At 37.8% G+C, this 144,179-nt stretch overlaps 1 protein-coding gene across 1 annotated transcript; it reads left to right on the top strand.

Annotated features, from left to right (window-relative positions):
• The first annotated feature begins 92,667 nt into the window (after window positions 1-92,667).
• arsj (arylsulfatase family member J) lies at window positions 92,668-129,467 on the top strand. The gene is made up of 2 exons (XM_002934253.5): window positions 92,668-93,699; window positions 125,834-129,467. Exons 1-2 carry the CDS (start codon window positions 93,389-93,391, stop codon window positions 127,215-127,217), a joined length of 1,695 nt encoding a protein of 564 aa, XP_002934299.2. The 5' UTR covers window positions 92,668-93,388; the 3' UTR covers window positions 127,218-129,467.
• The last annotated feature ends 14,712 nt before the right edge of the window (window positions 129,468-144,179 follow it).

Below are 144,179 nucleotides of genomic sequence, written 5' to 3'. Positions count from 1 at the left end.
AAGGGGGGGGTGATATCACTCCAACTTGCAGCACAGCAGTAAAGTGTGACTGGAGTGTATCAGATCACAGGTTACATGGCTGGGAAATGAAGAATATGACTGTGTTTTTGGAAAACAGATTTTAATGCAGGATTCTGCTGGAGAAGCTCTATTAACTAGTGAGTTTTGAAAAAAAAACATGTTTTCCCATGGCAGTATTTCTTTTAAGTGTCTTTTGGTTTTTATACATTTTTAATGAATGTATAAGGCTAGCATTGAGGTCATTACTTTTTTTGTCACTGCAACTGATTTCATTAGTCAAGCAAAGAGGAACGGGATCCAGTTATAAGTTAGAACTGAACTAAATACACATTCTGTAGTAAAAAGTGTAGCTTTTAAAACACCTTTTCTACTCCACTCCCCCCTCCCAAGTTTTCAACTTGGGGACTTGTATGTATAGCGTACTATTAAGCCAATATCTGTACTGTTGTAAAAACCCCAGAGAAGAAAACAACCCATCTGACATTGGCTTTACTCTTCCATGGTGGATGCCATCCAGTTTGAGCTATAGACAAATTATTTATATAGCAGATAATAGATAGGCTGTGTGTATAATGCAATGGTTTTATTTTTTTACAGGATAAATAGTATACCATACAAGGTTTTATATAGAATTACACAACAAAAATCTTTTTCATATAAAATAGAATAGAGAAAGAGTTTTTTTACATGCGTTTGAGGAATACAAAAACTTTAGTGATCACTATCATAAACACCAGCTTCTGACACATATTGCTTAATTCCCCATAAAACCCACAAGGGGGTGCTCAAAGGATAGAGGAACAGATGTTGAAAGAATGCCCATAATTCTGCAATAAAATGAAGGTTCCCGTATCATCCTACAGATATGGATAGATTGGAAATATGCAAAGCAGAACTCACTGGGAAGGATCAGTTCTGTTCTTTATATTCTTCAAGTGTAGATTTTTCTGTTCCAGGAATGAGAATGATACTACTGATGGAAAAATGGATGGAAAAATTACTGAATGTCATGTTTTGCTTTTCTGTCAAGGAAACTGGAATACGCTAGCAGCAGGATTGAGGGCAGGGTTTTCACATTTGGTATGTGCATTGCTGCCAGTATGTTCAATTTAGCAAATGATAGTTTGATGTTTAAGCAAAAGATTCTTCACTCTTGTCTGATACTAACTATAAGCTAATGGGCCTGTTTGCATCCCTGTACACAGTCAACTGCTGGCTCACTTATACCTGCAGTTCTCCTGACATTAAAGATTGTGCTGGGACTTCCACTGTACCCTGAAGGGGCCAGCAGGCCCAGATTGCCAGTCCAGGCCTGAGGGACAGACCTGAGTGCAGTGGCACCCCATGTACCCCCATGGTAGCTGTTTGGTAACTTCAGTTTTTCTCAGTAATAATAAAACTATACATTATACTTGATGCTAAGAAAGCTCAGATAAATCTATATTTGTAACAAAATTGGACTTTTCCTTGATGTCTAGGAATTGTTGGCAACCTTAAGATGTGGTGATCCACATTAGAAATACATACATAGAATACACATTAGAAAGACGTCTTATACAGAAAAAAAGGCCAACTCTACTCTAGATGATGGATTCCATACCTGAACTCTACCTGTAGATGGCAGCAGACATCTTTTGAGGAAGAAACAAGTTTTGTATGTTATATATATATATATTCCAGTAACATTTTTACCTTATTCCTTACTGAATTATGGGAGTAAAAGCTCAAACCCAACTAGATGACTGAAGGATTGCAATATTAACTTGCTTAGATGAACATTTTTAGTATCTCCCATTACATGGTTACAACAGACTGAGGCTATATAGGTGCCCTTTGCCTTTGCAGTAGCTAACACCATTTATAATCTGTGCTAAGAGGAGATTCACATACATAGCATTATGATACACAGAGAAGGAATGTACCAGTGATTCCCCAGGATTGCACATCACTGACTACTAAATTAATATTGCAGACACTTAAGTAACCTTTTGCCTTTGTCAGTAGCAAATTAGATGGAAGTGCCTGCAAATTCACTGCAACATCTGTCATCAGGTACTGCAAGCAGATTCTAAAGTCTTGAGTCAAATAAGCTTGAATGCGCCTTCAAATTAAATGAATACTCATATTAATTATTGATATTCTTTATAGCGCACTGACACTACACATAGCTTGTGTATCATTAACTTCAGTTCCTGCCCCAGTGGTGCTCACACTAACACACAAACATTGTTGCATTGCTAGTTAGTCCCTCTTTGCAAGGCATTAGCAGGAAAGTGGCAAACATTATTCAAAATATGGACTTTTTGATACCTTATTTTCCCTAGCACATTACTCAGTCTTTAGTAGCATAAAGACAGAGCAAAATCTATCAGGTCCAAACATCTACTGAAATAGCTTCTGCTTAACCTATAGCTGATTCAGAGAGAAAATCATTTTGCCCCAGAAGGTCCATCTTTTTGAGTGTGGACAGCCTTGGGGTGGTGTAAGTCCCAATAAATGAGAAGAAGATGTCTGTGAAGGCAATCTTTTATGTAGTTCATAACAGTTGCATAACTTAGAGAGTGTCATTGAGCTTGGTAGCTTTATAGTCCATAGTCATATGACTAAAAGAAAAAATTATATATCCACAGCACACAGTTTAAGGGCTAGTTTAAACATGGAAATTAGTTTAAAAATGCAGGTGCCTGTCTGGAAAAAGCAATACAGGTTCCCCCACACAAAAACTGCTCACCGGTCAAATCCTCTGGTCCAGGTGCAACCTGCCCCAGACCCTGCACTCAGGTGAAAAAACTCAAGGCCAGGGAGAACCAAGCCAAACTCTACATGGGGTGGTGGGAGGAGATCCATGTCCTTGGGGGTGATGCACCTGGTATCGAACATGTGTTGGTTTATCGTCGCTACATCAATGACTTGTTGTTTGTATGGGATGGAACTGAAGAGCATTTTAATGACTTTGTTAAAGGTCTTAATATTATGGCTCTAAACCTTAAGTTTACCAGTGCCTGTAATGCAAACCAAATAGTCTATCTGGATCTATCACTGAAGGGAAGATAGAGACTACAGTATACACAAAACCTTGTTCTGGAAATTCCTTATTGAGAGCCGATTCATGCCATCCTCGGCATCTTAATAGGGGTATTCCAAGGGGTCAGTTTCTGCGTTTGCGCAGGAACTGTTGTTCTGATGAGGAATTTGTTAAGGAGGCCTGCAAGTTGTGTGATAGGTTTCTGGACAGGGGCTATGCAATGAAGTCGCTATTTGATGCATTAAAGTCTGCACTGGAAACTGATAGACAGGAATTGCTTTAGAGAGATAGGAGAAGAGATAATGATAAGAATTTCATAGAAAAAAAAGAGGCCAGCCCAGTGATGCTTATAACTAAGTACAGTAGACAGTTTGACCAGATTAAACAGATTAGAGGAAAATTTCTGGCGATGTTGTATGCTGACCAAGCCTTTAAAGAAGTCCTTGATTCAGGTTTTCGGAAAGTAGCAAGAAAGGCTCTATTTTAGCTCCTAGTCTGTATGTGAGGGTTGATCAAAAAACAACTTGGTTACAAAGGGATGTATAGGTGTGGTGCAAGGAAATGTGTGATGTGCATAGCAGTGCATGTCTCAGATTTTTTTGTATGCAGTGTGACAAATAAGCGTTATGACATAAGTAGTTATATAAACTGCAATACTAAGTCAGTTGTATACCTGCTTACCTGCACAAGATGTTCAAAGCAATACGTTGGCTGTACCACCAGACCACTTAAGGAGAGGGCTAGGGAACATTTGAAACAATAACAGACTCTAGGCACTTTAGTGAGTCCAGTAATGGTAATGTACGGTGTGTGAGACTGCAGGGAATTGAAAAAGTGACCGCAGGACCTAGAGGGGGCGATATACAATCAAAATTGTTACGGGCAGAAGTGAAGTGGATTTATAAACTGTGCACAAGGCAACCTCAAGGGCTGGATTTAACATTTGATATAAGCTGTTACTTTTAAAAGCAATTCATAGTTTGATTAATTTGCTGCAACAATGTATTTATCTAAAGGATTGTAATGGTATGTAGTTTCTTTTTTAACTGATTATCTGAAAAGTCCAGGATATAAAGCAGTGTGAACTATTAACTACCTAATAGGCACATCTAATTAGTTCATGGAATATGTATATGTTTGTAACAGAAGCCATTGGATATGGTAATTTTATGGGCGGAATTATGGTTATATAATTCCTATGTGTAAGAAATGGAGAGAGGTCTCTAAGGAAGTGCGCTGTCACGAAACGCGTAAGACCTCTAGCTGTGTTTTTTAGATGTGCAAATAAAGCTTGATCGATGCTGACCCGGAGTGCACTGCCAATGTGTGAAGTTTCATATGACTAAAAGGCCTTGGCTTATCCACAGAAGCAGATACGTTATGGTTGAGATTCTAGCTGTAGTATTTTTTTTAACAAAGCAGCTTTTAAACCTTACAGAGGGGATGCAGGCCATCAGGGTAAAAGCTAATGTGCTCATGGCCCCAATGGGATTTTTAAACCTGCCCTATCGACATCTGGACTATCTTCACCAAGATAGAGTGGGGCAGGCCCACCTGAAGGTCAGTAAGTTACCAACTGAAAAGCAACTTTTCCACATCTTGAGCTTTTTCTTCATTTTCTTTATCAGTCTTTTCTCACCCAAACTTTGAAGATCCCAGAGATGGCATGTAGAGATGTAGCGAACTGTTCGCCGGCGAACTAATTTCTTGCGAACATCGGGTGTTCGCAAGTTCGCGAACTTTTCGCGATGTTCGCAATTTGGGTTCACCTTAGGCGTTTTTCCGCTGCGTTTTTTTGCTACGTTTTTTCTCGGCCTAAAAACACTGCACAAGCCACACATGGCGTTTTTCAGCCTAGTACTGGTAACGTAAGCAAATCCCGTTTCCATGGTGCTAATAGTGCGAAATAGCAAAAAACGCCGTGTATTTCCGCTAGGTCTGCCAGCTGCCTTTGCGTATACATAGGAATAGCTTGCGTTTTTACGCAACGCTGTGTCAACAACGTATTTTTCAGAGAAATTTTTGCCCTTGATCCCCCTCCTGCATGCCACTGTCCAGGTCGTGGCACCCTTTAAACAACTTTTTTCTGGCCAGAAATGGCTTTTCTAGGTTTTAAAGTTCGCCTTCCCATTGAAGTCTAAGGGGTTCACAAAGTTCGCAAACTTTTGCACTTTTTGGCGTAAGTAACTTTTTTTTTGAGGTTCGCTACATCCCTAATGGCAAGAATAATTCAATTCAATGAGCACACCAACATTATTGTCTGCATTAGCATTTCTATAATATTCAGCAGACTTACTCAAGAACTCAAGTTGTCATAGTAAATACTTTCATGAAAAGGCTATGAGAACTTCATGCATCTCAGAAACAATATTTTGAAGCCGTTTTGCTTTCAAGTAAATTTATGTAAAATGTATGCAAATGAGTAGTATTAGTAGTACAAGTACATATTATTATTATCATATATGTATTGAACACTAACATTTTCTGGTGCAGCTTAATTGCTAGGGCTGCTAGGACACTAGCAACCAGAGAGCTGTTGAAATACCAAGCTGTAGAGTTAAGTATTAAAACAAAGACAAAATGAAAACCAGTTGCATATTGTTTTGGGTTATCTACACCATACGAAAAGCTACCTGTAGTATTTTCAAAATGTCAGCCAACCCTTTCGAGAAGTTTTAGATATCTGTTTGAAAATTCACATATGTTTTTCCCGATTGTTTATGTAATTATTGATCTACCTGACTCTCTTGAGTGTTGTTAATGACTACTAGGTGGTGCATGTGTGTCCTGTTTTTTCTTTTCTTTTTTTTTTTTTTATTCTGTCATGATTTTTATGGTGTCATTTCTAAATTACACAGTTTACATAGCAAATAATTCACTCTACCATTTAAGTCTAAAACGTTTTAGACTACTGTATTTCATGACCTGGATGAATGAGAATCTTCATAGACACTCTACCATTTAAAATGTTATTCTTAAACCTACACATTAGATACTTAAACTGATACATTACACATTAGAACTGCTTTGAGGTAACCTAGTGTTTCTCCTACTACCATGTAACTGGAGGAGTCCCAAGCCGGACTTGGATTTCTTACTATTGAGTGCTATTCTGATATCTACTGGGAGCTGCTATCTTGCTACCTTCCCATTGTTCTGCTGGGAAGGAAAGGGGGGGGTGATATCACTCCAACTTGCAGCACAGCAGTAAAGTGTGACTGGAGTGTATCAGATCACAGGTTACATGGCTGGGAAATGAAGAATATGACTGTGTTTTTGGAAAACAGATTTTAATGCAGGATTCTGCTGGAGAAGCTCTATTAACTAGTGAGTTTTGAAAAAAAAACATGTTTTCCCATGGCAGTATTTCTTTTAAGTGTCTTTTGGTTTTTATACATTTTTAATGAATGTATAAGGCTAGCATTGAGGTCATTACTTTTTTTGTCACTGCAACTGATTTCATTAGTCAAGCAAAGAGGAACGGGATCCAGTTATAAGTTAGAACTGAACTAAATACACATTCTGTAGTAAAAAGTGTAGCTTTTAAAACACCTTTTCTACTCCACTCCCCCCTCCCAAGTTTTCAACTTGGGGACTTGTATGTATAGCGTACTATTAAGCCAATATCTGTACTGTTGTAAAAACCCCAGAGAAGAAAACAACCCATCTGACATTGACTTTACTCTTCCATGGTGGATGCCATCCAGTTTGAGCTATAGACAAATTATTTATATAGCAGATAATAGATAGGCTGTGTGTATAATGCAATGGTTTTATTTTTTTACAGGATAAATAGTATACCATACAAGGCTTTATATAGAATTACACAACAAAAATCTTTTTCATATAAAATAGAATAGAGAAAGAGTTTTTTTACATGCGTTTGAGGAATACAAAAACTTTAGTGATCACTATCATAAACACCAGCTTCTGACACATATTGCTTAATTCCCCATAAAACCCACAAGGGGGTGCTCAAAGGATAGAGGAACAGATGTTGAAAGAATGCCCATAATTCTGCAATAAAATGAAGGTTCCCGTATCATCCTACAGATATGGATAGATTGGAAATATGCAAAGCAGAACTCACTGGGAAGGATCAGTTCTGTTCTTTATATTCTGCAAGTGTAGATTTTTCTGTTCCAGGAATGAGAATGATACTACTGATGGAAAAATGGATGGAAAAATTACTGAATGTCATGTTTTGCTTTTCTGTCAAGGAAACTGGAATACGCTAGCAGCAGGATTGAGGGCAGGGTTTTCACATTTGGTATGTGCATTGCTGCCAGTATGTTCAATTTAGCAAATGATAGTTTGATGTTTAAGCAAAAGATTCTTCACTCTTGTCTGATACTAACTATAAGCTAATGGGCCTGTTTGCATCCCTGTACACAGTCAACTGCTGGCTCACTTATACCTGCAGTTCTCCTGACATTAAAGATTGTGCTGGGACTTCCACTGTACCCTGAAGGGGCCAGCAGGCCCAGATTGCCAGTCCAGGCCTGAGGGACAGACCTGAGTGCAGTGGCACCCCATGTACCCCCATGGTAGCTGTTTGGTAACTTCAGTTTTTCTCAGTAATAATAAAACTATACATTATACTTGATGCTAAGAAAGCTCAGATAAATCTATATTTGTAACAAAATTGGACTTTTCCTTGATGTCTAGGAATTGTTGGCAACCTTAAGATGTGGTGATCCACATTAGAAATACATACATAGAATACACATTAGAAAGACGTCTTATACAGAAAAAAAGGCCAACTCTACTCTAGATGATGGATTCCATACCTGAACTCTACCTGTAGATGGCAGCAGACATCTTTTGAGGAAGAAACAAGTTTTGTATGTTATATATATATATATATTCCAGTAACATTTTTACCTTATTCCTTACTGAATTATGGGAGTAAAAGCTCAAACCCAACTAGATGACTGAAGGATTGCAATATTAACTTGCTTAGATGAACATTTTTAGTATCTCCCATTACATGGTTACAACAGACTGAGGCTATATAGGTGCCCTTTGCCTTTGCAGTAGCTAACACCATTTATAATCTGTGCTAAGAGGAGATTCACATACATAGCATTATGATACACAGAGAAGGAATGTACCAGTGATTCCCCAGGATTGCACATCACTGACTACTAAATTAATATTGCAGACACTTAAGTAACCTTTTGCCTTTGTCAGTAGCAAATTAGATGGAAGTGCCTGCAAATTCACTGCAACATCTGTCATCAGGTACTGCAAGCAGATTCTAAAGTCTTGAGTCAAATAAGCTTGAATGCGCCTTCAAATTAAATGAATACTCATATTAATTATTGATATTCTTTATAGCGCACTGACACTACACATAGCTTGTGTATGATTAACTTCAGTTCCTGCCCCAGTGGTGCTCACACTAACACACAAACATTGTTGCATTGCTAGTTAGTCCCTCTTTGCAAGGCATTAGCAGGAAAGTGGCAAACATTATTCAAAATATGGACTTTTTGATACCTTATTTTCCCTAGCACATTACACATTACTGTCTTTAGTAGCATAAAGACAGAGCAAAATCTATCAGGTCCAAACATCTACTGAAACAGCTTCTGCTTAACCTATAGCTGATTCAGAGAAAATCATTTTGCCCCAGAAGGTCCATCTTTTTGAGTGTGGACAGCCTTGGGGTGGTTAAATCCCAATAAATGAGAAGAAGATGTCTGTGATGGCAATCTTTTATGTAGTTCATAACAGTTGCATAACTTAGAGAGTGTCATTGAGCTTGGTAGCTTTATAGTCCATAGTCATATGACTAAAAGAAAAAATTATATATCCACAGCACACAGTTTAAGGGATAGTTTAAAAATGCAGGTGCCTGTCTGGAAAAAGCAATACAGGTTCCCCCACACAAAAACTGCTCACCGCTCAAATCCTCTGGTCCAGGTGCAACCTGCCCCAGACCCTGCACTCAGGTGAAAAAACTCACGGCCAGGGAGAACCAAGCCAACCTCTACATGGGGTGGTGGGAGGAGATCCATGTCCTTGGGGGTGATGCACCTGGTATCGAACATGTGTTGGTTTATCGTCGCTACATCAATGACTTGTTGTTTGTATGGGATGGAACTGAGGAGCATTTTAATGACTTTGTTAAAGGTCTTAATATTATGGCTCTAAACCTTAAGTTTACCAGTGCCTGTAATGCAAACCAAATAGTCTATCTGGATCTATCACTGAAGGGAAGATAGAGACTACAGTATACACAAAACCTTGTTCTGGAAATTCCTTATTGAGAGCCGATTCATGCCATCCTCGGCATCTTAATAGGGGTATTCCAAGGGGTCAGTTTCTGCGTTTGCACAGGAACTGTTGTTCTGATGAGGAATTTGTTAAGGAGGCCTGCAAGTTGTGTGATAGGTTTCTGGACAGGGGCTATGCAATGAAGTCGCTATTTGATGCATTAAAGTCTGCACTGGAAACTGATAGACAGGAATTGCTTAAGAGAGATAGGAGAAGAGATAATGATAAGAATTTCATAGAAAAAAAAGAGGCCAGCCCAGTGATGCTTATAACTAAGTACAGTAGACAGTTTGACCAGATTAAACAGATTAGAGGAAAATTTCTGGCGATGTTGTATGCTGACCAAGCCTTTAAAGAAGTTCTTGATTCAGGTTTTTGGAAAGTAGCAAGAAAGGCTCTATTTTAGCTCCTAGTCTGTATGTGCGGGGTGATCAAAAAACGACTTGGTTACAAAGGGATGTATAGGTGTGGTGCAAGGAAATGTGTGATGTGCATAGCAGTGCATGTCTCAGATTTTTTTGTATGCAGTGTGACAAATAAGCGTTATGACATAAGTAGTTATATAAACTGCAATACTAAGTCAGTTGTATACCTGCTTACCTGCACAAGATGTTCAAAGCAATACGTTGGCTGTACCACCAGACCACTTAAGGAGAGGGCTAGGAAACATTTGAAACAATAAGAGACTCTAGGCACTTTAGTGAGTCCAGTAATGGTAATGTACGGTGTGTGAGACTGCAGGGAATTGAAAAAGTGACCGCAGGACCTAGAGGGGGCGATATACAATCAAAATTGTTACGGGCAGAAGTGAAGTGGATTTATAAACTGTGCACAAGGCAACCCCAAGGGCTGGATTTAACATTTGATATAAGCTGTTACTTTTAAAAGCAATTCATAGTTTGATTAATTTGCTGCAACAATGTATTTATCTAAAGGATTGTAATGGTATGTAGTTTCTTTTTTAACTGATTATCTGAAAAGTCCAGGATATAAAGCAGTGTGAACTATTAACTACCTAATAGGCACATCTAATTAGTTCATGGAATATGTATATGTTTGTAACAGAAGCCATTGGATATGGTAATTTTATGGGCGGAATTATGGTTATATATTTCCTATGTGTAAGAAATGGAGAGAGGTCTCTAAGGAAGTGCGCTGTCTCGAAACGCGTAAGACCTCTAGCTGTGTTTTTTAGATGTGCAAATAAAGCTTGATCGATGCTGACCCGGAGTGCACTGCCAATGTGTGAAGTTTCATATGACTAAAAGGCCTTGGCTTATCCACAGAAGCAGATACGTTATGGTTGAGATTCTAGCTGTAGTATTTTTTTAACAAAGCAGCTTTTAAACCTTACAGAGGGAGATACAGAGGATACGTACACTGATTTGGTCATTGTTGCCCAATTTGTCATTCCTTTGGTGGGCCAGATTTGGCTGATCTAATTGCTCTGCCCCTTGGCTATTGGTAAGAGCACAATGGGAGCCATTGTAGACCTTAACTGATGTGATTTTTTTCAATCTACTGTGTACTCAGCCCTTGAGAAAACTTTGGGTGAAATTCACATTGGGCTGCTTGGAGACCAGGACAGCAGTGAGCTGTAACTCATATGTTTTTACTAGGACATGGCGTGCCCCCTTTTTGTACTTTTGTACTATTTTTCATGTTTGATTTATTCATATTTTCCTTGTCTCTCCCCTTCTCTGTGTTTTAATTGGGGAATGATTTTATGTTTCTCTAATCAATAAAGGTGTGTTTTAAAGTGTTATGAGTTAAGATTTGATTCACTTGCTTGGGGTTGTCTCACCCCTTCCTATGGGTGGTTCTTTTTCTGTGTTTTTGACAGTTTTTTCAGCTACCCCATATGGGTTTATAAATATGTACATGAGACCTAATTGGTTATTGACCAGAAGACAATCTGGTTCCTACAGTTGTCAGAGATTATTTTATTATTATTTTTTATATCACAGTAACCTGTATTGTCCTTACTTGAAAGCTGTTAGAAACATTAGAAACGTGCCAAAGAAGATAAGCTAAGATCAGGGCAGTAGCAATTAGGACCAAACCTATGAATTGTGCCATAAAATGGCTTAGATGATCTGGTACATGTAGGATAATTTAGCAATATCGTCTCAAATCTAGAAAATATTTCATTTTTTTATGATGTCAGTCTTGCAGCCTCTTGTCTTCACTAACATAATTGTGATTTTTCATTGAATCTTGTTCTTTAAAACTTAACAAAAATCCTTCCTCTATTATTTCAGCTGAATGTACAAGTTTGGAAGCCGAACTTCCGATTGTCATAAGCAAAACAAGCTTGCTCCAAAGCTTAAAGCATTTTAAACTCATATACAAAATGCAAAAGTTATTGCTTCACTGACAGCCTGTTCATCTAGTAGAGCTGGCTGGAGGATATTGTAATCAAAAATCACACAAACAATTATTAAAAAAGAATTCCTTTTCCTTACTCCTTAAGGCACATGTAAAACTATTAATATTTGGCAAATACAATGCTCACATTATTGTGGAGATTGTCTTTAGGCCACAGGAAATAGGATCAATGTGAAATAACAGAACTAAAATCAATCAAATCTTAAAAGCAAGAATATATAAAATACCTGAACAAGACAGAGTGGTACTGTAAATACACAGTATATAGTTGGGGTACCTGTGAACTGTTCGACTGCCTCCCACATTCTAGCAATTTTCAGTTGGCATGGAGTCTTCTCCAACATGTACAGGCCTTACCTTGAATGCAAAAGCTATAATATTGTAGGGACCCATAGGGTCTACCCCATTCCGTGACCGCTTGCTATAAAGCATAAGCGGATAAATATTTGCGGGACTTTTGCTTTGAAACTTCCTCAGAGTCAGCGCATACTAGAGTAAAATGGCTGACGCCAGAACTACCCCCCGCCAGCTTACCCCGGAAGCCCCGGAGAGTAATCCTGAACTACAGCCCCCACAATGCTATGCGTGGTTGGGCACATTTGGGGAGAGGTATGAGGAAGATGGGTCAAAGTGGATAGAGGCATTCTGTGGCTGCTGCTACACGGAGATTTCCCAGGCCTGGAGAGACCTGGAGCCTAGATGCCCATTCTGCAAGACTAGATGCTGGGCTGAGCCACTAATCTGTCCACAGGGAGTGGCTGGGGAGCAGACAGGCAGTGCAACACCAAGCCAGTCTAGGCCCGCCACCCCCATGCCAGAAAAGGCAGAGCAGGAGCTCCAACAGGGCCCTGCGGAATCATCCAGAGACTTATTGTTATCTCCTTCAAAATCCTCCAGCAGTGAGGATCTGTGCGCAGCTGTTGTAGCCATGACCATCCAACCGGTAGTGGCAGGAAAGACTTCTGATGTGCCGTCTACTGATGATGAGAATGTAGAGCTGCTGTTAAAAATGGCAAGAGGCAGAGGAAGGATTAAATCAGAGAGCCAAGGAGAGAAAAGCTCCACTTCATCCACAGGGAGTGGGATGCTATTAAAATCCGTTGCCCGGCGCAGGTACCCAAAACCTAACTGGGGCCTGATGGACATGGGCCCTCTACCAAAATGCACGCTGCCTGAAGGGGAGCATCGATTTGAACCGGTGGTATCCGTCACTCCACCTACAGACCCCACTTTCTGTTTCCCGCCAGAGTGGCCCTGCACTCCACCGCCACCACACGCGGTGAACAAGGACACTTTTTGCTGGGTGGCACCGGGGAGAGCTGATCCAGAGCGGTACCGTGCTGTATCTAGGGTTCAAAGGCTCATTAACACCCGAGTGTTTGAGAAATGGGGATTCTATATGCCCTATGCCCCTGAGTGGGTATTTGACGAGATTGCCAAACATGTGGATGAGTGGATCTACGGTGAGCTTATCCGCAGAGAAAAGATAGGTACCGGAGGTGTCTTTAAGAAAGACCGGGAGAAGCGCCACAGAGATGTTGACTACCTGTACGATATTGCCCAAGAGTGGTGGTTCGGGAGGACCATCCTCAAGCACGGGGTGAAATCCTGTGGAAAACATCAGGAGGAGCGCACCTTTTCCCTCAGTTCAGACCTCCCCAGTGGAGGCCGGATCGACAAGCCGCACCCTGCATACTACGTCTCTTACGAGGTAACAAAGGCCAAGTATGAGAGAAATATGCATTGAGAAAATCCCACGCCGGTTCCAGGTTAATTTCCCTTCACTAGATGGGATTTTCCCCCGGGTGGGAGGTGGGTTTGGTTTCCCCTGTAGTTTAAGGGGCAACACCCACCGTTTTCATTGGGCACACTCCTAAGGACTGCCGGTACTGCTGCATATAGGATGTGACCCCATCTTCAGTTTATCCACAGTGGTGGATTTGTTATTTTAAGTTTGGAACTCTCCACATTCCTTCAGGAGAGACTGTAAAGTTTGTTAATAGTTGGGTGAACAAACAAAGACTGCTGCGCCCCATCCCACTACAACTTCTACTTCATTGCCTGATCCACACCACGAAGTGCATGTCGAGACATCCATGAACACTGGGTTTGGGTGGAAGGCCTGGACTTAATAAAGTTGATGGGTGGGGATGTATTACAGTTTAAATTGTGCCCAATAACAATTTCTTTACAGCCAAGCATGTGCCTGGGGACCCCTGAGTGAAGGCAGGATCGTCCTCATGTGTAAGTGTATCTGTCATGCCCCTGTTGCAGGTTACAGGTGGTATATCAAGGATACCTAAGTGTGTACCTGAGCACCCCTGTTTAGGGGCAGGAAGGTGACTCAAGAATTCTAAGTATTGTGCCTGTCATACCTCTGTTGCAGAGTCAGATGGTATGTCATGGATCTATAAGTAAAGTGCCTGAGTGATCTATTATGACACTCATGATTGTATATGGTTTACAGTAACGTAACTAGCAACGAAACAGTTAATATTTTGTTTAAATCAAAAATTCTGTTACAGCTAAGAAAGTGCCTGGGAAATTCCCATGTGTGCACTGGAGTGATCCTACAGGACACTCAAAGTGTATATGATTAAATAAGTTGCTGTATGTGCCTAATCTTTTCTTTACAGCTATCCAGTGTACCAGATACTCCTCAGGAGAGGGTATCAGAAACGGATGTATGGGTACTGTATTTTTGCACTAAATCAATGCACTACTGTTTTTGCTTGAAATGTGTACTTAATGTTATTTGCCATTGCCGGGTCGGAATGGATTTTTCCCCCGGGTGAATGTAGGGACCCATAGGGTTAAGCTCCCTATGGTGTTATCCCTTATCTTTATGTTATCTGTGTTGTAATAGGGCAGAGCCCTCTACACTCAGATTACTGTTATTAGGCTGCCCTCTATAGGTTTAGCCCAGGTTGACCACTCCCCTTGTGCAGACTATATAGTGTCTGGCACAAGGAAGTGTCTTCCTCTTTGGCTGCTGTTCTCTCAGGCTGCATGTCATCGGGCCTGAGACACACGGTCTCAGTAAAGAGAACTGCCAGTTTATAAGTCGGGGACAGGGCCCCGTGAATGAGAACTAGCCAGCACAGACAGTTTTACTTATAGCACCCTCTAGAAGTGGTGAGAGTAGTCAGATTATTTAGCAAGGGCAGTCAATAGCCCCAACCAGGAGTTGTAACAAAGGGTTTAGTCCACCCCGGCTCTGTAGTCGTTCTTTAGGGACCGGTTTTATTAGACGCCAGGTACCAGTGTTAGGAGCTCTCCCCTGGACCACAGTCGGCCGGAACACTCCCTTCTGAAAGGTCTATATCTCAGGTGTCAACTAATCCTCTGTGCATCCTCCAAGTAGGTTATTCTGTGCCTAAGTGTCACCTTTGTATTATCCACGGTGATCATACATTCTATACTGCTGTGTCTGTGAGTATAACCCTGCTGCACTATAAAGTTGTGCCTTTGTCCAATAAATTGTACCATAGCTCATGAGCAAGAACCTTTCTGGCGTCCATTATTCCATCTGCACCACACACGCTCTACCTAGTTGTAGTTCAACTACACCCTCAGCTCCATCAATACCTCCCATATAGCGGAGGCCCACTCCTGTGCATTAAGGTCGCATGTAACACATGCTCTATACCACATACTAGCCTGGGTTTCTGCCATATCCTAGCCAAACAAGTGTTACAATATAAAGGCCTTCCAGGGAGTTCCCTATATATATATAATCCAGCACTCACAGGATTTATGACAGGTGTAGGGACCCATAGGGTTAAATGGCCCCTATGGCTTTAAATCCCTACAGGTTCAGTTCCCTTAGTTGCTGGGCAGAAGGGAATGTATCTAAGTGAGTTCATTAACGTGTGCTATTGGTTAGAAGGTATGGTGACCAAATCCTGCCTGACTTTGGTATAGTGCTGGGAAAGGAGTGGCATCTTCCTTTTTGCTTCCACCTTAGGGACAGGGTGGATGTGTGCTGAGAGTCCAGGCCATGGGCCCCAGGCCCAGTGAAGTCAGGGAACAGGGCCCCGTGAATGAGGCATTAGATAGTGGCAGGTGTAGCTCCCTTTATAGTACCAATCTAGGAGTGTAAGGCAGTTAGGGTTGAGCTAGAATGAGCAGCACTGAGCTCCTGCATAGGATTTGCAGTTTTGGAGATATCTCTCCCAGGCCACATTGCCTGTAGTGTAGGGATCCAAGTGAATAGGGAATCAGGGTAGAGAATTCCCTAAGGGATCCACTACAGGGTGTGTCGCAGAGGTGAAGTGAGATTCCTGCCAGTCTGCCCGCAGGGGAGTGTCAGTCTGTATATACACTCGGTATGTGTTGCCTGTACCACTGGCCTCTGAAGCTGTATTGTGATTAACCCTGTGGATGTTCAATATACACTTATTACTTTGTTATTTGCAAGAACCTCTGGCACCCTCTGTTTTCATTTTTCTGCATAGCAGCAAGAGAGGTGTAGTTGCACAACACCCTCACCTTCCTCTTCCACTTAGCGAAGGCCCATTCTGGGTAAGAGAGTACAGTGTAACCCATGTTCTACTGGTACTAGTCCGGGAAGGCAGCTATTGAGCTGAAATAAAGGTTACACAGGATTCATGAAAAAAAATCTTTAAAAAATAGTAATCATGTAAGTGCTGGATTTGCTTTCAGATTGATCATTTTGAGCATTTTCATCTACAATTGAGATAACAATAGAAAACAGAGATTCTCCAATAAATCTTAGTTACTATGTCAACACAAAGCTACTAGTTTATTGAATTATCGTTCAGGAACCTAGGGAATGAGTGTGGCAAATATCACATTAAGGGGCAAAGTAAATCTAATTGTTAATTAATACACTAAATACATTAAACTCCAGGGACACTGTATTCCTGTTCTGTATTCTGATCATGCATAGTGATGAATGTAATTTTTCATCAATTTTTTGTGGATTCGAAATGAAATTCCGCATTTCAACATTGGCGTTTTTTTCCTCAAAAATCCTGCAAAAATTTGTCAAGTGAGGAAAAAAAAGTCACGCAGTAGCCGTATTTCCTTACCTTTCCACCGTTCCAAGAAACTTTCCGCAGTTTCACTACCTTTGCTCATCACTAATCATGCGCTCAAAACTAGAGTCTGAATTTAGAATAGAAATAGTGTTGTGTAGTGATGAGTCAAATCTGTCCCGTTTTGCTCCGGCGAAAAATTTGCAAATGGCGAAAATGTCGCACGTCAAAAAAAAATTGTCGCCCGCGGCTATTCCTTTGTCTCGCGGCTATTATTTTGTCGCCCTCGACTATTATTTTGTTGCGCGGCTATTATTTTGATGCGGGCGACAATTTTTGGACGTGCAGCGAATTTTTTCATCGCGAAACAATCTGCCAATGGCGTAACGCGGAAATTCACTGCAAATCCTTCGCCCATCACTAGTGTTGTGTATTGACTGTTAATATATGATCACTAGACAGCGCTGTTACATGAAAAAACTGATATGTGTCATCCGTTCCTGCTGATAATTGTTTTCCCTAGCATTGCCTGTCTATCCTTCCCTTCCTTCCAACTTGTTGGCAGTTCAGCCATGTTTTGTTTTAAGTAAAGCTTGTTCCACTACCATGCTGTGAACCTCTTTTATAATACGGAGTCCAGAATTTAACAAATAGAATAGAAACTAGAATAGTCATACACATAAATACTGTATCAACTAGTTTGTCAAGGGTGCCAAAAGCAGCAATTTTCCTGATTTGGCCATTTACGTTGTGGGCTAAATTAAGTTGATTTAATTGTTTGGTCCAAGGCCACTGATCAGATAATGTAGGCCAATGGCGAGCCATTAAGAGAGCACCCAGATAAATATCTGCCTGATTTTTGGTTAGATATATGGTAACTGCCCAGGAACAAATTTGCTCAATGTTAATAAATAACCCCCAATCACTTGTTCAACTGACAGCACATTTAGGGGCAGATTTATTATGCCACACATTGATGTAAAAAAACTGTAAAAAAAATTTTTTACACATTATTTTTTCCAGCGACTTTTACCGGAACTTAAGCTGGCCATAAACATACAGATATTATTTGTCGTACATAGAATGTTCGCATATCGATTGTACTTTTTAATGCAATGATCTAAACTAACATTCAGATTTAAACTGTAGGATTAAAGTCAGAAACATAACAAATCAGACAATGTTCCGGCCATTAATTTACAGACAACAATCGTACGAAAGTTATGCCTCAGAAATAGTAGTGACGTATGTTGTCAGCTAGGCAATAGATATTGTCAGGCAATACATGCAAAGATATTGTTATCCGACAACATTTTCTAACTTGTCTGATTAACTAAGCAATTTAACACTATGGTACAAAAATTGTCAGGAAGATTATTCGGAGCTCACACAGGGTCCAAAAATCTTTGTGCGATTATATTAGTGCGTGTATGCCAGCTGTACTTACACAAGGCCTGAAGCGTAGTAAAATAACAATGCCAAATCTGGCGTTTGGACAGTGTAAAATAAAACACACCTTGATAAACTTGCCATTTATGTTACACAGCTTTTGAATTTTGTTTTACACAGCATAATAAATAGGCCCCTTATAGGGAAGTGTTGTGCTTGTTATTTTCTGTAGGTGAAGATGATTTTTAAAGTACAGTATATTAAGTTTTTGTTTTTTTATTTACATTTCTTTTGTGTATTATATGTTAAGAATATTACCAAATATTGCTGAAAAAATGCTGTATCACAAAGATGTCTCTATTTTAAAAATCCAAAAAGTAGGAAAAAAGCTTCAGCAGATTTACTGCAAACCATTTATTGTGGGTAGTGGTAACTATTCTCTATTTTCACCTGAAAATAATATCTTCTGTTAGGCCTACTTTTTCTTAATCCCACTGGGCTTTACACTTCCAGAACATTGGCAAAGAGCCAAGAGTCCCAAAAAAAAGGTTACTGCATCTTTTGTACATAACCTTCATTTATTCTCAGCTCATGGGGGAGGAAAAGAGATTGATTGATTAAATACACTGGCTAAACGAGCGCCTAATACACTGCTGCACCTATTCAGCTTTGCATAGCACTGAGAGGTGGCTCAATTAAAAAATCCTTAAGAAAACTATTGCATGATTACTTTACAAGTTGCTTTTATAAGTAACACACCCATTGTATATATTATAACCTTTTATACACAGTCATTTCTGATACTTTTGTACATTGTGTGCTTTCAGGGTTTAGATCAGATACTGTGTTCAAGCAGCCCTGAAGCCTTCATAGTGTTTTTGCAAGTTGCCTGGGACCTAGTACAGGTGTGGGACCTGTTATCCACAATGCTCAGGACCTGGGGTTTTCCGTATAAGAGAGCTTTCCATAATTTGGATCTTCATAACTTAAGTCTGCTAAAAATCATTTAAATATTAAATAAACTTGATAGGCTCGTTTTGCCTCCAATAAGGATTAATTATATCTTAGTTATGATCAAGTACAAGGTTCTATTTTATTATTACAGAGAAAAGGGAAAGCATTTTTAAAAACCTGAATTATTTGCTTATAATGGAGTCTATGACAGATGGCCTTACCATAATTCAGAACTTTCTGGATAACGGGGTTCCGGATAAGGGATCCCATACCTGTAGCACTATCTACCCTGCAGCTAATCCGATATCCATTCTTGCCTCTGATACTTTTGTCAGTAAACTTGGCCCAGCAGCCCTTGCTCTGCCATCATGGTGGTTCCAGTAGCCTAGGGTTAAGCATCCCTGAAACTGCGCTGACTTTGCTGAAATGCATTGAATTTAAACAAAATAGCAATGGGCATGGCTATAATGTATGCACCTGTATAACTAACATCATTAAAAACTTTTAAGTGAAAAAATCTGCATGTTAAATAAGCTTTGGAATAGAAGATCAACCACAATTCATAGTAGATTAAAGGTCAAGGTTGCGTCAAAAAGTTGCAGTTGCATGAAAAAAGTTATGTGGTAGCTGCATTTTGCAAATTTTCTGGTGAAGCAAAACAGGACAGATTCGCTCATCACTACTTATTAATAAAAGCAACAAGGAGCACCTGTGGACCCAATGTGCATCGGCACCGCTTGTACCACCTGCTCAAGGCATGGCTCCTTTCTGCTCTTAAGCACTGTGTAAGCCTAATAGTTCACCATTGTTAGGTGCAAGAGATAAGTGTACAACACCTGTCTGGCATGCCTGTGTTTATAATTGAGTCCTTATGTGTTTTTAAAGTTTAAAGGAGAATGCAAGTCAAAATTTAAAAAGCATGCTGCCCAATAGTCCTCCTATTGTTTAGTAAAAACGCCACACTTTTGGCTCACCTAATCAAATATTTACTCAGTCACACTTACTTCACATTTTCTAGAACAGGCAGCCATCTCTAAAAAGGTATTCTCCCTTCCTTTCCCTCCTTGCTTCATACTGCACATGTGTTTCATTCCCCCCCCCCCTCCCCTCTGCCAGATCCGCTTCTGATTGGCTGGTGGGCATGTGTAGCTCAGAACAGCAGACAGGATCAAGTTACACACATGCTCAGAGAATAGGAAGGCTGCCGCTGGCACCTACAGGAAGGGGAGAGAGATTTCAGTGATGTCACTGTAGGCTTCACACTGCTGTAGGCTGCCAGCACCATATCTCAGAGAAGCAAGCAGGGATCTGGGAATTTAGATATGCAGTAAGTACTTAAAAAGAATGCCTTTAGACTTACTTTTAATTTATATTAACCTTTCATTGTCCTTTAATGGGCTCTACAGCAACCAGTGGTGTAACAATAGAAAAAGCAGACCCTGCAGACTGCAGGATTTGTTTCCTCTAAAACTGTAGAAAAATCTCCTCACCCCGCCTGCTGTCCTACCTTAAAGTATGTATGTATGTATAACTTTATTTATAAAGCGCCACAAGGGTACGCAGCGCTGTACAGTCTTACAGAATACAAAATTACACACAGGGAGGATGAGTGATATAATAAATAAATACAATAAATACATATATGTATATATATAAGTGCCATGTGGTATGAGACACAGTAGGAATGAGGTCCCTGGCCCGTAGAGCTTACAAAGTGAATGGGCAGGAAGCGGGGGACCCCAGAAGGCAGGGTTGTGGGCATGGGCGTCCACAGAAGGGGGCAAGAGGGGGCACTTGCCCCCCCCTGGAAAAGTAGCAAAAAAAACCTTACTTTCTGCACTGTCTCCTCAAGCCCGTTTTTGCTGTGCTCCGATTGGATCTTTCTTCTTGTGGATTCTCCAATCAGAGCACAGCTTCCTTGACAGACAGTAAAATTGACCAATCAGAGCACAGATGCACACAGGGATCGGGAGATTTTGCAAACTGGAAACAAATGAAGACTGAAAAGAAGAATCTGCAGCTGTAACTTTACCTGAGAACCAACTCTCAACTTTTGCTGCAGATTTCATCCCACAGGCACTATACACAGGTACTATACACAGGCACTATACACAGGCACTATACACAGGTACTATACACAGGCACTATACACAGGCACTATACCCAGGCACTATACCCAGGCACTATACCCAGGCACTATACCCAGGCACTATACCCAGGTACTATACCCAGGCACTATACCCAGGCACTATACCCAGGCACTATACCCAGGCACTATACCCAGGCACTATACCCAGGCACTATACCCAAGCACTATACGCAGGCACTATACGCAGGCACTATACGCAGGCACTATACGCAGGCACTATACGCAGGCACTATACGCAGGTACTATACACAGGCACTATACCCAGGCACTATACCCAAGCACTATACGCAGGCACTATACGCAGGCACTATACGCAGGCACTATACGCAGGCACTATACGCAGGCACTATACGCAGGTACTATACACAGGCACTATACACAGGTACTATACCCAGGTACTATACCCAGGTACTATACCCAGGCACTATACCCAGGCACTATAAACAGGTACTATACCCAGGTACTATACACAGGCACTATACACAGGCACTATACCCAGGCACTATACCCAGGCACTATACCCAAGCACTATACGCAGGCACTATACGCAGGCACTATACGCAGGCACTATACGCAGGTACTATACACAGGCACTATACACAGGTACTATACCCAGGTACTATACCCAGGTACTATACCCAGGCACTATACCCAGGCACTATAAACAGGTACTATACCCAGGTACTATACACAGGCACTATACACAGGCACTATACCCAGGCACTATACACAGGTACTATACCCAGGTACTATACACAGGCACTATACACAGGTACTATACCCAGGTACTATACACAGGCACTATAAACAGGTACTATACCCAGGTACTATACACAGGCACTATACCCAGGTACTATACCCAGGTACTATACCCAGGTACTATACACAGGTACTATACCCAGGTACTATACACAGGCACTATACACAGGTACTATACCCAGGTACTATACACAGGCCTCTGTTCTGCCTCTATACAGATTTCAAATGGGGGCCAAAAATATTGCTCTGTGAGGCTACAATTTTATTATTATTATAATTTTGTATTACTTATTTTTCCAAGTAGGCCCCTTAACTATTCATATTCCTATCTCTTGTTTAAACCACTACCTGGTTGCTAGGGTAAATAAGACCCTAGCAACCAGATAGCTGCTGAAATACCAAATGGAGAGCTGCTGAACAAAAAGTTAAATAACTGAAAAACCATTAAAAATAAAAGTGAATTTGAATGCGAACTAGCCCTGATCACAAACACAAATGTTTGCAGATCCCCTCACAGAAATGCGCGTATAAATACTTTAACATACTAAACATTTTAGGGTAAAAACAAAAAAGCCCCCCCCCGCACTTTTGTACAGTATCCCTGGGAGTCAGTGGGAACGGCAAGAGGTAGTTGGGAGGTTAACTTTATACGCCAGCAGCGAATCCACTAAGTGTCACATTAGCTGTAGGTCAGTCTGTGTATGGGCCATCTTTAGCCTCCCCTAGTATCATCCTGCAAAAAAAATATATATATTTATATATATATATATATATATATTTGTCTGTTGCAGGATGATACTAGCTTACTTGCCCCCCCTTGGAAAATTTTCTGCGGACGCCCATGGTTGTGGGTGTGGAGTACAGGTTACAGTAAGTACCGGCCTCTCCAAAAAAGTTTTCTTGCAGGGGGGCCCAGTGAAGTATATTTTTCAGAATATATATACTTCTTTTGTATTTATAGAATTTGGTAAAACATTTACAAAGACCATCTGAACGTATAAGGTATGTTAAAAAAGTTACAGAAAACATACAGAACTCTTACTCATTTGAAACTGACTGCATGATTGTTATGAGTATATTTTAAGCATAGTGAGGGGGCAGGATCCACATGCATCCAATTCCTAGGTAATATGTTGGTATTCTCTTTTTTAATTGGAGGTAGCAGCTTGAGGCACCAGTGGAAAATGAATGTTATGACTTGAAATGAACAGATCTTGGATGTCACTGTAACTTATTAATACAACGTCTGTATCCTATTAATTGTTTTCCTTTGTGTGCTAGTGTATATGATGCATATCTGCTCTGTTAAAGGGGAGTTTCACCTGTTTTGTAAAAAAAAGGTCCAGAGACCATGAGGTCTTTTTCAAGCAAATAATTGCCTTGTTTTAAAGTGATTTCCTTTTTCTCTGTAATAATAAAACAGCACCTTTAACTTGTTGGTGGCAAAAAACATCATATTGGGTTTACATAATATTCTGACAAGATCTCTTATGTGAAAAAAAACTAAAAAACAAATTGTTCTGCTTTATTACATTTAGTAATATTGGATATTACATTCCTGGTAGTAGGAATATGGAAATAAAACTGCACATTTCTTGGGAAGAGGTTTTCTGACCACAGAGAATTTGCATTACTGTTTTTATACCCCCCCCCCCCCCCAGTCATTCTCTAGGAAAACAGCAAAACCCCACCTTTTCCATAGCTCCAAATTTATCAACACTCAAATTCAACTTTTTACCATTTTTCTTTTTTTACCAGCAAAAATTGTGCACTTGAATTCAAATTTTTGAAACTTGAATTTTCAATAATTATTAAGCACAAAAAAATCTGCATCTGGTGAGTTCATGTAGAAATCAGTGCGAGTTGTATTAGCAAAATTCAACCTATTTCTTAAGCTACATATTTTTCTTTGTTTTTAAGATTAATTTGCAGACTCGCAAAAAAAAAAAAAAAAGACTTGCAAAAATGGCGGGTAGAATGTTATTTCCCCACAAGACAACTGCATTTTGACATTTTGTTGTTATAAAAATAAATGGCAATGTTGGCACAGATCTTACCATTGCTATTAATTTTAATTAAAATGCAGAAATAAAGAATGAAGGAGAGAGAGAGAGAGAGAGAGAGAGAGAAAGTGTATTTGAGACTGTGTTGTCACCTTGCTCTAGAAAAACTGTGGGTCTGCTTCAGAATATAGTAAATAAAAATAATCTATTATATAGCAATGGGGGACCATACAAGTTCCAGAAGGGACATACGGTAGGGCTCAGAATTATGTAGCAGATGAATGGTTTTAGTATGAGGTAAAATGGCTCTCTACACACCTTTAGGATGAAGATTTCTCTTGGGCAGTAACCTTTAAAAAGGTTTGTATTTTTGGGGGGGGGGCAATTATCAACATTCTGATTTTCATGGTTTTGGAGTTGCTTAAAACCACTACATAACTCATTTGCATGATAAATAAGCCACTGCTTGTCTTACAGTAAAAGGCGTACTTATCAAAATTACAATTTGTAAATTTTAGAATTAAAAAAAAATTATTTGCTTATGAATTAAAAAAACTTAATCTAAAAAACTTGTTGCACTGAATTTTAGAATTAAAAAAAAAATGATTTGCTTATGAATTAAAAAAAACTTAATCTAAAAAACTTGTTGCACTTTCAATGGCTCTACAAACTCAAGCTCCAAAAAATACAAATATTTGAAAAATTCAAGCATCTGCTTGAGAAAGGGGTCACTTTGCCCCGAAACGTTGCACTGCCGCAATAAAGTTTGAACTTAAGGGCTTGTCCCTATTACAGCTCTGAGTGCCATTGCATTTGTGGTTACTTTGGATTTTTGGATGGTGCCGATCCCCCCAGCAGTGTGCACCGGGCGCATAATCTAAGTTGGAGAGCTAAGGGTGTGCGAGGAAGGTTTCTGGTTCCCTTATGTAGCTTTACAAAGACCTTTTTGATAAAGCTTTGCTTTTCATTCTACTGCACATCGGACCACGTGGGGAAAGAAGAAGCTGGAGGAGGATCACTCGGTGGTGCATCTCCAGAACTGCACTGGCCCTGGGGATCTGGTAAGTGATTAATTTTAGCTTTTCAACAGCTGCTCAGAGCACACTGCATTGTCAGTGACACAGAAACCAACATGGGGAGCTCCTGTGACAACTTTAGAGACCTGGATCAACAAACATGCTGAACCTTGAGGCTGGTGCACTAAACTCAGAATGTAATTTTTTTATTTTTTTTATTTTTGTTATTTATATATTACAAAAGTTCTCCATTAGTGAAAATACACCTAAAACACCCCTTATTCTTATTTATATCTTATGCATCTTATCCATTATTATGGCCTAGATCATTTTAGGGTTTTAGGAATCTAAATATAGAAAATAGAAAAATGTGCAACAAAAGCACTATTAGCTTAAAAACCAATGAATATGAATATATTGCACAGGCTGCCAACAAGGATTCAGCAGAGAGTTGAACAGTTTGTCATGGGATATCAAAATCATATGCACTTTAAGAACATAATCTTATGTGAACATATGGAATCCTCATTTTTTTCTGTGATGCATGCAATTTCCATTAAATAAACAACCAGTATTCTTAGAACTTTAAATTTATTATACAATGCTCGCTAATAATTAAATATGCATTTCAGCTACATTTTTCAAAGGCAATCTCAGATGAAAACTGACATGTGGTTACGCTTTTGCATTTGTTACATTTGCACTTTGCTTTGAAGATGAGAGGTAACAGGGACTTAAACATCACTCGGTTTTTTTTAATGCTAACCAAAGACTGCTTTTCCAGTTGTTTGAACCAAAGCTGCATAATATGCAATGAGATCATATCCTTTTTAGAGAAAATATACTTCTGTTACTTAGCTGCAAAATAGACAGCATCTGGAGATATGCCACTCTGGGAAAGGGGCCCATTGAGGATTGAGCTAGCGTCACATTAAGCACCTATAGAAGCATCACACAAAAGAACTACTTGCCACCTGCATAAAACAGATGTTAGGTAGGGGGCTCCCTTTTGTCAAAGAATGCTGCACCTTATGCACCTTGTTTGCAAACAGCTCGTACACAGCGAGTGTTGCATGTGATCCAAGTGTTGCATGTGAATTAACCCTTTCACTGCCAGCCGTTTTGGTCAAAGCTGAAATTATACTGCCAGACAGTTTTTTAACATTTTGCACTGTTTCACTTTAGGGGCCTTTCCGGAAAACAATATATCGTTTTTTTCAGGACAACCTAAGCTTTCAAAATATGGTAGAATTTTTGTGTAGTTCCAATTCTGTAACAAGATATAGGCTTCTAAATGTCTAAAAATGAAAAAAAAAAATTCCATAATATAAACACACATACTAGAAACAAAAATTATTTTATGCACGAATATACAACTGATTTGGAAAGTCCCATGTCTCCTGAACGTGCCAATACCAAATATATATAGTTTTATACTTGTATAGGTCAAAAACTCCCAGCAGTACACTACCAAATTTCCAAAGCACTGCTCCAGAAAGCTGCATACTTTAGATTTTAAGGCCAAAAATTCCACTAACAGAAGGTTTATCCCAGAAAATTGTACATTTTTGGAAAGAACAGATTCTGGGGAATCCAGAATAGGTACAACTGTCTGTCTACTTCAAACTATCAAGTCGCAATGCTTTCCTAAAGTTATTGATTTTTATCAAAATTTTTGAAATTTTTCAAAAATAGCTTCAAAGCTTCCAGTCTATAGTATCTTATTTCCTACAGGTCATAAAGTAACCAAATAAAACACCCTAAATATGAACGCCAGGGGTCCACTGAACAGTTTGATGCCCAATATGTATAGGTTTACCTAAGTATGTGGCATGTAGGGGCCCCAATGTGAACATACCCCCATATGATCAATCATTTCTGTTATTTCAGCTCCAGCAAAATCAACACATTTACATCATTATATGTGGGATAAAGCTAGTAAAAAGTACATTCACCCCAGAAAGTCATATATTTTTGGAAAGTACACATTCCCCCGAATCTAAAATGGGGACCTGTGTCTTTCTACTCCAAACAGTTTGATGCCCAATATATATAGGTTTACCTAAGTATGTGGCATGTAGGGGCCCCAATGGGAACATACCCCCATATGATCTATCATTTCAGCTCCTACAAAATCAACACATTTACATCCTTTATGTGGGACAATGCTACAAAAAAGTACACTCACCCCAGAAAGCCATATATTTTTGGAAAGTACAAATTCCCCCGAATCTATAATGGGTAAACATTTCTTTTTGCTCCAAAGTGCCAAGCCGTAAAGCTTTCAGAAAAATTTCAGAAAATCGCATTTATCTCTCACAATTTCTTGATAAAGATCAGATAAAGGCAAATCACTCCACATAGGAACACCTAAGGTCTACTGAACAGTTTGATGCCCAATATGCATAGATATACCAAAGTCTGCGGTATGTACTGACCCCAAAATGAAAATAGCGCATATGGATTTCTCGCCTGCCAACCCAGCTTTTGCATACAGAGCCCCCTGTCAGTGTATTATGTGCCGTAACACCCCCCTAACTATACAGAGACCCCCAGAAAACCATATAGTTTTGTAAAGTACACATTCTGACAAATCCAACATGGGTAAAGAGTCCTTTCTACACCAAAGTACCAATCTGCAAAGCTTTCCTAAAGTTATTGTGTTTTATGACATTTCAGAAAATCGCCTAAAAATTTTGCAATTTGCCGCATTTATCTCACACAATTTCTTGCGTACAAAGGCAAATCACCCCAAATAGGAACACCTAAGGTCTACTGAACAGTTTGATGCCCAATATGCATAGATATACCAAAGTCTGCGGTATGTACTGACCCCAAAATGAAAATAGCGCATATGGATTTCTCGCCTGCCAACTCAGCTTTTGCATACAGAGCCCCCTGTCAGCGTATTATGTGCAGTAACCCCCCCTAACTATACAGAGACCCCCAGAAAACCATATATTTTTGTAAAGTACACATTCTGATGAATTCAAAATAGGTAAAGTTATTTTTGTACACCAAAGTTACACCTGGCAAAGCTATGCTAAAAACAGATCAGGAACACTTATACAGGGATAAAAATGCAATAAAACTGCAAAAATTTTGCAAATCAGTGAAACAACAAAATAAGTCACACAACAGTGTAATTAGTGGTCAGAATATCTGACCCAATAGTCACGCTGTCAAAATAAACAGGTTTTATGGAAAAGAAACTAAAAACAAAGTGGTAAAATAAAAAATAAAAAAAAAGTGTGTATACATGTGTGTACATATATAAAAGTTGTGTGTGCAAAATGAAAATAAATAAATAAATAAAAACTGACAAATTGTGTGCTGTAAGCCGGCACTGGGAGGAAGGAGGAAGAAGCAGCAGATGCGATCGCGTCTGCTGCTTCTAGGATGGTCCTTCGACGATCGCGTCGCAGGACCGACATGACAGCCCCCCTGGCTCGTTGCCCAAGGGGGCTGTCATCGCTAGCAGCTCCGCTGCAGAGAGTAGCCTTTATCTGCCATGCCATGTCGTTGGCAGTTAAAGCCTTTTTCTGCCACGACGTATCTCATACGTCGTTGGCAGAAAAAAGGTTAAGTGTTTGGCAGGCGTTAAAAATAAAAACGCGTTTGGGGTTTACTGTGCATGCTGGGTGAAAGGAGGAAGTAAGTGCAATTAACTGCCTGCTGTGTGATTTACATGTAATATCTAGCCTTGCCGGCTCTTTTGACAGTAGTAAGGTGGCCTGACCACTCATTTCTTCTGCATTTTAAGTTTTTGTTTTTTTTTTTAAATAAACAGCAGTTCAATGATAATGCTACTTTGGCCACTCCAGCAGACAATGGGCTCTCGCTCAGACAGGTCTTTATTGTAGGTTTGATCAAAGGATGCCATAGTTTCACAAAAATAAGTTTACAAATAGATTGTGTACTTATTAAAGAAACAATAGCATGCTAGTGATAGACAAGTTATTTGCCGGTGCAAGCATGGTACACACCTAGTACATCTAACCAACAGGCCTCTCCTTTTCCATCTGTGATCCTGAGGTGCCTACCAGTAGGCTTGCCCAAATAGCCAAGGGTATAAAAGACAAGTAAAACTTTAAAAAAGTTGATGAGGGTGCTATTCTAAGCACTTTTCCATTTAACATTCATTATTTTCTTTTTAAGATTAAATATATATTAATATAAATATGTAATATGTTAATTTTGTTACAGCAGCATCAGCAGCTGGTCAGTTTCCAATGATCTAGTCAAGGAACATGGGGCTGTTGTGATGTTTCCCTGTTTAGAAAAGAGGTGAGCAAAGTTATCTAAGGTTTCTGGTGTTTTTCCTAAACAAAGAACATCATCCCAGCCCTCTTTCTTTCTTCTGACAAGTTTCATAACTGGATCACAGGCAGAAACTGACCAGCAGCAGGCAATGTTGTAACAAAATTAATTTATATTAACAGTATACCTTAATATCCTTAAAAAAATAAATAACTTATGACTGTAAATTGCTAAAGTTCTTTGTACTCAATTTTAAATTTACTTTTTTTAAAGATTTACTTATCATTTAACCCAAAACCAAATGTGACTTGCATTGGTTGGTTGGGTGGTGCCACAAAAGCATAAAAAAGTTTATTGGGAATGCCAAATAAAAGCTGTGATTGGCTATTTGGTAGCCCCATGTTGACTGTAAGCCTGCAAGAGGCTTTGCTTGGAGTAAAACTCTCTGTGCTTCCACAACTTGCCTTCATGCCAGAGATTTAAAAATAGGCACCTATTTTGAGGCATCAAAAGCAGTGATGAGCAACATGTTGCTTACGAGCCACTGGTTGGGGATTACTGCTCTAGAAATTATCAGTTTGCTTGGAATATGCTTCCATCTCAGTGAATGTAAAGCCTTCAGATAATTTGTTTTACAGGTGCAATATGACAAGTTTTGCAAATAAAGTGCCCAAAACAATGCCCCTCTTGCTTTGCCTAGTTACATTTCTGGCTCACAGCTATCCATTAACTGTCTATCCCACAAACCTGACCGGCTTTTAAGAAATATGCAATTTCCTGTAGTTACTGATAGGGTTGTTTTGGGCATGAATTGTAATAGACATTAACCTTAAATTGATGGGAAATAAAGGATGGAATCTGTCTGGAAATCATTACTCCCTGGGAAACAAGTTCAGACCAAATATAAATGCTGTTTTGTGTTCCAGCCTAATTCTTGGTTCCTTTAGGAAGAGATAAAAATTCTAGCCCCTAGCTAAGTAAATTATGTTGATGCACTCTAAGCAGCCAACACACATGAGCAATGGATAAACAACCTTAAAAAAATGACAGGATGGCAGGATATATATATATTTATATTTAGACTATATTATATTATATTTAGACTGGGTTTAATTTGCAAAAAAAAATCAGGAAAACATGCCCTTGCCTGGTTTCTGACACTAGACTGCTTAAAAATAGAGTCATAGCCAAAGCTATTGGGTGCCAAACCAAATTTCTACATGATAGTATTCTATAATGCATATATACAGTACCAAAAGGACACTGCATATAAAATAAATAAGGATAAATGCTTAATGGCAGTGGAATGGCTATATGAATACCACGGGTAGAACCAGTTGCCTGGCTTGCCCCACCCCTGCAAGCATCCTAAAATTACCTATTCCCAACTCCCTTCTTCCTTATTTAAAAGGACCGCTGGTGCTGTAGTACTGAATTTGGTCAGGTAACAGAATTGAATTTGTTCATTGGTAACAGGTTGGCTACGGGAGGGCACTTGTTTGGATGGGTTCAAGTAGGAGGAGCTATCAGGACAAAGTGAATGCACAGGTCTAGGGCAGATTTAATGGACCTGGTCTGCTAAAACAGACCCATGCAGTGGGTGCACTGAAGCGGACAGTGTTTATTTTTTTGAAAGTTGATAGAAAAATATACAAAATCCAATAAGCTCTGTTTCTCCAATGCTTGTGTTCATTACAGGAAAGAAAGTTCATGGCAACTAAAAATGTTTAATTCATCTTTAAATGTCAAAAAAGGTTTAAGGCTACCTAATTTGTTCATTTAAATGTTTGAGAATTTTTTTAGAAGATCTCAAAAAATTCAAGTTCAGAAAACACAAATTTGAACGAATGTTTTATTGTGTTCTTTTGCCACAATTTTCTTAAATCCCAATCTCTTGTTTTAATACCTAGGCCCCATAGAGTGTATAAAAATATCCGTAGTGCACATTTGTGTGAGATTGTGAAATTTAAATGAGAATAAATATATTACCTTAATCATTTCTCTGAAAGCTGCATTTAAATCTTTGGTAACACAGTGACAGTGACAGTAGGGATTAAGAGGGATAGATGTGCTTAATAATTTTATAGATCACCCAATAAAACACTAACAATGAAGCATAACTGCACACTGTCCACTTCATTAAAAGTTAATGCAATTACATTGTCATTATGGTCCATATATTTTTCATTTCTACCTATTCCTGGCCATTACACTAGATCATCTTGAGTTTTATATCAATACATGTAATGATGCCATTTATAAATCTGCTGCTAATAATGCTGACATGGAAAAGGGACAATTAACGTTTTATATCACTCCCCTGAGGTACCTCCTACTTTCATCTAAGTGGATATGAATCTAGCAATTTAGTCCCCCCATTTGCAGCAGCAAAGACACAACCTATATACAATTAAAATGTACACTGTAAGTCTTTTACAAATGGACATACTCCAAGACACCCTCTTTCAAGTCATGTAGACTTTTGACTAGTTTCCAGAATTTCCAGAGATTGTTTTTAAAATGAGTTTTACCCTTAAATATATTTTGATGGAATTTTGATGTGCTATGATTCTCGAGCCCAATGCATTAAAACTCATTTTTAAGGCTTCACAAAGCATTTTAACTATATATCATGCCAGTTCCTCTACTGATGTTTTCAATTATTTATGCTTATGAATAAATTGCCGATTATGTTCAGCAGCATTATGTATTTCTGTATCACCATACACAAGTTACACAGTGCTATGTGATAATGCTATTTTTTTTCTATTCCCAATTCATTTTCTTTTCTCTACCTTTACTCCTTTTCTCCCTTTCATTCCCTGTGTGTCTTACTAATACATGTGGCCTGCATGTGTAATTCTGATGTTTATAAGAGATTCTGTCTCATGGCACTAAATAACCCCGGCCAGAATATTGGAATGCTTCTACATTACAGCATCCAAGCTGCCTGAGATCAGTTCAGTGCCATTTTCCATGGGTTTCTTCCTTACATCAGCACTGCCTGATGCAACACGTCCACACACAAATAATGCTGAAGCTTTTCTAACTGCTTCTGACAGAGGCCAGGGTAGCCACGTGCTGGGAATTAAACACTCTGGGAAATATGATGTTGGCTAAGCAACTATACAGAAATAGACAAAAAGAAAAAAAAACAATAGTACAATCTTACTGAAGCCACAATAACATCCAAGGGAAATTTGGCAGTGATATACAGATTCAATGTCCATGGGCGTTGCTGTTGACAATAAAAACATAAATCATTTCTTCTTTCGAGTAAAAAAGATATTTATAAAAAGCTACGAATTTTAGATCCAACGTGTAAGAAACACGCGGCAAATATCAACCCATAATAAGGAAATTACAAATCAATCTTTAGCAAACTTCATAGCCAAATGCCCAAATAAACAATAGAAATTCATGGAAAACCATTAGATTAAGCTAAAACAGTAACTAATGTATAAAATAGGGGTCATTGACAACCGCAACCATGCAATAGTGGTTGGACGAATTAACACTGTTCACTAACTTGCACTCAGCAGAGGTGCGTCCTGCCTTCTGTTCCGAATCAGGTGTAAGCACCCATATTGACACAGGGAAACCCTGGAGTAATTCTGAGTTTAAAAAAATTTCAGCTCACTTTTATCTGGTTCGTGTAAAAATGCAAGCGTAATTGCACACATCTTGATGTTTTCAACACAATTGTGCCAGTAAGTAAATGTAAATGTAAGTAAACTTCTGTGACTTTATAAATTACAAGAAAATGCAGTGAATGAAGTCAGTTAAATGACTAAGTACAACCCAATTCAACAACCTGAAAAAAGTAGACTATAGTAAGATGCATACAGTGGGTATAAAGTTAGCAAACCACCTTTAACCAATCTTAGACTGAGCAAACATACATTTATTTTTATTTAATTCACTCAATGAACCTCAGGAGTACTGCAATGGGCTGATGCAGGTCACGGGACTTATATATAGTTTTACTTCTTTACCTTGTTTCCCCTAGTTTTTTGCCCACTTCTGACAATGTCATCTCTGGTTTGCAGCAATAGCACTTTGTTTGGTTTGTTGTGGGTAAAGCAGTTCTGGAAACGGTTGGGTAACAGGTCCAAGCGGGTAAAAATATGGGTTGTGGGTCAGGGTTACAGACCTGGTTTTTCCAACACACACAGGAAGTACAATAACAGGTATTTTCAGAAAGCTTGAGTTGTCCTTTGTGTGTGCCTTGGTGCTGTCAATCACCAGTTATCCAGTGCGTATATAATACATAAATTGATATATGGCATAGTGCCTACTAGATAGGCTTCTCATACTGTGGGGTGATTTATCAGATACTGAACTGGGGAATCCTGAAGGATTCCCAGCAGTTGAATATTTTACTCATTTATCTGAACTTTTGTGACATTTTCCTGACAGTCAGAACATTTGCAATCAATTCATACATTTATCAACAGCAAGCGGCAGCATTCCACGCTCAGGACAAAGAATAAACTGTAGTAATATATAGTATATCATTAAATATACTAGCACTTTAAATACTCTTTGGTTGCTTTTTATCTCCTGTAGATACTGTTAGTTACATTGAAGAGTAGTTTTTACCATAGTGGAAAGTTAACTCCTACATGTCCTAAAGGTGATTTAGTATACAACTGGTGTCCTTTAAAAATGCCACCTAATATTGTGCACAAGAGGGATATATTTCTAGTTTGAGCAAAAATTCTATACAGATTTATATACAGGTTCACCTAGAAAAAAAAAGTAGTGTATTCACAAATTTCATTGCTCTGATGCTTTTCTGAATTCTGCTTCCCATGTCACTGTTTTGTAATGTCCTTGGGAAGGTACTTTAATAATGTGCATATTTCAGTTTTATTAAGACCAGAGTTTTCTTGGACTGATTTACCTTCAGTACTATGTTTTTTTTTTTTTGGCTAAGCCCTTAAAATCCCACACTAACATTGGATGAGGAAAATGACGTTCGTCACGAGAATGGAATGACTTTTATCCTTTCTTTATAGAAACAATACATGGTCGTATGGCTTAGAGACATATTGTTGGATTTTGACACATTGCAGATATACAGTATCAAAATTTGTCTGTTCAGTATTGCTGGCATTAAATAATACCAAACTATTTCTAATTTACTATCTAGTAAATATGAACAATAGTGTGAGGAAAGTGGGGAGTTAAGTAGTTACCTTTTTGAGTGTTCCCCCCCTGTAGAATCTACAGCCTAAGGGTGATGGCCATTTGAAAGGCAATTCGGGGAGATTAGTTGCCTGAGATTTAACCAGGGGTGAGTGACTCCCCAAAATGCCTTCCCGCCATCAATAAATTCTCACTGGTGTAAAGGCATATGCGGTGATTCACTTTCCAAAGTTGCCTAAAGTTTCCTACGCAGTTCCAGGCAACTTTGGAAAATGAAACACTGTGTATGCCTTCCCAAAGCAACTAATCTCCCTGTGTCCAATTGCCCTAAAGGTACAATTGTGTAATCTACTTATCTCCTTTACTTGCAGCATGTGGCAAAAAAGTGCAAAAAGAAGAAGCACCAAAAGGGTTAAATGGCACAAGCAAGTTCTGTATTACTCCGCATAATATGGTGTAGTGAAAGCAGCCACTAAATTACATTTACTGAGTTAATAATTATTTCCTTAGTTACATATTAGATGATTTATAAAAAAGGAACACATGCTTTAGGTAGTGCCTAACTTCTAGGTGTTCAATTTGCCTCAGGGGGGAAAAAATCCTCTGGCTCCAAAAGGGCAATCAGATAATAAAAAGATGGAATGAAAATATTAGATCATATTATTGTATAGAAAATTATTTATGCATACTGCCCAATTATGTAACTTGTTCAGCCATTTTTTAGCGATAACAAAATTATTAGGGGTCATTTACTTACGCACTACAGTTGTAGGGCCACAAAAAATTCCCTGTACTCATTCATTAGTACTTGCATCAACATGTGCTCCTTGCACCTCTGCATAGTTGGACTCTGTACCACTACCTTTCTCCTGTTCCTATTTCAACCACAGGTCTCTGTGGAAACCCTGGAGCTACTGTCACCTCCAAACCATCTGGTAGCTCCAGTGTTCCGACAGCAACCTGCATGAATCACTGCAGAACAGTTGCGCCAAAATAACCTGGCACACACGCCATTCTTACGCTAGAAATTAGACCAACTGGACATGACAAAGGCAACTGTTTCTTGGCAAGTTTTAGCTGACAAATTGTAAAAATTTGGATTTTTAGCCGTTTTGACGCATAGTAAATCTTGAAAAATTTTAGACTTGTTCTTGCTACTTTAAGCACTAAAAAAATCAGAATCAGAAATAAAATCTGACTGTTCATAAATAGCCCCCTTAGTGATGTTGGGGGTAAAAGAATTGTCACCTATTGACAATGCATTTCGCAAATTTTTTGTGTTCTCTATTTTTCAGCAGTTTTTCAAAATCTTTAGTGAAATGGGACAGATTCACTCATCACTAGTGGTACTTAGTTTGTTGTTGGTAGTCCAAGAAGTGCAAAACATACATTACTGTATATTATGATGGAAAATAAATGATTCTACTGTACAGGACTGCGTACATAAATAGCGCTTTATAAATAAAAATATACATACATACATACATACCTAGGTGTAATTTCCAGAATTCCAATGAACATTAATAGTGCTGACGCTGAGCATGCTGACAATGGGAGGAGGCAGAGGGTGATTTTGGGGTGCTTTTTACTGAAAAATTCCAGCGTATTCCACCCCTGTGCTATTAGTCTTAGATTGTATTTAGTCACAGTATCATGTTACTGACTTGCTGTTTAATTAACCAAACTTATCGCAAATTTAACACAAAAATTCAAAAAAGAAAAATCACATTTTTATTAGAAAATCCGTAATGAAAACAAACAATCCCCAAAAATACACCCCCTGTGACTTGCTGTTATATATTGGCTGAATTGTATTTTAATAAACTCAATGTCTTCTCTGTGGAAGCTGGCCAAGTTATCTTCTGGCAGTTCTATGGTATTAGTATGGCACACACAATGCTATTCCTTCAGGAGCACAATCCTCTGCAATGAAAGCATTACTATATGTGGAATCATTATATTTCAAGCATCAAAATGAGATAATCCCAGTGTAGAATATTCTAAAAGCCTTTCAGTATTGTAATTCTCCAAAGCAGCAATATTCAGGATTTTGTTATTTAGACTCAGTTTCAGTAGCCTGGTCCTGGAAAATCAATTTACTTTTCTACAGATTTCTTAGAAAAGATATAGGTCTCAGGAGGCTGAATGGGCAGGTATAAAGTAGAAGGGCTTATCCTGGAATGCTTTATTAATGTAATTTTTTTGGAGGGGGGGTATAGGAAGACTAAACATATCAAAAGACAATCGGAAAACACAAAGTAGATTTTGGTTAGTTCACCCTAAGATTTATTTGATGCTATCTATTTTCCAAGTGTTGTTTTTAAATAATTCTGTTTGCATGAGGATCAATTACCTTTAGTTTTAAGATGAAATCCTGATCATTAAGTGCATTAAAGTGGATTCATAGAATGTTAGTGGGAGCTGTTTGAGAGTTTTCCTTTGATAAATATATTGCTGAATCTTACATTTTTTTTATCCTATCTTTAAAGTTAAAGGGGATTTTCAACCTAAAATTGTATTTTAGTATGCTTTTGTTCACAGTTTTAATAATGCAAACTATTATCTGATTTCTAGGATCCTACTTACCCTAGCAACTAGGGAACAGGTTGACTGGCTGGAAAAGGCCAGAAGAGAAAGATAAAGCATAAAAAAATAATGATATGAAATTAGAATCATTTTGTTTGCTGAGTATCACTGACCCCTGCACCTAGGTAATTTCATGTTAGAGAGAGGCATACGAGAAAAGAAATAATTCATAAAAAAACACTAAAGTAGAAATGAAGATGGATTGCATTTGCTAATATTTGGTAGTGGATGTATATCTGGTACATAAAGGTGTGTACAAATGGAACAATACAAATGGAACAATAGGTGTCAACAAATGGAACAATAGAATGTGGCCAGTCGTATATGAATGTGCAGCGTCAGTCTGGCAGCCTTTCTGCCACCTTAAACATAAACTTGTTTATTACCCAACCGTGTCCTTTTAGCCCCACCCCAGAGACAATAAGAATATTGAGGTTGTGATAAAACAGGCCACAGCTTTTATTTACAAACAAGAAATCATATATAAAACAGCCTCCTGACCTTCCCTTGACTCTGGACATAGGTCCCTCTACCTACTTCATAGGCTGTCCCTCTAGCACTTGCTTCATTCAACCCTTCCTTACCTGCTTCCCCTAACCAACAACCTGTTACCTTACATTATTTGTCTCCCACAGTGTGCTCCCAGTTGGCATCATTTCAGTGTGGGGGATAGTCCACAAGGCAATAGACAACCTTAAGCCCAAAAATCTCTTATTATTATCACATAATCCCCACATTGTACAATAACATACAGGTTTACATGCAGAAGCAACCACCAATAACTGATACAAGAGTTAAAGAGGGGGTTGCCCAACAGATACCACTTTTTTGAAGTTACAGATTTGTACACAGGTTCACTTTCAGAAACACTTAACTCTTTTTTTTCCACTCCCAAACTTTTCTTTCCATCTCCCTATCTTCTCCCAGAAAGACCATTCACTATTACAGAAATGTACTGGAAAGATGATCTGTGCTGATGCTTTGTGAATTGGGTCTGATGGTACAGAAAGCAGCAAAGACATTTTTTCAGTGGTAATATGATGAACCACCATTTATTGTGTTGCAATGTTCTCAGAAGTCGTGTTATCTACACTGTGAAAACTTACATATACCTTTAATAACCTTATTATGCTGCACTGTTATTATATATATGTTTATTTCTTATTACTGTTATTGTACAATAAACATTGTTAAAATTCAATAAAAATATAAGTTACAAAAAAAAGAAGTCGTGTTATCTGGATTTTAGAATGCCTCTATTTACATGTATAGAATTTGTTTTTCCTTTGATTTTAAAAGTCCTTAATTTTGCGCATGTTGGTCATCCCATTTTGTGTTTCACACTACAACATTTATTTCAGTTTGGCAGGTCTGCAGAATGAAAGATAAATAGCAGAAGGGGTTGCCCAGAAAGAGAATCAATAACGAATCATTCTGACAATAAAATTGCTCCATAATCAATCTCCTTTCTGGCTGCATACAAATAAGCACAGATTGAACGGTAACTGTGAACTGAACATGGACTTTCAGAAACATTAACTGTATGTGCTATGTGATCTTGGGATTCTCTTAAAATACCCCTTCTACATTTATAAGGGCAGTGTCTATGTATAATAAATATCATACGATAAAGAAAATCTTCTGTTTATTTTTTTTTTGGCAAATGGTGCCTACCCCCCAATAGAAAGTTCACGTGAGTTTCCTGATGTGGTGCTGAGTGAAAGATTTTATTAGGCTACTAAAGCTCCCTCAATGTTATATTAATTGCTGAGAATGGTTCATTAGTTTTATATATTAAGGCAAATGTTCAAGCTCATATTAATTCCCTTAACAAATGCATCAGTGTCTCCCTGACATTTAACAATAATTTTATTGAATTTTGGACAGCAATATTTGATGATGATTTGTGCCAAGAAAATGAAAAACTGCAGTGTAATTAAATATTGATCAGTCAGGTAAAGATTTAGGTTCCCTTTGGAATGCCACTATCATCTGTTATTATTAAAAGAACTAGACTGTTCCTTGCTTTTAATCCCTGTAATCTTATATTACCTTTTTTAAAGTACTAGCTGTATCAGGTATTTTCACATAAAAGGCACGCTATCATTTGATTAAAAAAAATACTGGTTTTATTTTTGGATAAAACTGATTTATTGTACCTTTGTACACACTTTGTATAGCTGCATATGAGAATTTGTATTATGCTGCTTTCTTCCATTCCTAGGTCTGAAGATGAATATTCAGCAGAAAATAAAATATGATCCGTAGTTCTTGTGCAAATTATTTCTGCATGGCCTCAAAGAGATACACAGTAAAAGGATATAATCATAACAAGCAGCTATTTCCCTAAAATCATTTTTTCCAACTAATTGTTTTTTTCCGCTTAGAGCAGACTATATCAGACTATTATAGGGCAAGCTTCTGTACTCTGAAGCTCCTTCTTTAGGCCTTCCATTTCCCAAATGAAGCAGAAAAAATACTTGGCATATATACATGCACGGAAACCGATACACATATATCATTGTTTAACAAATCAAAAAGATGTCATTCACTGTCAGGCAGGGTGCAAAGTGTGACAACATGGAAGAAATCCACTATGTTTTGTACACTTCCCCAGGGATGGTACATAGTTGTTCCCCCCTCCTGCCCCCCTGTCCCATAACTTGCACGTTATTTGGAGCAATGGTAGGTACAGGCCGCAATGGAGGCCTGTACGTATAAGCTGCCCTGTAGCAGTCAGTAAGGAGAGCAAATGCCTTGCACCTGCTGGCTCTGCACTCTGCACCCAGCAGCAGGTTTTCAGTTTGGCTCTAGGTGCAGAGATCATCGAGAACCTGGACACTTGTGCACCACTTAGTGTAGCATATGGAGTTGTAGGAAATGACCCCTTACCACCTTAGAGTTTTGACCTGGACATCCTGGTTTTTAGTAACAAAACTGCCTCTCCAATATGGAAAACCAGGCAGGACTCTTCGAGATTGACACGGTAATTGGCCAATCACTGATTGCCCTGTTATAGTCCCGCCCCTGTGATGATGGCAGGGGGCAGGAGAGGTGGCAACCCTAGCCCTAATGTTTTAATTGCATCATGCCCCAACTGTTTCAGTGAAACTTGCTAACACGTGTGTAACTGTACCATGATATTTGGTGGTGCAACCAATTCTTGTGAGCCCTAATAATATGCATTCAACTTCCCTGCACACCCTGAGTAGCTATTTGCGCTGATGTTGTAACTAACTCCTAAACCCATTTAATAAGGCCATGTGAGCAAGCCAGTCATCTGTGTGGCCCTTGGTTAAAACAACAAACAGATTTCAGGTTTTCATTTCATTTTTGACTAAAGTGAATCACTAAACTTAAAGAAAGTAGATGGCACGGTGTAACAGGAACCATACATACATACAAGGCTAAAACCTTTAAACATTAAGGAAAATGAGATTTTGTTTTTTAAAAAAACCTAATCTGTAAGAAAAACAGGTTTCAGACAACAACAACAATTATAGCACTTTTCAATTCATACCTGCTTCAGTGACATTGCACATAGGCTTGTTTTTCACACTGATAATTTGGTCATTTCCCAATGCCTGGAGTGCCACAACACAGCACGTTATTAGCTGCCATTACATTTTAATTTAAAATTGCTCTCAGCAACACTGCTCAATAACATGGGTCTGCTTTAATGTTCCTTTGTGTACTCATTAAAGGAATACTGTCATAAATATGAAAGCTGTTTACTTGTGAAACAAAGTATAATATTGTAAAATGGCATTGTTTGGGGAGGAAAATATCCCTCTGAACAATTGACGCTATACTTACACATAGTATATTTTCTTGTACACAATGGGGCATATTTATTAACATTGGAGACAAAAATCACGGTAATGTTGCCCATAGCAACCAATTAATATATCGATTTCAACAGTCACCTACAAGTTAGAAAACAAAAGTAAAGATCTGATTGCCTGCTATGGACAACATCATCAGTGATGTGTATCCCCAATGACTCTTCTTCCTCTCTGACAATCCTTTCAATTTGAGAAAAAATGTGGCAAAAAATGTAGGTGCAAAAAAACACCAACAAGTATTTTCTAAAACCTCAAATATTTCGGATTTATTAAAGAAACAAACTGCAAAAAAATAAATCTAAATTCTATCTTAGTTAGGATCACGTACAAGGTACTGTTTCTGGGTGGAGATACCTTTTAAGATATAAACAAATCAGTGCTATTAATTGAGGGCAGATAAATTATTTTATATACTACCTAGGTGTGTGTGGCACTCAAAGGAAGAAGAGATATTCATATATATCTATATATATATACATGGGCAGATTTATCAAAATGTGAGATTAGAGTTTACAACAGAGAGATTCACCCACTTTCTGTTCATTCCTATGGGACTTTTAGAAGCGTATTTATCAGTGGGTGAAAGCTACAGTTCTCCATTTAATAAATACACTTAAAAATCCCATAGGAATGAATAGGAAATGGGTGTATTTTTCTGTGGCGAGCTCTAAGCTCACATTTTGATATCTGGCCCATAGTGTAACATTATAATGTGGTTTAATGTGCGAAACTGAAATCATTATAAAACCAAGACGTATGTTGGAACACACATACAAATATGGTTGATAATAAACACTGGTAAAAGACTGTTAATATGCAATTAAAATTGTAAACTAAATATCAAGCCTAACATAGGAATATAGCATAGCACCAAAAGGGAAGTGTGTACAATGCGGAGGATTTATCCCAGAAGTTTAATAAAACTGATGAGCAAACATTCTTTATGAAATTAGAGAGAAAGCCTAAGGGCATGTTGTTCTTCTGAAGATTAATGGCTAGAGAACATCACTGTGTGGTTATTTAACAAGAATCTGCTTTGCCTTATGTGGAAACTGGTGGGTGAACATTTTAAAGCAATCTGGATTCTATTAGTGTATGAGCCTATTAGAACATTATGCAACTTTTAGCTTTTTCTGGTGGTTGTTATTATCTAGGATCAATTGTTAGTGCCTGGGTGTGGGGAACGCATGTTTCTATGAGAACCAGTTTGTCTGCGTATGGATGAAAATCTTATGTTAGAATTCATAAAGGCAAAAATTGAATTGTTCAGACACAGTGCTGAACTCATGTACAGAAAGAGTAAAAATGAATATGGCTAGAAATGTCATATTTTATATACTGAACTTTTTGCACTAGCCTGAAGATTCAGCATCTCTATAACAGCACAGTGATGGCCTGTCCTGCCAGGATACCCGGATTGTGATAAACACTGTATTTGTAAGGTCCCTGACCCTAGTTACCTCATTAGGCCTTTAGGGGTCGTGGCCTGCTCAGAATGGTTTCATAAAATCTCTGACACCCAAAACTTTGGGCTGTTACTCAACAACAATGAGCTCCTCTAAGCACCCAAGTGAGATCTGAAAATGAGGTTAATTGTCTTAAAAGCAGGGGAAAACTATAGAAATCAGAATTATTAATAATGTCATCAAGAAATGACATGGGAAGTCTCTTCAAAGTCTTAATGTCCAGACATCTCAAGGCAGAGCCCAACACACTGCAACTCTCTGCTGGAAACCCTGAGGCTCTGGAGCCCTCACTGCCAGGTTCTGTATAAAATAAATTAAAGGCAAGTTTAATAGAAAGCTCACCTTTAAATTACCTTTAGTATGATATAGAACAGTCTGTTCTTAACAACTTTTGCTCATGCAATGTCTCTTTACTTTTGCTGGAAATTCTTTTTGTCCTTCAGCACCTTTCTACCTTTCTTCCCCTCTGAAGGCAGGGCCCAAGCATTACAAATCTCTTTGCCAGAAACTCCGGCTCTCTGCAGCTCTCATTGCTGGATCCTGTTCACAATTTACATTATCAGAAAAAGCATATTAAAGCAGTTGGTGACTTTTAAATAACCTTTACTGTGTTATAAAACAGTCTATTCATAACAATTTTTCAGTTTAAAGGGGTTGTTCACCTTTAAGTTAACTTTTAGTAGGTTATAGATTGCTGATTCTAGGCAATTTTTCAATTAATCTTCATTATTAATTTTTCCTAGTTTTTGAATTATTTGCCCTTTTCTTCAGACTCTTTCCAGCTTTAATTGGGGGTCACTGACCCTGGCACTACAAATCTCTTTGCCAGAAACTTACATTTTTTTGCAGGGAATGTGAGTGCATGGGACAAAGACCTGGGGAAAGTTATGGAGGGATAACTCCTTCCTCTGAGCTAGAACCCCTTACAGAAATATTTATTGTAAAATATAGGGACATTAATCTATGAGGAGTTCCATGAAAGTATCATATTATACATAAGGGATACTTTTTATAATAGACATGTTTCAGAATATGATGTAATACAAGTGTCATTAATAAGTACTGCTTAAAATGGAAAACACCATTAAACACTGCTTACATAGGCAGATTTTCCATAAGGCTAGGGTAGGCTAAGCCTCCCCAAACCTGCTTGGCACATTAAAAAAAAAAAAAAAAAAAAAAACCTTACTCCGTTTCTGCACTGTCCTGGAAACGTATGAATACTTTTACATCCTAAACATTTTAGGGTAAAAAAAAAGCACCCCCCGCACTTTTGTACAGTATCCCTGGGAGTCAGTGAGAACGGCAAGAGGTAGTTGGGAGGTTAATTTTTTACACCAGCAGTGAATCCACTAAGTCTCACATTAGCTGTAGGTCAGTCTGTGTATGGGCCATCTTTAGCCTCCCCAAACAAAAAAGTCACCCTCCGCCTATGACTGCTTAATAGGATATATTATAGGATATATTAGGATATCCCTTACACAACAGGGGTAATTTACAACTGCAAGCTTAGCTGCGGTTGAACAAATTTCCCTGCAGAATACAAACCCCAAACACAGTTTAAATTACTTTAATTATGCAAAACAAGATGTCTGGGAAGGAATTATGGTTTGATGCAAAGGTTTCCTTTTAAATAGTATGCTCTTTTGCCTATATACCTGCTGTCATTGTTTGTCCAATCTTACAGTCCTATGATCTGTGCATAAATCCCCATTCAACTGGCATAATACAAGTTCTGCTCAAAAGAAGTCTTTGATATTTGATAAGAACAATCAGCACACTTTCTTCAGATAGAAAAGAGTCTTGTTGTGGTTTTATATCAAGTTAAATTGCAGTTTGAATAACAGGAGGGAACACTGTGGCCCAGGTCATCGTGTTACTTTTGCTATTACAGAGGTATGGTGAAGATTATTATCTCTGTTATACATGTTCTCTTTTTCATAAAATAAAGAGCTGAACTGCAGAAAAATATCCATATGAATCTAACCAGTTCATCATTTCTTTTATTTACATAAATAAAAGCAATTTCAAAAAATGCTACTTATAAAGGAAACAAGCCCAAAGTCAAACTAACAATATGGCTATTCTTAGTGCCTTCTATATAACTGCCAACAGGCTTCTGGTTAAATTGCCTATACAACCTTTATAACTGATCTGAGCATGCTTGTGGCCCTGGACTACAAAATGTGGCTGGTACAAAACCCTTTTGGGCATTTCCCCCATAAGTTATATAAGGCACTAAGTTTGCCAAGGTTCAGAAATTAATAGCAACCAATAAGATGTTTGCTTTTAAACAGGGCACCAATAAATGCTTACTGCTGATTGGTTGCTATAGGTTTTTGCTCCTGGGCAAATTTAGGGGTATATTTATCATGCTGTGTAAAAATTGGAGTGAAACATTACCGGTAATGTTGCTCATAGCAGCCAATCAGATGCTTTGCTTTGGTTTTCTAACTGTTGAGATCTTAATGCTGATTGGTTGCCCTGGTCAACATCACAGGTAATGCTTCACTCCACTTTTTACACAGCATGATAAATATAACCCTAAGTGTGTTTTATTATAAACCCCTATGAACAAAGGATTTGCCTTACTTTATCTCATTTAAAGTTATAATTGACCTGTTACAATTGCAAGAGTATATATTTACAATGATCACCATAAAATCTGATCTGCCACTTAGCAGCCCATATTCCAAAGTCCCACTTGCAAGAATTACACATCCTAAAAGCATTCAATTGTCCTGTATGGCTTTGTGTCATCAACAGACACGGATACATTACTGTCATTGTTTTCCAGCAGGAAATGCTCCTAAAGTGAAAGTGCAAATGTTCAAAAAAATGTTCAATACATGTAACTGAAGTGTGAATTCTTCTGGCAGTGAAAGAGTTAAAAAAAAGTCATGATGGCTACTGACAAAAGTTCAGTTACAGGGGTTATAATATACCTGTAAGTTATATGTGTGCATATTATTATCTTACCAAAGGCCCATGGGTCATAATATAAGTTATAACACAAGCCTAGTGTTTCAGTTTCTTTTATTCTGTCTTTACAAGTCCTTGCAGGCATGACTTCAGCCATTACTTATCAGGGAATAAAGCCAAACACATTTGTAACTGGTAAATAATCTATTCTTTTTTCTGACTTAGATCAAACTGATGCAGTAAAGGTTTATATGAGAACAAAAATGGCCCAGGAAAAGGTTTATTGCTGCCTTTGGAAGCTTTCAGTGATGTAATGCATTCCATTTCCGTAGACAGCATTGTAAAAATCCAACCTTTTTGTTCAGGTCTGTGTTATTAGATAGAAATCAGCAGACATAAAAAAAAAGCATTCATTGTATAACAAAGGATATATATATGATCAAAAGGGATCTGAATAAAAAATGTAAATTCTTAAGGTAGACTATAAATGATTTAAAATGCACAATGCTCCATTTCTTGGAGCTAAAAGTCATTTCAATTAGCTTTGATGCATTTGTCATTTGTTGTGTCTACACTTAATGGCATTCTTGCGCTGCTAGCTGTAATATCTTATACTGATGAGATCAAACTTGCATGGGCTAGCACTGCTGGTACTGTTCTGAATTTTAGCAAACAGGCAAAGTTGCTTATACTGCTTCACAATAATTTAGAGTGGCTTTAGCATTTCTCTGCCAGCTAAAATACATTGTGGAAAAACTGCCCCATGTGTTATTAGCCTCAATTAGCTTGTACAGTAAAGGATAGATATACAGTATACACACAATATACAGTAAATAATGGTACATTGACTTCTATAAAAAGTCCAGATCCTAAATATATTATACAGTAAGAGACAGAGGGCAGTGGCAACACAAATACAGTGAGAAGCAGTACATTAAATACAATGTACAAGAGGCAATGATATCCAACACCCCAACATCCTTCCAAAAAGCTGATTTTCTGAGGATTCCTGACACCTGTATTGCTAAATGTGGTATATATTGGTAAAGCACTCAATAGCAAGAAATCCAAGTCCTGCTTGAGCCTCCTTTAGTTACATGGGAGCAGGAGAAACAATAGGTTACCTGAAAGCAGGTCTATTGTGCAGCGCTGGCTCCTTCTATAAGCTCGGAATCAGGCACAATGCACTGAGATGGCTGCCTACACACCAAACCAACTAAAACAATACATTTGTTGGTTCAAGATTAAAATTAAAATTCTAGAGTGAATTATTTGCTATGTAAACAATGTAATTTAGAAATAAAAAGTACACCAAAAAATCATGGCAATACTTGAGAATCATACATTGGGGTTACTTACAGATGACATTAGTATATATAACATCTCCTGTGTATAAGGAGCTATAAGGACCTAGCTCACATCTTAAACAGCTACCATCCAACAATCCAAGAAAATGTCAAGGAATCTTAAAGTTGCAAGATACCACTGCTTAGACTGCTACCGGGCACTACTGTATTTTTACAGTATTAAATATGTACTACAATTAACAGGTTTCATGGAATATTTGAAAAATTGATCTCGACTCAGTCTCATGTATCAACACTGGGCAAATTTGTACCCAGGTAGTATCCCATGGCAACCAATCAAAGTTTTGCTTGCATTGCTCTACCTGCAACCCAGCTGTAAAAAGCTAATGGTTACTATGAGTTACTGCTCAGGTGCAAATATGCCAAGTGATGGTAAATGAATCTAGTGTATTTTAATCATTTGGAAAGATTCCTGCTTAAATTCTCCTTGGAAGGATGCAATGCATATTTATGCATGCAGCACCAGCAATACAAATCCATGCTGCAAACTATTGGGGTTGTGTAATAAAAGGACTAAGTTTGCCCAGGAGCAGTAACCCATAGCAATCAGCAGGTAGTATTTACTAGGCACCTGTTTAAAAGCAAACATATTATTGGTTGACATGGGTTCCTGCACCTGGGCAAACTTAGTGCTTTTATTACATAACCCCCTAAATGGGAAGCACATGGCCATCTCCTGGCACACCACTAACTTGTGCCTTATTCAGCACATCTAAGATATGAGTACCAGGCCAAACATAAAGAACCCTGTCCTTTTGATCCTCTTAGCACTCCAGAACTTGGACCTGTTTATAAGGCAATAGCACTGAATGGGATTTGTTTTCCCCTCTGGGACACACTGGAGAGGCTTCAGATGTTTTTGCCTCACTCTGGATCAACTAGCAGTTCGGCAGGTTGGACACGATGGATCTCTGTGTTTTTTTACCCTAACTTAGTATGTTATGTTACAGCCTATTTAAACTTTCTTAAATATGTTTTGAATATGTTTTAGTTCCTAAATGTTCAAAATCTGTTTTATATATATGATTTAGTTATATCTTAGTAAAAGCTAATTCTAACATGCGGATGAATCATTTATTCTTTGCAGGGATTTCTTTTCCTCTCCTAGAATTCCAAGCAGCACTTACTGTGTTTCTTCCTGCATCCATTCAATCTAAGTATCTTTTTATATCCTACAGTTTATGCCAATGTAAGTATGCAATTCAGACATAATAATTGGCTCCTAATGAGCCGCTGAGTGTTTTAAAATGTGCAGATTCCTGTTTGTGAGTAATTCAAAATACCTACAGGTTTCTATTTATGGAGCAATGAGAAGTAGGAAGGAGAAAAAGACGATATGAAATAGTCTCTCTATGTGGAAGAAAGCTGAAGTATTTCTGTAAAAAAAAAAAAATTATATATATATGAACAGGGACAGCCGGCACTCACGAAACAGAAAATAAGAGTTCAAAAATTTGCACACAAAAATAGTGAATATTTAATGCAAAAAGTGAACTAACGTTTCGGCTGTAGCACCAGCCTTTCTCAAAGTTACACCAACAAGTGAAAGACAACCATAAATACTGATGTATGGCAGGAAATTCAAACACGTGAAGGCAGTGACATGACATTTTACAAGCCCCAGACCCACCCCCACGTCATTACCACCCCATCAATTAAGTTTGAAATAATGTACTTTGAAGGGTAAGTATACCAACATGTAATACAAAATCCTAGTCAAGTCAAATACAAAAAGTATATATATATAAACATGTATATAAACTCACATGACCGTATGGGTATGGGAGGGGGTTAAACATCAGCACAGGTTAAGTAAAAACAGACAAACGTTGTATATAAATACATAGTGAAAAGAAAGCAATAAGAAATAAAATAAAAAAAGAAAATGGAAAATTAAAGTAAAAACAGTCAGGGTACAAGTTGAAAAAGAGCAGAAACAAAGCCCTGGAGCTATAAGCGCAGGGGCTGCATGACAAGGGATCCGAATAACCAGCAGCCAGATTACACTGGTTTATGTTTAAAGATTGGCAAAATCAGATGCAGCTGTGATTGGGTGAGAAACAATAAGAAGGGGGAAAGCTTGGATGGGGGTGGAGAAGGATAGGGATCTGATGTCACAAGAGAAGGAGTTCACTTCCTATCTTCTGAAAATTTTTGCATATTTTGTAAAATGCCAGGAGATTCTCTTCTTTATGCTCTCATATTATCTATTATTAACAGAATGTGAATGTTTTGCAATATGCACTGTTATATTGTGGTTTCGGTAACATTATACAGTATGAATGTGAGAGTCTGCATGGTATTATTTACCGTATATACTCGAGTATAAGCCGAGTTTTTGAGCACTAATAATGTGCTAAAAAAGGCACCCTCGGCTTATACTAGAGTATATACGGTAGTTGCGTTCTCCTGGCCGCACCGCCCACCCCTGGACATATGCTTGTGCGCACCACCACCCCCCCCACTCCCGGGACTGCAGGGGAATCAAAGCCATTCAGAGGAATCAAAGCCCCATAAATACCTTCTCCTGCGCCGGAGCGCACCCCCGCCATGCATCGGCAGATCGCGCACGCACATCACACGTTGCGCCCTGCGCACGCTGAGTGTTCGTTCTGGCGATGCACAGGGGGTGCGCTCGGGCGCCGGATAGGAGAAGGAGAAGTACTCTGAAGTATTTACGGGGGGTGCGCATGTGTTCGCTATCCGCTATCTGCGTATACCGGATGGCTTTGAAGTAGTCATGCAGAAGTACTTGGGGGGGGGGGTGCGCTCGGATGGATAAGCCATGTGGATGGTGTGGCATCATTTTGAACTTATTGCCTTCCTTCAGGTTTCGCATAGCCCCTCAGCTGCCTCATTTTCCAATAGGACATCTGTAAGCCCAATAGAGTAAGCACTTGTTCCTTACTACAATATTTTTTTTTTTTATTGCATATTTTGTGCATTTCCTGTTCAAAGGGCATGTTCCAATATGATGTACTCCTTATGGCACTGCGTAAATAATAAAATACTGCCTAGGATATATTGCTTACACGAGGCATGTACATGAAATTATTTACATGAGCAAGTTCTTCTTCCCATGTTTTGCTCTCAGGCATGAAACTGCTTAGAACGTAGAAGCCAGTGATGAGCATGTTATTGGCCTGGGGAAAAACTAACAAAGCACCATACTGCTTACCTCTCACCAGACATCACTTGGCAGAACTAGGATTTTACGCTACTGTAAATATGCAAGCTTAAAATTGGGCCAGGGAAAGGTAAGATGGCAACATAGAGCAGTGTTAGTTTTTTCCTTGGGCTCATGCATTTTTTTCCTAAAAAGAAAAAATTATAGGATTAAAAAAAAGTAGCAATTAAATTGAGATATTAACCTGTACAACCTTGCATGTGGTTATCTTATGTTGGATGCGCCTCATTTTCCAGCCCATACCTTGTGTTTATTAATATGATCATGTAAGCACTTGTGAGTGTCCTTTTATTAAATAATTTGATTATTGAAACTTAGCAGTAGCGGCTGCATTTCCCACCCTAGGCTTATACTCGAGTCAATACGTTTTTCCAGTTTTCTTAGGTAAAATTAGGTACCTCGGCTTATACTTGGATCGGCTTATACTCGAGTATATACGGTATGTTAAATGAAAATCAAATCCTTGATCCAGGGAATTTTCCGATCGCCGGGGGGGGTCAGGAAGGAATTTTTTCCCTCTTGAGGCATAATTGGCACAGGCTTCAAGCTGTGTTTTTTGCCTTCCTCTGGATCAAAACAGTGGCTATATGGTAATGTATTTTAAATTGTATCTGTCACAGTAGCGGTAGGACCTTGCCAGAGTACTGCACAGGAAATTTTAGAAGAGGGAGAAAGGAGCTTCTCTCCTTTGACAGCATGGTGGGTTGATTGATACAGACGCTACTACTGCTTGTGCTAGGTGACAGCCTGCTTGGATTTCCTATCATCGAGGCACTGCAGATTCAGGACCGGCAGCAGGGCTGCTGAACTTCTCTCACAGTGAGAGATGCAGCTCCTGCTGGAGTTTGGGCCATCCTCTCTGTAGATAGAGGCAGCCTAATACTACTGGTGGATATAATGGCATAGTGCTGATCTCAAGTAGTCAGAAAGGAATAGCATAGCACAGTAGCGATCTCTTATGGAATTCTGGCTTTGAATATTGCCTTGGGGTGAGGCTGGCAAGGTCCTATTTATTTGATAAAATGTAAATAAATGCTGTGGCCTCTTTTTACCCATTTCCGGCTCCTGTTTTTTTTCAAGGTATGTAACAATGGGGTTCAGAGGGATGGTTGAAAGTGAAGGGCAATTGAGGAGTCCCCTTGTCAGGGAACTCTTCTTCTTTTTCTACTTGTACCCTGCTTTCTTTTCCCTATGTATTTGTATACAACGTTGTCTGTTTCTACTTCACCTGTGCTGATTTTTACTATGTTATTACACTATGTATAATATTTTATTTGAATAATTATTTATGATGATATATGCACTGTTGATGGTCAGAGATTGGCCCATTTGAATTTGCACATTCACAAGAACATTGGATAATTGCATAATGATCTGTTCATAGGGTTTGGGCACATTTCCACTTTGTTTGCTTTGAGAGTGTATTTAAAGTTGGTTTGAACACTATTGTTTTATCCTTGAGAAAGATCCTATTGAGGACCGAAACGTCGGATTCTTTTAAAAACAATATGTGTAAAATATACTTTTATACAGAGGGGGGCTGATGCAGCAGGAATACATTTTAACCCTTAAATTTAAAACATTTTTACATTTTGAACTGTGAAATGTATACTTAGATATTTTAATAAATGATAGAAGGTTTATATACAAATATACGACATGTTTGGTGCAATAATGGGTTCATACTCTCTTTACATTGCCGGTGTGTATTTTAAAGGTGTTGCCATCATTGGTGACCTGCTAACTATAAAATGTAAAACCTTTGCTTTGCCAGAAACTCAGTCTACATCTGGGTTCCATATGGAAGTTTTCCTATTTCCTCCTGCTTTAAAACAGTATTAAGTTTCTAAACACCTTGTCCAAGATAACCAATTATTGTAAATCAGTCACAAGAAAAGAAATATATATGGTTACTGCAGCCACATAAAAAGCTTCCTGTTTTAACAAATAAAAGTGTTAGATGGTCAATAAAATATTTTCGTGCTGCACACAGAACGGAACAATACTATGAATAACCTAAGTCAATGAGCACAAATTATAAAGTTGTAGAGCCACCTGGGTCTGAAGTATTTATATGCAGCTGTACCTTAATCACATTGAATAAGGGAATGTGACCAACTAATCTGCAAAGCTTGGGATATATCTTTGCAGTTAGATTCCATGACATGTTTCATGCATTTCTTTTTAATGATATACTGTGCTGTATATTGTAGATACAATTCAAAGACAAACACAATGGCTAAGACTAAAAAAAATGGGATAGCTGCATTTATTACCTGATTCAGCATCTGCACAGGAATCCTCATGAATTAATTATTTATAATACATTAGTTATAAGTGGATCTCCCTAAGTATCAGGGAAGCTTCTGGGTGGGTACAGACCTATGACTATTATTATACATTTAATAATGAACCATAATTGCCTTCTTGAAGGACATGTAAACCCTACATTTTCCTACCATGTTTATAAGTTGTGCACATCTCTCCCTCCCAGACAGCATCATTTGTACTGCATATATTTGCCAGCACCATCACATTTTCCTAACACAAATAGCAGCTTTTACCCAGCGGCCATTTTCCCTCTGACACATCATGAGTAATGTATCTGCAAACTGCACATGTGCACTGTAAATTTCATGCAATGCAGAATGCAGGCTTACACAGGCAGAACTAAGATAATAAAACCCTGCTAGGATTCAGTACTGTAATGGTTAAGCTGTGCTCAGGGTAGGAGATTAGAAGAAAAAATAGGAGCAGCCAGCTAGAGCTGAGTTTTTATTGGAACCGGTAATGCCATCTCTTAATTGGCTGCTAAACTGGAGGGTGTGCTTAGTAACCTGAGTTGAAAAGAACTGAGCATGCTCAGTAGCCAACAGCCAAAACAAATTCCTAATGGGAGGGGGGGGGGATAGTGGGTTAGAAGAAAAGAAGATATCCCAAGTAAGTGGTAAGGACAGAGCTCCAGTGTGGGCTGCACCTCCTTTGACTCCCTAACTTGCATGTGTAAATAACGTGTGTAAGTTAGGGGTAGGTAGGGGGCAGGAGGGGAGGACATCTACGTGCCTCCCCCACCAGCCCCTTTTGAATGCTAATGTTAGCTCTATTTCAACTGGTATTATTTTGTTCAAAGAAGTGGTTATACATACAGTAATAGGGTTTATTTGAGCCCACATAACCGCACCTTTGGTTAACAAAAAAATGTCCCAAAGTCATTGTGCAAATTGACAGCAATTTGACAGCCCCCTGGCTGGAACTATAGGAAAAGTTCTACACTGTGGCTAAATAAACATGGCAACTAGCCCTAATATGCATAGTGTTATTGTGCCACATGCATTTGTCCTTTTTCCCAGTGTGCCATAGGCACGTACACATTGGGCTCAGTTCCATCAAAAGTCAATTTGCCTGCCAGGTTTTTAACTGAAACCCTGGGGGAATTCACATAAGCACGGGGAGACCATAAAGATTCCATGCAGTGCCTTTTTTCTGTTGCATTTGAAACTCTGTTTAGTGTTACATGTGTAAGTTAGTAACAACCCCTTGTAACTACTGTTCTACTTTGTGTTCTCTCTGTGATATTTAACCTGCATTTTATGTGGGTTTGATTGCTGTCAACTTAGTCTAATGCTTCATGAGAAAATGTAGTATTGCTAAATGCAAACACACAAATGGATAAATCCATCTTTTTTCAGGGTAAAGTATAATTTAGAACTGTTGGATTCCATATTTCTGTATATGACTTCATTGTTACTGAGTCCAAATGCCATGTGTTCATTTGGCAGACAGTGAGTTCAGCTTTCCAAAGATACAAATGTTTTGCAGAAGAAAATAAACATTATTCCATTCTGCTGTGCATTTCAGCTATGTTGATATCCCTTCTTCCCAAAGTGCCGCATTATTGAGAATTAGGAAAATATTCCCCACTGACTCCATTGGCTAAGGGAATTCAATCTTAAACCACTATGTTACATTTCAGTCCATACTGTTAACCCCAATATATATACACCAACATTACACAGAAAAGCAAACAGCTTTGGATTAAACCTAAATGTACTGTAAAGCATTCTATCTTTTCTACTTGTCTCTGGGAGTTAGCCCAGTATGTGGCAATTCTGGGTACTCTCTAGTTAGTGAATGGTGATGCATAGTGAAAATCTATATAACTTGATATATAAAGTTTGTCGCCATCTCGACTTTATCGTATTTTGCGCAACTTTTTCGCCATCGCAATTTTTTCGTATTGAGCGATAGTAAACAGTGGAAAGACCAATCCGATTTTTTCGCGACGGCAACGAAAAAGTCGCGGAAAGTATACGAAAAAATTGCGGGACATACGAAAAAGTCGCAAAAATACCGATCATTACGAAAAAACGCGTTCGGATGCTTTCGGTCCATTCGTGGATTAGTAAATCTTCCCCTTAGAGTTTCCATGGTGTGTTTTATTGAAGGAGTGCTTATAGATTAAAAGGCAAGTTGCTCCAGTTTCTAATAATTAACAGGTATAACAGGAAATTTTGTTGCTGAGTTCACCAAACAGGCACATCGCTGTGCCCACTGTGTAAGTGCCACTTACTGACTGTTGCTGAGCAGCTTGCTGGAGAAGACAGCAACAGGCTAACCAAAATTAAAAACTAATGTCATATATTAAGCAATAATTTATATTGCATGTGTTTCCTTTCTGTACTGTATTCTTGGAATAAAAAAGTTATCTATCTTCAAATCAAGGGAACCGCATGTTCTTCCAGCTCAGCAAGAGCTATGGATTGTTAACGATATTTCACGATATTTCACAATACCGATAGCCGCTGTCACTTATTTGGGAACACATAAAGTAATAATTTGGCTATCGATTAGTAGGTGAGAAGTGTAAAGTACACAACATATATCTCAGTTGTCAATTTTGTCTATAAAGTTTGCCTTTCTTTGGAGCATAATTTTCCTTTTCATATCCTACAGTGCTCAATTCTTCCTTTACTTTCTTTCCTTCATAGCCATATCTAGAGACCCTGGCACTACCAAAAAAGATAACTTTATAGAAGTCCAGCCTGTGGCCCTACTGTGATTGACTACAACATCCTGCTGTGAGCTGCAAGTTGGAAATCCCTAATGTATATACTGTAAATATTCTACATTTTGTTAGACAATATAATATTTCCTTTGTACTTTTATCTAGCATTTTCTCAGAAGAAACCTCCAGATTTGTGGGCCCAGGGCAAATACTCTCTTTCTGCCCCAAACTCAAACAACCATGCATTAGAATTATAGTTTGTATGTTTGCTTTTAAATCACTGATTTGTGCTGGAATCCACAGGTAAAACCTGTATTACTGACTAAGAAAGCTTATATATGTCAAAAAAATTTTTAAAAAAGAATTAAGCATCCTATTCAGTTTAGGGATTTATTTTATAGTTAAAACGGTAATAGTAAAAGTTCCCTTTTATCATAAAACAGGGTTTTACTTTTATGCCCTGAACTGCAGTCCATCAAGAATAAAGATACAATTGTCTTTCATTTCTATTGTTTCTTGAGCTTATTATGTGGACTTTGCTTACCTTCTTTATTTAAAACAGAGATCTTCTTTAAAAAGCAACTGAACTAATTTCCTGAAAAATGTTCAGTAGTCAAATATGTCTACTCGTCTTTCACCTTGGTGGCAATGACATTCTCCAATACAAGGGCAGTAATCACAAGACCATGTTTATTATTCAAGCAATTTAAAAATGTATAATATTTGGCTGATAAGTTAAATGTGTAATATCAGTACACTGACATTGGAGATATTACTTAATTTTACCCTTCACGTGTTACAAAAGCATTGTAGCTTACTCAGAACTTTTGTAAATGTTGGTTTTTAAATGTACTCCATCTGGGTTCTAGACCCACTCACATCAGGTACAGGTATGGGATCCCTTATGTGGAAACCTGTTATCCAGAAAGTTCCAAATTAATTAATGGCCATCTCCCATAGACTCCATTATAAGCAAATAATTCTAATTTTTAAAAATTATTTCTTTTTTCTCTAACATAATAAAACAGAACCTTGTACTTGATCCCAACTAAGATATAATTAATCCTTATTGGAGGCAAAAGAAGCCTATTGGGTTTAATCAACATTTAAATGATTTTTAGCAGACTTAAGGTATGGAGATCCAAATTATGGAAAGATCCAGAAAACCCCAGGTCCAAGCATTCTGGATAACAGATCTAGAAATGTAGCAAACTGTTTGCCAGCGAACTAATTCGCGCGAACATCGGGTGTTCGCGAGTTCGGAAGTTCGCGAACTTTTCGCGTATGTTCGCAATTTGGGTTCGCGTGGCGTTTTTCCGCTGTGTTTTTTCTCGGCCTAAAAACGCTGCACAAGTCACACATGGCATTTTTCAGCAAATCCCGTTTCCATGGTGCTAATAGTGCAAAATAGCAAAAAACGCTGCGTATTTCCGCTAGGTCTGCCAGCTGCCTTTGCGATTTTACGCAACGCTGTGTCAACAAAGTATTTTTCAGAGAAATTTTTGCCCTTGATCCCCATCCTGCATGCCACTGTCCAGGTCGTGGCACCCTTTAAACAACTTTAAAATCAGTTTTCTGGCCAGAAATGGCTTTTCTAGGTTTTAAAGTTCGCCTTCCCATTGAAGTCTATGGGGTTCGCAAAGTTTGCGAATATTCACACTTTTTGCCGTAAGTTTTTTTTTGAGGTTCACTACATCCCTAAACAGATCCCATACATGTACTATGTGCATTGATAACTTGTAATATCTGTATTATTACCAACACTAAACAATTTCAACGGCTTAGTAGTTCTCTCTTTCAGTTAGTTTCATCATTATGATGAACTACTATGGCATACACAATGTAAGCAGACACGGTAGTTTGTTGTACACTAGGGGGCTGATTTACTAATCCACGAACGGTCCGAAGGCGTCCAAATGCGTTTTTTTCGTAATGATCGGTATTTTGCGATTTTTCGCAAATTGTTGCGACTTTTTCGTAGCGTTATGACTTGCGCGAATTGTCGCGACTTTTTCGTAGCCTTCGCGCCGAGTACGAAAGTTTCGGATTCATTCAAGCTTCAGTATCGTGACTTTTCTTGGGCCAGGTTGGAGCTGCAGAGTGCCATTGAGTCCTATGGGAGGCTTCCAAAATCATGCAAAGTCTGAAAGTTTTGCCCGCCGTTTACGAGCGCTCAATACGAAAAAGTCGCGACAATATACGAGCAAATCGTAACGGCTAGGAAAAAGTCGCGACAATTTACGATAAAGTCGTAACGGAGACGAAAAAAATGCTAAAAATACGAAAAAGTCGCAAAATGTTCGTTTCCAATCCGAATTTTTCCCATTCGGATTCGAATTCGTGGATTAGTAAATCAGCCCCTAGGTCTTTGAAACAGCTACCATGTTTAGAAACTGTTAATTTGCAAGATGACAGAAGAGTTTTGGCCTGCTCTAGAAGGGTTTAAATTTTGCATTGTTTCAAAAGTGCTTACTGTTATCTGTTAATATAATGAAATTGAAAAAATGGGTGAAAAAGTGGAGAGAGAACTTTCCTGATGATGTTCTTAACAGGAAAGACCTATTTCCTTTGAAATAGGGTAGTATACTGGTAATCTAATTATCTACCTTGCAAAAACCAAGCATGGAGTAGCATCAGTTTCCATATTCTCCCTATTTAAGTCCACTAATAACAAGAACCATAGATTTCTCACCACTGAAACAACAAGCAAAAATTATGTCCAGTACGTCTATGAAGATTCTCATTCATCCAGGTCATGATATACAGTATATAGTAGAATTAAGTCTAAAAACAACTGGTTCACTGCAGAAGCCACTCGGATGAGTGGTGAAACGTTTTCAAGAAAAACCACAGAAAAGTCCAGTTGTTTTTAGACTTAATTCTACTATATACTGTATGTTCAATACAACACTCTAAACAAAAACCTCCTCTATCAGAGGAAAGACCCAGTTTCCTCACAGATAGCTCTTTATGAATGCACCTATAAAGATTTACAACAGCGCTCCACACTCCTGCTGATCCCAAGGAGCCATATGCACCCTTTTAGCTAATAGTGGTTAGTACATTATTTCTTTGCTATTGTGCATTCATGATTCAAATATAAACAAAAATATAATTGCTTTTGATTTCAAACTTTCCATTTCCTTTCTTCCAGGCAATAACTAGACCTCCCTAACCAATCAATCTCCATTGCATTTTGTTTACTCTACCACTCTAATGTCTGTCATCTTCGCATATCCAGAGAGAAGCAGCCCGTTAAATGCAAGCTCTTTCTCTTTTTCTGAGTTACACTAATGACAGCAAATTGCACCAACAGAGATCTCTGCAGTCCCTGACATATTTGTTCCTCAACAACATGCTGGCTTTGCGTTTCTGGTGTCACTAATTAATCTGTCTCTGTGTGGAAAATATGTGCATGTTTTCTTCCATTGTTTGTTTTATTTCATCATCTCTCCTGACATTTTCTACTTCTGGGAATAATCTGCAATACACAGGATTGGGTACTAACATTGAGTCAATGTCATCAACACATTTGCTGTGTATAACATGGTTTTAATTCTATTTTAGCTGTATTTTATTCTCCTCAGTTTGGGCCTTTGTACGAAACAGGAATTAGAATTTTCATGGCGTCATTACTATCTAACATATAGTTTTTTTAATGGAGAGTTTTCCATGTAGCTTAGTTAATAATTACTTTATAAATTTAGTTGCTAAAAACCCTCCTGAAGCTTGTTTACAAAAAAGCTTCTTCTGCCTTTGGTTTTGGCAGTGATGTCAGAGTTAGTAGTAGTGATCATTATGTGGCTTATCACAGCTTGTCTATTGTTGGTTAGCCATCATGATTTGCGTCCCACAGATCACATCAGTAAAAACTGTCCGGGAAAAGACTGTGAGTAATTCTGCAACTTTATTTGAGTGTAGGAAAGGAACCAGTCCAATGAGACATCTGTATATGTTTATTTAGAAGGTCATAGTATCACTTAAAGGAAAACTATACCTTGGAATGAATAATGAATACTTAACCACCAGATAGGTAATATTATATTAAGTGCCCTATTAAATCTTACCAAACTGGAATATATATATATATATATATATATATATATATATATATATATATATATATAAATCCACCAGAAAACTACAAGTTATATACATATACATATTGCCCCTTTAAATCTATTACTTAAGCCACCATTTTGTGATGGTCTGTGTGCTCCCTCAGAGATCACCTGACAGGAAATAAAACAGCTCTAACTATAACAGAAAGAGGAGTTAAAGATAGAGCTCTTTCCATTTATTGGCTGATGTGACCTAATATATTTGTGTGCCTTAGGTTGGTTTGTGTGTACCATAAATCATATGGTCCCAGGAGGCAGCCCTTAGTATATAAATTGGTAATTTCCTATTTAGGATTACCCAGTGGCACATTCTATCAAAAAAGGTATATTTGTATGAAAATGGTTTATTTAGATGAAGCAGGGCTTTACATATGAGCTGTTTTATACAATGTATTTTTATAAAGACTTACCTTGTTTGGGGGCACAGTCTCCCTTTAAAAAAGACCTACCCATGTGGGGGGACAGGTCAGCAAAGGTACCCACTACAATCTCAATTTCTGGTGCTCTGGGCTCTGTTTCACGTTCGCTTTGGTGACATTGGGGCGGAGGCAGTGCATGCTTCACTCTGGCATTTTCCTAGTTGGGGTCTCGCAAGATATATATTTTCTTTAACTGAGGTCGTTAGGAAAAATATAAAATGGTTCCATATAAAATACAAATTTTAGTTAAGGAAAATTGGTTATAAATTTGTTAATAAGCAGCTATAGAAAAGGCAAACTACACCATTCATATTTTTGTTGAAATTTGGAATGTGGATGAACAATTTTGTTACAAAAAAACGCATTCTGATTTGGGTTTCTATTGAAAAATATACAGAGGTTGGCAGATGGGACATGCTGAAGTACATTGCAGAAATATTTTTTGAAACAACATATCAATCTTATTAGACATTCTTACTCATAAAATACCAAGACTGTGAGGCCATAAAAGCATGAACATACTCTAGAATCAATATACCTGGCCACATGATATATGTTTGTGGGAGAAATTTACAGTAGACTGCAAAGTATTAACATTCATAGGAATAGCACCAACAGAGATATTTAGTTTTCAGGCACTGTAAAATAATGATTTTTTTTTTTTTCTGCTTAATTTTACTTACTAGAGAGGAATACATATGCATGACCATATTTTAATTCAAAACATGAATGCTTTCTCAATCCCTCAGCTCTGTCCTTTCTGCAGTTTTGGGTCCTGGGTTTCCTTACCAACCTTTCTTCTTCTTTTTAATACTATTATAATTAACACATATCTATAAAGCACCAACATATTCTGCAGTACTGTACAATAAATGGGTATATACAATACAGATTAACAAAAACAGCTGCTAACCAACACAAAACGTAAAGAGGGCCCTGAGTGAAAACTACATACGTTTACACTCATATTAATGGTTAATAAATGAATAGATTATTTTTCTCTGGTTACTTTTATCACCAGGTACTCTACAGAATAAATAGAATATTTTAGTATTGTAAACCTGTGGTTGATATTAGTTAGCCTGTAGCATTACGCTTTCATATGAGTCACTAATTCTGTGGTTATTTTTTATACAGTTATGGGATCAACTATCTGGAAACCAAATATTTTAAAATAACTTTCAAAATACAGAGACCTTCTCTTATGGAGTTAGGTACATAAATCCATGTTGGTGAAAAAGAAATCCTATTGTATTTTATAGTAGCCTAAAGATATTGTGATACAAACTGACCCCTTATCCAGAGTTTAAACAGCTTATTCCAGGCATTATAGTCCATGATATGTTATCTGATATAAAAATGATAAAAGCTCAAATTTTATGAGGCACTTGGGAATAGTACTTGAGCAATAATTCACAGAAATAACCCTAACATTATATTTATTCTTTCACAAATACATGCAACAAATATATATATATATCCAGATATAGAACCTGTTATGCAGAATGCTCGGGACCAAGGGTATTCCGGATAAGGTCTTTCCGTAATTTGGATCTCCATACCTTAATTAAACCCAATAGGATTGTTTTGCAACCAGTAAGGATTATTTATATCTTAGTTGGTATCAATTAAAAGGTACTGTTTTATTACTACAGAGAAAAAGGAAATCAGTTTTAAAATTCTGAATCATTTGATTAAAATTGAGTCTATGGGAGACGGGCTTTCAGTAATTCGGAGCTTTCTGGATAACAGGTTTCCGGATAAGGGATCCCATACCTGTATATATATATATATATATATATATATATACTAAAAACATTGTAATTTAAAAAAATCTATTATAGAAAAAAACAAAAAGAACAGATGTCCTAGAGAAGTCATGCTATGAGATGCATAATAGTAAAAAAAAAAAAAAAAAATAGGGACTCTACAAAGCTCCTGGATAGAGATGTCACAGTAATGATTTAGTGCTGTTACAATTATATAGTTCTTTTTTGCTATCTGGACCAGGTAGTAGCTCCAGGGTTCCCTCACTGCTGTGCATCAATTGTCGCAGCACATTTAATGCTGAACAACACAAATGGGAGCCGATTCACTAAAGGTCGATAACACTTATTGCATGCTTTTTGCGTTAAAAAGCATGCAATAATTAAGTCCTGATTCAAAAAAACGCACTGCCTTATTTACCTCACATTAATTCTCGCATAGAAATAATACTAGTGCATGATTCACAAACACATATGAAGTGTTAGACGCGCTAAATATCATATTAGTCTGTGCGAATATTAACACCTACTTGGGGCAGGCGGTACTTAAAGAAAATTGCGGTTCGTGAGCTTTTGGCAACACAACATGGACTTTGCTGTGGGATTTATTCAAGTCTGTGTTGGCCCTAGAGTGATGCATCCTCCAGTTTTCAGAGAAATGGTAATTTTCAGAACAGTAGTTTTCTGAAAGTAATGGTTACGTGCGTAAAATCGTGTGCTAATATAGCAAGTGGCAAAATATATCACACGCAGCAGAAAATAACGCACACGGCGGGAATTAACGCAAGAAAAACACTCATCGCAAGTTAATTAATGCAAAGGACATCACGTCTTAATTATGGCAAGTGTTCTTTCAGTGAATCGAGCGTTAAGTCGCAAAAAATAAGAAGCGATAAAATTTTTCACGCATGCTATAAATAGCGCTCGTTTTATTGCCCTTTAGTGAATCAACCCATGATATCATGATATCTAAAAGACTTCAAAAATATTCAGCCCATGATTTTTGACAAAGTGCACGTGCATGGGGCTAGTAGCTCGCATTAACCGTACTAAGTTAGACACACAATAACTGAACAGAGACAATGAGTGAGGTGGTGTAAGGCCGCAGCTTGTTTTATTAAATTAAAGTACAACTTAAAGTTCATTAAATAATAACTTGTCCACTTTTTTAATATATGACTGACCAGCCTCTGCTTACCTCAGCAGGCCGTCTTACCAAAATAATGAAATATATAACACTGCCATAAACCCGAACAGCATGTTTGTATAACCTTTTAAACATTTTCCTCCATACAAGCTGCGACAAACCATATATATATATATATATATATATATTTTTTTTTTTAATATATATATAAATAACAAAAAAGGGGGGGGAAGGGAGGGCCAAACGCAGCCTGCCGTTCCTGCACGGCTCGCTATAGAGAAGGGTAAGCCCGCGAAAACCCGCCCCTATTTAACACCTCGCTCCCCGCGCTCCTTCCAATGTATTGATTAGAGTCATGGTTTCCTTTTTGTGCTCCAACATGCCATATGTTTTGCTAGAAAATAGTAATTCAACTATATAGGTTATTCATTTTAGTGGTTTTTTATTTTGAAACAAATCAAAAACAGGCAGAGAGAACTCTCTCCATCTCTCTATTTTTCTTTCTAAATGAATCTTATATTAGAAATGTTAGCCGTGTAAGAAACAATGCCTTCTTTACCTATGGCTCATTTTCCTGATGCTTAGCAATACAGTACCCTCTCTCTTCCAGCTAAGCTGATATAAATACCAACAGTACCATAAGAAAAACAGACATAGCAATTTCAAACAAAGTAAGCTTTGATTAATCTTTTATTTTTCTTACTTACTCTGCAGAGGAGAAATAATCCACACAACCCCATGTGTTTTGGAATAAGGGAAAATCACTCTTCAGCATAAAGGTATTACTGTTTAAGGTTACAAATGTATTGTCCCTAATGACGCTCAGTGTAAGGACCTCCACCCACACTCAGATTAATATAGACTAGCTCTCACTAATTCCTTAATAAACCAAGTATATATAGATCCTTTTAGAAAAAAATCTAAAGTATGCAGTGTTCTTAAAAAATAAAATGGTGTCTATGCAAAAGGTTTCCAATAAAAAATTATATTGGGATGATAGGTAATATCTATGTGCTCTATTCAAGGCAATATACTATATGTTAAACATAGTACAAATATACTGTATTTTAAAGTTTCATTTGGGTTAATTTACAAAACACCACGCAGTGTAAAAAGAAGGCTACAATCTTGCATTTTTTGCACTTTGCACAAAGCGTGGTACATTGTGCAAGTAGTTGCAGGCCTCTGTGCAGGTCTGGGCTGAGACCCAAATTAAGGCTTGGCATTTTCAGTACATAGAGGTCCAAACATCCCCCCCACCAGCCCAATAGATAGTGACTGTCTATGGCATCTTACAGCAGCCCCAGGTTGCAATTCTGGGCCTGCTCTGTGCTTCTTCACTAATACAGTGCTGGCTGTGTTAGTTAGAGCTGTTTAGTAAGGGGTGGGTGGGTAGAAGCACATAGAATCTCAGTGCAAGTCCTCTGTAATTGAGCACAAAGGGACATGCTTTTGTGTCCTTTGGTGCTCTTGCAACAACTTTATGTTTTTACATTTGTAGGGAAAAGTGTTTCCTGAAGATCAGTGAAGCCTAAGAGAAAGGGGGGCTGATTCACTAAAGTACGAAATAACGTGCGCTATTTATAACGTGCGTTAAAAATTTTATCACGTCTAAATTATCGCGTCTTATCACACGAGTCACTATAAGCATACTTGCGCTATTTTACGCGCAATATTGCATGCGTTATTTAACTCGCGAAGACTATTTCCATGCGGTATTTGACGGTACATGTGCTAAATAACGCTCGTTTAGTTGCCGCATATAAATAGTAGCTTAGAAATAGTGTATAAAAATTGTCGCCGCATATAAATAGTAGCATATAAATGGTAGCATATAAATAGTAGATGCTTATAAATAGTAGCCACTAGTGATGAGCAAATGTGTTCTGGTTATCTTTAGTGAAAAATTAGCAAATCTTTTGAAAGATCCACAAAACGGCAAAAATGTTGTGAGGGCAAAAAAATTGTTGCCCGCGACTAATATTTTTTGACGCCTGTGTCAATTTTTGGACGTGCGGTGAATTTTTGCATGGCAAATTTTTTCATGCGTTTTGCCATTGGCAGATTGTTTTGCGAAACGCCTGAAAAAATTTGCAGCACGTCCAAAAATTCACTGCGAATCCATGCCTGGCGAAACATTTCATCACTTGTAGCCGCATATAAATAGTCGTGCAAATAAACGCACGCCATGTTAGCCATACACGCCAATACTTGTGGAAAATTACTGTATTAAAATGACCATTTCGCTGCAAACTGGCAGCTACGTCACTCTAGGGGAAACACATACTTGAATAAATAACACTGCAAAGTCCATATTTTATTGCCAGAAGCTCATTAACTGTACTTTTCTATAATTATCGCCTGCCTGAAGTAGGTGTTAATTTTCGCATAGCCTAATGCGATATTTAGCGCGCCTTACTGTTTGTGAATCATGCGATCGTATTCTTTTCTGTGCGCTATGTCACGTGAAAAATAACGCATGCGATATGGCGACTTAACTCACGCGATAATACTATGGTGAATTGCACGCTAATTATCGCGTCTAATTTAATGCAAAAAAGCGTGCGATAAAATGTATTGCACTTTAGTGAATCAGCCCTAGGGTGTCATGACTAGGTCGGCCTGCTTTGTGGGGATATGTAAGTTTAAGCAAGTGCAAGGGTGAGGGACAGGCAAAGTTTAGCTTGCACAGGAGAACTGTTTAGTTAGGTTAAACCAAAAGGTGGGTAACTCATGGATTTAACGTTATCTATAAAGGGCACAGTTCCATTCCAGGGATGGAATTATCCATTCTATTGGTGACAAATTGACAAATTGATGTGCTGCAAGTCCACTGAGACAGAGATTGCAGATAGCGTACATTGTATATAAGGTCAGACTGATAAGGGTCCAGGGTTGTTCATGTAAAATCATTATTGTTATAATATGTTGACAGCGGTGGTTGGGCAGATGTCAATGGGGGGTGCTGTTGATGTTGCAAGGGGGGCCCTGGTTGGCCCTGGAACGCTAAGGAGTGAACTCTAAATTGTTATGCACATGCATTTGCCACAACATGGCCAGGCTAATTTTTTCACCATTTGGACAGTGGAGTCTGTTAGTTCACACCTCTCTGGTGGGGTAAACAATTCTTAGGTGCCCTTTAAAAAATATTAAGTTAAAAAGTATTTAAAGAATAATGTTTTATAGATTTGCAGATTAACAAGCAATTAAGAAGACCAAGAATTAACAAGAATACAGAAAAAACATTTCCAAGTGCTTTGGGAAATGTGTGGAAGTAACCTGTGAAGCGAAGAACAGCCTAGCAAGACACAGTGGTGTCGCCGGGACACACAGTACAAATCACAACTCAATCACAGATCTGATCCCTCTGTTGTTACACCACTACTGTGAGATGTCCCAGGTATTTCAAAAAAGAGAAGCAAAAGTCTTCTCTACCATAATCTCTGACCTCATTTTATAAAGGTGATGTCAGTTCAGCCAACCTTTCCATAAAAATTAATCTATTCTTCCACCCAGAACTATCTGCAAAGTGTTACATAGTTACATTGGGTTGAAAAAAGACCAGAGTTCATCAGGTTCAACCCTTCCAAGTGAACTTGGCACACACAAATCAACACAACCACACACAAAAGTTTTCATCCCTTGAGTCAATGCCTTTTATTTGCATTAGTAGCCACTGAATGACACTGTCTGAAATTAGACAACTTGTTATCTACAAGAATCCCAAGATCCTTCTCAATTAATGTAGGATCCTCCCAACACACTGCCAATCCACATTCACCAGCACACCCTGGCATTTCTATTCTGTTCTGTCTGGTGCACAGTATTTGGAAAGACTTCGGCACGTTCCACCACTTTCCAAATAGCACAAAAATACCGGCACAACAGGACCTGTTTAAGCAGGATAAGCCGTACCGATTTTAATAGTAGCAAACCATATAACGTTTCGGGGGAACGTGCCCCCGAAATGTTATATGGTTTGCTACTATTAAAAATCAGCAGGTATTTTCGTGCTATTTATTCCTCCCAATACACTACCATTTAGTGTATAACTCGAGTTTATATTATTTCTATCAAAGAGCATAACTTTACTCTTTTCAACATTGAACCTCATTTTCCATTTTGCTGCCAACTTTTCCAATTTTGTCAAATCGCTCTGCAAAGTGGCAGCATCCTGCATGGATTTGAACAATTGGGTATCATCTGCAAAAATAGAAACAGTACTTTCTATGCCTCCAAGTCATTAATAAACAAGTTAAAAAGCAAAGGACCAAGGACTGACCCCTGCGGTACTACACTAATAACACTGGCCCAATTAGAAAATGTTCCATTTACCTCCAATCTATCCTACAGCCAGTTCTCTATCCAAAAATATTATGTTCCAGGCCAATATTCCTAAATTATATTATTAACTTTTTGTTAGGTACTGTGTCAAATGTAGCAAAGTAGATGACATCCACTGCCATTGCAGCATCAAGGTTCCTGCTCACCTCCTCATAAAAGGCAATTAAATTAGTCTGGTAAGATCTGTTATGCATAAAACCATACTTGCACAAACTTATAGTATTTACATATACTATATACTATTTACATATTTAAAAAATAATTTTGGATTAATTGTACTCTTTTGCTGCTCCTTCCCATCTCTTTTTTCGCTTGCCTGATTGGGTTACTTGTACTTGAAAAAAGTTTCTGCTGTACAGCTAACTTAAAAGCATGTTTTTGTCTTACGAACCTCAATACTAACACTTTTATCCAACCCTAAAGGTTTTGCAATGCCTTTCCTTGCTTACAAGGGAAATATACTGACCTGTATACTTATAATGCAACATTTTAAAGGTATTCCATTTTCCTGAAATATTTCCATGACATAAAATGTTCTTTCTAACAAAAGCAGCAAATTCCCTGCAGCATGCTCCCCATTTTTGGAGCATTCAAAGAATATAAAATTCTAGTAAGAAAATAGACTTCTCTCTCCATCCTAAAACAACATTTCAGTTTCTAAAAGCATGTAGTACTTGTTATACATTTGTATATACTTTGGGGCACATTTACTAAGCCACGAACGGGCCAAATGCATCCGATTGCGTTTTTTTCATAATTATCGGTATTTTGCGTTTTTTTCAGAAAAATGTCGCGACTTTTTCGTTACTAATACGATTTGTGCGCAAAAAACGCGACTTTTTCGTAGCCATTCCGAAAGTTGCGCAAAATCTGGCGATTTTTCGTAGCGTTAAAACTTGCCCAAAAAGTTGTGCTTTTTTCGTAGCGTTAAAACTTGCGCGAAACGTCGCACCTTTTAAGTTTTAATGCTACGAAAAAGGCGCAACTTTTCGCGCAAGGTTTAACGCTACGAAAAAATCGGGCGAATTTTGCGCAACTTTCGGAATGGCTACGAAAAACTCGCATTTTTTCGCGCAAATCGTATTGGTAACGAAAAAGTCACGACAATTTCCGAAAAGTCGTAAAGACGCCGAAAAAATCGCAAAAAATACGAAAAAGTCGCAAAATGTTCATTTTCAAGTCGGAATTTTTCCAATTCGGTTCAGATTCGTGTCTTAGTAAATGTGCCCCTTTGTGTTTACCATAAAGAGGACATCTTACAACTTGAGTATTTTACTTATTTATATGAAAAGGTCACAGCAATTGGAACATAGGTACAGTGGTTTCTTTTTTAACCTTTAGTTTCTCTCAAACAAAAAGTCCTACACAAGTAGCAATTACATATTTTCCTACAAAGAAACAGAAATAAATCAGCCCTTAGAACATAAAATTGCACAGTTATTATGACTATAGATACAGAAATTGTTTTGTTTTGTTCAGGAAAGCTTTCTCACCCAAGTACATATTAATTCAGGTTCAAGATGTATGCTTCTGTTAGTACTAGAACTGAGGGAAAGTGCACAGTGATCTATTTTATAAAATACTTTTCATTAAAGTCAGCAGGACTGCTCGTTCAGCTTATGTCAGAAGCTAAAACTACACTTATGGGGTAATCATAATAAAAACAGAGAATAAAATGAATTTAAATTGGATTAGTCAAGGTGTAATGGGATGAATTTGCAGTCTCCATAATACAATATTCACAAATGCTATAAATTAAATGCATTAAAGTACAATATGTTGTTAAATTCAGTAGTTCTTTGGTGTGCTATTAAACTGCTTTATGTATTTTCCTAAATTGCACAGCAAAACTAAATTGCTTAAGATTGTTCTTTAGAGTACCTCAAAAATCATTTCAGATATGTAGTTGAACAAGTTCCCGGTCTGTTGCTTTATACAACATTGTAGCTTTCAATTCTTACGTTTTAAAGGCATCTATTACCTATCTCTAAAATTCAGTATGATGACCTTAAGCAATGCCAATGCATTATGTCACAAACCCCAAAACAATAGATCCCTATTTCTACCAAGCAAACTATGCAGCACTATGAGCCAATGACTAGGGTTGCCTAGCACTAAGGGGCAGATTTATGAAAACTCGAGTTCATGAAAATAAAAATCTGGACGTGAAAAAAATAACTGCAACAAAACTTGTGTGACTTTTTAAATGCTAGCTTTTACAAGGCACGTTTGTTGTGGCAACTTTTTGTGGATCTTTTCTAATCATGGTGCTTTAGAGTATTTTTGAGTATATTGTATTTGCATTTAAGTTTTTTCACAGGGTTTTGTGAAAAAAATGCAAAATCAGATTTTAATAAATCAGTCCCTAAGAAGCACATTTATTAAAGTACGATGGGCACGATTACAAAAAATGAGTATTTTTTCTAAACTGTAGAACTGTTTGTATTGTTAACGATAATATCATTAAAGTACAACTTTTTTCGTGATACGTTCTTTCGTGCAAAAAAGTCGTACTTTTCGTACTTTTCACAATGGTAACGAAAATTTCAGAATTCATTCAAGCTTTGGCATTGTGACTATCTTTTGGCCAGGTTGGAGCTGCAGAGTGTCATTGAGTCCTATGGAAGGCTCCTGCATTGAAGGTTCAAAGTCAGAAAGGTTTTTGCACCGTTTATGATCGTTTGCATACGAAAATTTCATAACTTTTGGATCGCACCACAATATTTTCGTACAACCACGATACGAAGTTTCATGCAATTAACACACATCAGAAATTATCATGATTAGTCCAAATTTTTTCCAATCGTGCTTTTAAACATCCGAAATTCGGGCTTTGATAAATCAGCCCCTAAGGGGCACATTTACTTACTCACGAACGGGCCGAATGCGTCCGATTGCGTTTTTTTCGTAATGATCGGTATTTGCCCATTTTTCGGAAAATTGTCGTGACTTTTTCGTAGCCATTCCGAATGTTGCGCAAAATGTTGCGATTTTTTCGTAGCGTTACTACTTGCGCGAAAAGTCGCTACTTTTTCGCAGCTTTCGTGCCGAGTACGAAAGATTTGGATTCATTCAAGCTTCAGTATGGTGACTTTTCTTGGGCCAGGTTGGAGCTGCAGGGTGCCATTGAGTCCTATGGGAGGCTTCCAAAATCATGCTAAGTCTGAAAGTTTCGCCCGCCGCTTACGAGCGCTCAATACGAAAAAGTCGCGACAAGATACGAGCGAATCGTAATGGCTACGAAAAACTTGCGTTTTTTCGCGCAAATCATATTGGTAACGAAAAAGTCGCGACAATTTCCGAAAAGTCGTAAAGGCGACGAAAAAATCGCAAAAAATACGAAAAAGTCGCAAAATGTTCGTTTTCCAATCTGAATTTTTCCAATTCGGATTCGGATTCGTGGGTTAGTAAATGTGCCCCTAAGTGTCAAGATGTCACATTTTCACTACAGCTATTATTTGTTACCAAATCCTTAGCAAAACTGCCTTGCTTTACTTTGCCAAAAAATTCACAAAACAGAAAAATTTACAAAATCGAGAAATTTCACCAAATGTATTAGAATATAGTGTGTTGCAATGGTTGCAATGTGCATTGCTCTGTCATAGTTTGTCCTGTCACCTGTTTATTGGTCTTTGCATTAATCCTCATGCAGCTGGTTCATTCAAGTAGGGAAAAAAGTATTCTTTTAATGTTCTATGACCACAAATTGTAGGAGGGTTTAAGGGTTTGTTGTTAGAAAAGAAAACTGGTAGGAATTTGTTACGTACTAACAGTATCAAAAGGTACAGTTTAAATGATATAAGGATGAAATTTGACCCAGATTCTTTTTTAATGCCACTTAAGAGCACTCCCTTATGTAAAAGAATAGTGTGGTCCAGGTCATTCTATTGCTCTTTATGGCTTTATCCAAAGCTGTATTGATGATCGTTATTGTCTCTGTTTTGCATTTTTTTATAAACATAGGGCCAGCTATAGTTACCTTTGGGCAGAACAAGCTGCTTAAAGAGGTTGTTCACCTTGAAATTAACTTTTAGTATGGTGTAGGGAATGCTATTCTGAGACAATTTGCAATTGGTCTGCATTTTTTATTTATTAAGCTTCTTGGCTGCAGCACTCCAGTTTGGAATTTTAGCAGCATTCTGGTTGTTAGGTTCCAATTTTACCTAGCAACCAGGCAATGGTTTGAAAGAGAGACAGGAATGTGAATATAGGAGGGTCTAAATAGAAAGAAAAGTAATACAAAGTAGCAATAACAAGAAAATTCACTGATTGAGGAAAAAGTTGCCGTTGCATCAAAAAGTCAAAGTTTCTTCCTATGATAGAAAACAGTGTTTAAAATAAGGTTGCAAAGCTGATTTGCTGGCTTAATTTGGGCCTCCTAAAAAATAAGTTTAGTTGCACCGATTATGTACCTATAATAAAAGGTGGTCTTTGTTTACCTGATGCTTACATGTATTATGTGTCTGTTTACCTGGCATGAATGTATATGTGGCAGCTGCAGAAAAATGTAAAACAATGGTTAGATATTAAACAAGTATTGTCAAATGTCCCACAAACTAAAATGCTTTGGGTAGCCCTTAAAACCCTTATTCTCATTAGTGGACATCTACTATGCCTCCAGCATTAGAAGAATAGGTAAACCTAGTAGAAGAGATTAGGAAAATGGAGGAAATCACCCACCTGCTCCATGGTGATAATTGTAAATACCACTCTATATGAGGGCTGTGGACAACCACTATAAATTACCTGCATAATGGCAATGAAGAACTTACATAATTACTTTAAAGGAGAAGGAAAGGTAAAAACTAAGTAAGCTTTATCAGAAAGGTCTATGTAAATACAACCATAAGCACTCACAGAAAAGCTGATAGCCTCTGTCCTCTATCAAAGGAAACACATGATTTCTTGACCTTTTCTTGTCTTGATTCCTGTTTTGTAAACGTGTTCTTCGGTATCTGACTTCCTCTCTCAGAAAAATCCTTCATTCCTTGAGTCTGTGCAGCTCTCTTCTCTCCCTTCTCCTGCTCCCCCCTTACATAAGAATTTATGAAACTCACTCCCTTCTCCCTTAGGAATGTGTAATCTGAGCTACCAACGGCTAGAGCTACAGCAGAAAGCTAGGAAGACCAAGCTAAAATGGCAGCTGCAATCTTAACAAACCAAGCTTCTATTGTTCTTTACTCAGGTATGGTAAAGGTTTTTGCAGAATAATTACAGCGTTCTAGGTGGCACTAATGTGGCAAACCATGCCTCCTAAGTTCTTTACTTTTGAAGTTTACATGACAACCAAACAGGAGTTTACCCAGAATTACCCAGAATGCATTGGTTTCAGCTCTCTTATGGTGGGGCCAAGCCTCACAGGCATTCCCTGTAAGTTGATAAGGAGCATGAATGGATATAGGCTACACTTCCTTAAGCCAACACCAATACATTTCCTGCCACAAACAGATAATGTTAATGTGACTGACACTATACAACCATGTGTTCTGGGGTATTATATGGTACTTTATATGGGGGTATTCTTTTTTGGACTGTTTTTTGCACGTAACCTGTATACTTATATAATTTGTGATAGTAGTGTTTGAGTGCCTTCCATTGATTTACATTTCTTGTATTATATTTAACACTGGCACAACAATTATGTTCAGGGACCAATTTTATATAAAATTGATTGCCACTGTGTTTATTCTGGGGTATTATACATAGAATTGCCCTTGCATAATATGACAGAATCTCCATAGAGATATTAGCTTACTGAAAAACAAAATTTACCCTCTATGTCAGGGGTAGGGAACCTATGGCTCGGGAGCCAGATGTGGCTCTTTTGATGGCTGCATCTGGCTCACTGCCAAATCTTTAATAAAAAAAATAACGGGGGCGTGGCCTGCGCTCGCCGGATAGAAGATGTGTTCTAAGCCTTAACACGTCTTATATCCGCCAAGCGCAGACCACGCCCTCCTCAGCATCGCATCCGGCATCCTTGGCACCCACCCTACCCTGCCCCTGCACTCGGCGGATAGAAGACGTGTTCTAAGCCTTTGAACACGTCTTCTATCCGCCAAGCGCAGGCTACGCCCTCTTCTGCATCGCATCCGCATCCTCGGGACCTACCCTACCTTGCCCCGCAGCATCCGCGGCCAAACATATTGTATGGCTCTCACGGAATTACATTTTAAAATATGTGGTGTTTATGGCTCTCTCAGCCAAAAAGGTTCCTGACCCCTGCTCTATGTGAATGGATGCAAGTACTTTTGCATGCAAGATAAGTTTTTTGTCCATTTACCGTTTCGCATCTCTGGCAGTAACGTTTAAAATGCTTGGGAAATGCTAAATATAGACAGCCAGCTGAGCATCAGCAGGAACTAACAGAGGGGAATTTATGAGTAACAGACACAAAAACACATACTTTTGCATTGGACTCTGGTGTCCAGTTAACACCTAAACTAATACATTAATATATATACTGCTCACTTTCTAACATAACACAGAGAGCATGTCAGACTTTTGCCAAATTCACAGTTACTTGTTTTCTATAGTTTTCGTAACAGTTTGCAGTTCCATTAACATCAGCAAACAGCTGCAGTGTTTTGCTATTGCTCTCATTAGAAAACCATTCTAGCTGATACGTGATACTGACCAATGACTCAGTTTTTCTTAGAACCCCTAAAGTAATCCAGTTCAAACATTACTGGTGCAAATTATATATACATGTATTTCTATAGAAGAAAAACCTGGCGATAAATGTTCCACACGATTTTCCTGAGCTGCTTAAAATCTTAAGCTTTTAAAAGGATTTCATGCGAGTTGGTTAAGTGATATCTTCCTGCAGATTGTATGTAAAGGAATTACTACATACTTTTCTTTTTTGCCAAACCACAGAAGGGGGAACGTCTGAAAACAAGAGGCATCACCTGCAGCAATCCGTAAAAAGGTAAATGTCAAAACAGTTCTTTCTGTTGTTAAAGCTGCGTTGTGGGTAATTCTGGTTACATCAAGCAGAAAAAATGAGAGCTCACAATACATCTGTCTTGAATTACATAATTTAGCTTCACACATATTCACACTAACTTCCTGTGAAAAGTCTGTTCCTTTCTCATGGGGCTATGCTTGTAGAGGGTGTGACATGATTACTTACTACACTGACTGTACACGGTTCCCAGGGTGCTTTTTCCAGAGAGGATGAGATAAGAATTGGCCCACTGTTCTGCTAATTTAATTGGATCTGATTCGAAAAATGTTATTGCAACAGACAGTAATTTAGCCTGAATGAGATCTCGGACTTTTTAAATTTAATATTAAAAGTTTAAAGGTAACTGCAAAACAATGACATCATTCAGATTTGCTCATTCATTTGAAACTCATCAGGATCATAGTTCAAGAATTAAGAAACAGAAGAGAATCAAGAAAAAAAGAGAAAAACTTAGTAGAAAAAGAAGAGGTTGATAATGGGGTGGAAGGGAGAAAAAGAAAATAACTAGTGGTAATTGGGTTTGGGTCAATGTGTCAACAAGGAACAGGGTTCTGGCCTAAAATTTGCCCTGGGGCAATGAAACTCTAGGTACTAAACTGACTCAGTTTTACTAATTCTTGGCAGTAGAAAATGCTCCCTGAATTTGCAAAGCAAAGCAGTTACCAGGGTGGTGTTATATTGTATTTTTAGTTGCTTTTTACTGACCCCTATGATGCAATAATGGAGTGTAAGTATATTTTTCTAATGCTAAATCAAGTGTTTTGTTTTATGTTGAAATCCCCTCAGTTATAAGAAATAATGCCAAAAATGTTTCAACCAAATTGAAAGAATGCAGATGGACACTGCAGCGTGTGCTAAAAGTGCATGTGTTGAATTATTTTCTTTCTTAAGTGAAAATATTCCTCAGTACCACATCCTGTTTAAATGTTTTCATCTGTTCTTTCTACTATTATTAAGTTGCTGCCCCAGTACTTGCAATTTGTATACATGTAAGAACACGTGGTGCCTAGTACATAACACATCTGTGTTCCAGCACTCTTCCCCTATTTACAAAATGTCATTTACTAGAATATAAGGCCAAACTCTAGGGCCTAGGGGCACATTTACTAAGATCCGGTGGTTTTCTGGGCTAAAATCACAATATGGTAAAAATTCGTAGAAACCATGATAATTTTTGATGTTCTAAAATGTCACGAAAATTCTTTTATTGGTCGTATGAAAATATTGCAGTTGCGTTCCGAAAGTCACAACATTTTTGTGCCGACAAGTTCGTTAAGCAACAAAAACCTTTCTGGTTTTGATGCCTTCCATGTCTTGCATTGTAAGCCTTCCATAGGACTCGATGGGACTCAGATCAAACCTGGCGACAAGACTGTCCCGAGGAAAGTTTAACTAAAGCTTAAAAGAATTCCGAAATGTTCGTAGTCTTAATACAATTCTTAAAAATACAACTCTTTTGTGGTTTTTTTAACAAAAACAATGAAAAAATCGTGGAATTTTAACAAAATTTTCACATACATTCCAAATATTCTACAAGTAAAAATAAATTTACGAAAAGACATGAAATTATCTCAAAATTGTTTAGTAAATGGGCCCTCTAGGTTGCAGAAGGTGGCATATATCGTTGGCACAAAATAACTTTTATGTAACATACATTGTGCACTTACTATGCACACTATAAAACATGCCATTTGTTTATTCGCTGGTGGAAGAGATGCTATTGGTTCACCAGGAAAAAACTGTCTGCACAAAGAAATATTCACAATGAGCACATTTTAAATCAGATGTAAATTAAAATTAAATGTACAGCATTTATCTTGTACTGTTGAGTGATTTTTTTCACAATGTTGCATGTTTATCAAGGTATAAATAAAAATTCACAGTCCTAGTTAAACATAATAGAGGCAGCGCCAGTTTTTTTGCAAAGACTAAATATGAAGCCTATTGCTGCATTATTGTTTGAGCCCCTTACATTTCACTAAAAAGCAGAGAAATTGGTTTCCAATCCCAAATGGTACTTGTGCTGCTGAAAATCACGAAGAGATGGCTATTCTAATCCTATGCTCCTCATATTCAAATAATAAGCTTGGCTATGACCTGTGGGAAACCACTCTCATACCATTTCACTTGATTTCTGGTCAAATGTAAAGGCATGCACCAAACAAATGTATTTATTAGCATTTGTCCCAAAATGGCAAAATATAAACTTTAAAATGAAGAGGTTTAAAAGAAACTCACAATGGTAATAAAGTTTGCACTGTAAGTTTGTGGCCAGTGTTGTTACTAGCAGTACAGAAGCCATATATCATTGAGCCATATATCATTGGTGCAAGATCATGGAGATCTTGCACCATTGGCAGTCTCATTCTCCTAGGCAGTTCTTTATCAATGTTATACAGAAAGGGAAAGATTTAGAAGCAAGTATTTAAAAAATTTCCATTTGCAGGTGCATAAATATAACAGTTTGATTACATTATGCATACATTTTGACTTTAAAGGAGCATTTGGGCCTGATTAATCTCCAACAATATATTTAAGAAAGTCATGATAAATGCCTAGTACAAATACATTTAAATCTGTTTATGTGTTAACAGCAAATACAGTAGATAATTTCACACATAATGACACATACTGTAGATCATTCTGGTCTTATGTAAGACCATATAAAAATATATTCAAATTGCAGGACTGCACAGCTTCCAAGGGCCTCATTTACAAAATGCAGCACACCCTGCCCTAGTATTTGCACAAAGACCTGCAGTGCTCTATGCGTTTGACAGCACTGTATTCATGAGTGGGGGGTGGCACTTAGGCATTCCTTTGGATGGGGGTCCCCAACCATTCGCACCCATGAGCCACATTCAAATGTAAAAAGAGTTGGGGAAGAACACAGTCATGAAAAAATTACCTGGGGGCAGTGATTTGTTATTGGATAGCCCCTGTGTGGACTGACACTCTACATGAGACTCTTATTGGTAGCCCCAGTACCTGCTTTTCATGCTACCAAACTTGCCTCCAAGCCAGTAATTAAAAAATAAGCACCTTCTCTGAGGCTACTGGCAGCAACATCCGGAGCCACCATTGGGGATCACTGCCGTTGGACATAAAAGTCATACAGTACAGGACTGCCTCCATAGCCCATCACTTTGCACCAGATTAAGGTACATACTGTGAGTCTTTTTTAATTTGCTAAATTTAACTATAGGAAATTTACGTAATACTGACTCAAAGGTGAACAACCTCTTTAAGGCATTCTTGGGTCAACTTACTTGTAGGGGCTTTTAAGTGCTTGCAGTCTAATGTATTTTTATTTCTGTGGTGGAGCTTTGCAATTACAGTGCTATTATACTGCCCTAGGGCTTTGATCTTCATAGAACTACAGAATATATTTTTGGTACTGGTGCATTCAGAGATCTGGAGAGTTGCAAATCATTTTTATTTTTAGATAAAAGTGTTTCTAATCTAGTTTTTTTCATATTGTGAAAATATGTTCAGTTTTTAGATATATACAGTCATTATATTAATATCTAGGCAGATTTAAAAATCTTAGGTTGAAATATATATAGTGCTCTAAGGTAAACTAAATGACCCTCCCCTAGGATATGCCACTTATTAAACAAAACAAGATCTCCCTTACAGTTCATGTAAAATTTGACTGGCAGTAAAAAAGGTTAATAAATTACACAAAGCTGGCATCATCACGATAAAAGAGGTGCAATTTCCAACTTCTAAAATGTGTTTAACTTTTTGTATTGTATATTATTTCTCTATGAGGGCAGCAAAGCTCTAAAGTGAAGCAAAAGATACAGTATCTAAGTTCAGTGAATGTTTGTTTAGGACTGAAAATGTCCACTGGCCAGTATGATGGACAGTGATAACAGCTTCAGTGCAATCTGCAAAAAAACTTTTTATGTAATGTCATGAAAGTAATAAATGACAAAAATATGGGCAATGTAAAAAATATTGCTTTTGTGTGCTTTTAAATATAGCTTTTGTGAACCTGGAAATTATTTGGCAACCTCATCTGCCAGTGGAAGAAAGACTGAAAACATATTAAAGAGAGGAAGTACATGTATTTTCAAAAACAGGTTTAAGTTACAAGGTTATGATCATATAATTGGCAAGTCACCATACCAGTCTTGACTTGACTCTGGTCATTTGTAACATGCTGGCTTCTCCCTGCATGGTAGCAATTCTTGGGATAAGTGTCTCCTGATGAAGGCATTGGTCTCACAGAGCTTAATCCTCCCCTGCCATTAGCTTTTAAAAGACAAGAATAATTGCAAGTTTTATCATTCGCACCAGTGCACAGTGTATGTAATAAAACTTCATACTTAGTTATTTTTGCAAATAAGCCACCTTTAAGCAGGCTTTAAAAATGTACTCTGCATCCGCAATGCAATAACAGCCTAATGAAGAAAGTTACATTGCAAAATGCCAATTTTTGTTCTTTACTTTATGCAATTTTTCCCCCATTTATGACTTTTATTACATTTGCCCCTCAGTATTTAATGTACAAAAATCTGTGAAGCTGCCAAGTACTGTAGCACTGTACATCATCATTACTACAACATGCATGTGATGGATGGCAGTCTTTAAATGCCCTTGTACAATTAATTTATAACATCAAAAAACGTCTTTTCACCTCTTTTGGCAGCAGTATGCTTGCAGAGTTCCATCTGCTTACTTCACTCATGAAAGCTCTGTTAGGTCAATTTGCCAGGGGGAAATGTCCTACCTCCTACTCTCTCCACCCAGACACAGCAGGCCGTCCATTGAACATCTCATTAGTACAACTGTTACTGGAACTGCTGAGAAAAAAAAACACATTTATAGATGTCACTGCACTGCATCCATACATTTGTCTTTAAATGGTTCAGATGTAATTTTTCAGCTAAGTGACTTTTTATTTGCAGAAACTACAGTTCTAATAGATGTCTGAAAAAGTTTTATTTTTTTATAGACTTTAAAACAAAGGAAGCACTTTCTTTGATCAGAGTTAAGTAAGCCTTCAAGGCTGCGTTTGTAATCCTGCACAATAACCAGTAGCAAATTGTTACTGAGTGCATAGGAAGAAGGTTTGAAATGTTCTGGCATTTAAAATAAAGAACATTGGGTAAAACAACAGAAATGAAAAACACAGATTTTGATAGAACAAGAACTGTACCCACACAGATTCACTTATACTATTGTGTTAAAAATGAAATAATGGATGCCAGATGGTCCTTGCAGCACACAAATAGAATGTATTTATTGTCCAAGCAGTGCTATATTTTGGTCCAGTGCTGCCCTGGGCACAGGTGCAGTATAAAAAGGATGTAATATGCATCTGTCGAAGTGACATAAGGAAAATGTTTACTATTATTACTATTTTACTATATTCACTGATAAGCACCCAAGGGTTGCTCCCCTAAATCTTCCACTCAAGGCACAGGTCCTTTGTGTGTGGTGTGGAGACAACTTAGGATAGTTTAAGGTTCACCTTCTAGGTTGTCAATGCCTCATGTGATCCAAATCCCACATGAGGCATTGTGATCCCCAGCAGACATGGATCAGGGAGAAGACTATGCCTCAATCCCTTATCAGTACTTTGGTCCCTTTGCTTAGGCAAGCCGAGCCTAGGGAATAGCTACTCCCTGCTATCAATCCTTGTTGGAGCACAGACTTCCCTTACCAGATAGATCTATCTATCTCACTTTCCTAGAAAGTGCTATCACAAATGTTAACCTGTCACTGACTGAAGCCTCGTTCATGGGGTCCCTGCTCCCCGACTTTACTAGAGGTAGGGTCCCTCTAGAGAAGCACATCTTTACTGGGACCTTGTTAATTGCAAGTTCGGTGGAACATCTACCTGGTTCAACAGCAGACCAAAGAGGAAGATCCACTCCTTGCCAAACCCAAAAAGCCTAAGGGTCAATAATAGGGTTATGGAAATTAGATAACTAGATACATGGCCATCTACTCAGCAACTAGAGAATAAGGAAGTGTAGGGATTTAAAGCCATAGGTACTATTATCTATGGGTCCCTACAGAGACTTGATGTGTAAATCCAGTGGCGGAGCTGGAGGGGTGAGGGGTACCTGCCCCTTACTGTAGTTATGCAGTATTGGTGGAGGTGACATCCTGTGCAACTGGATGGGACGTCATACACAGGTGCAGGGCACGGGCTTGGGGGAGCACTTAGCACTGACAGTAAGCACTATACTAATGTGCTAACTCACTCCTTATATACACGTAATGCTGTAGGATGGTCATTTTACACAGTATATATCAATGGAGAATGTTTTTTTTTAATTAAGCAGATTCACTGAAATCTGTTATTTGTAATAAATATACAATAAACACTGTCTATTTCTGTACACTACAATATGTATTTATTTATTTGCATGCATATACTGGCATATGCACTCACTGCTTAAAAAAAGAATCCAGATATAAAACCCAGTTTTGTTCCTGGTCCCACACAGTACAGTTATGTATAAAATGTATATATATATATAGATATATAGCAGTATAGAAACAGAGAAAGAGAGAGTATTAATTCTTACATTAAGTGGTTTCATTATATGCTCCAGCTTCATTAAATTTTGTTAAGAATACAAATAACAGAAGCTTGTTCTAACATACAATATTAGTCTTTCATAAAATTCCCTCTGACTAGCAAAACTCCCTAATGTGCATTGCACTCTCAGTGCACTCAGCCTTATTTTAAAAGGAGAAGATTTAATCCTCCACCTAATCCTTCCTCTGCCCCTGCTCTGAAACATAGATAATAGTTAGTTTGTTAGAATTCACATTACAACCTACAGTATACACATGCAACTTGACATTATCGTCATGTTTAGTGCTCTGATAATTGTTAATATCATCAATACACATAAATGCACTGCAGTTTCCCCTTGATATTTGCTTAAACTAGAAACCCATTTACATATAGGATAATTTATAGATGGCAGATGTATGTATCTGTGCTGTATATTTCACTTATATTTATCTACATTGTGGATCACTATTGATTATGTACAAGGTATATATTTATTTGATATACTTTTACTTTTTTTTTTAAAAAAATAACACAACAGGGTCCTATTTATAAAGGCAGTCAATGTTACTGGGAAAAAGGCGCCAGGTTTCAGCAGGAAAGTCAAAGAATAAAAGCCTTTTTACATTAGGCTAGGGAGGTTCACTGATTCTGGTATTCTGGTTATTAGTTGCAGTTCACTGACAAGTTCCTCACTAAATCAGTATTAGTATTTCAGAGTCATTGGCTGCTCTCACAGGCGCATTTAGTCCCTTGCCTATATTCCTGGACATTATTTTTAATACATTTATTAGTAATGTACAAACATATTCTATTAAAAATATGAGGGTACATAATAACTAAATAGCAAATTTGTTCAGTAATCAGGGCTTTGCTCACAAAGGCTTACAATCCATAGGGGTGGAGATTAGTGAGGTATAAAAAATGTAGCTGTGGGAAAAGTATTTGTTGGAGAAATATTGTCTATATTCTGACTGTTGCATGACTGTGAAGAGACAATGGGCAAGCAAAATGTGAGGTGAAGCTGCTCTGGTGAAGTCCTGTAGGCATGCTTGAGAGAATATTACTAGAGAAAAGGAAAGCCTAAAGTTGGCCGTACAAGGTTGACAAATGAGTGGCTATTTCTCTTATATGCCCACCTAAGGCCCTAGGGCCAAACGATCAGATCACAATGACAGGGATAAAGGCTGTTGGGGTGTCTTTCCTAGTACTAATTGGAAAATCAAACCTGCTGAGGGTAGGCCCATCGGAGGACCCCGTACACAGGCACATAACCTGCCGATTTTGTCTGAAACACCTGAATCGGAAGCAGAAATCTGCCTCTGTATGGCCTCCTCTTACAATACTTTTAAGATGTCATTGACAAGTTTTTGCATGGGGTTAGATGTAAGGAATGAAAGAGTGCAGAATCGAATATTACTCAAAGGCAGCAAACCTGTGTATTGGAATGAATAATAGTGTTGTTTACAGTACCAGACAATGCCAGGGGTAGGGAATGTGTGTGAGTGGGAATAATATTAGTTCATGTGGACTGCATGTCTGCTAGAAAAACACGCTTGCTGATAAAACATCTATGGTGGCCATTTGCTTTGGTATGCAACTGCCATTTCTGATTTACAGCACGTCTCTTCAGATTACTATATAGATAAATATGAAACTTAAGACTCACCTTGCTTTTAAGTTTTCTATTTAGAAGCAAAAGGTGTAAACTTATAAAAGTCAGAATAAATCGCAATTGTAGCCTTTAAAATAGTGTATTTATTGCAAAGTGGCAACATTTCTACACTAAAGAAATATAAAACAAGCCCTGTTTTATTTGTTTTTTATAGAAGCTTGGAATATCTTTATACATGAAAGGGGTGATGATGATACAATTCATAAAAAAAATAATATTTTTTAATTTGAGCTATAGTGCTTGACATATTACGCCGTGCACTTGAACGGAAAAATAAGCAATCTGTTGCTATATAACAATTTGCAATTGACATCCACTGTGCCATTTACATCAAAAGCCAATTAACACAGCTGTATGTATTGGCATTGTGTGAGTAAACCAGAGCGCTCAGAGGAAACCTACGCAACATGGGGAGAAGATATAAGCCCCACAGTCACGTGCTACATTTTATAACCTGGCATGGGACCTTTTACCTTACATTGCACCAGGCAGGTGGGGAAAAGAGTACCTTTGTAGTGAGCAGTTTATTTATTCTGCTACATGCAGATTCACCCTCTTGTTTTTTGGGGGGAGGCAAATCGTTTGCCTTAAGAACATCCTTTGATAATCATGGAAAATCATAAATATTAAATTCAAAGTGCTCCTGTCTAGTGCAAATTACCTTTTCAATATTGAAGAATAAAGCAATGGTCTTGCTTTGGAATAGACTGTACCCCACCACCAGTGTTTACCACAATTCAATTATTCTTCCAGTTCCTGAGGCTCTTCCTCTTAGATTGGTACTGTTTACTGCAATCATGTTTACCTGAGACAAGAAATCATAGCCCTCCAAAACAAATTATTACTGTGTACAATAAATCAACCTCTGGTAATCCAGAGTGGGGGGGTGAGGGTGCAGAGGGTGATGTTGGGTGGAACTGACATTATGCATAGTAGAAGTGATGTCATGCACAGCCATTCATTTAATGTCACTTCTACAATCTGGGGGCGCGTTTAGGTCTGGTGCCTGTGGTGGCAACGGACCTAAACACCAGACCTGCAGGCAAGCACATAATGGTGGTGGGGAAATAACACATCTAGAATCTTTTAATCCAATTGAATGGCTAAAATTTAAAATGGTGAACGACTATTCTTAGCACTATATAGGGATTCACAATGACCTCTTTGCAATGAAATGTGCAAGAGTGTTCAAGTGTGTGGAGATATTTTTTTTTCTTTTTTTGTGATGAGCAATGGTTTCCCAAAATCTCAACAAATGATTTTACATTAACTGCCAATGCACAGAAACTTTAGGGAGGTGAAATGTAACATACATTTATCAGATAAAAATGAGCACCCAGCATTATAATCCACTCACAAGGTCAATAGGTGGCTTAATCACCAAGTGAAACTGATCAGATATCACTCTGGGGTGGCAGCTAGAAACAGTTAGTCATGGAATTCAGGCTTAGCAAAATAGTCACTATATTTAGGGAGGATGTTTAATTGAAGTATCTGACTCACACAACCACATTCCTTTTCATTAGAATGGTTTTTTGTGTGTGTAATGTGCTGCTGATGCATCAATGAATCTTTCTCCATCTGTAAAAGTCCCTGCAGAATTCAGCAGCAGTGGTTACTGTCACTCATGAGAATCTATACTCCCACAATGAAAATTTCACAAGGGAATGAGGGAACAATTCTAACAATGCTCCAGTGTAGAGTAAAAAATGCACTGATAAAGCTAAAGGTATCAGTAAAGTTTTACAAAATGTATCAGTACTACAGTATATCTATCTACAAGCTGCAATAAAACCTAGAGGGTTATTATAACACAATAGGATGGCTACAGGAGGATGTGCCTTCCCCCATACCAATTAATGGTTGAAAATCCTGCTTTTCATTTAATGTTTCCTTGGGGTAGAAATATTGAAAGTCATTTAGGATTGTGCAGACAAACAGCCTGAGGTTTACAAAGCAGGAATAGTAGGGTTAGCACCCTGGTGATATCATCCAGCCAAGATACTCATGCATCATGGATTTGTGGCCAGTATCCATGGCTCTGCGATAGACATCCCCATTTCATGTGAGAGTTTTTGTCTCTCCCAATACTGAATATATGATGACACTATATTACTCTATTAACATCTGTTAAAGTTGCTTAAAGAAAGAAAGGTTTAGAGTTTGGGGGCATTTTGTGAGGAACAATAGCATTTTATTTTCATTATGCACTTTTGAAATATGGACAGAGGCTCTTTAAATCATTTTTAGCTGAGGTTTAAAATAAATAAATAAAACACAGGAAACGTTAAATAAAGTAACAGTGGAATAGAAAATCAAAATGCTACTGAACCAAGAAACTCTGCTCACAGAATGTATTATGTGGAAGTGTGGAAAATGCCTTTGTTCTTTGGTTCTTCATGTATGAAAAATCAGATTACACAGTTCTGAGAAGCGCTGCTGGGAAAGTAGAAAGAGAATGCAAGCAATGAAAACTCAAGAATGCATCTGAAATGCAGAAAGTATGTCCAAGCTCATGTTTGACTAAACCAAAATGTGTTTTGTGGCAGAATTTGTCATTGCTTTCCTTTTAATTTGAAGTAATTTGAAACATATTTAATTTGCTCTGTGATTAAATAGTTTAACACATATGAATGAGCCATTGCATATTATTCATGCATAACACAGAGCTGTGTTATATATGCTACATGAATGGTACTCTAGGGATGGTTATTTGTGTTTCCAGATGTGCCACTGGAATGATGCATGGGGTTTTGTGTTATCCTAAATCTATCATCTATCATCATTCCATAAAGTCCATAAGTTGAATGTAAGTGTGGTGACATACCATAGTAATTAGCCTCATGACCATCATGAGATTTTATTTTTTGTTTAACTGGGTGCTTCTTCATAAAATGTGATTATAAAGAATATATAGAAAAGAAAGGGCTTTGTTTTGCAGCTAACTGGTTGCTACTGGTCACTGTACTCAATTAAATCATTGTAAGGTTTAATGTCCCCACAATAAAGGCATGCATACACAACATACTTTAGACTAAAGGTGGCCATACACGTGGCGATCCGACGATGTTTCGTACGACCATCGGTCGCACGAAACATCGTAAGATCCGCCACACACCATTCAGGGCTGAATCGGCAGGTAAGGAGGTAGAAACAATAGGATTTCTACCTCCTTCTGCCGATTCAGCTCTGAAAGGAGAATTTTGGTCAGGCGCCTTCTATGGCGCCCGATCAAAATTTTCAAACTTGTCCGATCGGCGAGTCGTCCGATATCAGCAGCTTCCTGCGATATCGGTCGACTCGCCGACATGCCATACACGCACCGATTATCGTACGAAACGAGGTTTCGTACGATAATATCGGTGCGTGTATGGCCACCTTAACTACTTGGTTAAGTACAGGTTTGTACAGCTTGGTTTAGTACAGTGGAACATCCATCTATTGCTTCTATTGAAGTTCAATGCCAGCCTAAGTAACCTTGATGTGTTGGGAGGTTGATTGGATGTAATAAAGGGTACAAAGTTTGCTACAGGTCTTCTCACCTATAGCCATGGATCAGCAGGTAGCAATTACTGCTCAACCATTTACAGGAAAACTATACCCCCAAGCAACGTAGGTCTCAATAAAAATATATTTCATAAACAAACTCATATGAAAAACCCTACTTCATCTAAAGAAACTATTTTCATAAAAAATATCCTAAATAGAAAATTGCCATTTTAAGAATTAAGGGCCACCTCCTGGGATCATAGGATTCACATTGCACACAAACAGCCGAAGGAGTACACAGCCCATCACTAAATGGTGGATCAAGGGAAAGGATGTAATAGGGCAATATTTATTGATATATATATACCAGTTTGGTGAGATTTTTTAATAGTTCACCATAATATAAACTATCTGTTAGTTAAGTAATCATTCTGGGGGTATAGTTTTCCTTTAAAAAGGTGACATTGGATGCTATGGGCTATTGCCCCTGACAAAACCTAGTGGGGCTCATTTATAAACACTGAGCAAATTTGCACTTGGTCAGTAATCCAGTGGTTAGATTTTTTCCAGCCAGCTGCAGGTTGAACACTGAAAGCAATCATCTGAAAGGTTGCTGTGAGTTTATGCCCAGGTGAAAAGTTCCCCTGTGTTTATAAATTACCCCCAGAGCCTTTTATGACATATGAAGGTTAGTGTTAGCATTGGAATTTTTCATAAGCAAAGTTTTACCCCAGCAATAATGTGAATATGCCACCTTTATTGTTTTGCCTGCATGAGTTTCCTGTGGGTTCTGCACTTTCCTCCCATACTCCAAAACATAAAAGGCATATTGACTGGCTCCTTAGACTGTAAGCTCCACTGGGGCAGGAACCGAGGTAAATAGAATCTGTGTATAGGGCCGCAGAGTATGTTGATGCCATATACATAAAGAACAGTATGTAACAGTCAAATAATGCATTTGACATTGTACCAATTAGAGTGACTAATCAAAATACCTGGATAAATATACTCAATGCTACCAAACTTTTCAACATGAAACCCTGTAAATCTGGTTACGACTAGGCCTAGTCTCATGCAGTCTAATACATGCTCTCTAAAAGCTCATACGAGGATGCACGAATCACACTGTTTTAGTCAGCCTGCAGACTAATCAGATAACATAGTAAGTTTGAAAAAAGGATGGCCCATGTGTTATTAACTGTGTTCTTATAAGCTCCCAGACAAACTGTAGAGGAAATCAACAGGATTCTCAACCCAGCCCAATTCAATCAGATATCATTCTCTCAGAACCGCTAGGCATTTTATTATTGGCAGTTTTCCGTGCTGCAAACTTCTCCTTGGTGTAAAATAGGTGTCATTCTGAAAAATATCAAAATATAATAGAATTCCAAAATAGAAATTGAATACACAAATAAAAATAATTCCCTAACCTGTTTACAAATCTCTCAAAAAATAGATTTTATAATACATTTCTTGGAAAATGATTTTTAAGTTAAAAAAGCATTTCATTGTGCTGTTAGAAAGTGACAAATGCAGAAAGGCAGGCTTCTGTGCAGTGAGGTGGCAAGCGCAGTATTATTCCACAACTTGTTACATGGGGTTTTGACATTTGGTATTCTTGAATTCCTGTATGTATGCTGGTTAATAGGGCCATGACCAAGTAACTGGAATATTTCTTCCTGCCATTACTCATGATTTGCAACAGTTTCCAACAGTTGCTTTTATAAAATCTGATTCCTTTGAAAAGAAACTTTTAAGTATACTCTGTTTTAAAGACTCATTTGTGGCAAACTAGGGGTTGATCCAAGGCAGATTCAGTTCAGTGAAAAATAAGTATAACATCATGTTGTAGTTTATCTCACCATAGCCCTAAAGAGAGTGACTTGTTTTTTTGCTCAGTTAGTAACCACGAAGAATGAACAATATAGTACCGAAGGGGAAGGGACAGCAACTAGTTAATATTATTCAAATATTTATTTCTTTGCTTGATTGTGATTGTGTTAAATCTATGAGAAATATGGCTAGGACTAGTTTCACTTCCTGAAATTTAATGGGCCATATTCAATTCCATGGTTTATTAGGAGAAAACTCCATTATATCAGTGGGGAAATCTGGAATTGAATAAGGAGATACATTTTTTTCATTGACCTGAATGTGGGGCAATACAAGTATTAAAATATAAAAATGTAGAAAAAATTAACAAATAAAGAAATGTTTGTTAATTTCACACATTTAGTCTGACTGAAAAAAGAGTCTTTAGTCATTAATGTGAAAGGATATTGTATCGTATTGATTAGTATATTTACAGCACTTCTGCAACATGCACTTTATGCCAACAGGTTAACACCGTGCAAGAGTAGCACAGCTTACTCCCTCTCAGCATGGACCATTGACCTAAGCTTTTGCTAGCCCACATACTTCATTAGGTTTGATGCAGTAAACAGTGTTTTATATAGAGTTGGACTGGGCTGCCTGAGACTCACTGGGTACTCAACTCAAGAGGTCCACCACCCAGCCACCAAAGCGCCCACCACCCAGCCACCGCCACTCCCCAGGTCTGGCTCCAGCCTACTCCACTCTAACTTAGTAACATAGTAAGTTGGGTTGAAAAAAGACATACATCCATCACGTTCAACCATAATGCTTATATATAACCTGCCTAACTTCTAGTTGATCCAGAGGAAGGCAAAAAACCCATTCCTTCCTGACTCCAAGATGGCAATCGGACCAGTCCCTGGATCAACTTGTACTAAGAGCTATCTTCCATAACCCTGTATTCCCTCACTTGCTAAGAATCCATCCAACCCCTTCTTAAAGTTATATAATGTATCAGCCAGCAGGACTGATTCGGGGAGGGAATTCCACAACTTCACAGTTCTCACAGTAAAAAATCCTTTCCGAATATTTAAACGGAACCTCCCTTCTTCTAAACGGAGTGGGTGCCCTCGTGTCTGTTGGAAGGAACTACTGGTAAATAAAACTTTAGAAAGGTTATTATATGATCCCCTTATATATTTATACATAGTTATCATGTCACCTCTTAAGCGACTCTTCTCCTGTGTAAACAGACCCAACTTGGCCAGTCTTTCTTCATAACTGAGACTTTCCATACCCTGTACCAACTTAGTTGCCCTTCTCTGGACCCTCTTCTTTTTGCTACTTATTTTATTTTTGCTGCAGTGGGAAGTGAAGGTGGCAGCTGGATTGTGGGCAAGGTGCAGGGTCAGGGCCAATTGGAATTTTCCCTGTATCTCCTTGGGCCAGTCCAAGCCTGGTTTCATATGCAGTCGGCATGGTGCATTGGGTAATGCACAATAGTAAAGTATCATGCAACACATAACACATACAAATGCCAGTGCATGAGAACACATGCAAAAAACTCCAGTGTGTAAGAGCCCTAAATCCATTCCTCAGTAATGCCTTGTGTTGTTCAGGTTTCATAAAGTTTTAAAGCCAAATAATATAAATCTACATTTAAATATACAAAATGGCAGATTGCAGGCAAATTAATCTCTAAAATGTTTATTCTCAATGGAAAGTAGTAAGGTCTGTATGTAACGCAGTTTTTCTGGCAGGGTGCAAGCACTGGGGTCCATGCACATAGTGGGGCTGTGTGGGGCAAGATGTTAACAGTAACATTTATATAATTTTGTCTAATTTGTCTCCATTTAGTTGTTTGTAAAGTATTAATCATAGAACCTGTCAAATGGCTTACCTGTCTGGGGTGGCACATTATAGTTGTGTTGCAACCCTATAAAAATAGGGTTTTAACACACCTAGAGGTTACCCTGATCTTGAGAGAGCTATTTATTGCCTGTCTTGGCATTTTGCATTTTGCTTATTTTAATGTAATGTATGAGAGTCAGTAGCATAAACATAAATTGAGTAGCAGGGCTTGTCAAAGGAAATAAACAATTCTGGCAGAATTATAGCCTTTTAGTTGTTTTACTGTATAGGTTTCTTCATCAAAAACCAGATGTTGTGCACTTGTTGTGTCTTTTGCAATAAAAATGTATGAATTGTTTCATGTGCAGGGAAATACTCCCAAAGAGCCTCATTGGAAAGGGAACAACTGGAAATGTATTTTTAGCAAAATACTACCCCCAAGAGGCAAAGTGCTTCTTGAGATATCCATGTGTGGATTCAACACTAGAAGAAATGTCCCCCAAAATATAGTAGCTAGCAGGTATAAAACACAACTGGCACAAACATGATTTTATCTAACCTCCTCATTATTTTGTAATACATACATACATATTGAAAAAGGCTGTGGACACAGCCAAAACGTCAATTTGATGTTTGAACAATAAATGAACTTTTTTCTTCACCATAAGCCCTGTGAGTGCGGTATTTATATTGCTGTATATATATACATATATATGCTCATAAAAAGGCTCAATGCTAAAAAGCAAAAGTGCAAAGACTGCATTATACATTGTGGTAAAAAATATCTGCAAACTCAGATCTTCCTATTCTTTGGAAAGCTCCTCTTCTTTTCGAGAAATACTTGGATAACCAGACATCATAGTCAGAGCTTGCTTGAAGTTAACCAGTGTGTAGGCCAAAAGCAAAACCTTAAGCATTACTGGAATATTTTCATCTTATATGGGCTGATACCAACAATGGTTAATAACACATTTGAAAAACCTCAGCCTCCATGTAAAAGAATTCCAGTGATAACAGTCAGAAAGCATACTGTACATATCATTCCAGTTATATGAACTTCACTCAAAAATGGATTCAGTATAACTTATAATATATAAAATAAGTGCAAGGTTAATGCTGAAGGGCCCTGCAAGGAGATTGTATGCAACACCAAACAAGTCTCTGCAGTGCAGGCAAACCAGAATGTGAGCACAGCCATACAGTGGTCCTATTGTAGACCTATTTTTAACTATTTATATATAGACATAACTTATAACTATATTCCTTATCAGTTGATATTATCTGTCCCTGAAATTTCCACATATGGAAATAATATCTCCATCACTTCTTTATGCCAGGATTTGGCATTATAATTAATTCAGCCCTCTTTACTTTCCAAATACTCTAGCTCACATCCTTATCTCACCTTGCCAAAATGGCAGAAAATCAGCCCTACCTCACTACAGATGCCACCAAGACAACTATTTATGCCTTCATCATACCTTGTCCAGACTAACACAAACCCCTATTATCTGGCCATCCACTGTACCAGTCTCCCCACTCCAGTCAATTATGAATGCTTCAACCAATTTCTTCCACCTTCGGTAACTTCTTTTCTGCCTCCCCAGTATTTGTTGGACAACAAAGACTTAGGCTTTTTCTTATTTTTACTTAAGCTTATGCTTTTATATTCTAAAAGCCAGTTCAATAAAAATTATGTTTGCCATTTTCTCGTATCTCCTTTGTTTACTACTTTTTAATTTCCCTTTTGTAGAATGTAAACATTGAATAAATCATTTGGAAACCTTGTTTAAAATTATGTTCACATGGAAATACTCCACTTGTCCACTAAACAGCTGGACTCCTGATTGTAGCAATAAACTGGAAATTCTTCAGATAAAGCAGGAGATTCCTTGTCCGTCTCTCTCCCAGCACTTCTTTTTGTACAGAAGAGTTCAAACCAAAACATACGGTGGTGGTAAGACTAGAGGGTTTAGAAAGGGGTGGGTTTATGAATGTTTTGGGGCTTTATTTTACATTTTGTGTCAATGGCAACAAGTACATGCAAAATAGATGCAAACTTTTACTCCAGTCATGTTTACTTTATATTTTTAAGCCCTTATACTACATGTCTTAAAAAAATATTTGTGGCCAGTATTAGCAGTGCAAATCCTAACTATGTACCATACAGTTCACCCTACAAACTGAAGAATTTGCCCAAGTCGTCACTTGCTAATGCCCTCAGCTCATACACAGACACTGGCAGCTGAAATTTAGGCCATGGCCACGTAGGGCCAATTCTCGGCCTGCCGGTATATGTAGTCTGAGAAGCAAATACTATTATCCAAAAAGCCTTTTCATGTGCCTGAATGTGGATCCACTACTTTGGCCCTGGAGCAGAAACATGGAGGGGATTTTGTAGCTGAAATGCACACTCATGCGGTTCGATGCTGAAATCCACTACATGTGCCTGCACCCAGCCCAATGGCTATGGGTGCAGACACAGGAAAAGGCTGTTCAGAGCATAGGGGTTGATTCTTGGCCTACCTTCATCCACAAGCTGAGAATCAGCCCTCTCAGTAGTCAAAATGTGAGCATCAAACTCCACTTTTGCGCATTCAATTATTGCAGAGAAGAAACATGTAATAAAAGAAATGTCAAAATGTAATTTCTCCTCCTGTTGAGTGAAGCTCAACAGAAGAGACTAAGCTTTGATATATTTGTAATAATGCACAATCAATGGTCTTATTTATCAATTTTCGAGTTTGTGAATTCCAGTTTGTTTTTCTTAATCGAATAAACTCACATATCGAATGGTCGCTTATTAATAAGCAAAATTTTTAGTTAATGAGCTCTAAAAAATTGAAAATCTAAGTTTGAGAATACGGCTTGACTTTGCCTATGACAACTCCCACTGACTTATAAAAACTCACAAGCTTGAACAAGCTTGAACAAGCTTGAGTTTTTTGCACTTAATAAATTACAGAAATTTGAGTTCATAACTAGAATTTGAGCTTTTTAAGTGCAAAAAAACTCGAATTGAGAAAAAAACAAACTCAGCCATTGATAAATCACCCCCTAAGAGTACAAAGCATTTGGGGGGGCATATTTTGGTGCACAGAAATTGTATTAAATACTAATTGGGTTTTACCTATGTTTTTATTATAACGTTGCATAAACAAACTCTGTTTTTAGTTACAAGCTTTTAACTGTAAGGGATTGCAGGGAGTTATGTTTTAACAACAGCTGAACAGTCAGTTTTAACATGCTTGGCTTAGGCGCTGCACAACAAGCACTGTGACTTGGAAAAAGAATCAAATTATGGTGCAAGCAAAATAATCCTAATACACTGTGCTCTCCTCATTTAGTGACAGTGGGAGTCTTCTAGTACCCAAATAGTTATAATCTGTATTAATTCCCCAGCTGCCCTAAAGCATTAATATACAACAGTTTTAAGATGAATTTTGTTTGGTAGTGGTATAAAAAATGTTACTGTTGCTGTAAGCCTCCACCCAAGGAAATGAATATGAGGGGAGCAGTAAAATGTTTTTTTCTCTGCTGAACCCACTGCCAATCTGTGGGTCCATACCAAGTGTGTGTGGGGGGGGATGGGGGCGCTTATGGCAATGTCCCCATATCTGCCCCCCCCCCCCCCAAAAAAAACAGCTTTGTCTATATTAGAAGTGTATTAAGCAGACTATTTCAGTCACCACATAACAGATTTTTAGGATATGCTACTGTAGGACTGATTGCTACTGGTGCCTGCTGCTACTTCCAGAAGTGGAACAGAAAGGTACAGTTCGCTGCTCAGCTCCTGACTCGCTCCCCATTGCATTGCAGCCCGAATAGTGCCTTTGTTAGGAATAAAAGAGAACGCTCTGAGGCTGATGTGCAGCGGGGAGGGAGAGAGCCAGCCCTGACACTTCAGTCACTCAGCACCTGGAAGGAAAGAGCCGGGACCCCTGACACACTGCAGGGCTGACACACATCCCAACTTTGCCAGTACTTTCTTTCTCTGGTGGGCGGTACCGTGCAATCTCTCCCTGTCACTCCGAGCAGTTTCCTTACTGTTTCCTTTATTGGTGACTGACCGCCTGGTATCCAGCAGCAGTGGGAGACGGGATGAGCTGTGGCGCAGGCTAAGGAGGAGGCTCTGGCTGAAGTGAGGGGAGTGTAAGATCATCTTGGGAAAGTGAAGCAGGGCAGACGGGCAGCCTCCTTGCCCTGAGATGTGCCTGCATACAGACAGCTCTATGTGGCTTTGTTGGAGAGTAGAAAGGGCTCCCTTCACTGACTATAGTCTGTAGGACAACAAAGGAGCTCAGCTGGGACTCACCTAAACTTACACATATTTGGGTGGGGGTGGGGTGGAGGCATGAAGACATCCAAGCCAGATGGACAGTGCACTGACCTCAGATCAACATATGGCTTTAATAGCATGCTGACCTGCTATGAGTTCCTGTTGGTGCTGAATGGAACAGACTGACTGAGGAAAGATGCTGGGGGTGCTCACTGCATTCTCTGCCCTGAGTCTCATGGCCTACGGATACCTGTCCTGGGACAGTGCCAACTCTGTGCTGGAAGATCAAAAAGGGTCCAGCGAGGAATCTCCGCAAAGGGAAACTGGACACCAGCCTCACATTGTCTTCATATTGGCTGATGACCAGGGCTACAGAGATATCGGGTACCATGGATCGGAAATCAGAACTCCCACGCTGGATAAGTTAGCTTCTGATGGTGTCAGACTGGAGAACTACTATGTCCAGCCTATCTGCTCCCCATCCAGAAGCCAGTTTATCACTGGGAAGTGAGTATATTACTATTCATGCCTTTTCCATACAGTGGCCTCTCCACAGGTGGCTCAGTGATAAATATGTCCCCTCAGTAACCCGTCAACTCAGCAGGATGACCACTGAGCAACATAAATACTAAATGAGTACAGTTATAGGAACAAAAGCAGGCTCAGCAGCAGGACTTGCAGCAGCAGCGTTTGTTCCTACAGCTATATTCATTTTGTATATCCCCTTTGGTGCTAAGGGTAAAGGAACTAAGATTTTGGCTCTTTACCTGACCATACATCAAGGCCAGAGATGTTCTCTTTCAATATAAATACTAAGCAATATACCCTCCCTCAACTGTGCATTCCCCCAATATTTGTCCTTGCTTCTGACTGTGCTAATTATCATTTTGATTAGAATTCAACATATTTTTTAACTATGGATTGCTGTGTGCCATGTTTCCTTAGCAGAACTTTATCAGCCTAAACCTCACACTACTTTGCATTTTTCGGGAATTGTTGTTAGAGTTAAACTAGGAGCAGTGATTCATCACTGGATCCATGTACTTCTAAAAAGGAAATCTCTTGCTGGTGGATATGGTACATGATGATCTCATTAGCTCTTTAGTTACTCTGTGTGCAGTAAATTATACCCAGTGTCTTAACAAGCTGCAGAACTGTCTATAAAACCTAATCCATTAGATTATTGCTGAAACATCTTTCCAATGGAAAATAATGACATCTATCTATATATAGAACAGTTTAGAAATACTTAATATCTCAAGAGTAATGGGCTTACTTGCTGTTACTCGCATGCAGGCAGTTGGCTGGCATGAGCAGAAGATTTGTTATTTCAGATTAACAAAGAAAATTTGTATAGAAAAAGTGATCATAAAAATGTGGGATGCACAGAATTCAGGATCCAATTCAGAAGTCTAGATGCCAGTGCTTCTTGTATACAGTAACATAATACTGTGCATTGGATATTAATTCATCTGTTGATTATGGGAGGCCCCAAAATATGTTTCTTGTACTAAAAGAGCTGTCTTTGACTAAGGGAACTGAAAACTAAGGCAACTGCCTTGGGCCCTACACTTTGTTTGGCCCCCAAAGAGCAACAAGATCATCTCATTTTGGATTGGTGCATCACATTGCAGGGGGCTGGTTGGTGTATCCTTTAAAGGTGAGCTGGCAAAAGCCATAGGACAAAATAATTTATACAAAATATGGCTTCCACTTCCCAGTTGGAATGGGGCAGCATGGTTGCTCATTAGGTAGTACTTTTGCCCACCTTGCAGCACTGGGGTCCTGAGTTCAATCCCAGCCAGGGTAGTCTCTGCAATGGGTTTTTATGTTCTCCCTGCGTCTGCATAGATTTCCGCCACTCCAAAAGCCTACAGACTAAATAGACCATAGTGGGCATAAATGTAATAGGGACCTTAGACTGTAAGACCCTCTGGGGCAGGGACAGATGTACTGTATAATCTGTAAAAATGTGCCGACGTGTGTTCTGGGGTCCTTATTTCAATAACAGCAGAGGAGTTTCTAGTCAGCTATTAATTTATATTGACCCTATACAGGCTCCCACTACCACTCTATGTATAGACGTTACTTTGGCTGCAAGAATAATTTTGCATTCACTGTAGTTCTGCCTTTTCTGCCTTTAATTTTGTAAAGTCAAAATGCATGTTGTTAAGTCTATAAATCAAGTATGTTAAAACTTTGTGAGTGTCCAGCTGTTGTTAAACCACTTGTCCCAGCATCCCATGACAGCTGAAGGCATGTGACTAGAAACAGGAGACTTTGCATTTTCATTATGAAAACACAGGTCAAAGCCCTTAAGTTGTTAATGATTTTCGTGCTCTACAAAATATGCCCAAAAGCTGAAACCCTGTCAATGGTCAGAGCGCTCTTCTTAAAATTGTAAAAATATGGCAAGTGAGACTCCTACAATAAATACATACTATATATTGTAAGCTGAGAATCCTTTTAGCTGTATACAGTATCTAGTAGAATTAAGTCTAAAACAACTGGACTGTTCTGAGTTTTTCTTGAAAACGTTTCACCACTCATCCGAGTGGCTTCTTCAGTTCAAATGACTGGTAGGGAATTCCCCGGTATTTAAACTCTTGATGGTAGTAGAGTCACAGACATCCAATCACAATGGTTCCATTGAACTTGTTCAGTTAGGTGTTAGCTGAAACTGACAGGTGTAAGAAGGTATGATCCAATCACAATGGTACCAAGATTCTCATTGATGAAGGTGTTAATCCTTCAAAGTACATGACTGGAAGTGTGAACTGTTGTGAAACTGCCGGGGTAAGGATGTCAACGCGCCATTGTATGTTGGTGACAAGCGGTGTCTCAGGCCCCCTCCTCTGTTCAGGGATGGTTTTTCCAGGTTGGCATAAATGGCCTCTTTCACACCTCTTTCAAACCATCTGTCCTCTCGGTCCAAAATATGCACGTTACTGTCCTCAAAAGAGTGACCTTTTTTCTTTGAGGTGTAGATAGACCGCTGAGTCTTGTCCTGAGGAGTTTGCCCGCCTATGTTGGGCCATTCTCTTACAGAGAGGTTGTTTTGTCTCCCCAATGTATAAGTCTGAGCACTCTTCACTACACTGGACAGCATAGACCACATTACTTTTCATGTGCTTGGGTGTTGGGTCTTTCGGGTGCACCAGCTTCTGTCTCAGGGTGTTGCTGGGTTTGAAAAACACAGGAATGCGATGTTTGTTGAAAATTCTCCTAAGTTTTTCTGATGTTCCAGCAACATATGGAATGACTATGTTGTTTCGCCTGCTGTGTTCCTCCCTTCTGTTTGTAGGTCTGGTCTTTCTGTTGGTCTTTGATTTGGTTTTGATGAAGGCCCAGTCTGGGTACCCACAAGTTTTCAGAGCTCCTTTTAGATGTTTATATTCTTTCTCCTTGGCCTCTGCATTGGATGCCACAGTTTCAGCCCGATGATGTAGAGTCCTAATTACACCCAGTTTATGTTCCAAAGGGTGGTGGGAATCAAACAGCAAGTACTGGTCTGTGTGGGTGGGTTTCCTGTATACTTCAATATCCAGGTCCCTCCCCTCTTTGATAACTATAGCACAGTCCAAAAAAGCCAGTTTGCTGTCTTTCACATCTTCCCTTGTGAACGTGATGTTTTTGTCCACCGAGTTTATGTGTTTGGTGAAGGCTGGAACCTCGCGTTCTTTAATTTTGACCCAGGTGTCATCCACATATCTGAACCAATGACTTGGTGTTGTTCCCTTGAAGGTGTCCAGGGCTTTCTTTTCCACTTCTTCCATGTAAAGGTTCGCTACAATTGGAGACACAGGCGAACCCATGGCACAGCCATGTTTTTGTCTATAGAAAACGTCCTTGTGCTTGAAGTAAGTGGTATTGAGACATAGGTCCAGTAAGGAACAAACTTGTTCTGGGGTCAGCTTTGTTCTGCTGCTGAGGGTGGTGTCTTGTTTCAGCCGTTTCCTCACTGTATCAATTGCCTCGGCAGTGGGTATGCATGTGAACAGAGATGTTACGTCATAGGACACCATTGTATCATCGATCTCCAGCTTTAACTCCTTCACTTTTTTGACAAAGTCCATGGAGTTCTGAATGTGGTGTACTGTGTTTCCAACTAAGGGGGCTAAGATGTTGGCCACGTATTTAGCAATGTTATAAGTCACACAGTTAATGCTGCTGACAATTGGCCTCAAAGGGGCTCCTTCTTTGTGTATTCCAGTCATGTACTTTGAAGGATTAACACCTTCATCAATGAGAATCTTGGTACCATTGTGATTGGATCATACCTTCTTACACCTGTCAGTTTCAGCTAACACCTAACTGAACAAGTTCAATGGAACCATTGTGATTGGATGTCTGTGACTCTACTACCATCAAGAGTTTAAATACCGGGGAATTCCCTACCAGTCATTTGAACTGAAGAAGCCACTCGGATGAGTGGTGAAACGTTTTCAAGAAAAACTCAGAACAGTCCAGTTGTTTTAGACTTAATTCTACTAGATACTGTATATCATGACCTGGATGAATGAGAATCTTCATAGACATACTTTTAGCTGTAGAATTAATGTGTTTTATGGGAATTTGAAAAAATGTTGTCAGTGTTTGTCATAGTGTTATACAATGTGTAGAGATGATGCACATATTGCTCCTTGATACTTTCGCCTTCTCCAATGTTGAGGATACACCAACCAGCACTGAGCATGTGATGTACAGGGCCAGGGTCGGACCCGCACCCCCGCCCCACCAAGTTCCCCGCACACCCCCACAGGGCCCCCGGGTCTGGGCCGCTGGGGCCCAGTCCGACCCTGTACAGGGCTGTCAAGTCTCCCTATTTTGTTGGTAGTTAACCATTTTTGGCCTCCTCCCCTGGTCTCCTGTCACCATACCACATTCTCACAATTTTTCACAGGTTATCTTTAAATTTAGGGCACGCATGCGCAGTAAGCATTCAGTGACATCATATGGAAGATAGACACATGTGCAGATAACATTGAGTGGCTTCAAGAGAGCTTTTGCGCATGTGCCATGGCATCACTTACACTTAGTGGTAAAAATTTTTGCAGGTTATATCTCTGGATGTAATAGCACACAAGTGCAGTCTGATGCTCTCAATTGCTGAATGCTGGAAAGCCTTTTGTGTATAGTAAGGGCATTACCAAAGGAATCATGGGGATAATTCTTCAGTATGATCCTCAAGTATGAGAATCAAAAAAAAATTTGTGCACATGACTATGGTTTTGTAAAGATACATCTGACAAGACACGGAAAGACTTATATATACTGCAGTCCAGCTTTTGTGAGCAATACAAATGACTGTAAAGATAGTCTAAAGCAGTGCTGTCCAACTTCTGTTGTACCGAGGGCCGGAATTTTTCCGACCTACGTGGTGGAGGGCCGATAATGGAAGCCAGTTTTGACCACTCCCCTTTTTGAAACCGCACCCACTTGAAACCACACCCATGTTATCACATGACCATACCCATATTAATGGTTGTAGTACAGCAAAAACCTGCCATACTCTGCCTGCCCTACCCTGTCTGTGTGCCATACTCTGCCTGCCCTACCCTGCCTTTGTGTGTGCCATACTCTGCCTTCCCTACCCTGCCTGTGTGTGCCATACTCTGCCTGCCCTACCCTGCCTTTGTGTGTGCCATACTCTGCCTTCCCTACCCTGCCTGTGTGTGCCATACTCTGCCTTCCCTACCCTGCCTGTGTGTGCCATACTCTGCCTGCCCTACCCTGCCTGCGTGCCATACTTTCACTGTGTGTGCCATTCTTGGCTGGTTTGTGCCATACTTGGCCTGTGTGTGCCATACTCTGCCTGCCCTACCCTGCCTGTGTGTGCCATACTCTGCCTTCCCTACCCTGCCTGCGTGTGCCATATTCTGCCTTCCCTACCCTGCCTGCGTGTGCCATACTTTCACTGTGTGTGCCATTCTTGGCTGGTTTGTGCCAAACTTGGCCTGTGTGTGCCATACTCTGCCTTCCCTACCCTGCCTGCGTGTGCCTAACTTTCACTGTGTGTGCCATTCTTGGCTGGTTTGTGCCAAACTTGGCCTGTGTGTGCCATACTCTGCCTTCCCTACCCTGCCTGTGTGTGCCATACTCTGCTTGCCCTATGCTGCCTATGTGTATGGCACACACAGGCAGCCTACAGTGACACAATGCTGGCACTGCTCCTATAGTCTTCACAATAACTATATATTACAAAACTTTTTAATTGCAGTACCACCTCAGTATATGTCCTTTTTGTAGTGTGCAGGGATTATCTGTGGGTTTCTACTGCTCCTGAGGTGTGAACAGGGGAACAATATGGGTGATTACAGCCTGAGCCTGAGGTGTGAACACTGCAGGGGGTGAACAATACAGAGATTAAAAGGTGTGAACAACACAGGGGATTACATGTTTAAACAATACAGCCTGATTACAGCCTGAATCTGAGGTGAGAACCATGCAGGGGGCCAGTTAATCACAGTACTGATACCATTTAAAGCTTACACAAGAGTAAGCCATCAAAGCAGCCAGACAGGTGGGGGGCCACACAGAGGGGGGCCGCCAGTTGGACAGCACTGGTCTAAAGGATGCACTTCCAGTTCATTTTGGTTTATGGTGTACACCTAAAGTATTTATCCAATTTTGCTAGAAACAGTACAGCATTGTTATTATCAATTTCATTGCAAACATCTGAATAATCAACCTGTGTCTCGCATTTTTGGAAACACTTGTACATGTAATGACAGAATTGTATGTACTTCCTACTTACTTAGTAAGTATAGGATCTTAAAAATGAAATACAACCTTGGTTGCTATATTTCAGTGATCCCCAACCAGTGGCTCTAGATAAACATGTTGCTCATAAACCCCATAGATGTTGCTCCCAGTGGATTCAAAGCAGATGCTTATTTTTGAATTCCTGGCTTGGACATAGGGGCTACCAAATAGCCAATCATAGCTCTTATTTTGCACCCCCTAGGAACATGTTTCATGCTTGAGTTGTTTCCCAACTCTTTTTACATTTGAATTAGGCTCACGGGGAAAAAAGGTTGGGGATCCCTGCTATATTTGTAAAGGTGGATGAATTCTAACTATTTACATTATTACTCTGCATTAGAATTCAGATACAGGTCTTTATTAACACTACAAATATTTATAATTACTTTTTGTTGACTGAGGAATCAAAAAAGGCACAGTTTGTTCAGGCTAATTACTATCACCGGGGTTCACTGATTCTTCTATTACTGGCTAAAAGAGGGCTGTAACACTTTCTGGGATCAGAGACAAGCCAAGGAATTCTAATCGTCTGTCTCTCAGATGCAGTCCGGGCTGGACTAAAGCATCCTGTGTGGCCTGGGTTTTGGCACTTGCTCTGCTATTTGTAAGTGTCTGGTTACTTAGATTACAGAGATGCCATTGGTACTTTATGGCTTTAGTAAACTAATATATATATGTCAAGCCTCATCATCAGCAAATTTTATTGGATTTTTTTACTTGATGTCTTATACTCTCTTCTCTTGTATTGCACATGACTGCAGAATATGTTGCCACCTTATAAATAACATTTTAATAATGATAGTATCTCTGCCTAAATGAGTTGAACTTGATATATTGTATTCATTTAATAAAACGTCTACTTATTTTTTTCAAGAAGGCACTGTAATTGTGTGCATTTAGTGTACCCATTTCAATGTATAAGTAGTTTTTGGCAGGATGACTTTTTACACAATATTCTCTGTGTGCAGTGGAATTTATTGTGTGTCTGTGCACAGGCGTATGGCTTAGAGGGAAAATTTTCTTGTGGGCAAGTTGTGCCGAGTAGGCCAAAAATGTTATGGGCCACCAGTGGACACAGGTACGGGACCTGTTATCCAGAAACCCATCATCTAAAAAGCTCAAAATTATGGGAAGGTCATCCTCCTGTAGACTCAGTTTCAAGCAAATAATTCACGTCATTTTTTTCTGTAATTATTAAACTGTTTCTTGCACTTGATAATAACTATGGTACAGTTAATCCTTATTGGAGGCAAAACAACCCTGTTGTCATTTAATGTTTAAAAGTCACACTAAGAAATAATTTCAAATATATTTCTATTGTGTTTGCTAAGCTTTTGCCTAAGGCATAGAGGCAGGGCAGGCAATATATGATTGACAACTGGAATTTTTAAATGGCTTCATAAAAGGTCTGTCCAGAAGAAACAAGGATGTTCATTTTGATTAGAAGAAGGTGGTTACATCTTAACATCTCATGTTATTGACACTTAAAAAATTCTCTTTTAAATATGAATGTACGTTTGCTACTTGAAGCTCCTAAACCTGACTGTTTTGCCAACCTGACTGTCCCTTCTCAGACTGTCAGTTATAGCTTCTAATGCTAACAGACTACTGCTGCACAAATATGGCAGCTCCCTCATAGAGGAACATGGGGGATCAGATAGGTAATGTAAAAGCATCTGGTAAATACATTATTATTAGCATACTAATGCAATGTTATGACAGATGTAGAAAAGATTGAATTTTTGGTGTCAGTATCTCTTTAAGATGGTAAAATAGTTTTTCCAGTATACATTGTGGGATTATACAGGTTGCCAAAGAATGATGACAATCTCCACCTATAGCAAAATCAATGAAAAAGACCAAACCATGTTGTCTAGTGCCTGTTTATTTTACATGGTATTGCTATAAGTAAAAAAAAAATGAATTTTTTAAAAAATATGTGCATAGCAAGTGAAAGAATGAGCTGAATTGGAAAATGATCAGTACAACAGAGGACTGGGAGCTTGGAAAAGGGATGTTACAGTTCCTTTATAAAGGCTAGGTTAAGACAAGAATGATGACAGTATGGGTCAACAAGAACAAAGATGTTTACCTTTAGCAGCAATTGTGTGGCTGTCCAGCATTGATGTTAATATTCAGCTATTATAAGAAAAAAGCAACGCAAATGCATTTTTAGTGGGACAAACTCAACTATTATTTAGGGGTTGTAATCCCAAATATAACATTTTGTGTAAAGAAAAAAAAATGATTTTAGACAATCTTCCAATATACATTAATTATAAATATGCTGCTTCCTGCACTACTGGTTCTAACTACATTGTAATTGACTGGTCCTTAACTGGTAGATGTGTAGATTTATCAAAATGTTTAGAACTTTTAGAGTTTAGAACTTAATATATAAAAACTCACCCAAGATCTTTTAATTCCTATGGGATTTTTAGAATCATAATTATTAATAGATGAAAATTAGAGTTCAAATAACAGCATATTTCAGTGAAATAAACAAAACATTTATTGGCTCAAAATTAAACAAACAATTCAAAAATAAGCAGTAAACATACTATACCAAACAATGGATAGGTGCAACCCAGTGCCTGGGACACTTTATACACTTTAAAAGTGTATTTATCAAGTGGTGAACTCTAATTTTCAAATTATAATAGTGGATTAGATTAAGAAAGAGAATCTATGCCTCATGGTACCCACTCTCCTAACGCGTTTCGCACCATTGGGTGCTTCATCAGAGGAGGTCAACCTCTGGGTACCATGAGGCATAGATTCTCTTTCTTAATCTAATCCACTATTATCATTTGAAAATTCACCGCTTGATAAATACACTTTTAAAAATCCCATGGGAATGAATAGAAAGTAGGTGAGTTTTTAATCTACTTCTTAGTTGGGATCAAGTACAATCTACTGTTTTATTACTACAGAGAAAAAGGAAATCATTTTTAAAAAGGATTTGCTTATAATGAAGTCTGTGGAAGATGGCCTTCTGGATCTTTCTGGGTTGGTTTACGGATAACAGATCCTATAATATCTGTATAATTTTTTTTTTTTGGCAAATTTCGTATGCTATAACATTCCAGAGATACTGTAGGCTTTAACTTTTATACATCAGTTTTTACAAGTACTTTATTTTTTGTTGGCTTCTTATTCTAACCGTGATGGCATTGACCATGAATTAAGTTTTTGTCTTCCAGCTTCTTTTAATTGAGTGTAAAACCAGAGCCAAACAAACTGAGCTGTGCCTGGTTAATATATTATAAGAGTAAAGCATTTCGGAATTTTCACACTTAACAGTCACTTGCATCTCTTTCCACAGTCTACATATAGTTTCCTGCATAATATATGTAGAAATTGGTTTTTGAAGAATGTGCTGCGCAAGCTAAGGGACCTAACCACATTTTACTGGAAAATACAGGGTGAGATTTAGGTTGAGGTCCCCAATTATATCTTGGCTTTTTTTCATATGTAAGATACAGAATGTAAATAAATAAATGCAAAAAATCTGTTAAAGGGGAACTACTGGGAAAATGAAAATGTAATATGAACGTAGTGTAAGGCCATAGGGTTATCTAGAAATAGTATTATTACCATTTCTACAGATTAATTATTGACACTTCTTTGGATCTGCAAACATGGGTGTAGGGACCCATAGGGTTAAGTGCCCTATGGCTTCATATCCCTATCTTTCATATCTTTGCTGTTATTGGGCAGAGCCCTCTACACTCAGGTTACAGTTGAAACACTATCCTTAATAGGTTTAGCCAGGTTGATCACTCCCCCTGCAGACTGATATAGTGTCTTGCAAGGAGGAGTGTCTTCCTCTTTTGGCTGCATGCTGTGTCCTAGGCAGAGCCCCAACTGAGCCTGGACCGGACTTAGGCCCAGAAGCCATTTTGTACCCTAGGGGACCTTATACCCTAGTGAAAAGTCGGGGACAGGGCCCCGTGAATGAGAACAAGCCAGCACAGTCAGATCTATTTAATAGCACCCTCTAGGAGAGGTGAGCGCAGTCAGTTTAGCTAGAAAGGGCAGTCATTAGCCCCAACAAAGGAGATCTTAAGGGTTTAGTCTAACCCAGGCTCTGTATGCCTTGCTGTATAAAATGAAAAAACAGCAGCACTCCGGAAATGTTGTAGAAAAAAGTGACTTTACTCAAGTGCACACAGCAACGTTTCGGGCATAAACCAGCCCTTTATCAAGCCTGGTTGATAAAGGGCTGGTTTATGCCCGAAACGTTGCTGTGTGCACTTGAGTAAAGTCACTTTTTTCTACAACATTTCCGGAGTGCTGCTGTTTTTTCATTTTATCCTGGATATTGTTTTACCCTGGCTGAGGGTTCAGCTTGCACCTGGGGCTACAATTAGCTGGTTTGTCCATTGTGTAGCACACCTTAATCAATTTGTATGCCTTGCTGTAGGGACCACAGTTAAGACGCAGGATTCAGGCAGTACTTCACCCCTGAACCACAGTTGGCTGGAGGGGATCTGTTCCAGTAAAGGGCATCCATCCTAGGCTCACAGCTAATACTCTGCATATACTTCAAGTGGGTTATACTGTTCCTTAAGTGTCACATCTGCTATTCTCCATTGTGACCATATCTATACCTGCTGTGTCTGTGAGTATATTATACTGTGTGCACTCTCTCATCTATCTTGCTGGACAATAAATCTGTATTATAGTTTACCATAAAGAATCCTCTGGCGTCCATTTATATCTATTGCACCACACTACTTTATCTAGTTGTAGTTCTACAACACCCTCAGCTCCATTATCTATCTCCCACTCAGCGGAGGCCCACTCCTAAGTATTAAGGTCACATGTAACACATGCTCTACAGCACACTACTAGCCTGGGTTTGCCATATCTAAGCCAAACAAATGTTACATGGGCATAACATGAAAGTTCTGATGTCATGGTTCAAAACTCCTGGGAGTTTGATTTATGCTATGATTTATAAGGTGGAAACGGATTTCCACTGAATCGTATATGATGTGTCTTATATAATGGTATAGCAATAGAAATCATTGCACACAATTCTCCCATGGTGTGCTGCATCCATGCTATGCTAAGTCTGCCATACGTGTGCTGTTCTAAGTAACTACCAATATTTAGGGAACACTTGCATAAATAAGGCAAAAAACAACTTAAAGAGGGGGCTTTGGTCATGAGGTTATTTAGTGTTTACCATACAGTCCTGCTTACTTCCATGCAGATAAATGATTTTCAGTCCCAGTTGCCCAATATTTTGGCTAAAGTGCAAATCTTTCATAAGAAATAGTAGTAGCTATGGGAATGTTGGCATGATTAGAAAGGGTCATATTTGAAGAAAAAGTGCACAGTCCTGAACTGTCATGGCCAAATAACCCTGCAAATATCACTTTAGGGCATGAGCCAGCCCAACACCGTCATAATGCATTGTCTTGAGAGTATTCATCTGTCCTTAACATCTCAGTTAAGTGGCAGTTTCTCTTTTATTCTAGCAAAATTGGCCTATCTAGAGGTAACACCAGAATGCTTTTATCTTCTCAAACAAGAGCAGTTGGCTTGTTGTAACAAGACATAAGTCTCTGTGAATGACATCTGTGAAACCACAAAAAGGAGTATCGTGTTGCATTTCATCACTGTGAAGTTGAAGTTGTGTTGTGTCGTGTGATAAAAAGGAAGTAATCCTCTCCAAATAATATTTTTTTTTTGAAAGACACAACACCTTTTCTTTCCTTCCTTTTTTTTCTTCTAAGCCTTTTGTAGCTCTATAGCCAGAGTCTACCAAATGCTCTAATGCTAGTGAAAGAGGTTAAAAAACATTAAGCTTACATTGATACATAGTTATGGGGCCTGTTATCCAGAATGCTTGGGAGCTTGAGTTTTCAAAAAAAGGGATCTTTCCGTAATTTTTAATTACTATACTTTTGCTGTCATTGACTACCTAATAAGACACACTACATAGAGGGAGTATCCCATGAAAGCTCACATTCAGAGATACTTTAAGAAACATTTTGCGATTTGTCTATGAAACTTGGAGCAACATATTTCCCTAGAAAGAAATAACTAATATTTCAGAGCTTGTTGAATTGTTTCCCTCATCTCTCTTCCTAACAAAGAATGCTTTATTTTAACTTTTGTAGTCTATAGACAATCCATAGAACATAAGCAGATTTTTGGCATAAAACGTACTCGAGGCAAAATAATATGCATTTTGTTTTTATACTGTGCCTTTAAATTGTCCATAGTGCACAATGGACGTTGGCCTATTGAGGCCAGCTGTTGGTGAATAAGACCTCAGTATGTGCACTTAGCCAACATAAGTTATAAATCTACAACAGCTGAAATATTGCAGGTTGCCCAGTATTAAAGAATTCCATGGACATTTTCAAACAATGACAGTTCTAATCCATCCATAAAAATATCACAGAAGAAGAATCTGTACACCATATAAGCTAAAGTTCTACAAAGAGTCGAATTAAGAGGTCATTTATATCTTTCTTTGTTTCCTATGTGAGAAATGAATTATTTGTAAGAAAATGTTAGTGTGGAACTTGTTTACACACCCACAATATAAATGTCACAGAAGCAAAATATAACCTCACAGGCAAATAAAATCCATCATGTGATTTATTATAGTGTCCCCTTTGTTGAATACTCGTCTTATCCATTGTCATTACTGGAAGGGACTGTTGGTTCCACTGGCAGCCAAAGGACCCAGAAAAACTGTGTTAGTCATGACACTGAGACATTAAATCAACACAAAGCATTAGAGAATGCCTTACATGAGAACTGCCAAGTAAATATTTAGATATGGGCTCCACTTGAACTGCACAGTGATGCCATGAAAAGTATTAAATGACTAGGTTATTGTAATCTATGGCTAAACTCACAAAACTCTTTGTCTTTATAGATGTCTAATATGTGAACTATCAAATGATGTGAAGAAAAACTGGCAGTTGAGGTTTAATTTAGTAGGATTTTTACATTAGAAAGAGTGGTAAGGAATATTATAGTCATTTCAAATCTGCAATTATCAGCTTTGAGCTACAGCTTCTAAAACTCTTTGATGGTCTTTGACTTTTAGAAAATGGTTTGCGTTTAGGGGGGCATGGTTCAAGAGTTGAAAGGTCTCAGGCTGGGGTTTATTCCTTTTGCAGCACCTTTTTTGGCTAAAATGAAGACCGATACAAAGAAAGAATCTCCTCAGGACAATGGATATTTTGGAGAAGTCAGTATCCATAACAAACTGTGCTGACACGTTCAGCCATTTGTACTAAGAATGGAGAAAAAATGAAGGAGTCTGACACTCACTGAATAATAATGCACTATGATAAAGGAGAGGGTTTCTAAATGATGTATCAAAGTCACTATTACATTTTTCCAAAAGAGCTTGAGTTTATCAGTAATTTCATATAACCAGTTTTTTAGTGCAGTAAAATTGTTCAAGCATTTTCAGACATTTCTTCTGCAGCCTTCTGCTTCATTATGTATAGAGCTAAAAATATTTCTTTACAATTGCTAGCTGGTGGGCGGACAGCTCCTACAGAAATGTGCTCAAATTAGCTGTAATGTAATGCGGGCTTTGTTATATTATTCATTACAATGCAGTGACAATCCATCCCTGATTAGGGACATTTTTAGGAAAAATAATTACCAAGCAAAACATTTTCAAGATTAATGTAAATCAGATGCTACAGTTGCCGCATTTCAGCTGCTCTAAACATCTGTCTTACTAAGGATGCTGGGTATTACAGTCTACAACTAGTAAAGGTCAGCTTTTCAAAGCATCAGGGTCATTTGCAAATGCAGCACTCATGAAAGTGTGGTTGTGCTAAACTGGGTGCCATTGCTGGACAGTGGCATGCAGGAGGGGGATCAAGGGCAAAAATTTCTCTGAAAAATACTTTGTTGACACAGCGTTGCGTAAAAACGCAAGCTATTCCTATGTATACGCAAAGGCAGCTGTCAGACCTAGCGGAAATACGCTGCGTTTTTTGCTATTTTGCGCTATTAGCACCATGGAAACGGGATTTGCTGAAAAACACCATGTGTGGCTTGCGCGGCGTTTTTAGGCCGAGAAAAAACGCAGCGGGAAAACACCACGCGAACCCAAATTGCGAACATACGCAAAAAGTTTGTGAACTTGCGAACACCCGATGTTCACGTGAATTAGTTCGTCGGCGAACAGTTCGCTACATCTCTATCTGCCAAGTCTCAACTGCAGCCACCTTCAACTCCTCCTTGTTCTGGGGGCTTCTCGCTTTAGGGAAATTTGCATGAAAGCAGCTGCCCTTCTGGAGTAAATGAGCCCTAACATGTATTTAATTTAGCTAGTTATCCTTTAAGGGGGCATTTACTAAAGGTTGTATATTTTTTCACAATTCATATTACATGGAAAAATTTGATTTTTCGTCATTTATTAAGCATAAAACCGCAACAAATGCAAAAGTAATATATGCTATTTAAAAGCTGTTGAGGTCATGTAGAAGTCAATGAGATCTGTCCTTGATTCCAACTGAAAGATCTTTTTTTGCTTCGTGGTGCGGTTTGTGTTTTTTTTCATTCGTACTTTTTTTCTAAAAGGCTGTTTTAATAACTCACTTTGTGGTTCTAGAGAAAATTGGTTTTCTGTGGTTTCAAAAACCTCTAAAACCACGAAAATGAGACTAAATCAGTCTATCACTGGCATTTTATTTAAGCATTGTATGCAACTTATAAAAAATCAATACTTTATTGAAGACTAACATTTTGCCCCATAGAAACAGATTCTAGTTCTATAAAACACTGCCAAACATGTGCCTTTAAAATGAACTTCACATTATCTAATTTGCAGAGCCCTGCCACACTGTAATTATGAATTAAAAAACATTTTTAGCAGTCAGAGCACTAATTTCAGTAAAACCCTCCTAGTAGCTGACCTGCCATCACAGATGACAAAAATAGGCAGTTTAATAATACAGTGTGTTTCAAAGTCTCTTTTAGTAGTCGAGCAACAGTTTCCCATTTTACACCTGTTGCCAAGCAACAAGATGACCTCTTCAAATCTGTTTCTAAAACGATAACTCATAAAATATTCAAAGCTAAAGCTATGAACACTTTTAAACCACTAAAAGACATTTTGGAGACAGAAATGCCTTTGCTCTAAATTTTATGAGGCATACATTACAGTATACATTATCCATTTAAGACTTCTATATTAAAATTAAAAGTAAACAGACTATGCTAGCATAATACATTAAAGGCAGATCAATAGTTTAAAATAAGCATGCATGTGTAATAGCATTTGTAAGGAAGAATGGTAAAGGATTGAAACATTTTTTTAAAGTTCCCTTTAATATCTGTTTAAAGGAAATGTTCACTTTCAGACATTAGTCTGAATTGAAAGTGCTACTGTCAGAAAAAACTTTTCCTGGGGTGGTGGGATTGCCATATATCTGAATATCTGCTAGAGCTCCTCAACCTGATTCACCCTGGATACACTACAAACCCTGCAAACATAATGAAAACACAAGGTAAGACTCCTGCACAGCTGTCGAAAGCGAAATATAACAAAATCGCTAAGAAAACAGAAGACGCATCTGCAATATTTGACGCTAACATAGATGAGCAGGCTAAATAGAAAATTGCGCCAATAAAGAAACACGTGCTTGAAAAAGACACAGAAAGTCAGCACAAACATATAGATTGTAAGCTCTATGGGCAGGAACCTCCATCCTCTTGTGTCTTTGATTCTTAACTTGTTGCAACTGTATATATCTGTATTTATTGTTATACTTTGTATTTATCCATTATTATCTTAATAACCCCCTGTTTGTATTAATGTATTCTACTGTACATCGCTGCATACATAAGTAACGCTTTATAAATAGAGATATACATTCATACAAACTTTCTAAATTAGATAGCAAAGGTGAAGAGGACATCAGATCTTATCTAAAATGCCTCCCATCCAAAGCTGAAATCAAAAATATGCTTCAGGAGCTTAAAGAAGAGATGAACTGGGAGATATTAAAAAAGTAATATTGCATAGCAGCCAGATGTAATATGCATAGCAGCCAGAACCAATTCAGTGGAGCAGGAGCAAGAAAAACTTATTAAACATAACACATACCTCAATAAAACTGTAATCAAACAAGCAGATCAAATCAATGAGCTTGAAAGACAAATGGAGGATTTTAAAAACAGAAAAAGAAGGATTAACATAAGAGTAAAGGGAATTCCTGAGGTGGTCACACAAGGAGAACTTAAAGGAGCACTACTCCAAATGTTCAATAGCATTCTAAATAGCAAAATTACCAGTGAAATCAAAATGGACAGATTTCATAGAGTAACTAAAAATGCCCCATCTGATTCCTCAAGAGATTTTTTATGTGCCCTTCATGACTACACATTTAAAGTGGACATTTTACTCAAGTCCAGAGAAGTAAAAAACACCACCTTTGAAGAAAGCAAAATTACATTATTCCAGGATTTATCATGGAAAACACTCAACAAAAGAAGATTACTAAAACCTCTTATTTTACCTGACTTATTAAGAGAAAAGGGATTACAATTCAAGTGGGGATTTCCATTCAGCTTATCAGTGATGGAAAATGGTCAATTTATTTTTCTCAAAATACCAAACTGACGGTTTCTGCAAGAAACTAGAGATTGAAAGGATTCCTTTACCAGGATGTGACAATGTTACCAAGCCTTAACCTGCATTACTAAAAGCATCCGAATTTTGGAGTACTTCATTAAACCAACCTAGGAAGTCTCCACATACTCCCAAATCATGAGGAGAAAGAGAAATAATTTTTTTGGATAGAAGTGAAACATGACCTTCTTATAACAAGCTTTCTTCCCTATCCAGTTTGCTTTTAGGGAAAATATTTCCTCTTATGTTTTACTAAATGCTTTTTGTGTTTAACATATTTATAAGAATAACACACAGCTCATTTTGTGTTAGCAGTTATAAAAGGAAAATAACAAATTTTAATTTGTTCTATTACATGGTTTTTCCAAGTTAATTTTTACCAGTGGGATTTACTATTACATTCAATTTAATTATAATCAGGGTTGAATTATGGTTAGATATTTTTTCATACCATCACAGTTACAGGTGACTCTTCCACTACCCCCCAAATAAGATAGTACAAAGTACATAAATTATACATTATTGATCACCTTTATAAATATTGTTACATTATAGAAAATATGGAGACAATTGCGTTTTTTACGCTACCTTGTTATTTTTGTATATAGTTATTTTTTCTTTCTTTTTTTCTACACTACATTGCAAACCTTTACAATTTTTTCCCGACAGCTACGAAAAAGTCGCGACAATTCGCACAAGTCGGAACGGCTACGAAAAAGTCGCGATAGTTTACAAAAAAGTTGCAACGGCAATGAAAAAAACGCAAAATACCGATCATTACGAAAGAAACGCATTCGGCCGCTTTCGATCCATTCGTGGATTAGTAAATTGGCCCCTATATGTGTCTATCAAGAAACCCATTTTAAGGAGAATGCTACTCCAAAAATGTATCATAGAGCATATGATAATATAAATATACAACATATATAACAATACAGAGAAAAAAACAAATGGTGAACTCATAAAAATATGTATACACAAAAAGATGGTAAATGTATTATGGTAAAAGGTTCCCTATATGATACTAAAATTACTAATATTTATTTGAACCAATTGAAACTTTAAAAGAGATATTAGATAAATTGAAATCCTTCAAAGAAGGAATTGTATTTGTAGGAGGAGATTTTAATATACCACTAATTCCCCTCGTATATACATCATCCAGGAAATCTTACTTCCCATTATCCATGATAAGAGGGGTAAACCAAGCATTACATACTAACCTTCTTTCTGATACATGGAGAATATTTAGTTCACATGAAAGGGATTATACTCATTATTCATGTGTTCATAGGAATCACGCTAGAATTGACTATATTTTGTTAACATAAATGGTTGGAGATAATCCTAAAGGTTGTAATAGATTATTCATTTTAATCAGACCATTGTCCAGTCACTTTTTTTAATTACCAACTTTATTGAGATAATTTTTTTACTGGAGGATGAATGACAGTCTCATTTACAATGATTTACATAAAAAATACAAATTTTTATTGATAACTTAGAACAAGAAATTTCACCACGTTAGATGGGAAGCCCATAAATGTACAATACAAGGTCACTTGATTTCTTTGGGAGCATTCTGTAAAAGAGAAAGGAAAAAATATATAGTTAAATTACTTAAATAAATTAAAACCCTAGAAACACAACATAAAATCGCCCAACTGGAAGCTAAGGAATCAAATAAGGCATTTATGAGAATCAAATGCAAATTGGCAAATATGCTAAAAACACAGTTTACTAAAATATATTTAAAAAATGAAAAATCATAAGCAACAACTTGTAAACAAAACATCAGAAATAGCAAACTGCTTTTAAGAAAATTATTCTAATCTATAAAATTTAAATAAACAATGGACAAATTGTAGATGCGAAGAGAATAAAAAAGAACAAAAAGTTTTTTATCCCAACTAAACTTACCCAGATTAGATAAAATAATTTCAACAAACCTGGACAAACCATTTACTATTAAAGAACTTACAAGAGTAATTAAAGAACTACCTTTAGGCAAGTACCAAAGCTGTACCACACTGTTTTACAGCCCATTACTATAAAACATTTGCTACTATACTTAACCCAATTCTCCTTAAACTATATCGTTCTCAAAACCGAAATATCCATTTACCAGAACAATCTCAAGAAGCACATATAACTGTAATCCCAAAACCTGGTAAAGGTTCTAGTTTCAGACCAATTTCTATTATTAACATGGACCAAATTTTTTTGGGCAAACTCCTAGCAAAACAAATTAAAATATACTTACCATCTATGATCCACACTGATCAATCTGGTTTTCATACCTGGAAAAGAAAGGAAAAACAATACTATAAGATCAATAAACATAATTAAAGTTATGAAACCTAGAAAGAAAGAAGCTTTAATCAAATCTATGGATGCTGATAAAGCATTCAACAGAATTGATTGGCTCTACATGGAAATCGTTTTAGATGCAATGGGTTTTGGCAAAATATAAGTTGATAAGATAATGTCTTTATACCAGTGTCCTAATGTGAGAATAAGAGTAAATGGTACGTTATCTGATAAATTCATGATAAAAAAAATGGAACAAGACAGGGCTGCCCCTATCCCCATTGTTATTTGTACTAACTATTGAGACTCTACTAATTGCCATTAGACAAAATTTGCTTTTGCAGATGATTTATTATTCTACATAACCCAACCCCATATTACTATACTGAATGTGATGAAATTAATGAATAATTTTATTTCATTATCTAATTTTAAAATCAATTATAATAAATCAGAATTACTAAATATTAATATGTCCCAGCATAAGGCTCACAAATTCTAAAAAAATTCTGTTTCAAATGGGCAAAAGATGCAATCAAATATTTAGGAATACAATTAACCCAAGATGAAAAACATCTATACCAGAGGATCTATTTACTAATATTTGAGGTCATAGACAAAGATATACAAAAATGTACCAATAAATGTATTTCTTGGTTTGGCCAAATCAACAATGTTAAAACATTGTTAAATGTCCCAATTAATATTCCCAAAACCTTTTTTGACAAGATGAAAACAAAATTATCCAAATTCATTTGGAAAAATTCAAAACCAAGAATAGCATTTGAAACATTGACCAGCACAAAAGGAAAAGGAGGTCTAGGGCTCCCATGGATATATACATATTACAAAGCAATGCAACTGTCAAGAACACTGTCATGGCACAATGAAAGAGCCTGCTCTCCTTGTACTAACACACATTTAGGGGTCCATTTACAAAACAATTTTGAGATAATTTCATATTTTTTCTAACTTATAGAACATTTCGGAATGTATGCGAAAAGTTCGTTAAAATTCCACGAGTTTTCTTTTCGTTACATTTCCATGAAAAAAATCACATTTTGTGCAAAGAATACAAACATTTTGTAATTCGTTAACATTTTGGTTCACTTTCCTCGGGACAATCATTTCGCCAGGTTTGATCTGTGAAGTGCCATTCAGTCCTATGGAAGGCTTCCAAAGCCAGACATGGAAGGCATCAAAGCCAGAAAGGTTTTTGGCATAATAAACTTTTGGGCACAAAAATATCTTGACCTTCAGAACACAACTGCGATATTTTCTTACGAACGATAAAAGCATTTTCAAAACTTCAGAAATTATCATGGTTACTCCAAATTTTTCCATATCGTGGTTTAAGCCCAGAAAAAATCTGATCTTCGTAAATGTGCTCGTTAGTGTGAGTTAAAAAACTAAATGTGTCTCTGTATTTTAAAAACAAACAACTGTATGTTACATTAGACATTATATGTTTACATATATTAACAAACAGTTAATAACAGACCAAATTTTTTTTCTATATTCCTTTTATTGGCTATGCAACACACCCCTACCCTTCTTTTTTCTGTAATCCCAACTTATTTTTCTCGATAAAAACAAATAAAAATTGAATTTTAAAAAAAAAAAGGAACAATATTTTCTTTACCTCTCCTGCTTCATTTGCATTTTATTGATCCCATTGGCTGAAATCTTGCCAGCCAATAGTATCAAATTAAGCAGGAGAGGGAGGGCTTTACCAAGTTCTAAAATTATATAAAAATTCCAAAGCACATAACAGAATGTAATTTGACAAAAGGTAATAAAAGGCACTGAGTTTGCCCAGGTACAGTAACTCATGGCAAGATCTGTGTGAATCTACAGATCTAATAGAGGGTGTCCATTCTTTTTCATATTACTGTAGGTGTTTATTGACCTAATATTTGGTCAAGAGGGTGTAAACTTTTATGAGGTTTAATGAGGTAAGATCTATTGAACTCAATAACACAAGAGGTGTTAAGTTTTTATGAATATAGAGAAATCATACAATTAATGATGCATTTCAAATGCCTGAGTTGTGTTTATTTTATGGCTTCAGAAAGCATTTGCCAAGTTTATACCAGTTAACTGTTCCCCGGTGCAATCTTTTTCTTTTAATTTAAAATAAATATTTCTGGGAGCTGTGTAGTGTCACTGCTGTTGAAAGTACGCGTTGTACTGAGAAACATTTAGTTTCCTTCATGTACTTGATAATGAGATTAGAATAGAAGGTTTTAGCATAAATGAAAAATTTACATTATCAGTGTGCAAGGGTATTAATAATTCATTTAGTCATGCCCAATGATAACATCATTTATCTATGAATTGTGAATAGTTATTGAGCTGAGAAACTCACAAGGCAATAGCATCAAAAGATAACAGTTTATGATATGAGAATGCAAGCTTATTAATCAGGACTTTCATTGCACATTCTTCAGCACATAGAACAATTTAAATGTCTATTTATCACAGCTTGACTTTTTCTATAATAATAGACAAAACATTGCAGTTCTACCAAACTTAATGATATAACAAAATTCACTATATCTAAACTACCCAGTTAAAGTATGCTGTTTTGAAGATGAGTTCCCTTTTTTATTTTTTTTTATACATTCAAACTATGATAACATTCTCTACTAACTACTAAGTACAAATCCACAATGATGAATGTGGCTGTGGGGGACCCTAAAACTAAGATAAAGGGTGCTTTCAGGTTTAATTACTGGATTCTCTTGAGAAAACAGATTAAAACGGGTACATTCCTGGCAACTTGTTTGTGGGATTTCCCTTTAACTTGGTGTTGTGGTCTTTAGGCTTTGCATCAAAGTCTGAGCCATATATTTTGCCATTGTATTAGGTATCATAACAACATACCAACCTCTTTTTTGTTAATACAGTAGTAGCAAATAATGTAACTGATGGGAGGAAAATGACTGATGTTGTAATTTGAAGCTAGATATTGACCTAATGCTGGAATGAGCAAGATTCAGTATCCCCCCACGCATGCACAAATGCGCGCATGAATGACCACATGCGCGCCATTGAGGGGGGAGCACAGCACTAAAGCGTGCAGACGGCGTGCAGGGGGGAGGGACCAGGAAATAAGTGGTGGGGTTAAGAGATCCCAAACCTGGGGTTGGCAACATCTTCTTTCACCTACCTCTAGTTCTGGGCACTTTCCCCCTCACTACAGTACAGGGCTGTGGAGTCGGTAGATAAATTCTCCGACAGTTTTTGATACTTCCGACTCCATGACTCCAACTCCTCTGTTTTTAATATGCTAATGTATTTTATACATTCATACAGTCAATAAAAAGCATGCTTCATGGTCACTCATCGTTTATGCACTGCGTGCATTGGGCTTTATTCTTATAACAGAGAAGTAATTAATTATGACTGTTTGTGAATTGGGACATTTAAACTTGCTTTATTTTTTTTTTTTATTCCCATTTAAATTTAGTAGGAGTCGGAGTCGGTTCATTTTTTGCCGACTCCGACTCCAGGTACCCAAAATTGCTTCCGACTCCTCGACTCCGACTCCACAGCCCTGCTACAGTCCCCCTTCCAGTGGCCCACAACCGGGCCGCCCTGTGAATGTGCATCATGCACTCGTTTGTTCATGCGTGCAAGCACACACGGAGGGGGAGGAAGGCAGCCAAGTTGACCAGGTTGCCTAGGGCACCAGGCCACCCCCCCACTGTTGCATTGTAGGCAGTTCCCCCATTTTTGCCTACCCCTAGTCCCCGCCCTGAACTAAAGAGGAGAAGAGGTAAAAACAGTAGGTTATGTTTAATCAAATTGAAGGACCAAGACTCGTGTTAAAGCAGCTTTTAAACAGTGTGCAATTGTGCAATTGTAATTTAATTATACAATTACAGTGGAGGAAATAATTATTTGACCCCTCACTGATTTTGTAAGTTTGTCCAATGACAAAGAAATGAAAAGTCTCAGAACAGTATCATTTCAATGGTAGGTTTATTTTAACAGTGGCAGATAGCACATCAAAAGGAAAATCGAAAAAATTACTTTAAATAAAAGATAGCAACTGATTTGCATTTCATTGAGTGAAATAAGTTTTTGAACCCTCTAACAAAAAAAGACTTAATACTTAGTGGAAAAACCCTTGTTTGCAAGCACAGAGGTCAAACGTTTCTTGTAATTGATGACCAAGTTTGCGCACATTTTAGGAGGAATGTTGGTCCACTCCTCTTTGCAGATCATCTCTAAATCCCTAAGGTTTCGAGGCTGTCTCTGTGCAACTCTGAGCTTGAGCTCCCTCCATAGGTTTTCTATTGGATTAAGGTCCGGAGACTGACTAGGCCACTCCATGACCTTAATGTGCTTCTTCTTGAGCCACTCCTTTGTTGCCTTTGCTGTATGTTTTGGGTCATTGTCGTGCTGGAACACCCATCCACAACCCATTTTCAGTTTCCTGGCAGAGGGAAGGAGGTTGTTGTTCAGGATTTCACGATACATGGCTCCGTCCATTTTCCCGTTAATGCAAATAAGTTGTCCTGTGCCCTTAGCAGAAAAACACCCCCAAAATGTTTCCACCCCCATGCTTGACAGTGGGGACGGTGTTTTGGGGGTCATAGGCAGCATTTTTCTTCCTCCAAACACAGCGAGTTGAGTTAATGCCAAAGAGCTCTATTTTGGTCTCATCAGACCACAGCACCTTCTCCCAGTCACTCACAGAATCATTCAGGTGTTCATTGGCAAACTTCAGACGGGCCTGCACATGTGCCTTCTTGAGCAGGGGGACCTTGCGAGCCCTGCAGGATTTTAATCCATTGCGGTGTAATGTGTTTCCAATGGTTTTCTTGGTGACTGTGGTCCCTGCTAATTTGAGGTCATTAACTAACTCCTCCCGTGTAGTTCTAGGATGCTTTTTCACCTTTCTCAGAATCATTGACACCCCACGAGGTGAGATCTTGCGTGGAGCCCCAGAGCGAGGTCGATTGATGGTCATTTTGTGCTCCTTCCATTTTCGAACAATCGCACCAACAGTTGTCACCTTCTCTCCCAGCTTCTTGCTAATGGTTTTGTAGCCCATTCCAGCCTTGTGCAGGTCTACAATTTTGTCTCTGACATCCTTGGACAGCTCTTTGGTCTTTCCCATGTTGGAGAGTTTGGAGTCTGCTTGATTGATTGATTCTGTGGACAGGTGTCTTTTATACAGGTGACTAGTTAAGACAGGTGTCCTTAATGAGGTTGACTAATTGAGTAGAAGTGTCTAACCACTCTGTGGGAGCCAGAACTCTTAATGGTTGGTAGGGGTTCAAAAACTTATTTCACTCAATGAAATGCAAATCAGTTGCTATCTTTTATTTAAAGTTATTTTTTCGATTTTCCTTTTGATGTGCTATCTGCCACTGTTAAAATAAACCTACCATTGAAATGATACTGTTCTGAGACTTTTCATTTCTTTGTCATTGGACAAACTTACAAAATCAGTGAGGGGTCAAATAATTATTTCCTCCACTGTATATCTTTTCATGCAAATTGGGTAGCCTAGTTGTATAATTAAAAGAATTTAATTTTATGTTTAGACGGGAATCATTTTTTGCAAGAAAAATGTGTAATTGCAAAAATCTAGATGGGTCTTTTAATTTATATAACATTTTAGACAATGTAGTGGGATGTAATAATGCAGATGTACTTGGGTCATCAATCATTTTATTTTCCATAAGCTTAGTACTTTTGTTTAATAAATATGACAAGTCTATATCGCCAACAGAACTTAAAATAAAATAGAAGGTGGACTAGAGGAAGTGTTTTTCTGTACTTTCCACCTAGAAACTAGAAAATTCCCTTATAGAGTATTGAGCTTAGATGCAATCCATCAATCAAGCTTAGTTTAGGATTATAGACTGTGACAGGGTTAGTAGTGTAAGCCTGATCACATTGCTGTATTATTACATTTACACAGACTTGACATACCTCTGGTGGTGTGATTTGCGATATCATTTGAAAGAAGCAAGAAAGGGATGATGGATCATATACCTAAAGAACTATAATCCCAAGATACCCTAGGCATAAATGTCTTCACAGCCATCAGAACTACTAAGAAATTGAGTACCATAGCCATACAAAAATAGATGTTCTTGTTAATTGCTATAAATAGCTTACCCTTAATAACGTATCATTTAATACAACGCTTACTACAACTTATATAAAACATTAATACATTTCCTTATAACAAACTCAAACTATATATTATGAAAACTCATTCTCTAATAATTTCCTTTCTAGAGGACTTGTGGGAAATGAATAGCTTATGTCTCAGATACACTGCTGTAAGAAGCACACTTCTTAAAATGGCACATAGGTTGCATTGTCCATTTGAGGTGATATTCTTTATTATCTAGCTGTGCTTTCCTGTAGGGCATCGCAAATTTATGTAGGACCACTGTTATTTTCTTCTTGTCATTCATATTCATTCCTATCTTCCCCCAACTACTTGTGGGGAAATTAATTAACACCCTGTTGTGAAGAAAACACTCTACTTACAAAAAGGGCAAAATTTATTGTCTACATTTGTTTATTTGTTGTAAATTACTAGTATCTGTTATTCAATAACATTTGATTAATGTGTTAGTTGAAGGTTCTGCTGCTAACGTATAGCAGCCATGGGTCTGTATGGTCCACTTGACCCTAAGGACAAGAATAGTTTCTATTCTACAATTAAAAAGTTATATTTGCTCCAGGGCTAGTATCATTTTGTCTATGACTTAAATTCAAGGCTCACTGATAGTTCAGTCTTTGTATTTTACCATATGCAAACATTTGTAATGGTTTTATTATGATTTACAGCTCAACAAGACCGTTAAGCTGGCCATTTGGTCTCCAAATGAGTGGATCTTTTCCCAGTATGTAATATCAGGCTGATCTCATCATTTGTGTCTAGGGCCAAACAACTGGATCACAATGACAGGAATACAGGCAGTTGGGACAAGGACTGAATCAACAAGCTGATGTGGGCTTTGACATGGGAAAATCAAACCTGCCCGATTGGTATCTGAAGGATTTTCGGCCAGATATCGGTTGGGTAGGGCCATTGAAGGGCCCCATACACGGGTAGATAAGCTGCCGAATCGGTCTGAAGTGGCAGCTTAAATCTGCCTATGTATGGCCACTTTAAAACTTAACCTGTCATAAAAGACCAATAATAAGGACAGACTCTTTGAGGTTGATAAAATAAATTGTACCGTTTATTGAGTGCATTTTACAAATGATTTAAATATTTGGTTTCATTATAAGAAATATTCTATATTTCCTTTACTTAAAGATCAAAGCCTGAACACTTAACAAATAATGATTTTAGAGACTTTTCAATAATTCAGCAACGTGTTTTAATGGAAGAAAATGAAATGAAATTAAAGTAGAAATATTATATGAATGGTGTTATCCTAGTTTAGAGGAAAGAGCCACATTAATTTGAAATATTGTGGTTTCCTGAACAAGAATTTTGGTATTGTATTTTATTGATCTCTAGCCAGATTTCATTAATGATAAAAAAATAGTTAAGGAGAAGTCTTGCTTCAACTAATGTTACTTTTATGAAGGATCAGGTTTAATGCCTGGCAGTAACGTTGTATAGACATCTTTTGAATTCATATTATTATGGATTTGTCTTAGGGATTATGTAATAAAATCAAATTGTTTGTACTGCAGCATCTAATCATTACATAGAAAACACTACTATGGATAAGACCTGGTGCTAGTTTTGCACATGTTTAAGGAAATCACATTGCTTCAATATTACAAATTCAACTGATAAAAAAACTCAAAAAATAAAACAAAATCAGAAATCTCACATTCGAAAAATGTATACAATTTTAATAAACCCATACCTTTAATGAACATGTTTTTTATTCCTTGTTTTTAACATCTATATGTATGCAAAGCATGAACTGTTCTAAGTATTTAATCAAGTACAAGAGCCTAATTTTTTCTGTGTTGATTATGAACGAAACTTGATTAATTAGGAGTGTTGGAGGAAGATTTTCATGTAAATGGCAGAGCCCTCAATATTCAGTAATACAAAATATGATTTTTGCATTTCAGCTCCAGTAATGTATTTTGTGGCATAAATTGATATACTTTTTTTTTAGTTCATTATTTTTTGTTGCTGAGAAATGTACTTTTGTATTCATCACTGTGGAACAAGCCTCCACTAGTTCCCAAAGCAATTATCTGCATTTTTATGTTTACAAGTAACACAAAAGGGCCTTGCTATGTTACAAAAGTATCTCACATCAGTACAGCAGTGGGACCCCCCTTTGTCAGCACTCATGAAATATTAAAGTTACACAGTGGCATAAAGTATTATTATATCTTTTTTATATACCCCCTATAAATTTTCACCTTGCAAGTGGTAAGGATAACACTGCCTTGCTCCCACTGGTTCTCTGCTCTGCATCTAGCTGCAGGTTTTAGTATGGTGCTAGCTGCAGACCCCTGATGAAAGTGCTTTTTAAATAACCACTAAGGATTTAAGGAGAACTAAACCTTACCAAAGAAGTGAGCTAGAATTTCTACATATTCGATTTTGGGCTATGACAGTAGTGAAGGTCTGTGCCTTAAAAATGCCCCCAGGAGCTGCCCATCTTTTCTTCTTCTGATTCAGAGCACATGCTTTTGGTTGCTAATATTTACTTAAGCTTAAGGGCTGATTCTCAACATACACTTTATGTAAGTCACAATACAAGGCGAATTAGTTAGATTCACATAACATAGCAACTCAGAAAACGTTGCATTCTTTATCACAGAAAATCAACCCTGTGGCATTGGCTCAGATGACATGACAAACCTTATTTTCCGCTTAATAAGTTCTGACGACTCCTTGACTTCTAAAGAGCCGCTCAGAGTAGAATGAGCATGTCCAGTGTCACTAACAGTCAAAAAATGGCAGAACAAGATCCAAGATGGTGAGCTACTGTGAAAAACTTTGAAGTCATGGATCATTACTGCCATTGGACTTCTGAACCTCTCTGCTGGAACAGTAAGTCCCTAGGACTTTAATTTATTGTTTTCATTACACTACTACAAAAGTAAAAATAAAGAAGTAATGTGGTCATTTAAAATTAAAAAAATATACAATTTTGAAATATTATAAAAGCTTGTTTGTCGATAGGTGTCAGGATCAACTTATTTAAAACATCCTACTGAGAACACATTTTTGTTGCTTCAAATATAAATCAAGTCTGTCGAGTAAATATTCATCCAGCTGTATGGAACTACATAGTTACTGAGGCTGAAACAAAACAATTAATTAAAAACCTTATTACCATCATCACAGTTCCAAGAGTTGTGGAATTTTTAATATCCCATGAGTGATGAAAATTAAAGGAGCTTGACACGTGAACATTTAAAGCGGTGGTGTGCAATGGAGATATAATAATAATTAACTGGTATGGACATAATGTCAAGGTCAGTGAGGAGATTTAAAAATCTAGAATTTTTATTGCACTGGGCTTCAGAACATGAAAAATTGTTTTCAGGGTTTAATGGTCCTTAAAAGGCTGTGATTCTGGCAAATCCAAGAACTGTAAAATTGCTCTTTGACTGCTGCTTTAGGCTGGGCTAGATTCAAAAGTAGTGGGCTAGGGGTGGCAACAAGGCACCCTCCCTCCCACCCACTACCAGCCTCTAACTTGCGTGTCTTTCTGTCTTTCTGATGCCCAAGGTAGACAGGACTTTGCACCTTCTAGAGCTGCTCATCATACAGAGAACTACAACACTGGGGTGTGCTCTTGCACTTGTGCCCCCAGGGGTTGGAATATACCCCTATTATTAAACTAGGGTGTGCACTAATGCCAGAACAAGAATGGACCAGAGGTTATTAACATAGCAGCATAAAATATTGGTTTGCCGTGCTGTATAGAGTGGGGTATTATGATCCTTTCATATGTATGTATAAGTGTGACATTTTGCAACTTTATCCTATGTCTTTCTATGTGCTCTAGAATAATCAAAATTTAGTCCCATTTATTTGTCTTGATTTAACTCTGGTCAGTCAATATCTTATCCATCACTCTAGTCTCAAGTGATAAGGCTCTTTCTTTTAAAATATGTCCATTACCTCAGCTTTGTTCATACCCTTTGGCACTATATCATGGGTCTGAGGAGATTAAAAAAACCTGCTCAGACCCACCCTTAATATGGTGCCAAAGGATTAGCTAAAGTTCTCACAAAGGAGCTGCAGGCATGTGCCGTCTGGCACAGTGTGTTTTCTTCACAGTCATTTCTCTAAATAGTCTTCATCAATGTAATTTTTCTGTAGACTGGTGTTTCTATTAAGTCTTCCATGTTACCACTGTGCTAATACTTATTTACACAGACATTTTCTTCTTTTAAACAGACTAAGGAAAATACCTCATTTAGCACAATTACCTTCTCAGCCTTTAAAAAATAAACTGTACTGTTCAAATGAATAAAACATTTGCTCTTCCTTTAGAAAAAGATTGGATTCCATACTACTGAAAATAATTGAATATTAATGTGATTTTTAGAGGTATATTAATCATATGCCTCTAAAAATCCTATAGAAATCAATAGATAACAGCAGACATGTATGGATTAAGGAAACCCCTTTTTCTCAATCCATACATGTGTGCTTTTTCTGCTTCACTGCATTTAGGCCATTTAGTGGTATGTATATTATGCATTGCAATTGAGAAAATTGTTTTGTTTAAATTTACTATATATTTCAAAGATAGTAGCTTTGTTCTCCTAATTGTGGTGTGCCCTCCAAAATTATATTGCTTAGCCCCTTTTTATAACCCCATTTTATTTTGTACACAAACTTGCATTGTGTTGTTGTTTTCTGTCACATTTACTGCTCTGTTGCACATAACTAATACTTATTTTAGGCTTGGGCCAAACATAGAACATACTTCTTACTGTCTACAGAAATACCCAAGAAGATTTAACGTGTAGTAAAACCTATGGTTAGTGTCACTTGAGCCAGTCACTGGGTTACCAATAGCCTACAACTCAGGAAACACAGAGAGCAGATGCTGACCTAGTACAAGTGATGGACATCAACAAGATGAACAACAAATTCTAAGACAACTTGATGGTACAACCTATCACTGTTAGGGTAACCACTTAGTACTTTACTAACCCAGCTGGTAAAAATGACATTTGGTACAAATTTTATACATATAAAAGAAAGATAACAGAGAAAGGAAGGCCTGCATGATCACCCTATACCTGCTTAGTGAGGCCAAATTATGCACATTTATTTTTCTTCTAGCATCCTTAACTGAATTAGCTGCATGACATAGGGCCAAATTGAAATACTATTTGAGGTCCCAACCAGAAAACTAGCGATTCTGACCTTCCTGTTCATCTTGAGTGACTGACTTGATTCAATATTTGAAATACCAGCCATAAATCAACACATGGCTCCAAACCTGATGGCGTGCTGTAGTAGTTTCCACCAGAACATTAACCATTAGCATGTTATTACTGTTTCCTTTCACAGTATTTTGCAGGTAGAGTGATATGGTTCCTTCCAAGAGTGCCAGCTTGATTCAGTAAGGTGAAAACACTGAACAGAGAGTTACACACAAGATGACATCCAGTAAAGACTAAAACAATCATCAGACAGTTTTATTTTTGCTTTCACCACCCCTAATTTGACCTCAAATTGCACTTTAAACCCTATCTAGGAGCCTTTTCTAACACACCTGCATTATATAATCCACAACCAATTAATTTAGTACAGTTTTAGTACCGGGCTATTCCTTAAAACTGGAAGATAACCAGAAACAATAAACATCATCACTATCATGTCAGCTACAACTTCCATTAGGATATCTGTGGGGAAAGAAAATTGCTGTACACAAGGGCTTGTATAAAGGGAATACAACCTGCAGTGAATTCCATATTTCAGTGAATCTGCTATACAGTATAGTGTATACTGGGAATAGTTAAGCTAATGGCCTGGTTGGTTTGTAAAAAACAATATAGTCTAATTAGCCCATCATTTTTCTGCTAAGACTAACGACTGCTCTAATAATTTCAGCAATGTATATTTATCTTTTAGACACAGGAAAGGTGAGCTGCATACAACATTTTTGTGTACACAGATATGCACAAAAAATATGAAGCAATTGTCATACTATGCTTAAAAAACATCTTGCACTCTTCATCATTCTCTCTAGCTATAGTGTGATAAATACCACTTACATTTACTATAGTGAACACTGCCTGAAATTATCTTGCTAGTTTTCATTAAGTTAATGGCAAATTTATACAGTACCACAAATATCCAAACATGAGGGAATAATTATACTGATTACTGACTTGTTTTGCAGGAAAATACAAACAGTTCTTGTTTTTACAAGTTGCTGATCGTTTAGGAAATATGCCTAAACAATACATTTAGAAATGTAATCGGCATTATGTAATAAACACCATTAATTGAATTCAAATTAGCAAAAATAAGAATAGAAATTCACATTTCACAAGGCAACAATGTTCTTTAGTTTATTGTATTGAGCATTGCTCAGATTTGCTTAGTTGAGACCTGCTTAAAGGTGTCATAGTTTTTGGGGCTCAAAATAACTGATTCATTTGGGTGTTTAATAGCGCTTCTGTTTGGAATTTCAGCAGCTGGTTGCAAACTTCTTGTTTACCTTAGCAACCAGGCACTGGTTTGAATTAGAGCATGGAACATGTAGGAGCAATTTAATCAATAGTGAACTGCACACTCCAAAAAGTACAAAAAAAAGCAACATTTATTTATCAAATACGATTTAGCCCAAAAAGTGTCTTTATCAGGGGTTAAAAAGGGTACAAAATTGGGTTACATCAATCCATATAACTGTTTGCCAAGTTATTTTTTATAAACAAATAGTGATTTAAATTTGTTTTAATTTGTTTTACCATTTTTTATATATTTGTCTCTTCCAGGTATCAGATCCACACAGGCCTTCAGCATTCTATAATAAGACCATCACAGCCTAACTGTTTGCCACTGGACAATATGACACTGCCTCAGAAACTTAAGAAGGCTGGCTATCAAACACATATGGTTGGAAAATGGCATTTAGGATTTTATAAGAAAGAATGTATGCCAACTCAGAGGGGATTTGATTCTTTCTTTGGCTCACTTTTGGGTAGTGGAGACTACTACAATCATTATAAGTGTGACAGCCCTGGTATATGTGGATATGACCTCTATGAGAATAATAATGCGGCTTGGGACCAAGACAATGGTATTTATTCAACAGAAATGTATACACAAAGAGTACTGCAAATTTTATCCAGCCACAATCCCAACAAACCATTATTCCTTTATATTGCTTATCAAGCGGTTCACTCTCCTTTACAAGCCCCTGGAAATTACCTGGACAATTATAACTCAATACTAAATGAAAACAGGAGAAGGTATGCTGCCATGCTGTCATGTTTAGATGATGCTGTTAATAATGTAACAACTGCTTTGAAAAAATATGGTTTCTATGACAACAGTATTATAATTTATTCATCAGACAATGGTGGCCAGCCAATGGCTGGAGGCAACAACTGGCCACTACGTGGGAGTAAGGGGACATACTGGGAGGGGGGAATACGAGCTGTTGGATTTGTACATAGCCCAATTTTGAAAATGAAAGGTTATATTTGTAAAGAGCTTGTTCATATAACAGACTGGTTTCCAACATTAGTCACTTTGGCAGGAGGGGAAATTGATGAGGAAATACAATTAGATGGCTATGACATTTGGGAGACCATAAGTGAAGGAAAACGTTCCCCAAGGCAAGAAATTCTGCACAATATCGACCCCATGTATACTAAGGCCAGAAATGGTTCTTGGGCTGCTGGTTATGGTATTTGGAATACTGCAATTCAATCAGCAATACGAGTAAACCATTGGAAACTGCTAACAGGAAATCCAGGTTATGGAGATTGGATTCCTCCTCAGAGCTTTAGCAATGTAGGACCCAACCGCTGGCACAATGAAAGAGTGACATTAGCAAGTGGAAAATCTGTATGGCTTTTTAACATAACAGCTGACCCATATGAAAGAATAGATCTGTCTGACAGGTACCCCGATATTGTAAAGCAGCTGTTAAGAAGACTTGCACAGTTTAATAAAACTGCAGTTCCAGTGCGGTACCCTCCTAGAGATCCAAGGAGTAACCCTAAACTTAATGGAGGGGTATGGGGCCCATGGTACAAAGACCACTCTAAACGAAAGAATCCTAATGCAAAAAAATCTAAGAAGACCAAGAAAAAGCAAAATCATAGAAAACAACAGTATTCTGGTTGCCAACCTGTTTCAGTGAATTCATAGATACATTGGGGCTAAAGTAATAAATGGTGCTACATACAAATGTTTTTGCCTGTAAAAAAATTGTTTTTCACTTCTGCTAAGTTACTGTATATTTTTTGTATTCCATTTTCTCTTTTTTTTTTGGTTCTTAAATTTACTCTTGTTTGGGAAGACCTTATATTTATATATATATATATATTAAAAAAAAATTACCAAGCATCATACTGCAGAGTATCTACCTTTACAAATCATCAAGCTAATAGAATTGATGTAGTGGCCCTACACTGTACTCAGGGATTTAGTTAGTGGGTAAGTCTTAGTATTTACAAATTGATAAAGCATAAAATACATATTGGCACATTAAAGCATATTATATTTATTTTCCGAGCTATATATATTTGCAATAGTTCAGTGTGTAAGGCATTATCTACAAACATTTTTTTTCTATTGCTTGTTGCCTTTCTAGGGCCCTGTCAGAGTTCTCATAAAACATGTTTCCTAATTTTGCACACTTTAGTAGCTAAGTCATTTAAAGGGGGCCTATCACCCATATATAAAAAGATGTATAATAATAAAGCCATACCTGTTATAAAGTCTTTTAGAAAACTCAGCTGTCAATGATATATTGCTTTCACAATCCACACTTCCTAGGTGTCACTGCACTCCTCTTATCCCCCCTCCTCACTGTCTATAATTGTGTATTCAGTGCATGGGCATAGGAATCAGGTCCCCCACTTTGGCACATAAACAAGATGTTGGTATGATACAAAGCTTGTCTTAATAACAAAATGACTCCTGTCTAGTTGCTGTAATTCTGGAAATTTGCTGGAAACTTTTAACTAATTGATATAGTGTTAGTAAAGTCTGTTTTGCTTGACTAACATGACAAGGACTAACATGGATTTGGAATTAATTCTTTGGGTGACAGGTCCCCTTTATGGTAATAAGGGTGCAGTGATATAAAAGCCTAGCCTAATGCACTTTCCAATACAGATACTGTTGTTATAAAACCAAATGTATATTTGTGCCAATGTTAATCTGTAATTCTTACTCATTTTGAGAAAGTTACTGTACATTCACTTTGTTCTTGCATAGGGAAGTGTAACTAAATGGGAATGCCAACATCCTTTCTATCAGAACCAGGTGCATAGTTCGTACATCTCTGTTCCACATATTAGTGATGTTTTAATAGAAAATGTCCTACCCTCTAGAGATGGACATGTAGAGGGAACCCTTCAAACACGTGCCTTCCATTATATTTACTAAGAACACTGTGAAGCTTGTATATTTGCCAGTGTGTAAGTGTGATTTATAAGCACAAGTCAAATATGGTGTAGAATTATTGTACCATGATGATTGCTCACTCAGCTTAGGGATTTTCCAAATACAACAAATTAGAAATTAAAATTGAATTTGTTCAATTATTAGGAATTGTAATGATAAATGTACTGTATATTGAACTCTTCAATACATGTTTGGTCTCTAGATAATTTCTCTTACGGTTTAGCTAGAAAACCAAAGGAATGAAGTGTTTATGTTAAATGACAGAAATAATGATGTAATGAAAACTGTCGCAATTTAAAAAAATGTATTGTAACAATAGTTACATTTTATATATATTAAATTATTTTATTTTTATGTACAAAATGTGTTGGAAGTATTACAAAACAATTTCAATGATTAACATTCTTAGCGACATAGTTGAATATGTTTAGAGGGCTATCATCTGCACAAAAACTATTATTTTTATTTATCCCAGTTCATGAAATAATACTGTTCACATTTTCTCAGTTCATCTAGTGGGGGAATTTGTGAGGCAAGCACTCCTCATATTTTCAGTAGAATATTCTCACATCAATTTTTGCCACTTGATCCATAAAAGTAAGAATGGTGTGCTGTATTGGATAGAATGGTTCTCAGCACAAGATGTCTAGGAGGTAGGAGATTTTTGAGAAAATGGATAAATCTTAAAATCAATTTTGCATTTAGAGTGAGATTTCTCATACTCACTATCTTGACCTTGGATAGTGCATTTAAATGTTTATGGTCTAAAAATCTCTACTAATTGGTGTTACAACACTCATTAAGGGGCAGATTTATCAACATCAGATTTTGATGGTTTTAGAGGTTTTCTCTGAAAACGTAATTTTTTTCATTTCGCCGCACAAATGAAAGAGTAAAAAAAAAATGTAAAACCACGAAGCAAAGAAGTAATAGTAAGTTGAAAAAGGACGGCTGCCATTGACTTCTACATCATGACCTCGACAGCTTTTAGATTTGTTGCCGGTTTTGTTGCATAATACTTGGCAAAAAAAACTTTTTAAGTAAAAAAAAAATATTTTTAGCAAAAAAATTATGAAAAAAATCACCTTTTGGGGCAGATTTATCAAAATGTAACTTTGTGAAGAAAATAGATGTGAAAATAATAACTGCGACAAAACTCATATGACTTTTCTTTTTGAATTCTAAGGTGACAGAATATTCTTGCACATGTTTTGTCTTTGAAAAGAAGTTGTACGCTGTTCCATTCCATTCATTGTTTCATTCATTTTAAGGTTAAAAAACTTGAATGGCTTAATGGGGAAAGTATATAAATAAATTGAGTTGTTAGAGACAACTCTCATTGACTTCTATGGAACCTCACCAGCTTTTCATGGTCATTGAGAATATTCTCAAGTATATACACGGTTTTCGCTGTGTTTTTTCTCAAGGCTTAACAGCCCTTACCGGGATTGAGGTCAGGACCAAGTTGAAAGCTGGGTTCAGAATGTACAATACCAAGGGGTTAAACAAGTGTCAGGCTGAATTCAGGCAAAAGTTTCTGGCAGGCGGCAATCAGCGCAGTCAGGAGCTGAGCAGAGAGTCTAAACCGGTAGATAAAGCAAAAATAACAATTTAGGCACACCCAGGAGCTTTCCAAAAAAAGACCTATAATCAAACATTGAACCCAGGTACTGAGCATCCTTTTATTTAGAATTTGGCGAAAACCACTTGGCATCTGTGGGTGTTGACGCTTTGAAGGAGGTGCCGCCAGGAAGAAGCATGGCCAGCAGCGCACCTGACAGCTCTCTGTATTCACCAAGTGGCTAATTAGGGATACCACATTAGAATTTTCCATTTAACTGGGTTTGGATCCTATTTATATACACTGTGTTACTGATTCAATTGATTTATGTGCAAATCCACTCAACATTTAATATATATATTGTATATTTTGATGATGATGATTTTTCCTCGTATAGGTTCACTAACAAGCATTGATGAATAAAACCTTATAACGTTCAGCAATGCAGGAGTTGTACTATTGGCGCCAATAAGGAAAAGGTTGGTCATACAGCAAATACTGTAGCTCATTAGGTCAGATTTACATGTCTGCTTGATGAGTTTTCCAGGTACAGGTATGGGACCCGTTATCCAGAATGCTCGGGACCTGGGATTTTCCAGATAAGGGGTCTTCCATAATTCGGATCTCCTACCTTAAGTCTCCTAAAAAATATATTTACACAGTAATTAAACCCAATAGGATTGTTTTGCCTCCAATAAGGATTAATTATAGTTTAGTTGGGATCAAGTACAAGGTACTGTTTTATTATTACAGAGAAAAAGGAAACCATTTTAAAAATGTGAATTATTTCATTAAAATGGAGTCTATGGGAGATGGACTTTCCGCAATTCAGAACTTTCTGGATAATGGGTTTCCAGATTAGGCGTCCGATACATGTAATAGGCCCAAGGGAACCACCCTGGGCTCTCTAGAAGACTGTCTCTGATTGACTTAATTGCTTTCCAATAGAATTGTTTTGCCACCATATTGATTCATACAGTTAGGATCAAATACAAGGTATTGTTATCATTATAGAGAAGAATAAAATTGTGTTAAAAAATCTGAATTATTTGCTTAAAGTGGACCTGTCACCCAGGCATAAAAAGCTGTATAATAAAAGCCCATTTCAAATTAAATATGAAGCCCAAACACATCCAAACCCATTATAAAAAAAATTAAAAATCCCAACTGTCAATCACATATTGCCTGCCCCGCCTCTATTCCTTAGGCATTTACTTTCAATTCTGAACTTCTTAGATGTTGCTGCACTCCTCACATTTCCCCTCACAATCTAATTGTGTAACCAGTGCATGGATATGGGTATCAGGTCCCCCCATACTGGCACAGTATTGTGTCCACAAAATGGTGCCTGCCTGCTTGCTGCAACTGTGAATTCCAAGGCTGAAGAAAATAAGATTAAACTAATTTATATAGTGTAAGTAAAGTTTATTTTTCTTGACAAACACAATAGAAAACAATCTGGAATTATTTCTTAGGGTGACAGGTCCCCTTTAAACTGGACTGTATGGGAGAAGGCCTTTCACAATTCTGAGCTTTCTAAATAATGGGCCTCCAAATAAGAGATACCTATACATTTATATAATTTTTAATTTTACCCAAATATTTATTCACCCACATGAATCCACATACCATGAAAAAAATGAAAATAATTCAAATAAGCATGGCAACCACCGAACTGCAATATTCAATTAAAAATAGTTCAGAGTTCAGATACATACAAGTTTCACACAGACAATTAACTTAGAATGTTGGAATATTCTGTACTCTCTGAACTACCAAAAACTGGAATCGTCGATGCAAAAGAAGCACTCTTTTACCTACTGAATGTTTGCTTTATTTAGACTATTGAGAAACTCCCGCACTTAAATCATAAAAGAGATTATAGGGCTCATTTACTAAGCAACTGCAAGTGTGATCACTCTAAAATGTTGTATATATCGATGCCATTCATTACTTCTAAACACACTCCTTGCCAGTGCGCTGAATAGTGCGTCTGTTGATAACAGGGTTCCTAACAGGTTGTGTCAATAGGCTTAACAGTGCCAAAATAATTACAAACTAATGCTGCTTTAACTACACATACCAGAAATGACACAATCCCCACTGACAATTTTGACTACAAATTACACACTGAACTGCATTTGTAGATGACTCTTTGGAACCCAAAAATTCAAGTTTTTTACATCATTACACAAGTTTTAGTAGGCAAGTTTTTTGTCCGAACAGTACTATTTTAGCAAAAGGATATCCTTAAAAATTAATGTTGCTATAAATGCCACATTTTATATAAACTTACTGCACCAGCTTAAAGGTACAGCATCTCTATAGTAGTAATGATCCAGGCCTTCAAGGTTGCCACAGGAGCTCCCGATCTTGGATTTTTTTAAAAGTGTCAGTGACACTGCACATGCTCAGTGGGCTCTGGGCAGCTGTTTAGAAGGTAAGCTTAGGGGTTGTCACAAGTTATCAAGCAAAAAATAAGATTGGCCTGTCATAGAAGCTGATACTACAGGGCTGATTATTAAATTTGGGTGTTGGTTGCACTGGTTTTAGAGCTGCCATGTACTAGTAATCTGTATTATTTACTAATCAGCGTTATATTGTGACCTTTATATTCTATATATAAAGTATATTGTGAGTCAGTCCCTAAGCTCAATAACTGACAGCAGCACAAAACATGTGTAGTAAATTAGCAGAAAAGAAGATGGGGGGCTACTGGTTGCATCTTTGAAGGCACAGATCTTCCCTGCTAAAGGGCTGTGGGTGCCTTGGGCAGGTACAGAAACCCAAAGCACAGTGTGCAACATTTCTACCCTACGGTTATAGTTAGAATTTATTTCTCTAACTGAACACATTTCATGCCAATTCACAGCTTTGCTATACAAAAGGACTAGAAGCAGCAGACTCAGGCACTCTGAGAGGAATGAGCAGAACGCTTCCCAACCCACAGCCTACAGAATGTGTAAATATATAACTGTTTATCCTAGACTACATTTGTACATCTTAAAATTTGCCTTCAAATGAAACCACAATAAAATAGACAGAGCTTTTAGCATTCTATAAAAGCGTTCTCTCTCAACAGATGTTAGGAAATCCATTTGGTTTAGATGTAAACACAGCCCAGATCAAATCCTATTCAGATGTATGTGTTTATTTGTATTGTATCAACAACGATAACACATCAGAGTCAGATTAAGATCACAGCAAGATAAAATGGTCAGAATGTTTTGGGGCAGAGGAAAATATATGATTATGATCATAAAAAACAGTAGTAAAAAAATCTTCTTGAAAACCGGAAAAGTGAAGCAGAGCCAACCTATCATGTGAAAAGCTCAGTTCAATCCACAAAAGGAACCCATATAATTGCCCTGGAGAGGTGGGAGGTATGGTTTCATTTTTTATTCCAATGGCAAATAATTTTGTGCTTTTGGATCACTTGGTGACTTTACTTGTCAGTTAAGCTATCTCTATTATATATTATAGGATCTATTTCTTGAACCTCTTTCAAGAGGCAGCCTCACCTTTAACTGAATCACACAAAACCGTGGACAGGGTGCTAGTGTAAAAATACACATTGTGATTGACTGAAAGTAGCAGGGCATGGGAAGGATTGGGAAAGTGAAATCAGATCTGGATTAAGACTAAATGAGGCCCTAGATAGAGTAGTGCTTTTGGGGGTTCCTACCTTCAACTCCTAGACCCTTGCAATTATATTGCAGGCAGCCAGATGACTAGACTTGCCTTGGGGAGAGAAATTATTGGTGGAGCACAATGAGGGCCGAGGGCAGGCAGCACCATTGGAGCAGTTAGAGGAACTAAAAGTAATGTTGTGCACTGCTAAGCTCATTCATTCTCTATGAGCTAAACCGACTGTATCAGTGCTTTTAATCTGGTCTGCTCCTCCCCTATGCTACATTGTGAGTGGGGTTTCAGTGGCGCAACGTCAAAACAAGGGGAAGGGAAGCAGCAGGCAGGCAACTGAGTTACGAGTGATACGTTGTAATAGAACATGAACATTTGCAGTTTCCTCCCAAATCTTTGCAGTTCTAGTCAGGAAAACTAGACCCCTAAAACTAGTCAGGCCCTAGGCAAGTGCCTAGGGCACCTAATCTGGCCCTGGCAGAAATAATTTAGATTGAAGAAAATGTGAGCTAAATAAAGAGAAAAAGGAGAGACAGGTAGAAAGTGTGCAAAGAGGATGGAAAATGAAATGAGTGAAAGCAAATGATGACAAAAGTCATCACTCATGTAAACCAAAGCAAAAATGTAATCCTCACTTGAATCTGCTACATAACTGTTTTTCACTAGAGTATCTGTATCAGTTTCCTCTCTGTAGCTAATTTTCTATTAGTCCAGTCAACAGAATGGAGCTGCGGGGGCATCAGAATTACAGTCCGATCACGAATGCTGAAGTGGCTGAAGCAGAGACCATACCTGATTTACAGTCTGGACATCTTGGATCTGACAAATCTGATTATCATAACTGAACAACACAGGCGCTGTTGTTTTTTTTATAAGTTCCGTTTTAATTTTTAATTTAATATGCAAATGATAAGCTGGCTATAAATACATAATACTGAAAAACAGAGTTAATATTGCTGAATAAACATTGGAATAACGTGGAATTTATTTGGGTTCTCTTGGGTATATTATATTTTTATATAAAAAACTTCAGCACAGAGTGTAAAGGTGAAGGTGAGGTTATTCTTTTGAAGTGGTGGATAAAACATGATGTGAAGGCTAATGTTACGAAGGGTGACTAGTGTGCTGCATGGAAATGCCAAGGGACATTTCTCATCTCAACTTGCTGCATCTTCAAGATTCACTTCCCAGTTACATCCAACGTAATCTGACTGGGAAGTGATTTGTAGCCAAATCCTAGCCCTGATGCAAATGTGTTATGCCAACACAGGCAGTGGCAAAGTGCCCACTCACTAGTGAATAAACAGCATTTGGTGCAGCTGCAGCAAAACTGGTAAAGAAATAGTAACTGATCCCTTAGAGATGTAGCGAACTGTTCGCCGGCGAACTAATTCGCACGAAAATCGGGTGTTCGCAAGTTCGCGAACTTTTAGCGATGTTCGCAATTTTGGGTTCGCCTTAGCTGGAGCCAAATTTTGACCTCTCACCCCAGAGCCAGCAGATACATGGCAGCCAATCAGACAGCTCTCCCTCCTGGACCACCCTCGGACCACTCCCTTCCATATATAAACCGAAGCCCAGCAGCCATTTTACATTCTGCCTGTGTGTGCTTGTTGAGTTAGCATAGGGAGAGAGCTGTGCAGGGGTTTGAGGGGCAGTTTAGGTAGCTTTGCTGAATAGTAATCTACTTTCTACTGCTCTGTATGTAGCTGCTGGGGACAGCTGTCCTGCTGATCTCATCTGCTGTAACCCAATAGTCCTTGTAAAAGCAGTTTATTACACAAGTTTAGAAATGTAGTGTGATTTCTGCCCTTTACAGCACAAAACGCAACGCTGTGTCAACAACGTATTTTTCAGAGAAATTTTTGCCCTTGATCCCCCTCCTGCATGCCACTGTCCAGGTCGTGGCACCCTTTAAACAACTTTAAAATCAGTTTTCTGGCTTTTCTAGGTTTTAAAGTTCACCTTCTCATTGAAGTCTATGGGGTTCGCAAAGTTCGCATAAGTTCGCACTTTTTGGCAGAAGTTCGCGAACGGGTTCGCTAACATTTTTTGTGAGGTTCGCTTCATCTCTATTAGTGATCTATTCTCAAGCCACCAATCTCATGCTGGAATAGACATCAACAGTTAAAGTTTATCCTCCCCCACAATCATAAAAACACTGGGCCCACACTGGGGCAATACTATAATACTTACATTCCTCAAACAGCAAAAAACATTTAAAGAGAGAATTCCTCCACTAAGTAAAAGTGAAACAATTTAATTGAATACAGTTGTCTTTAGCGATAAGGGAAAACAATATTCAGCTTGAGTAACTATGTAAACTCAAACATGTGTGCACACATACAATTCCTCATTAAATATATTACTACCATATTGGAAGGAATAATTGAGTAAAACTATACTCTGCTGAAAGATTCTGGGCAGCGTTGGACCCACCACTGCCACCACCTTCATGCAAAACTGAATATGGGTGCTGGATCCACAAGGACCAGGGCCCATTTTCCAAGTATCCTCCTGATTCTGGGGTTGGAAAGCACTGATTCCCATGAGAAAGTCTAACTAAAAGAAGTTTTTCTCTTTTTTCTGGTTCCATTTAAAAGAATACTGTGAAAAGCATGAGGGTCTCCATGTGCAGGATATTGTGCAGAAGATGTACAGTACTTGGGGGAGAAGCCATGTACCTGTATTTTGAAACTGGTATGTGATTTTACTACATGAGGAAATGTTCTGGAAGTATGTCTAGAGTCAGTGCATTTCTAAGAAACTTAAAAGAGATTCTTGATGAATGAGGAGACCTTTGCCTAGGATTATAAGCCGTTGTAGGCAGGGCCCTCATTTCCTACTGTATTGGTTTATCTGTATTTATTATTTACTCTGATGTACAGTGTTGCAAAATTAATTGCTGCTATAGAAATAAATGTAACAATAGTAGTATTACACCTCCTTATTAAAGAGAAGATACAGATGATTTCCTGTTGGTATATTAGACTCCCAGCTAATGTAATAGAGGCAGGTTGTAGGTAGCTAGTACTTATGTGTTACAGAAGAATAAACTGGCCCAGATTATAAAGGGGATTTGTTTTACAGGACCTAGAAACATCATAGCAGTACAATTTCAGTTATAGTCCTACACATCCTGTAGTACCAGTTGCAATAAAAGGTTTGTGGGTGACTTTAGGGCTGGTACTGGGGGTTTACATGGGCTCCCCTAGTCATCCTGTGATTAGCCCAATGGTTGAAGGACTAGCTAGCCAAAGATCTGAATGTCTAGCTACCTCAACAAATAAGTGGATTTTGCAATGCACTGTCAGTTGAAACTTTCAACAAGAGCAGGTAATACTGTCGGAATAAAACACTGTATAAATAGGTTTCATTTAAAACTTTGAAAAAAAACACCTTTTCAGCTTTAACAGAATTATTGCTTTTCTAGGCTAAAGAGAATATTCCAGGAACCGAGACTGTAAGCAAGTAGTGTGACCTCATATATTAAAGCAGAAAAGAAAAATGTGGTTCTGTTCAACAGAAAGCTTTAATAAGGACCAAAGCTGTGCTTCACTGGCATCTCCTGTGTATCTGATGACTTCCACTTATGTGCTTCTTATTTCCCTGAAGAGGCTGTTATTAAATGCTATGTAAGGAAGTGCTCTAGATTGTATAAGCTTCTTTCTAAAAAACGCAGCCACATTTATATTAAGAGTCAATAGTGTTTAATTATTGTATTCCAAGTGCCAACAGAGAGACTGACACCTGGATTTAACCTTCTTTAACTGCATCATTCAAACTGAGTCTTATATTATTATATGCAGACATCATGCAATCTGGGCAGCCTTCCGTTTTTTTGTTTTATTTCTCCTCTCAGTCACATTGCTATGTGCTAGAATATTTCAATATGAATATCTACACTACTGAATTCATTGCTTTGGGATGACATTATGAAGGGGTCTTATTATTGGGCCTTTGAAATATTTTTAATCCTCCATACACTTCCTGACACTGAAGCTATCACAAGGGGGCAAGAAGAACTGCAAAGTGGTGGAAGATGGTTGTCAGGCAAGGACAGTAGGGAGAGCAGTAGCATGATGAATAGAGACATGATTTGCTCTTCCTTATTAAAGGGCATTATATTGACATGCCTTCTTAAAAATAAACAGTAAGGCCCCTATCAAGTATATAACTAAACATATTGACAGGTTGATAAGGATTTCTAGCACATGTATGTGTCTTTTATGGGACATGAATGTATGCACATAGATAAAGATTTATGTTCCCCAAATTGGTAAGATTGTTTTTTAGCCTTTTTCCTTAAAGAAAACGTGGGCGACTGAAAATGTACAGTTGTGCTTTAATCAATGCAGAGTAAAATATCAGTATTAACAGAACAACTTTATAAGGTAACTGAGAACATTTTATCCCTCTGTGCAAATGGCTATTTTGTGGAAACACAGTTGCTCTCATTAAAGAATCAGTAACATTAAAAAATGAAAGTGTATGAAATCAACTAAAATATAATGCAGGATTGTCCTGTGCTGGTAAAAGTTGTGCATTTGCTTCAGAAACACTAATATAGTTTAAAATAAATACATTTAAAATAAATAAGCTGCTGTGTGGCCATAGGGTAGCCATTCAAATTGAAACAAGGCTAAATGGCACAACAGATAGGCTTTCTAAAACACCATTGTATTCTACAGAGCTTTTCTGTTATCTGTGCCTTGAGTTCTTACACAATGAATTTTTACCTGTGTTTTTCCTATCTTTCATCATATGGAAACAAAGGTGTTAAAAGTCTCTTCAATGAGACTGTACCCAAAAGTGCTCAGATAAACACTCATACATAGTTACATAGCGTTGAAAAAAGACCATCAAGTTCAACCCTTCCAAGTAAACCCAGCACACACATCCTATACTGACCTATCTGTACACTCACATACATAAACTATATATACAAACATTAATACTAGCTGTAGATATTAGTATCACAATAGCCTTGGATACTATGTTTGTTCAAGAAATTATCCAGCCCCCTCTTAAAGGCATTAACAGAATCTGAGCAAAACAAGCAGCGGAGCACCACTGAGATAAAAATTAGTAGTTATGCGTTAGTAATGCGTGGTGACATCACAGGGGAGCATGCCCACAATTTCCCAGCACGTCAGGTACAGTATCTGTCTAGCATTAGCATCATATTAATAATCAGCTTTGAAATAGAACTAACCTTTTAGTTTGTTATAGAATGTTCGATTCTTAGCAACTTTTTTTAATTATTAGCCTTTCTCTTCTGCCCTTTTTCAGCTTTTAAATAATGATCACTGAGCCATTCAGCCAAAAATCTATTGCTCTGCAAGGCTTCAATTTTATTGTTATTACGCATTGTTGTTCCTTTTCTTTCTGTTCAGGCCCCCTACTATTCATCTTCCAGCCTCTCATTCAAATTGCTGCCTCTGGTTGCTAAGGTACATTGTCCCTAGCAAACAGATACATGCTGAAATTCTAGACTTGAGAGTTCCTGACAAATAAAGCTAAATAATAAAAAAAAATGTACAAAATGCAAATTGTCTCACAATATCACTGTCTGTATCATACTAAAGCTGAACTACCCCTTTAAAGGGACAGTTTACACCTAAAAACACCCCCCTTCATTCATAAAAGTGCAATTTGTTTGCAGCTCCCTGTATAGCATTGAACAAACCCCTTCTCTAAACAGCAGCCTTTGAGCAGCCCATTATCAGGGGCTTCTTATTGGACTTGTAATTTGTTTTATCTAAACTATTTGTGGGATCAGAAATTGACAGGAAGTGCTAAAGTACCTTGTTTAGTGCTACAAATAAGAGAAAACATAGATTTTTTTTAATGCAAACTATAGGCAAAAAGTACAGTATGTTTAGCACATGCCCTATTCATTAAGCTCATGTTGAAACGTGGCATACTGTATACTGTCCCTTAAAATAAAATTCTACTAGTGTTGAACAGACATATTTTGTTATGAGCTAAACCATAAAGAAGCTGTTGAAAATCTAACCTTCCCTCTACATTTGTTTTTTGGTTTTCTTGGATTGCATTCTCTTCATTCCTTTTAGAAGTGCTTTAGCCAGTACCTATTGTGATTGCTTCCTGTCATTACATTCATATGATATGCACCAGTTATAGGAGAAGTGGTTGGGGCTGTGCCACAATTGTTCAGTAATAATGCAATATGACTAGGAATAAAGTTGTTTCCCCTGGACACATGCGGCTGCCTGCTGGAAAACTAAGAAATACTATCAGGCAGATTATTCTTCCATTCAAGCCTGCTGTGACAACTGGATTCGCATAGTGCTCCAAGAATCTGAAACATTCAGGTTTACTGGAATACATAATATACCCTCCATGTTTAAATTGTTTGCTTGTGGCTCAAGTAATTATTGTTACTCTTTATTTACATAGCACTGAAATATTCCACAGCACTTTACAGTGATTATATATGATTTCCTGCACAAGTGGAGCCCACAGCTTAAGGTCCCTATACAAAATAGTCATCTTCATTATGAGCCAATTAACCAGCCCCTATGGTTTTGTTGTGCGGTAGGAAACTAACATAGACATAGGGAGAACATACGGCTCCTTGCAGATAATATCGAGGCTGGAATCGAACTTAGGACCTGAGTTAGCAATGCTAATCACTCTGCTCCAGGCTGCTTTTACTCAAATGACCTTGAATTTGGCTTCTTGAGGAGTGATTTATGATCAAAAGGATTACATTTTATATTATTACCTTGGTATATTGGAGATCATATCCTGTATCTTCACCAAATTACTTATATGGGTAGGATTGGGATATTCTAGCAAGAATGAACACTGCTGTTCTTACAGAAGGGATGATGGTGCCATTCTGGTTACATTTTGAATTTGATCTATAATTGATTCCACTAATTGAATATGTGCATTAGACAATTCTGTGATGGGATATTTGAATGTGCACTGAGAGATGTTATTCTATTTCTTTTGGTAGTGACCCTTTTTGTTAATTTGTTAATGCATGCGTCCCTGACGAAGGCACTTTTGCAGGCTGAAACGCATTGGGTTGTTAGATGTTATAAATGTATTTATAAACTATAGTTCTATTAAGATTCTGCTTAATGTTAGAAAGGTTTACACTGAATGGCCCAGGGTAGACTGTTTTGATGATATATTGATGATATATTAATGATATATTTCCATTACTAAGAGGTATGTGTACATATGTTAAGATTTCATGGTGGCTCAGTGGATAGCACTCCCGTATTGCAGTGTCAGAGTCCTGAGTATGATTCTGGCCTGATCACTGTCTATAAGGAGTTTGTATGTTCTCCCTGTATATGTGTTGGGTACTCTAGTTTCTTCCCACATTCCAAATAGATACTGGTGGGCTTCTGATTTCATTGACCCTAGTGTAAATATAATAAGGACCTTAGATTTCAAGCTCTGCTAGAAGAGTGAATGAATAATAGTCTATAAAATCTTTATAAATGTGTAAATGCTTTGTGAATTACACATAATAATACTAAAATATAAGTAAATGTTAAAGGCATTGTTCACCTTTAAATTAACTTTTAGTATGCTGTAGAGAATGCTATAGTGAAATAGTTGGTCTTCATTTTTTATTACTTGCCTTTTTGTTCTGCAGCTCTCCACATTTCAGCAGCTTTCTGGTTGCGAATATCCAATGTAACCTAACAATCAGGCAGTGGTTTAAAAAAGAGACAGGAATATGAATAGTAAGGGCCCAAATTGAAGAAAAGTAATGAAAAGTAACAATAAAAATAAAATTCTAGCTTCACAGAACAATGAAGAGCTGCTGAAAAATTGCTAAGAATAGCCCATTCTTAAATATACTGAAGGTTAAACCCCCCCCCCCCTTTGAAAAGCAATACAATTGTTTTGCCCTCTTAGGATTTATGCAACCTTAGTTAATATCACAGATAAATTACATCCTTACTAGAAATAAGTGAGGAATTGTTTAAATAGGACGCTGTATTATTTCAGAGCTTTCTGGATAACAGGTTTCTAAAAAATAGATCTCATAGCTGTGGTAAATGATGATAATCCATTACAATATTTTAAGAAAAAATTCTCAGTCGCACAAACCCAAACAGTTTCCATTTTTTGCTGTGATATTGAATTATATATATATATTGGTTTGACAAAAGCATAGAGATAAACTAAGAAAACTAAGAAAAGGTCAGCAATAAAAGAGAGTCACATAGAGATCAAGCTGTGTTGCTGTTATAAGAGAGTGAACAGTGATGAGCTTGTCTGCCAGTCGCCTTTCTATTAGTCAGGATTTCTGACTTGTAGTGTGACCCTTTATTCAGCCTGACAGCCTGTTCATCTGTATAACACATCTGTTTAGAGCTTTATAGTCCACAGAATGAAACTGCCTTTATATAATATTCATGAATACAGACCTATTTTCAGCTGACAGCTTCCTATAAGAGATGCAGCCTTACTAACATTTATGCCTTGTAAGTATTTATATCCTGGCCTCTCTTTGTCGTCTTTTATATATTTTAAAAAGCTTACTAGAATTTATAAAGTCACTGTTGTATGGCGCTGCAGCAGCCATAGAGAAAAGAGGGCTTATTTATTAAGTGCAGCCATAGCTGTGGTTGCACAACTTTTGCCACAGTCATTGCAGGAATCTGCCCCATTTAGTAATGGTATGTGTGTCTGAAGCTGCTCATGCACACATTAACTTACCTATTTGCCTGCTTAATTCCATAGTTATCTGTATAATGCATTTACTTTGCTATAACTGGGATTATGTAATAAAAGACAGCGGGAAATGTAATAAATTCGGAAACTGTAAAATATTTGAACAAATAAGAAAAAATATTCTAATTTTTAATATTGTTCATTAGACTGTGTGAATTTTAATTGTGCATTGTGAACTTTTAGGGTGAAGACACATGGAGCGACTTAGTAGCAGCTACTTGTCATGGCTAGTATATGCCAGAAAATACCCTGCCATAGACAATACTGAGAATTGCCTCTGCTAAAACACACGTGGAGACAGTTATCAGTAAATGATCAGCGTTGTCTATTTTAGTAGCTGTTACAAGTAGCTGCTACTAGTAGCTCCATGTGTTTTCACCCTTAAGGGCTCTGGCACACGGGGAGAGTAGAATCTCCATTGTCGCTGGCGACTAATCTCCCCGAAATGCCATCCCACCGGCGCTAAAAGATTATGCCACCTCCAAGCATGCCTAAGGGCTCTGGCACACATCGCCGTTGGGATGGCATACGCGGTGCCGCGATTTCCCTGAAATTTTGGAAGTTGCCTTGAGAGGAAACTTCTGCGATTTCGTGGAAATTGCGGCGCCGCGTATGCCATCCCACCGGCGACTTACAATTTTGCCGGTGGGATGGCATTTCGGGGAGATTAGTCGCCCGCGTCAACGGAGATTTGTGGCGGGCGACTTTTCTCCCCGTGTGCCAGAGCCCTTAGGCATGCTTGGAGGGGGCGTAATCTTTTGGAGCAAACTCAACTTTATTAGTTTTAACTTATTAGTTTTATTACATACACTGTACACTGTCGCAATCAATAACATTTATTCCACAGTCAGAAGTGGTAGCTAAACAGTTGTGTGTGTTCGCAAAGCCTGTATTAAATTCACATAAGAGGAACATTCGTTCGCACAGAGGCATACATTTTGGCACTGCAAATAATTTTTCGTTACCAACTTTAATTACATTCCCCCCCTAAGTTTGCCCAGGAGCAGTAACCCATAGCAACCAATCAACAGGAAGCATTTACTGGTCACCTGTTTAAAAACAAACATCTTATTGGTTGCTATGGGTTAATGCTCCTGGCCAGACTTAGTACCTTTTATTACATATAGGGGAATGTCCTCTAAATATTGTGAATTACAGCCCCTGGCTTCCCTCCTCCAGCTCAACTGAGATGGGCAATATGGGAACTGGGACACTTTAACACCTACAGATTGCCTGCCCTGTTGAGTTTATTTGAGTAAACATGCCACTAATTTTCTTTATGCTTTCTTTATGATTTACAGTTGATAAACCTGTATCTCACATTTCAAATGTACTCAAACCTAATTGATAAAATTAGATTTACAGCCGACCAAGAAGCCAAAAAAAAGGTCTGTTTTATTCTTAAATGTTCATATAGTTGCTGGTGACTGTGCTTTTTCCATGTTCCACCATTCAGGATGGCTTACTTGAATTACCAACAGCGCTCTGTGTGAGCTTGCCTTGAAAAAATGTACATGAATGTAATAGTCCTTTCTGTTCCCCAGAAATATATTAAAACCAGATGTAAAATGTAAATGTATCTCCGCTGGTACAATATTTAACTACATACATTCTGTGATCATACTGCAGGCTTCTGCTAAATTGCTTACTTCTACAGGACCTGATTTCAGTGTCCATTATTAGCAGAAGTGTAATGTCAAATGTCATCATTTTTAACATGCATTAATTAGAACTGAATATCTTTATCCTGCATTGAACTGGTAAAG

This window comes from Xenopus tropicalis, chromosome 1 (genome assembly GCF_000004195.4).
Source record: "Xenopus tropicalis strain Nigerian chromosome 1, UCB_Xtro_10.0, whole genome shotgun sequence".
Lineage (NCBI taxonomy): Eukaryota > Metazoa > Chordata > Amphibia > Anura > Pipidae > Xenopus > Xenopus tropicalis.
The sequence above is the reverse complement of the archived record's forward strand: the minus strand, read 5'-3'. Positions and strand labels throughout refer to the sequence as shown.

What these genes read in the sequence shown, in the direction of transcription:
- arsj (XM_002934253.5), top strand. Translation starts at nt 93,389, where the DNA reads ATGCTGGGGGTGCTCACTGCATTCTCTGCCCTGAGTCTCATGGCCTAC. An exon ending in AGCCAGTTTATCACTGGGAA is followed by an intron (nt 93,700 to 125,833) that starts GTGAGTATATTA and finishes TGTCTCTTCCAG; the next exon opens with GTATCAGATCCACACAGGCC.